This window comes from Ranitomeya variabilis, chromosome 3 (assembly GCF_051348905.1).
Source record: "Ranitomeya variabilis isolate aRanVar5 chromosome 3, aRanVar5.hap1, whole genome shotgun sequence".
Lineage (NCBI taxonomy): Eukaryota > Metazoa > Chordata > Amphibia > Anura > Dendrobatidae > Ranitomeya > Ranitomeya variabilis.
The window spans coordinates 640,174,362-640,299,095 of record NC_135234.1 but is presented as its reverse complement, the minus strand read 5'-3'; the positions used below and the strand labels follow the sequence as shown (position 1 = coordinate 640,299,095).

Below are 124,734 nucleotides of genomic sequence, written 5' to 3'. Positions count from 1 at the left end.
TATATATATGTATATTGTCTGTGTGTGACTGTACTCCACCGAGGTTATATATATGTATAATGTCCGTGTGTGACTATACTCCACCGAGCCTATATATATATATATGTATAGTCTGTGTGTGACTATACTCCACCGAGCCTATATATATATATGTATAATGTCTGTGTGTGACTATACTCCACCGAGCCTATATATATATATATATATATATATATATATATATATATATATATATATATATATAATGTCTGTGTGTGACTATACTCCACCAAGGTTATATATATGCATAATGTCTGTGTGTGACTGTACTCCACCGAGCCTATATATATGTATAATGTCTGTGGGTGACTATACTCCACCGAGGTTATATATATGTATAATGTCCGTGTGTGACTATACTCCATCGAGCCTATATATATATAATGTCTGTGTGTGACTATACTCCCCCGAGACTATATATATATGTATAATGTCTGTGTGTGACTATACTCCACCGAGCCTATATATATGTATAATGTCCGGGTGTGACTATACTCCACCGAGCCTATATATATATATGTATAGTCTGTGTGAGACTGTACTCCGCCGAGCCTATATATATGTATAATGTCTGTGTGTGACTATACTCCACCAAGGTTATATATATGCATAATGTCTGTGTGTGACTATACTCAACCGAGCCTATATATATGTATAATGTCTGTGGGTGACTATACTCCACCGAGGTTATATATATGTATAATGTCCGTGTGTGACTATACTCCACCGAGCCTATTTATATATATATATATAGTCTGTGTGTGACTATACTCCACCGAGCCTATATATATATATGTATAATGTCTGTGTGTGACTATACTCCACCGAGCCTATATATATATATATGTAAATGTCTGTGTGTGACTATACTCCACCAAGGTTATATATATTCATAATGTCTATGTGTGACTGTACTCCACCGAGCCTATATATATATATATGTATAATGTCTGTGTGGGACTGTACTCCACCGAGCCTATATATATATATGTATAATGTCTGTGTGTGACTATATTCCACCGGGCCTATATATATGTATAATGTCTGTGTGTGACTGTACTCCACCGAGCCTATATATATATATGTATAGTCTGTGTGTGACTATACTCCACCGAGCCTATATATATATATATGTAAATGTCTGTGTGTGACTATACTCCACCAAGGTTATATATATTCATAATGTCTATGTGTGACTGTACTCCACCGAGCCTATATATATATATGTATAATGTCTGTGTGTGACTGTACTCCACCGAGCCTATATATATATGTATAATGTCTGTGTGTGACTATATTCCACCGAGCCTATATATATATATGTATAATGTCTGTGTGTGACTATACTCCACCGAGGCTATATATATATATATGTATAATGTCTGTGTGTGACTATGCGCCACCGAGGCTATATATATATATGTATAATGTCTGTGTGTGACTATACGCCACCAAGCCTATATATATGTATAATGTCTGTGTGACTATACTCCACCAAGGTTATATATATGCATAATGTCTGTGTGTGACTATACTCAACCGAGCCTATATATATGTATAATGTCTGTGGGTGACTATACTCCACCGAGGTTATATATATGTATAATGTCCGTGTGTGACTATATTCCACCGAGCCTATATATATATATATGTATAATGTCTGTGTGTGACTATATTCTCACCAAGGTTATATATATGCATAATGTCTGTGTGTGACTGTACTCCACCGAGCCTATATATATATATGTATAATGTCTGTGTGTGACTATACTCCACCGAGCCTATATATATATATACAGTATATATAATGTCTGTGTGTGACTATAATCCACCGAGCCTATATATATGTATAATGTCTGTGTGTGACTATACTCCACCGAGCCTATATATATATGTATAATGTCTGTGTGAGACTGTACTCCGCCGAGCCTATATATATGTATAATGTCTGTGTGAGACTGTACTCCGCCGAGCCTATATATATGTATAATGTCTGTGTGTGACTATACTCCACCGAGCCTATATATATGTATAATGTCTGTGTGTGACTGTACTCCACCGAGCCTATATATACAGTATATATATATATATGTATAATGTCTGTGTGTGACTATACTCCACCGAGCCTACATATAATGTCTGTGTGTGACTGTACTCCACCGAGCCTATATATATATGTATAATGTCTGTGTGTGACTGTACTCCACCGAGCCTATATATATGTATATTGTCTGTGTGTGACTATACTCCACCGAGCCTATATACAGTATATGTATAATGTCTGTGTGTGACTATACTCCACCGAGCCTATATATATATATATATATATATATATATATGTATAATGTCTGTGTGAGACTGTACTCCGCCGAGCCTATATATATGTATAATGTCTGTGTGTGACTATACTCCACCGAGCCTATATATATATATATATGTATAATGTCTGTGTGTGACTATACGCCACCAAGCCTATATATATGTATAATGTCTGTGTGTGACTATACTCCACCGAGCCTATATATATATATATATATATATATATATATATACAGTATATATAATGTCTGTGTGTGACTATAATCCACCGAGCCTATATATATGTATAATGTCTGTGTGTGACTATACTCCACCGAGCCTATATATATATATATATATATATATATATATATATATATATGTATAATGTCTGTGTGAGACTGTACTCCGCCGAGCCTATATATATGTATAATGTCTGTGTGTGACTATACTCCACCAAGCCTATATACAGTATATGTATAATGTCTGTGTGTGACTGTACTCCACCGAGGCTATATATATGTATAATGTCTGTGTGTGACTGTACTCCACCGAGCCTATATATATATATATATATATATATATATAATGTCTGTGTGTGACTGTACTCCACCGAGCCTATATATATATGTATAATGTCTGTGTGTGACTATACTCCACCGAGCCTATATATATATATATATATATATATATGTATAATGTCTGTGTGTGACTGTACTCCGCCGAGCCTATATATATGTATAATGTCTGTGTGTGACTATACTCCACCAAGCCTATATACAGTATATGTATAATGTCTGTGTGTGACTGTACTCCACCGAGGCTATATATATGTATAATGTCTGTGTGTGACTATACTCCACCGAGCCTATATATATATATATATGTATAATGTCTGTGTGTGACTATACTCCACCGAGCCTATATATATATATGTATAATGTCTGTGTGTGACTATACTCCACCGAGTCTATATATATGTATAATGTCTGTGTGACTATATTCCACCGAGCCTATATATATATGTATAATGTCTGTGTGTGACTATACTCCACCGAGCCTATATATATGTATAATGTCTGTGTGTGACTATATTCCACCGAGCCTATATATCTGTATAATGTCTGTGTGACTATACTCCACCGAGTCTATATATATGTATAATGTCTGTGTGACTATACTCCACCGAGCCTATATATATGTATAATGTCTGTGTGTGACTATACTCCACCGAGCCTATATATATGTATATTGTCTGTGTGTGACTGTACTCCACCGAGGCTTTATATATGTATAATGTCTGTGTGTGACTGTACTCCACCATGGTTATATATATGTATAATGTCTGTGTGTGTGACTATATTCAATGAAGGCTATATGAGAAAAACATAAAATATAAAAAAAACTTCTTTCTCACCCCCAATGGGGATGATCTTTGTTGTCCTTTCACATTCTCGGGTCCTCTACCAGATGCCTGGGAGTATGCCTGGGAGTTTGAGGGTTCTGCGCAAGATCTAAGTTGTTCCCAGCATTGCTCTTTTCTAGACAGAGAGTTCAGATGTTGCTCCTGGGATCTGTTGTAGCCATTTTCCCAACTTTAGGGGTCACTGCTCCAAGTGGTCCTATCACCACTGGAATCATTGTTGCCTTCACCTTCCACATCTTATATACACTGCTCAAAAAAATAAAGGGAACACTAATCAACAGAATATAACTCCAAGTAAATCAAACTTCTGTGAAATCAAACTGTCCACCTAGGATACAACACTGTTTGACAATCAATTTCACATGCTGTTGTGCAAATGGAATAGACAACAGATGGAAATTATTGGCAATTTTCAAGACACACTCAATAAAGGAGTGGTTCTGCAGGTGGGGACCAAAGACCACATCTCAGTACCAATGCTTTCTGGCTGATGTTTTGGTCACTTTTGAATGTTGGTTGTGCTTTCACACTCCTGGTAGCATGAAACGGACTCTACAACCCACACAAATGGCTCAGGTAGTGCAGCTCATCCAGGATGGCACATCAATGCGAGCTGTGGCAAGAAGGTTTGTGGTATCTGTCAGCGTAGTGTCCAAAGGCTGGAGGCGCTACCAGAAGACAGGCCAGTACACCAGTAGATGTCTAGGGGGCTGTAGGAGGGCAACAACCCAGCAGCAGGATCGCTACCTCAGTCTTTGTGCAAGGAGGAACAGGAGGAGCACTGCCAGAGCCCTGCAAAATGACCTCCAGCAGGCCACAAATGTGCATGTGTCTGCACAAACGGTTAGAAACCGACTCCATGAGGATGGTCTGAGTGCCCGAAGTCCACAGATGGGGGTTGTGCTCATAGCCCAACACCGTGCAGGATGATTGACATTTGCCACAGAACGCCAGGATTGGCAAATTCGCCACTGGCACCCTGTGCTCTTCACATATGAAAGCAGGTTCACACTGAGCACATGTGACAGACGTGACAGAGTCTGGAGACGCCGTGGAGAGCGATCTGCTGCCTGCAACATCCTTCAGCATGACCGGTTTGGCAGTGGGTCAGTAATGGTGTGGGGTGGAATTTCTTTGGAGGGCCGCACAGCCCTTCATGTGCTCGCCAGAGGTAGCCTGACTGCCATTAGGTACCGAGATGAGATCCTCAGACCCCTTGTGAGACCATATGCTGGTGCGGTTGTCCCTGGGTTCTTCCTAATGCAGGACAATGCCAGACCTCATGTGGCTGGAGTGTGTCAGCAGTTCCTGCAAGATGAAGGCATTGAAGCTATGGACTGGCCCGCCCGTTCCCCAGACCTGTATCCGATTGAACACATCTGGGACATCATGTCTCGCACCATTCACGTTGCACCACAGACTGTCCAGGAGTTGGCGAGTGCTTTAGTCCAGGTCTGGGAGGAGATCCCTCAGGAGACCATCTGCCGCCTCATCAGGAGCATGCCCAGGCGTTGTAGGGAGATCATACAGGCACATGGAGGGAACACACACAACTGAACATCATTTCCTTGTCTTGAGGAATTTCCACTGAAGTTGGATCAGCCTGTAATATGATTTTCCACTTTGATTTTGAGTATCGTTCCAAAACCAGACCTCCATGGGATATTCATTGTGATTTACATTGATCATTTTTATGTTTTATTGTTCTCAACACATTACACTATGTAATGAATAAAGATTTGCAACTGAAATATTTCATTCAGTGATATCTAGGATGTGGTATTTTAGTGTTCCCTTTATTTTGTTGAGCAGTGTACATACATATTGTACAGTCATGGTCAAATGTGTTGGTACCCTTGAAATTGTTCCAGAAAATGAAGTATTTTGCCCAAAAAATTATTGCAATTGCACGTTTTATTATACATGTATATTATTTAATTTTTGTCTATTGGAACAGCGCAAAAAAACAGAGAAAAATAAGGCAAATTTCACACAAAACCCCCAAAATGACCCGGACAAACTTATTGAAACATTTCCAAAATTATGGGTAAACAACTTTGTTTCAAGCATGTGATGCTTGTTGAAACTCACTTGTGGAAATGTCACGCAATGTGTAGGAAAGGCTAGCTGCAACAAGAAGGGATAAGGGAAAGTGAATCATACACTAGGGAAGGGGGTGGAGAACCCTAGAAAGATCTAACATTACCCTGGCTGTCCTATTGTCTCTATATAGGTTCCGCAGGATACCTAATCCCTGCCTGACCCTGGCAATAAGCCCTGCATCAGGAAGGACAGGATAGAGCTAGTCAATCCCCACTACCACTAAAGACAGATGGGATACACAAACAAGGGGGAACACTTAGCTTGAGTAGACTCAGAGGGAAACACAGGCGTCCTCCAGAAACACCAAGGAGGAAGATGGCCGACTGCAATAGCTCCAAGCAGCAACAGGAACTGGAAATAGAAATATCAACCGCAACTTCCAGCAGCAAGCTGGGAGTTATATACAACCTGTTCAGGTGTGTCAGCTAGAGCCGGGGTGTGGGTGGGGTTGTCAGAAGGCCCAGGAAGAAGTCTGCAAAGCAAACTGCAGAGACCTTCTGCAGTCAGATGCAGAGCGATGGTCTGCAGCCTCTGACACACCCGTGACAGGCAATTAACAGGTGTGGGCAATATGAAAATCACACCTGGAGCCAGATAAAAAGGGGAAACATTTACTCAGTGTTTGAATTGTGTTTCTGTGTATGCCGCACTAAGCAAAAAGAACAAAAAGAGGAAAAGACAACTGTCTGAGGACTTGAAAACCAAAATTATTAAAAAATATAAACAATCTCAAGGTAACAAGTCCATCTCCAGATATCTTAATGTTCTTTTCTCCATGTTGCGCAACAAAATGAAGTTTACAACCCATGACAATGTAGCTAATCTCCCTGGACTTGGACAGCAGAGAAAAATTGAAGAAAGTTTACAACGCAGGATAGTCTGGATGGTGTCTAAGCAGCCCCAATCAACTTTCAAATAAATTCAAGCTGTTCTGCCTGGCTAGGGGTGAATCAGTGTCAGCCCAAACTATCTGTCTACATTTCAATGGCAGGAGACCTAGAAGGAACACATTGCTAAAACAGAAACATAAAAAGATAGACTGCAGTTTGCCAAAATGTATGTGAGTAAGACAAAATAAGACAAAATCCTTCTGGGAAAGCGTCTTGTGAACAGATGAGACCAAGATAGAGCTTTTTGGTAAATCACATCATTCTACTGTTTGCCAAAATGGCTACAAAGAAGAGAACACAGTACCTACAGTTAAATATGGTCGAAGTTCAAAGATGTTTTGGGGTTATTTTGCTGCCTCTGGCACTGGGTGCCTTTACTGTGTCTAAGTCATCATGAAATCTGAAGATTACCAAATGATTTGGGGTTGCAATGTAGTGCCCAGTGACAGAAAGGCAGGTTTGCGTCCTAGGTCATGGGTCTTCCAGCTGACAATGACCCCAAACATTCTTCAAGAAGCACCCAGAAATGGATAACAAAGTGCTGGATAGTTCTGAAGTGGCCAGCAATGAGTCTGGATCAAAATCCAATTGAACACCTGCGGAGAGATCTTAAAATTTCTGTTGAGAGAAATCACCCTTCTATTATGAGAGACGTGGAGCAGATTGCAAAAGAAGAGTGGTCCAAAACTTCAGTTGAGAGGTGTAAGAAGCTTATTCATGGTTATAGTGATCGATTGATTGCAGTTATTTATTCCAAAGGGTGTGCAACCAAATATTATGTTGAGTGTGCCAACAATTTTGTCCAGACCATTTTTGCGGTGTTGTGTGAAATTAAGTCCAATTTGCCTGTTTTTTTTTCTCTGCTTTTTTTTGTGTTGTTCCAATACACAAAAAGGAAATAAATGTGTATAACAAAACATGTGTAACTGCAATAAATTTTTGGGAGAACTACTTTTCTGGAACAATTTCAAGGGTGCGTGCTAACACTTTCAGCCATGACTGTATAGTGTATACACATACATACACATAAACACACACACGCAAAGATACATGTATAGTTGTGTGAAAAAGTGTTTGCCCCCTTTGGGATTTCCTATTCTTTTGCATGTTTGTTGCACTTTAATGTTTCTGATCACCAAACAAATGTGACAAAGATAACACAAGTAAACACAAAATGCATTTTTTAAATGAATGTCTTTATTATTAAGGGAAAAAAAAATCCAAACCTACAGGGCAGTGTGAGAAAAAGGGATTGCCCTCCCGCCTTTAAGACATGAATTAACTGTGGTTTATCACATTTTATGGAAGCTGAGTTCAAATTCCCTAACCACATGCAGGCCCGATTACCGCCACACCTATTCTCAATTATGAAAATACTTAAATAGAACCTGCCTGACAAAGTGAAGTAGACCAAAAGATCCTGAGAAGCTAGACATCATGCTGCGACACAAGATATTCTGGAACAAATGAGAAACAGAATAACTGAGATCTATCAGTCTGAAAAAGGCTAAAAAGCCATTTCTCAAGCTTTGGGACTCCAGCAAACCACAGCGAGAGCCATTATCCACAATTGGTGAAAACATGGAACAGTGGTGAACCTTCCTAGTAGTAGGTGGTCGACCAAAATTACCCCAAGAGCACAGCGATGACTCACCCAATAGGTCTCAAAAGACCCTACAACAACATCTAAAGAACTGCAGGCCTCACTTGCCTCCGTTAAGGTCAGTGTTCATGACCCCACCATAAGAAAGAGACTGGGCAAAAATGGCCTGCATGGCAGAGTTCCAAGACAAAAACCACTGCTGAGCAATAAGAACATAAATAAAGGCTTGTCTCAGTTTTGTCGAAAAACATATTGATGATCCCCAAGACTTTTGGGAGAATACTCTGTGGACTGGCGAGACAAAAGTTGAACTTTTTGGAAGGTGTATCTCCCATTACATCTGGCGTAGAAGTAACACAGCATTTCAGAAAAGGAACATCATACCAAAGTAAAATATGGTGGTGGTGATGTGATGGTCTGTGTCTGTTTTGCTGCTTCAGGACCTGGAAGACTTGCTGTGGTAACTGGAATCATGAATTCTGCTGTCTACCAAAAAATTCTGAAGGAGAATGTCCAACCATTTGTTCCTGACATCAAGCTGAAGCGCACTTGGGTTATGCAGCAGGAAAATGATCCAAAACACACCAGAAAGTCCACCTCTGAGTGGCTTATGGAAAGCAAAATTAAGACTTTGGTGTTGCCTAGTTAAAGTTCTGTCCTTAATCCCATTGAAATGCTGTGGCATGACCTTAAAAAGGTGGTACATGTGGAGCGCCCCCCCCAGACGCAGGGCCGCGGGGTACTCGGTACCGGGCTTCTCTGTCTCAGTTCTGGGGTTGTCACGGTGGCTAGACCCGGTCCGTGACCCTGCTAAGGGGCGTCCAGTGAAAGGTGTAGGTTTTGGTGCGTGGTGCAGTTCGCGGTGAATAACGAGGACACAGTGTTGCAGTCTCTTTACCTCTTTACTGAAGGCTTCAAGATCCTCAATCCAGAGTACGGTTAACAGGGCTGTCTGAGACCGGCCGGTCCGATGGCACCTCCAGAATTCCCTTTGCAGGTGGAAATCTGTGCCTACCTTCTAGCGCCTGTGTGTTGTAGTACTTCCCTGCTGAGCACCACGGGATAGTCCTCACAACTGTTGTGTCTGTTTCTGATGTTCTTTGCCACAACTTATGTCTGTTCTGATGTTCTTCTCTGTCCCCCAGATGATATGGATAGGATGCACCCGTATGACGGGTAGGCCTGGAGTTCTTCCGGGACCCTAGTGACGCCCCTCTCCCACAGTTGCCCCCTATGTCTGCTTAGGTGATTTAGGTGAGACAGCCAACCTATAATTAACTGTCCTGCCGTTGGTTTGAAGTAATGCTTGGAGCCCAATACTTCCTCGGCGTTCCGGCCACCGGCTACGCGCCTCAATAGGATGTTGCCTCGATCTTACAGCACGACTCCTACTGGTGTTATCTCCTTTTTGCTTTGATCTCGTTTCTCACTCTCCACAATAAACCTCGCTTCTTGTCCTTTCTTGAGATACCGCCGCGATGTAGTGCAGGCGCGGTTCCTTAACATTCTTTTCTTTTCGCTAGGCCTCTGTCAGGATCCCACCCCTGACAGGGACCCCCCTGAATCTTCCCCTTCAACACCCTCTGCCACAGGATGTTGCCTGGTTCCAACCCAGTCAGCTTCTGTCTAACTTTCTATCCAACCCCCAGTTTTACCAAATTGTGAGGAGTGGCCTAATACATAGCACCCTTAGCTCCCCCTGGAGGCCAAACTATGAAGTGTATTGGTGTCTGTGATACCTGGTCAGGTGAACTCCGTAAGTGCCATCAGACGTACCATCACCCCCCTTAGTGGCAGAGCGATGTCACTGCAATGACCAGGTCTCTGGGGCGCTGCACTCCCCCCCGGTTAAATCCAGTACTCCCGGACTGGGAAGAAAACAACAATACATGTCAGCAAAAAGACATACAAATTTTGAAATGCATGAAAAAAGTAAATTTGAACAAAGCTTCCCTTTATGGGAGGTGAGGACACTTGAACGTTACAAACAGAAACATGGTTAAATATTTTAAATAACAGTCTATAAATAACTTTGCTTACCCAGCCGGGTATTCTACTTAAGTGCAAATTCTCAACAATAATTTAACTTTTCCTTTAAGGATGTATAAGCTGGATCCACTAAAGGCTTACTAATAAACTCCTAAAATATAAATTAACTTTTCTTCATTTTTCTCTTCTAAGTGCAATATTTTCTTCTTACTCTCTGATTTGTCTTATGCAGGACCGCCTGTCTATCTGCCCAGGCCTACTGCCTTTTTTCTTAGTACAGGGTCACTGAGCCATCTCTCTATGGCTCCTAGGAGGACTCACCCGCTAACCCCTACTGGTTCACTTCCTGTCCTCAATCTTCTAGCAACATTATCAAACATTTTCTATAACTAACTAACTGGCTACATATAACTTACTATGTAAAACATTATTACTGTTCACTCTCTTTTAAAGCAACATTGTACGTTAAGTGCAAAGGGTGAACATTCCCTTTAAGAGGGAACCAAGTCTCTTGGAGGTAGTGCAACTGCTCAAGTTGCAAGTCCGTGTAGGGCAGGAACTCCAGTACTGTTTCCAGGAACAGTTTCTTCGCAAAGAGTCCTTTTCTTGTAAAACCAGTAGGGGGCACCCTTAATAGGGTGCGAACTATTTACATCACAGTTTGTGAACCATTCACCGTCCATGATTCGGCAGTCTTTTCAAAATAGGGGGTATAAAGAAGTAAAACGGAAAACCAAAAGCAAAAATAAAAAGCAATAGGGGTCCCGGGTAAACAAAGGGATCCCTTTAAGAACAACCCTGGTCGGGTACTAGCAGCAGGAGACACAAAAGACGAACAGTTAACTATTTACAGTTTGTAGAACTTTAGGGCTTCATTCTGTCTGATTAGGAGACGGTCTCCTTGTCCCAGACAGGGGTCTGGGTGGCCACCGTTTTAGTTTTGGCACCAGCTTGAGCACCAGTTACCACCGCGGCCAGGCTTCCGGCCACCACAGTGGTGGTGGTAGCAACAGTGCAGGTTGTGGTCTTTACCACGGTGCAAGTTGGAGTAACCACCTTGGTCTTTGTAGTAACGGTGGATCGGTCGCAGGAGGGCATCTTCACCACAGGGGACTGTTTTGCTGGCACCTTGGTTGGGGGTGTCATGGGATCTTGTTTCTTGTGGACATTCAAAGCGAACCACCCCTTCTCCCCAAAGTGCCGGGTGTAGGTGACTTCGTCCCCTGGGTAGAGGTCCCGGTCCAAATGACCCTCCCTCAGGTGGGACTCGACATCCCTCCGGTTAACAAATACTTCGGCGTACAGGCCCGGCTCTTTGATAAAGCCCCAGCCTCCACGGAGCTTAAAGGCGATGACGATGCCCTGCCTGCGAGGGGCCTGATGAGTGGTGGGGTCCTTGCGGGCCCGGTCCTTTACTGCTAAGTCTTTTTGGTGATGAGCCTCCAGCCCGGCCTGGTACGCCTCCTCCCGCTTTGCCCACTGCCGTTCTAGCTGGGCCTGATATTCTTCCCAGCTGAGGGCTTGCACCATCTCTCCTTCTTGGGTCGCCACCCCGGGGAACCCCATAAAGTTGGACCCGGGATCCACCCAGCGGCACACCGTGAGCTCAGCATAGACCGCGCCCGGCAGGGTGACTGGCGAGATCGGGGCCTTTAGAAGGTGCTCCATGCCGGTGGCCTGGTCCCAGGGAAGGAGGTGCTGGAGTCGGTAGGTCCCAGGGGGAGGTGGCGCTGCAACTGGGCCTATCAGCAGGTCCTCTGCTAATGGGGCAGGGTCGGCGGGCTTACTGGCTGGTGCAACGTCCTCCCGCGCGGCTGGCTCCGCTGGTGGTGACATCGATGGAGACGTCGGCAGCAACCAGAGCAGCGGTGCAGGGACCGAGGTCAGGGGATCCTCCGCCGGCGTTTCCTGGGATGCGGTCTTGGCTTCCACCCGCAGCTGGAGAAGTTGTCCGATTAAGTCCTCCATCTCAAGTTGCAGGAGACCCACTTCGGCTGTGGAGAGGGGGCCGCTACGCTCCTCCGGGTAGTTGGGGGAGTTCTCCACTTCAACCCCACATTCTGGGTCTGAGCGATCAGCCATCACATCCTCCACGTGGGTCACTTCCTGGTCTTTTTCCCGCTCTCTCCTTCGTGGGCGGTTTCGTTTCCTCTGCCTCCGCCCACCATTGAGAATCAGGAGGCGGATCTCGGCTGCTGACGGACACGTCCTCACGGTGCAATAATATTTAGACTGGGCGGCCATTGTCCTTCGCGCTCTTCAGCTCGTTCACGCCCACTTCCACACCCTTCTTCTCCTGCGCTCCTCTTAGCCCTGTAATGGCGGCGGTTTTGGCTGGAACTTCTGGCGGCAAGTGGCAATCCACAGTCTTTTGCAATAAATCACAGTTCAAGCACAATAAATCACAGTTCCAAGGCACACACGACCTGATTCTTCAGGCTTAAGTAGATCCTGTTCGTGACGCCAAAATGGAGCGCCCCCCCAGACGCAGGGCCGCGGGGTACTCGGTACCGGGCTTCTCTGTCTCAGTTCTGGGGTTGTCACGGTGGCTAGACCCGGTCCGTGACCCTGCTAAGGGGCGTCCAGTAAAAGGTGTAGGTTTTGGTGCATGGTGCAGTTCGCGGTGAATAACGAGGACACAGGGTTGCAGTCTCTTTACCTCTTTACTGAAGGCTTCAAGATCCTCAATCCAGAGTACGGTTAACAGGGCTGTCTGAGACCGGCCGGTCTGATGGCACCTCCAGAATTCCCTTTGCAGGTGGAAATCTGTGCCTACCTTCTAGCGCCTGTGTGTTGTAGTACTTCCCTGCTGAGCACCACGGGATAGTCCTCACAACTGTTGTGTCTGTTTCTGATGTTCTTTCCCACAACTTATGTCTGTTCTGATGTTCTTCTCCGTCCCCCAGATGATATGGATAGGACGCACCCGTATGACGGGTAGGCCTGGAGTTCTTCCGGGACCCTAGTGACGCCCCTCTCCCACAGTTGCCCCCTATGTCTGCTTAGGTGATTTAGGTGAGGCAGCCAACCTATAATTAACTGTCCTGCCGTTGGTTTGAAGTAATGCTTGGAGCCCAATACTTCCTCGGCGTTCCGGCCACCGGCTACGCGCCTCAATAGGATGTTGCCTCGATCTTACAGCACGACTCCTACTGGTGTTATCTCCTTTTTGCTTTGATCTCGTTTCTCACGCTCCACAATAAACCTCGCTTCTTGTCCTTTCTTGAGATACCGCCGCGATGTAGTGCAGGCGCGGTTCCTTAACGTTCTTTTCTTTTCGCTAGGCCTCTGTCAGGATCCCACCCCTGACAGGGACCCCCCTGAATCTTCCCCTTCAACACCCTCTGCCACAGGATGTTGCCTGGTTCCAACCCAGTCAGCTTCTGTCTAACTTTCTATCCAACCCCCAGTTTTACCAAATTGTGAGGAGTGGCCTAATAAATAGCACCCTTAGCTCCCCCTGGAGGCCAGACTATGAAGTTTATTGGTGTCTGTGATACCTGGTCAGGTGAACTCCGTAAGTGCCATCAGACGTACCATCACCCCCCTTAGTGGCAGAGCTATGTCACTGCAACGACCAGGTCTCTGGGGCGCTGCACTCGCTCAGAAACCCTCTAATGTGGCTGAATTACAACAATTCTGCAAATATGAATGGGCCAAAATTCAGTTATTAGGTTTAGGGGACACTCACTTTTTTACACAAAGCCCTGTGGGTTTGGATTTCTTTTCCCCTTAATAAAGACCTTCATCTATAAACTGCATTTTGTGTTTACTTGTGTTATCTTTGTCTAATATTTAAATTTGTTTGGTGTTCTGAAGCATTCAAGCGTGACAAACATGCAAAAGTATAGAAAATCAAGAGGGGGCAAATACTTTTTCACACAACTGTATATACATACTAGCTATTGAACCCGTTCTACGCCCGGGTGGCGAGCATTTATATTGGTATATGGTCACCATCCTGTCATGTGCTGCTCCATCCTGCGTCCCCATCCTGTCATGTGCTGCTCCATCCTGCGTCCCCATCCTGTCATGTGCTCCTCCATCCTGCGGCCCCATCCTGTCATGTGCTGCTCCATCCTGCGCCCCCATCCTGTCATGTGCTCCTCCATCCTGCGCCCCCATCCTGTCATGTGCTGCTCAATCCTTCGTCCCCATCCTGTCATGTGCTCCCATCCTGCGCCCCCATCCTGTCATATGCTGCTCCATCCTACACCCCCATTCTGTCATGTGCTGCTCCCATCCTGTCATGTGCTGCTCCCATCCTGCGCCCCATCCTGTCATGTGCTCCCATCCTGCGCCCCATCCTGTCATGTGCTCCCATCCTGCACCCCCATCCTGTCATGTGCTGCTCCCATCGTGCGCAATCATTCTGTCATGTGCTGCTCCCATCCCGCGCCCCCATTCTGCCTGTTCCTGTTTCCATTCTGCCATATGTTGCTCCCATCTTTCTCTCTCCGGCTCTACTGCCCGAGTGCGGCTGTGCTGAGTGCGGGCGGCTGTGCTGAGTGCGGGCGGCTGTGCTGAGTGCGGGCGGCTGTGCTGACTGCGGGCGGCTGTGCTGACTGCGGGCGGCTGTGCTGACTGCGGGCGGCTGTGCTGACTGCGGGCGGCTGACTGCGGGCGGCTGTGAGTGGCTCTGCTGACTGCGGGCGGCTGTGCGTGGCTCTGCTGACTGCGGGCGGCTGTGCGTGGCTCTGCTGACTGCGGGCGGCTGTGCGTGGCTCTGCTGACTGCGGGTGGCTGTGCGTGGCTCTGCTGACTGCGGGCGGCTGTGCGTGGCTCTGCTGACTGCGGGCGGCTGTGCGTGGCTCTGCTGACTGCGGGCGGCTGTGCGTGGCTCTGCTGACTGCGGGCGGCTGTGCGTGGCTCTGCTGACTGCGGGCGGCTGTGCGTGGCTCTGCTGACTGCGGGCGGCTGTGCGTGGCTCTGCTGACTGCGGGCGGCTGTGCGTGGCTCTGCTGACTGCGGGCGGCTGTGCGTGGCTCTGCTGACTGCGGGCGGCTGTGCGTGGCTCTGCTGACTGCGGGCGGCTGTGCGTGGCTCTGCTGACTGCGGGCGGCTGTGCGTGGCTCTGCTGACTGCGGGCGGCTGTGCGTGGCTCTGCTGACTGCGGGCGGCTGTGCGTGGCTCTGCTGACTGCGGGCGGCTGTGCGTGGCTCTGCTGACTGCGGGCGGCTGTGCGTGGCTCTGCTGACTGCGGGCGGCTGTGCGTGGCTCTGCTGACTGCGGGCGGCTGTGCGTGGCTCTGCTGACTGCGGGCGGCTGTGCGTGGCTCTGCTGAGTGCGGGCGGCTGTGCGTGGCTCTGCTGAGTGCGGGCGGCTGTGCGTGGCTCTGCTGAGTGCGGGCGGCTGTGCGTGGCTCTGCTGAGTGCGGGCGGCTGTGCGTGGCTCTGCTGAGTGCGGGCGGCTGTGCGTGGCTCTGCTGAGTGCGGGCGGCTGTGCGTGGCTCTGCTGAGTGCGGGCGGCTGTGCGTGGCTCTGCTGAGTGCGGGCGGCTGTGCGTGGCTCTGCTGAGTGCGGGCGGCTGTGCGTGGCTCTGCTGAGTGCGGGCGGCTGTGCGTGGCTCTGCTGAGTGCGGGCGGCTGTGCGTGGCTCTGCTGAGTGCGGGCGGCTGTGCGTGGCTCTGCTGAGTGCGGGCGGCTGTGCGTGGCTCTGCTGAGTGCGGGCGGCTGTGCGTGGCTCTGCTGAGTGCGGGCGGCTGTGCGTGGCTCTGCTGAGTGCGGGCGGCTGTGCGTGGCTCTGCTGACTGCGGGCGGCTGTGCGTGGCTCTGCTGACTGCGGGCGGCTGTGCGTGGCTCTGCTGACTGCGGGCGGCTGTGCGTGGCTCTGCTGACTGCGGGCGGCTGTGCGTGGCTCTGCTGACTGCGGGCGGCTGTGCGTGGCTCTGCTGACTGCGGGCGGCTGTGCGTGGCTCTGCTGACTGCGGGCGGCTGTGCGTGGCTCTGCTGACTGCGGGCGGCTGTGCGTGGCTCTGCTGACTGCGGGCGGCTGTGCGTGGCTCTGCTGACTGCGGGCGGCTGTGCGTGGCTCTGCTGACTGCGGGCGGCTGTGCGTGGCTCTGCTGACTGCGGGCGGCTGTGCGTGGCTCTGCTGACTGCGGGGGGCTGTGCGTGGCTCTGCTGACTGCGGGGGGCTGTGCGTGGCTCTGCTGACTGCGGGGGGCTGTGCGTGGCTCTGCTGACTGCGGGGGGCTGTGCGTGGCTCTGTTGACTGCGGGGGGCTGTGCGTGGCTCTGCTGACTGCGGGGGGCTGTGCGTGGCTCTGTTGACTGCGGGCGGCTGTGCGTGGCTCTGCTGGGGGCCTGAGCAGGCGGGGACACCGGCGCGCTGTGGGGGTCAGGTGCCGGGGTCGCCGCTAGCTCAGGCCCCCGGCACTTGCTATATTTACCTGTCCTCCCGTTCCACTGCTGCGCGCCGGTCTGTCTTCCGGGTCCTGTCCTCTGGCTGTGACTGTTCAGTCAGAGGGCGGCGCGCATTAAGCGCGTCATCGTGCCCTCTGAACTGAACGTCTCAGGCAGAGGATGTGGAGGACGGAGGCTCGCGCGCAGCGGTGGAACGGAGGACAGGTAAATATACTCACCCTCCTGGCTCCGTGGCTCGTCCCCGCTTCTCCGTTGGAGATCGCGGTGTGCGTTCAGTGCTTACGCATACCGCGATCTCCTGGGAGCGTCACTCTGTGGGGTCCAGACTGCGCCGGCGCTTGCGCTTGCGCAGTCTATAAAGGCTTCGGACAGAGTGACGCTCCCAGCGTTATATTATAGATAGATATGAAAAAGACATGTAGACACATCCTTACAGTTATAATATAGTGTAAATGCTGTAAAATGTATTCAGGTCATTAATTTAGGATTCCAGACTTTCAGATGATCATGTAACACGGTTAAAAATGTTTTAATAATAATGGCCACCCAAAAAAAAAAAGATTTTTAATCTTTCTGAATAACCAAAAGCAGGATTAAAGCTAATGCATTTATCTTAAAAAAACCAAACAGTTGTGCCACAGAGCCACTTGTGTGAACGAACCTAGTGGAGGCCATACATTTGCAATAGATGTTGGGCGAACAAGCTCAATCAGTTGTTGACAGCTATTCCTCCTGAATTCCTCACTATACCCATTTACACTTCTAGAGTGGCTTTCATCAGAACACTCCCTATTATAGTGGTCATATCAAACATACTCAATACTTTCCTCCTCTCACAACATCTTCCATAGTGAGGGGATGGGGACTCTCCTGTATACAAATGAGGGGGTACTGGTCCTAAGAAAATCAGCAGGTTTGGCCAACAATTGGAGCTGTTGTCCACTACTGGACTGCTTAAGGCCTCCTTCACACGTCAGTGTGTCCGGTATGTGTGGTGACAGTGTTCACACACGTGTTTCCACAGATCGTGTTTCCTTGGCTAAACACACTGACATGCCTGTTTTTTAACAGCAGCACGGGCTGCAAAATGTCTCGCATATGTGCACACTGATGATACAAGGATGACATCCGTGTGTCATCAGTGGGACACGTACCAGTGTACTATTGGAAATGGACTTCATTTGAGAAACCCGTTCTTATGAAGTGTTTTTGAGCAATTTTTCATGAATTGGTGTTGAAAAATGCATGGTGGGAAAAGTGTCACTTCTTTGAAATGGTTCCTGAAAGAAACCTCTTCAAGCATAGCCCTGTCCAATCAAAAGGCTACAAAAATTGCGTCAGGAAAAAACTTTGCCAAAAGTTCTTTAGAGCTACTTCAGGAAAAGAAAAACTCCCCCAAAAAATAGCATTTCCTAAGTACTTCCCCCTTGAAAAACTTTTTGGATTTGTCCTCAAAAATCTCTATATGAACATAGCCTTAGAGTCAACAAATGTGGATGGAGCTGCCAGCACATGACAGAATCATCTGCATGTGAACATATAGATTGTAACTCCACATTTATTTTATTACTAGGGAAAAATGTAACGCAACCAGTAAGGGGGAATTCACACTCAACAGATTTGTTGCAGAAATTTTGGCAACTAAAAATAATCTATTCACCTTAATGGAGATGTCATGACCTGCAAGAGAAGAAAAATAACTTATTATATTATTATACTAACGTTAGGGCGGTCCGGTCCGATGGGTGTCGCAGGTCTTGGTCCAGCGCCTCCCATCTTCTTACGATGTCGTCCTCCTTCTGGCTTCATGTGGATGATGTGTAGCGCTCCCACTGCCGCAGGGCCGAGGGGTACCCGGTACCGGGCCTCTGAGTCTCTGCTCTGGGGTCGTCACAGTGACTAGACCCGGTCCGTGACCCTGCTGAGGGGCGTACAGTAATAGATGTAGGTAGATGATGGTGGTGGTGAGGCTGTAGTGGTGCGGTGCAGTAAATAACGAGGACACCAGGTTGCAGTCTCTTTACCTCTTTACTGAAGATCTCTGGGTCCTCAGTCCGGAATCCGGATAACCAGGCTACGCAAGTCGGGCCGGTCCAATGGCACCTCCAGAGTTCTCTTAACAGGTGGAAATCTGCGCCTTCCTGCTAGCGCTATGTGTTGTGGTCCTTCCCTGCTGTGCTTACGGAAAGTCCCCACAACTGTTGTGTCCGTTTCTTAAGTTCCCTCACAACTCGATTAGATGATGTTCTGCTAATCCTCCGTCCCTCCCTGATGTTACGGTTGGAACGGCACCCGTATGACGGGTAGGCTCGGAGCTCTTCCGGGACCCTAGAGTCGCCCCTCTCCACAAGTTGCCCCCCAAGACTGCATAGGTGATTTAGGTGAGACAGCCCGCCTTAGACTGACTGTCCTGCCGTAGTTTAGAGTATTGCTTGAAGCTGAATGTTGTAATACTCCCTCGGCGTTCCGGCCGCCGGTTGTGCGCCTCAGTAGGATGTTGCCTAGGTCTTACAGCACGACTCCACTCCTACTGGTATTCTCCTTGTTGCTTTGATCTTGTTTCTCACTCAGCACAATCTATCTCGCTTCCAGTCCCTTCTTGGGTACCGCCGCTATACTGAGCAGGCACGGTCCCGTTACGTTCGCTCAAGTTGCCAAGCCTCTGTCAGGATCCCACCCCTGACAGGGACCCTACCGAATCTTCTCCTGCAACACCCTCTGCCACAAGGTGTTGCCTGGTTCCAACCCAGTCAGCTTTCTGTCTAACTTCCTGCCTGACCCCCAGTTTACCCTCAATGGTGGGGAGTGGCCTAGTGAATAGAACCCTTAGCTCCCCCTGGTGGCCCGGCTGTGAAATGTATTGGTGTCTGTGATACCTGGTCAGATGAACTCCTTCAGTGCCATCGGACGTACCATAGCTCCCCTTAGTGGCGGAGCCACAGTACTGCAACGACCAGGACTCTGGGGCGCTGCACTCCCCCCCGGTTAAATCCAGTACTCCTGGACTGGGAAGAAAACAACAATACAGGTTAGCAAAAAGACATACAATTTTGTTGAGTGCAATAACAATAAGTATACTTGAACAGAGCTTCCCTTTATGGGAGGTGAGGACACTTGAACGTTACAAACATGGTTAGATATCATAGCAACATGCTATAAGTAACTTTTCTTACCCAACCGGGTATTCTACTTAGTACAAATGCTCGAACAATAATTTAACATTGCCTTTAAGGACGTACACTCTGAATCCACTAAAGACCTTCTTATAATCACATTATAAGGCAATTTTAACTTTTCATTCTCCTTCTTTAAATCTGCAGGACCGCCTGTCCTAACGGCACCAGACCTTCTGCCTCTCCTTTCTGTTACAGGACCGCCCTGTTCAGCCCGGGCCTACTGCCTTTTCAACTACTATACACAGTATAGAACATAACATTACTTTCAGTTTTGGATCAATGAGCCATCTCTATATGGCTCCTAAGAGGACTCACTAACTAACCCCGTACGGGTTCACTGTCTGTCCCCAGGTTTCTATCATCATTATTAAACATTTCTCACAATTAACTTGTTAAATACACATAACTTCTTCATATAAGCATCTTCATCATTTTCTTTTGTCAAGACATTATTACTTTCTGTCTTAAAGCAATATCACCCTTTAAGTGCAACAGGTGAACGTCCTCTTTAAAAGGCGACCAAGTCTCCATGAGGTAGCATATCTTCTCAAGCTACCAGTCCGTACTCAGCAAAGGCTCCGGTGCGGTAACTTCACAAAGAGTCTCTTGTTAAGTAAAACCAGTAGGGAGCACCTTTAAGAAGGTGCAAACTATTTACAAAAAGTTTATATCATGCACTGTTCATGATTGCGGCAGTTCTGGAAACTTGTGCAAAACTTAGAAAAAGTAAACAAAACTATAGGGATCCCGGGTCAACAAAGGGATCCCCTTAAGAGTTAACCCTGGACGGGTCTAGCAGCAAAAATCAAGAAACGAACAACCAGTTAAGGAACTATTTACATATAATGCAGTTTCTTACTCATTTTTCTGTAGCCCCCACCGAGGCTTCACCTGGCAGGTGGCCCTCTGCAGGCCAGGCAGGTCGGACTCCAAGCTCACTCCCACGGCCAGGTGCACCCTGTGGGTTCGGGTCTCCTGCACGACCAGGTCGTGCGCTGCGATGGGTGTCTGCGTGGGTCGATGGATAATGCTGGCAGCAGCGGCGGCGGCAGCAGCGGCTTCAGCGGCGAGCTCCTCCCCCTCGGTGCAGGATACTGCCAGAACGGCAGTGCAGCGCTGCATATCCCGGGCCCACCAGCCGCTCCCCTTTAGGTGCCGGCGGTATGTGACCACATCCCCCGGCTTAAGGAGGGACTTGGCGCCATCTCCACCCAGGCAGGGCTCCACTTCATCCCGGGTGATGCGGACTCTCAGGGCTGTCCCGATCAACAAAATAAACAACCACAACGCCCCACTTCGGCAGGGAGCCCTCCAGCAGTTCTCCTCGTGCCTCCCGCTCCACTTCTCGCTGGAACTCCGCGATCAGGTGGTTTCGATATTCCCCCCAGGGGAAGGGCCCGAGGTCAGGCCCCCCCGGTGCATTGGTGCCAGACGGCGGGGACATCGGGGCGCCACTGGTCGCAGCAGTGGCCAGGTCGTGTGCAGGGGTGAGGTCGTCCCCCCGGGGATCGCGGCACTGAGTACCTTCACTTGCGGTAGCTCCTCCGGCGCCGCTCCCCTCTCCTGTGGAAGGCGTTCGAACCGGGGACCATTCAGGCACGGGATGCCCCATCGGCAGCTCCCAGGGATGCAAGTCCTCCAGCGGGGGCATATCGGAATAATCCGCTGGTGACGGGGGTCGATGCGGGGCCATTCTTTTCTGCAAGCCTTCCTTGGTCTCCAGTTCTACCTCACCTGAGTCATAGTTTTGTTTCTTCGGTTTCCGTCCAGCATAGAAAATCAGAAGGCGGGTCTCGACTGCTGACGGACACGTCCTCAGAACACAGCAATATTTAGACTGGGCGGTCATTGTTGTTCGCGCTCTCCAGCTTGCCTACGCCCACTCCACGCCCCTCTTCTTCTCCTGCGCTCTCCTCAGCGCTGTAATGGCGGCGGATTTTGGCGGCAAGTGACACAGCACAGTCTTTGCAATAAAGTACAATCCCAAGCACAATAAATCACAGTTCCAAGGCACACATGACCTGATTCTTCAGGCTTAAGTAGATCCTGTTCGTGACGCCAAGTTGTAGCGCCCCCACTGCCGCAGGGCCGAGGGGTACCCGGTACCGGGCCTCTGAGTCTCTGCTCTGGGGTCGTCACGGTGGCTAGACCCGGTCCGTGACCCTGCTGAGGGGCGTACAGTAATAGATGTAGGTAGATGATGGTGGTGGTGAGGCTGTAGTGGTGCGGTGCAGTAAATAACGAGGACACCAGGTTGCAGTCTCTTTACCTCTTTACTGAAGATCTCTGGGTCCTCAGTCCGGAATCCGGATAACCAGGCTACGCAAGTCCGGCCGGTCCAATGGCACCTCCAGAGTTCTCTTAACAGGTGGAAATCTGCGCCTTCCTGCTAGCGCTATGTGTTGTGGTCCTTCCCTGCTGTGCTTACGGAAAGTCCCCACAACTGTTGTGTCCGTTTCTTAAGTTCCCTCACAACTCGATTAGATGATGTTCTGCTAATCCTCCGTCCCTCCCTGATGTTACGGTTGGAACGGCACCCGTATGACGGGTAGGCTCGGAGCTCTTCCGGGACCCTAGAGTCGCCCCTCTCCACAAGTTGCCCCCCAAGACTGCATAGGTGATTTAGGTGAGACAGCCCGCCTTAGACTGACTGTCCTGCCGTAGTTTAGAGTATTGCTTGAAGCTGAATGTTGTAATACTCCCTCGGCGTTCCGGCCGCCGGTTGTGCGCCTCAGTAGGATGTTGCCTCGGTCTTACAGCACGACTCCTACTGGTATTCTCCTTGTTGCTTTGATCTCGTTTCTCACTCAGCACAATCTATCTCGCTTCCAGTCCCTTCTTGGGTACCGCCGCTATACTGAGCAGGCACGGTCCCGTTACGTTCGCTCAAGTTGCCAAGCCTCTGTCAGGATCCCACCCCTGACAGGGACCCTACCGAATCTTCTCCTGCAACACCCTCTGCCACAAGGTGTTGCCTGGTTCCAACCCAGTCAGCTTTCTGTCTAACTTCCTGCCTGACCCCCAGTTTACCCTCAATGGTGGGGAGTGGCCTAGTGAATAGAACCCTTAGCTCCCCCTGGTGGCCCGGCTGTGAAATGTATTGGTGTCTGTGATACCTGGTCAGATGAACTCCTTCAGTGCCATCGGACGTACCATAGCTCCCCTTAGTGGCGGAGCCACAGTACTGCAACGACCAGGACTCTGGGGCGCTGCAGATGCGTCCCTGCGTCATCCACACAGGCTCCCTGGCATCGCGTGTACTTATCTGCCCTGTTGAGGGCAGAGCAAAGTACTGCAGTGCACAGGTGCCTGGAAAGGTCAGAGAGGCCCAGCGCCTGCGCACTGCAGGAATTTGCTCTGCCATCAGAGAAGTACTCCTGCGAAGGAGCACCATCCTGGGAAGACTGTGAAGCAAGCAGGAGGGCGGCATTGCAAGAAGATGGGAGGCGCCGGACCAGGGCCTGCGACACCCCTCGGACCGGACTGCCCCACAGGTGAGTATAATAAAAGTTATTTTCTTCTCTTGCAGGTTGGATCGGGGGCTTATCTACAGCATTATAGAATGCTGTATATAAGCCCTGAAAGGCGGTGTCCGTAACTCATATCAGCCAAACCTGGTGATAGGTTCCCTTTAAGCATGCATAGAGCTATTCCCGTTTTTCTATATGGAACTGATGGTCCGAGCTGTACTCGGCTGTCTTCAGCAGCGCCATGCAGAATGAACAGAGGAGAAATGTCCCCATTCTGGCAATCTATATGGGTCTTAGTGGTCAGACCCTCATGATATAGTAGTTCTGACTAATCCTTTGGATTAATTCTTACCTCTATTCACACAATTTACAGCTTATTAAAATTATTGTAGCTGATTTTCCATGCTATGAACAAATATAATGTGCCCAATGGACAAAAATAAGTCTACCACTAAGAAATGAATCAATATGACTTTGAGAACCACAGCTAAATAAATTATTAACCACAAGCTTGTAATAGGGCAAAATGAGTCAATGATGTTCAGAGCTGTCCGCTCCCAGAAATCTCGATGTAGCTACAAAAAATGTTAGTCTGGAACACTGTTCATAAAGTGCTAACATGTCTGTCATAAAAAGTCATTCACCAATCACTAGCCACCCTCCCCCTTCCATCTCTAGCACTTTGTTTTATGAAAAGGAAGTCCTGTATTGTGGCAGCGAGCGCTCTGGTGCTGGGCATACTTTTATTTCAGATATGTACGTTACATGGGTACCAATAAGAGAACTAGGCTATGCTCAGGCATATTATTGGGCATAGCGCCTAGTGATGTAAGGATTCACACTTTGCCCTAAAATTTGGTGTAGCAATGTGCTAAAGTACATTCATTAAAGGGGTTCTCCACAACTAAGACAGCCCCTTCTCAATCTGAGTGTTTTCTCTCGTCAAAATAAAACCACTTATACTCATTTCTCATGTTGGCCCAATTCCAGCAGTGTTGGCACTCGCTCTCCCGGGTTCAAGTGAGGTGTTTACGTCACGTGAACCCCGTACCCAATCAGCCCCAGCTTCTCTTTCCCGCCTTTGGACGATTAAGTAATTGACAGGAAGTGAGTGACAGCGGCTTTTCTGACTTCCTGATATATAAGTACTGCGGCTGCCACTCACTTCCTGTCAATTACTTAATCACCAGTAGGTGGAGAGAAGCCGCCGCTGATTGGGTGCATAAACACCTCATGTGAGCCTTGGGAGAGCGAGTGCTGACAACGCTGAAACTGCACGGGAGGTGAGTGTAAGTACTTTTATTTTGATGGGGAAAAACGCTCAGGTTCAGAGGGGTTTATCCTAGTAGTGGACAAACTCTTTAACTCCTTTCTGACATTGGGTGTAATAATACGACTCTGTGTCTTGGGCCTTATTGACCAGGGACGGATTATCACATCTATGTGATTGTGCGCGTACACAGGCTGTGTATGTGAGCAATCGCAGCCGGATGTCAGCTGATTCTGATAGCTGACACCCTGCACTAAGTGACAGTAGCGGTCTCGGCACTTTTATCCACTAAATGCTGCGATCGAACTCAATCGCAGCATTCCGGGAGCCGGCAGAGGCTTCTCTTGGATCGGAGAGCCCGCGTCGTGACAAGGGGTCCAGATCATTGCCATGGTGACCCGATGTCATCATGATGACATCCGGGTCACCAGAGCTAGGAAAGTTGCTTGATCATTCGCAGTGCATGATTAGCAACTTTCTCTCTCAGTGCAGAGCTTACAGTTTGTAAAGCAAGGGAATGCTGCAGAGGGGTTTAGTTTCCAAAATGGAGTCACTTGTGGAGGGGGGTTCCATGCACATCAGGGGCTCTCCAAATGGGACATGACGTCCAGGAACTTTTACATTCAATATAAAATGACGCTCCTTCCCTTCCAAGCCCTGTTGTGCGCCCAAACAGTAGTTTTCTCCCTCACATTGGGGATGCAATTTTTCCTGTTACCCTTATGAGGAGAAACATGTTTGTCCTTCAGGATGGCCTGTGGGCAGATCTTTCCTTGGTTTCTCTGGCCTAGAGCAGGAAGATAAGCCTACAGTCCTGTCCTGGAGCACAGGAATATAATTAACTGAAGACTTCTAACACTGATTACATGGATTTCTTGACCCCAGGTATCATTATAATCAGTATAACAGTGTCAACCTGACAAAGCCTGTAGTTTACTTAGCAAAATTCTGCTGACAGGTTCATTTTAAGGTTAATTACTAGAAAATAAATGTTGTTTTTTTCTGCTAAAAATCTACAATAATAATATAAAAACTGGAAATAATGTATTATATCCTACCCTAATCCAAACCTATTTTTCTCTGTATATTGGCTCCATTCCTTTAACCTCTTCCCGACCTGTGACGCCACGTAGGCGTCATGAAAGTCGGTGCCAATCCGACCTGTGATGCCTATGTGGCGTCATGGCAGGATCGCGTTCCTGCAGATCAGGTGAAGGGGTTAACTGAAATTTCACCCGAACTGCAGGGACAGGGGGAGTGGTACTTGAGCCCGGGGGGGGGGGGGGTGTGGCTTGGCCCCCCCCCCCCCGCCGTGGCTACGATTGCTCTGAGTGGCTGTTGAAAGTGACATTTCACTTTCACTTTCAATCAGAGCAATCGCAATATTTCGCCAATGAAAATTGGTGAAATATTACAATCCAGCCATGGCTGATGCTGCAATATCATCGGCCATGGCTGGAGACCATAATCTGCCCCCGCCACCGATCCACCGCCCCGTCCTCCGTCCTGTCTTCTGCTGTCCTCTGCTCCCCTCCGTCCTCCTGTCCGCTCCCCCCGCGCTCCGATCCCACCCCCTGTGCTCCGATCCCTCCCCCCATACTTACTGACCTCCGGTGTCCCTCCCAGTGTCCGTCCATCTTCTGCATGGGCGCCGCCATCTTCCAAAATGGCGGTCGCATGCGCAGTGCGCCCACCGAATATGCCGGCCGGCAGATTTGTTCATTCATTTTGATCACTGTGATAGATCATATCACAGTGATCAATATAAAAAAATAGTAAATAACCCCCCTTTATCACCCCCATAGGTAGGGAACATAATAAAATGAAGAAAATATATTTATTTTTATTTTTCCACTAGGGTTAGGGTTAGAACTAGGGTTAGGGTAAGAACTAGGGTTAGGGTTAGAACTAGGGTTAGGGTTAGAACTAGGGTTAGAGTTAGGGTTAGAACTAGAGTTAGGGTTGCAATTAGGGTTAGGATTAAGGTTTGAATTAGGGTTATGATTAGAATTAGCCTATGTGCACATGGAGCGGATTTGGCTGCTGATCCGCAGCGGATTGGCCGCTGCGGAATCGTAGCAGTTTCCCATCACGTTTACAGTACCATGTAAACCTATGGAAAACCAAATCCGCTGTGCCCATATTTTCCGCAGATGTCAATCCTTTGTGCAGATTCCGCAGCGTTTTACACCTTTTCCTGTATAGGAATCCGCTGGTGAAATCCGCACAAAAAACACTGGAAATCCGTGGTAAATCCGCAGGTAAAACGCACTGCGTTTTACTTGCAGATTTTTCAAAAACGGTGCGGAAAAATCCGCACACAAATCCGCAACGTGGACACATAGCCTTAGGGTTGGAATTAGAGTTAGGGTTGGAATTAGGGTTAGGGTTGGAATTAGGGTTAAGGTTAGGGTTAGGGGTGTGTTGGGGTTAGGGTTAGGCTTGTGATTAGGGTTATGGTTGGGATTAGGGTTAGGGGTGTGTTGGGGTTAGGGTTGTGGTTAGGGTTGGGATTAGGGTTAGGGGCGTGTTGGGGTTAGGGTTGTGGTTAGGGGTGTGTTGGGGTTAGGGTTGTGATTAGGGTCATAGAGTTGGGATTAGGGTTAAGGATGTGTTGGGAGGAATGTTGGAGTTAGAATTCAGGGGTTTCCACTGTTTAGGCACATCAGGGGTCTCCAAACGCAACATGTCGCCACTAGTGATTCCAGCCAATCTTGCGTTCAAAAAGTCAACTGGTGCGCCCTCCCTTCCGAACCCCGATGTGTGCCCAGCGGTTTACCCCCACATATGGGGTACCAGCATACTCAGGACCAACTGGATAGCAATTTTTCTGGTCCAATTTCTCTTGTCACCCTTGTGAAAATAAAAAATTGCGGGCTAAAAAATCATTTTTGAGGAAAGAAAAATATTTTTTTATTTTCACGGCTCTGCGTTATAAACTTCTGTGAAGCACTTGGGGGTTCAAAGTGTTCACCACACATCCAGATAAGTTCCTTGGGGGGTCTAGTTTCCAAAATGGGGTCATTTGTAGGGGGTTTCTACTGTTTAGGCACATCAGGGGCTCTGCAAACACTACGTGACGCCCGCAGACCATTCCATCAAAGTCTGCATTTCAAAACGTCACTACTTCCCTTCCGAGCCCCAACGCGTGCCCAAATAGTGGTTTACTCCCACATATGGGGTATCAGCGTACTCAGGACAAACTGGACAACAACTTTTGGGGTCGAATTTCTCCTGTTACCCTTGTTGGCTAAAAAAATAATTTTTGAGGAAAGAAAAATGATTTTTTATTTTCACGGCTCTACGTTATAAACTTCTGTGAAGCACTTGGGGGTTGAAAGTGTTCACCACACATCTAGATAAGTTCCTTGGGGGTCTAGTTTCCAAAGTGGGGTCACTTGTGGGGGGTTTCTACTGTTTAGGCACATCAGGGGCTCTTCAAACGCAACGTGATGCCCGCAGACCATTCCATCAAAGTCTGCATTTCAAAACGTCACTACTTCCCTTCCGAGCCCCGACGTGTGCCCAAATAGTGGTTTACCCCCACATATGGGGTACCAGCGTACTCAGGACATACTGGACAACAACTTTTGGGGTCGAATTTCTCCTGTTTCCTTTGTGAAAATAAAAAAATGTGGGCTAAAAAATCATTTTTGAGGAAAGAAAAATGATTTTTTATTTTCATGGCTCTGCGTTTTAAACTTCTTTGAAGCACTTGGGGGTTGAAAGTGCTCATCACACATCTAGATTAGTTCCTTGGGGGGTCTAGTTTCCAAAATGGGGTCACTTGTGGGGGAGCTCCAATGTTTAGGCACACACGGGCTCTCCACACGCGACATGGTGTCCGCTAACGATTGGAGCTAATTTTCCATTCAAAAAGTCAAATGGCGCTCCTTCCCTTCCGAGCCCTGCCGTGCGCTCAAACAGTGGTTTACCCCCACATGTGAGGTATTGGTGCACTCAGGAGAAATCGCCCAACAAATTTTAGGATCCATTTTATCCTGTTACCCATGTGAAAATGAAAAAATTGAGGCTAAAAGAACTTTTTTGTGAAAAAAAATTACTTTTTCATTTTTACAGATCAATTTGTGAAGCACCTGGGGGTTTAAAGTGCTCACTATGCATCTAGATAAGTTCCTTGGGGGGTCTAGTTTCCAAAATGGGGTCACTTGTGGGGGAGCTGCAATCTTTAGGCACACAGGGACTCTCCAAACGCGACATGGTGTCCGCTAAAGATTTGAGCCAACTTTTTCATTCAAAAAGTCAAATGGCGCTCCTTCCCTTCTGAGCCCTGTTGTGCACCCAAACAGTAGATCCCCCCACATATGGGGTATCGGCGTACTCAGGACAAATTGGACCACAACTTTTGGGGTCCAGTTTCTCCTTTTACCCTTGGTAAAATAAAAAAAATTGCTGCTAAAAGATCATTTTTGTGACTAAAAAGTTAAATGTTAATTTTTTCCTTCCATGTTGCTTCCGCTGCTGTGAAACACCTGAAGGGTTAATAAACTTCTTGAATGTGGTTTTGGGCACCTTGAGGGGTGCAGTTTTTAGAATGGCGTCACTTTTGGGTATTTTCAGCCATATAGACCCCTCAAACTGACTTCAAATGTGAGGTGGTCCCTAAAACAAATGGTTTTGTAAATTTTGCTGCAAAAATGAGAAATCGCTGGTCAAATTTTAACCCTTATAACTTCCTAGCAAAAAAAAATTTTGTTTCCAAAATTGTGCTGATGTAAAGTAGACATGTGGGAAATGTTATTTAATAACTATTTTGTGTCACATAACTCTCTGGTTTAACAGAATAAAAATTCAAAATTTGAAAATTGTGAAATTTTCAAATTTTTCGCCAAATTTCTGTTTATTTTTTTCACAAATAAACGCAAAAATTATTGACCTAAATTTACCACTAACATGATGCTCAATATGTCACGAAAAAACAATTTCAGAATCGCTACGGTCCGTTGAAGCGTTCCTGAGTTATTACCTTATAAAGGGACACTGGTCAGAATTGCAAAAAATGGCCAGGTCATTAAGGTCAAAATAGGCTGGGTCATGAAGGGGTTAAATGCATATTACTATTTATCCGCTGTATAAATTGACTTTTTAGGTTTGAAAATGTCCAAATATTAATGCTTGGCTTAATTCCCTCGGTGCGATTGTAAGAAAACAATTACCATTTGCTGATTAGGTCTAACTGCGTTTGCCACATGAATACTTGTTCAGGATGTCTTTACTGGGACAAGCAATAAATCCAAACATAAGAGACGTATACCTAATGTCGGCAATGCTATACAGGCAGACATTAGCAAACAGCATGGTTGTTTAGGGTTGGCTCTTGGATTTCAAGTCATACAAGATCCAGATGTTCCACCCAGATTTTATTAGTGATCATAGGACTTTGTGAGATATTGTCTTCAAACGCTTTTTTTTTTATCAAACAAGTCACATTTCTTTTGATATCTGTCATAATTTGGCTTCAGTCTGCCACTTTTGGGTTTTATTTACCATAAAAGACAGTAACTACGCCCATATCACTGAAATCAGCTTAAAGGGATGTCTGACACTTTTACACTGATGGACTATAGGTCAACAATATCTTATCGGTGGGAGCGAGACACCTGGCACCCTGCCCATCAGCTGTTCCAGGTGTCGGCCAAATGTGCTCAGCTGTGCTCACCACAACGCCATCAACGGTATAGTGGCCGAGGCCGGGTACTACACTTCCGCCCCCTATTGATTCAAATAGAAGGCGAATGCTCAGTAGTCCAATGTGGCCACTATACAGTTGACAAAGCTGTGCAGCTCCACAACCGAGAACGCCCACCCACCGCATACACAGGGAACAGCTGATAAGCGTGGTTCCGGGTGTTGCAGCCTCACCTAAGCATAGGCCATCAATGTAAAGGTCTTGGACAACCCCTTTAAACTCATTATTATTGCACTAGGAAAAGTTTACTCACATTATGTTTGTTTCTTGCCCACAACAGAGGGGCATGAGAGCAAAGTATAATGTCTGCTTGACGAAAAACTGGCTGAACTTTGGAAAATATCAGTCTTTGTAAATGCTACTCGTTACTTGACTATTGCATAATATCAAGAATGTTAAACTATGTGAATATGCTGCTAATTAGGAATTTGTGTCTATAGCAATGGCTAACTTTTTAGATTAAAAAACTTTCTTGTAATCCTGTATTACATTCCAAGCCAAGGGTGACATGTACTGTACATTTGTTGGCTGCACATTCATATTGGAATCTTCCTAGAGTGAGATATGATCACTATGTTGTCCAGTTGAGTAGGTATAGGGGGTGCAAAGGTAGCAGTGGTAACGGGCCCCTGGTGCTGGAGGGAGCCCAATGGCCCCTCTGCCACATAGGAAAATACAAGTGTCATACATGGTACTCGGTTCAGTTTGACAGACATAGGCTAGCAGGGAATCTGAAATTCGGAGCCTGTCCTCTCATAGCTTTGCTATGGCCATAAAGTATAAAATATAAATCCCAAATGTACATGTGCACCCGACCCAGGATTATATTCACAGCATTTCTAGCTGGCAAGGTAAAGACCTACTGCCCAACTCTGTCCATTCCACATACATCTACATAATGTCAAGACCATTGGCAATGCTAAGGATTTTAAAGATTAAAGCCCCATGACACTTGAAATAAAAATAAAATATTATTTATTATATATTATAGCGCAAGATACAGCAACTAGGCTGCACATGGTCGCTGGAAATACTCTACAATGAAATTCATTATGGTGTGATGGCATACCTCTATGTAATACTGGCACCAAATAATATCACCACGCAAGCAACAAACAGCATGATAGTATTAGTTAAAGGAGTATCTCCCCCAAAAAAGTTATCCCCATCCACAGGATAGTAGATAACTTACTGATTGCTAGGTCTGCGCAGAAGATCCCTGAATGCAGAGCCCAAAGGAGGGAGGATGAGGTACGTTTTTCTGAGGGAGTGCAGGACGCAGGTGCGGGATTCCGGGCCAGCGCTGACGTACATGGGAGGGGGGTAGTATAATGAAGAGAGGAGGCAGGGACCTCATGCCCCGACGCCTGGAAGAAATCATTAGCATAATAAAATAAAATAAGATTTCTCAGCAACAAGACCATTGATATGAGGCATACAGGTAGGACTAGTGTAACATTTCTATTACCTGTATGCCCATATTAATAGGTCATATACATGTCAGGGGGTGACAGATTCTCTTTAAGTCGAGTTCTGTGAAAAAAACTTACATTGCTTGTCATGTGACTTGTTGTTGTGGACTCAATGCATTGTCCTTGAAATGTCTGATTTTTTTCTGACTTTAGAGGGGCCAGTCTAATTATCTGCTCAAGATCAGAAAACCTGAAAAACATAAAAAGAGACAAAAACAAGACACTGTCCCTCATTCACCAATTTATTAGAACATAAGGGTCTCATGCAGGTCTGACGTAGTTCAGTGCTTCCCGGGACATTCCCCATTTCCGTTGTTGAAAGCCTATGGAGACTCGTTCTATGGAGACTCGTTCTATGGAGACTCGCTCTATGGAGACTCGCTCTATGGAGGCTCGCTCTATGGAGGCTCGCTCTATGGAGGCTCGCTCTATGGAGACTCGTTCTATGGAGACTCGTTCTATGGAGACTCGCTCTATGGAGACTCGTACTATGGAGACTCGTTCTATGGAGACTCGTTCTATGGAGACTCGCTCTATGGAGACTCGCTCTATGGAGACTCGTACTATGGAGACTCGTTCTATGGAGACTTGTTCTATGGAGACTCGCTCTATGGAGGCTCGCTCTATGGAGGCTCGCTCTATGGAGGCTCGCTCTATGGAGACTCGCTCTATGGAGACTCGTTCTATGGAGACTCGTTCTATGGAGACTCGCTCTATGGAGACTCGCTCTATGGAGACTCGTTCTATGGAGACTCGCTCTATGGTGACTCGTTCTATGGAGACTCGATCTATGGAGGCTCGTTCTATGGAGACTCGCTCTATGGTGACTCGATCTATGGAGGCTCGTTCTGAGTCTCCATAGGCTTTTAGCAGCAGCTACTCCCGGCTCACGCTGATCTCCGCGAGGAATGGCAGCGGAGCTGTCAGTAATGACAGCGCTCATCAGAGTCGCCCAGTCACACCGCCCTCTGTGAGATTTGGCGACTCTGATGAGCGTTGTCATTACTGGCATCACCGCTGTTCACAGCCGCCGGGTCTTGCAGAGATCAGCGTGAGCCGGGAGCGGATGCTGCTAAAAGCCTATAGAGACTCAGAACGTTTTTTTTTTAAATAAATTTGTGAAACAGGGAAAGTGTCAGAGAGTGTTTTTTTTTTAAATAAAGTGTTTTTATGTGTGTTGTTTTTTATTACTGGGTTAGTAGTGGGGGTGTCTGATAGACACCTCTCCATTACTAACACCAGGGCCTAATGCCAGTTGTGTTTTTGGGCAAATTACAGCCGACATCAACCCAAAGCCCCATTACCCCGATTGCCATCGCATCAGGGCAATTGAGAAAAGCAAAGGCGAAGTGCCAGGATTGACGCATCTAACGTGATGCACCACTTCTGATGCAGCTGCGGGCTGGTATTTTTAAGCCTGGAAGGGCCTAGTAACCATGGACCTTTCCATGCTGATAATATCAGCCCTCAGCTGTCTGCTTTTCATTTGCTGGTTATTAAAAATATGGGGGGACCCCACATTGTTTTTTTATTTTTTTATTATTAGGTTAAACAAAGCTAAACACCCTATAATGCCACATGAAAGGCACTAAAGAAAGTTTATATGTGGGGGCTTGTGAAATCATTTATCTGCAGGATATTTATCTGTCTGTCTGTATATTCTATCTACCTATCTAGCACACATCAATCTATTCTGAGGGTTCAGGCTGGGAATTTACTGTACTTGGCTGATGAAATGTTGTGGTTCCTTTACAATGTGTGCGTAAGAATCGGAGAGGATACAGATGGTCTGTGTGCTGTCTGTTGTCTGTTTTTTTCTCACACCCAGTGACTTGCATTGGCGAGTCTCGTCCGATATATGAGGTCATATGGAACATGCTGCGATTTTGTTCATCAGCCCGATTACAGCCGAGACACAGTAGACCAGTCAGACAGGTGGGTCCCTGGTGGCTTCTCCCCACCTTATGCCCTGGATTGACTGGTCTCTACCTACGCGCATATATATTTTAATCGCATGGCACCTGGAATACTTCAGGTAGTGTTTTTTTTTATATTGGCACACTAGGATAAAATGGTTGCCAACTGCTGTCCATTATAACACTGGCAGCTTCTTCCCTCTTTGATAAAGGAAAGGCTTATATAGGGTTAATCGGAGCAAGTATATTGAGGGCTTCTAGAGAGGGCGAGAGCTTTCCTTAGTGGCAAAATGCTTATTTGTACATGAGGAGTTCTATACATATAGGAATGACAGGTCAGCCATTTATAACTAGAGACACATTAAATATGAATGTCGGGGGCCGGACACATGGAGAGTTACTTACTTGCAGTTCACTATGCGAATTTCAGAAAAGACCATTTTATATTTTCAGATTTCCCAATGGCTGATGTAAGGGAAGATATCTTATGTGAGGTTTCAGCACCGGCAATTACCAGTCTGTGCACCATCTCCCTGCATTGCCTAGAGAGCGCGTCATATTGCTCAATGGCTCCGTTCACATTAGCTATAATGGGTTTCCATCAGTATATAACATGTTCTCCAACATACTGGAACCCCGACAGACCCCATAAAGTCCATGAGATCCATCAGGAATTGTATCCTTATGAAAACTGATATGGTATAAAGCCCTGGTGCAGATTGAGGTCAGGTCCACTGGCTATCTAAGTAGCGATGTGGCAGGGGGACTTTTTTGGATACTTTTGTAGCACTCATAGCTCTGCCATTATCCACCTTTCTCTGATACTACACGACACTGGGCTTTACAATGAGGAAAGATGATGGATAACATTGTAAGTCGAGTAGTGGTTGTGGTCAATAGATGTTTGCCAGGACGTGACCACAGCTGGCACGTGACTCCTGTATGGCACAATACTGGAGACCATCTTCATTTACCTTTATTTCTATGGGAATACAATGGAGGATGGTTTTGTACCAATAAACCATCACCCGGATCTTTGCTATAAGGCCATCCCTCTGCAGGTTATACTGCTTCTCCAAGCAAGCAGCTTTACATGGACTGGTTTTGGCGCAATTACCCCTTCCACCCACCAATCGCCAGAACAGGGGTCTCGTGTCAGCCGTTCTCCTCTTACCACAAGATAGCAGAATTGAATGGAGCAGCAGGTAATAAATGTGCCCTGCTACTCCATTTCCCTGACAAGGCCAGGCTCGGCACCCAGTTATTTTATGAACTTTAATGCCATAGACTCAGAACTTAATTCTTTGAAATAGTGCCAACGTGGTACTGTAAGGCGACAGGACGATCCTATTAACAATTCCCATCAGAAGTCGTCAATCACTGAACGACTTGTGTGCACTCGACTCTCGTTAATGGCGCCTTGCTGGGCCTGGGCCAGGCTGAAAGCAATTATTTCTCTTTAACCATATGAAACCTTAAAAATGTGATGAAGTCTTGTGGGACGATTGTGCGATGCCTCCTGTTCATTGACGTGCCAGAAATCGCCATTTGTTGCTATCTGAGAGAAATAGTGAGACTTGGGTCTATCACCCTGGAAGATGGCTCCGTGCATACACCGAGAGGTCCGCACTGCCCCATGTGGCATGTGCCAGTGGCCGGGAGAACAATGACGAATGGCATGACAACGTGAGGAGCACAAAGGCGAACCTCTGCCAGGACGGACTGTCACAGAATGGCGCCTAGGGATCCATTGTGCACTGCCAGTGAAACTGGACGTCACATGCCAAGATATCAAACGGTGTCTACACAAAGCATCCGATGGCATCTGTAAGACACTGTGAAAGGCTAGACAGCAATGGGGGCTGGAATGGGGGTCTATCGTCTTCAGCCATGAGTCCTGCTTGTGTCTTGCACACAATGATACCTGGAGATTGCTCTGGAGGCCAGGGGGCAACACCATGAAGGAGCCATCATGAGGGCGCAGCACACAGATCCTACTCCGGGAGGATGGAGTGGGGTGGTAAAATGTACAGTATGTGGACCCCTCTCGTTTTCATTCCAGGTACACAGTAAGATCAACAATACAATGGCTTGCCCGTGGAACCAATGGTGCGGCCATTTCTCCAAAGTGTCACAGGAGCCATTTTTCAGCACGACAAGCCAGGTCATAGGTTGCTCGTGTTACTGTGAGCAGCCTGCGTGGCCTGAATGGCTGTCATGGCCTGCAGTGTATCCATCATCGAGCACATCTGAGATGTTATTGATCGACAATTGCAGGGGGAGCTGCCAGCAGTGGATCTTGATGATTTGCCCCAGTATATTCAGAGAGGCAGAACGTTCCTCAGATGAACATTAATGACCCCAGTGATGGCAGCCAAGGCTGTAAGTGCGGCGGACTCAGCCTGGGGACCTCACACCAGATACTGAATAAACTGAGATGTTAAAAATGTCTCCATAGTTTCATCATTTGCATATCATTAACTCGTGTATGGAGCCAGCGATTGCCATGGACAGTGTGAGTGTATACAGCGCAGAGCCCTGGCCTTTCGTGCACACCGGCCGTGGCGTTTCCCATACATTTAGGACATGTATAGCGGGTGATAATGGCAGCTAGACCTGTGAGGACGAGGCCACAGAGTGTCACTGAGATGACCCTAGCGGCGCTCCGTACACACCGCCGTGTGCGGGACAGTCTCTATGACACCAGCCTGGGTGTAGCCGGCTGCTCTAGGACCCGGCGGCCTCCGGCAGCACTTCCTGCCTCACTCTCACACTCAGCTTCCAGCCCCCGGAGCCGCGGCTTCGTCCTGCTACCTCCCCCAGGCCAGGCCGGGGACACCATGTGAGACCAGGCCGCGACCGGCGCCACCTCCACCCCTCACTGGCCGCCTCAGGTGAGTACACGGAGCCGCGCAGTGACGCGGGAGAAGCCGAGGCTTGTGAGGGGAGAGTAGGCCCCGGTGACTTCCACAGGCAGGACCCGTCTCGTGTAGCGGCCACTTCCCAAGTTCTTTATGTAGTGATGGAGTTGTGGCTGCGGCCGGGCGCAGTGTATGCGGGACCGGGGGAGGGCTCTGCTACCTGACGGCTCGGCCCCAGCAGCACGGTAATGGCCTCCGTGCTAATAATCACTGTCATTATTAATATGGCGATCGTGACATCATCCCCGGCCTGTGATGGCACACCAGGAGGCGCTCCGTTATCACCGCACTCCGGGGACCGCAGCGCTAATCCCGGCCTCTCTCCATCCTCTGGTCGCACAGTGTCCCTGCGAGGGAGTCACACATGGAGCAGCTGAATCCCAGCGAGGTCCCCATTGTTACCGGCCCGGGCTCCTCTGGTGCCCCCCTCTCTCTCCGGCCCGGGCTCCTCTGGTGCCCCCCTCTCTCTCCGGCCCGGGCTCCTCTGGTGCCCCCCTCTCTCTCCGGCCCGGGCTCCTCTGGTGCCCCCCTCTCTCTCCGGCCCGGGCTCCTCTGGCGCCCCCCTCTCTCTCCGGCCCGGGCTCCTCTGGCGTCCCCCTCTCTCTCCGGCCCGGGCTCCTCTGGCGTCCCCCTCTCTCTCCGGCCCGGGCTCCTCTGGCGTCCCCCTCTCTCTCCGGCCCGGGCTCCTCTGGCGTCCCCCTCTCTCTCCGGCCCGGGCTCCTCTGGCGTCCCCCTCTCTCTACGGCCCGGGCTCCTCTGGCATCCCCCCTCTCTCTGCGGCCCGGGCTCCTCTGGCGTCCCCCCTCTCTCTCCGGCCCGGGCTCCTCTGGCGTCCCCCTCTCTCTCCGGCCCGGGCTCCTCTGGCGTCCCCCTCTCTCTGCGGCCCGGGCTCCTCTGGCGTCCCCCCTCTCTCTGCGGCCCGGGCTCCTCTGGCGTCCCCCCTCTCTCTGCGGCCCGGGCTCCTCTGGCGTCCCCCCTCTCTCTGCGGCCCGGGCTCCTCTGGCGTCCCCCCCTCTCTCTCCGGCCCGGGCTCCTCTGGCGTCCCCCCCTCTCTCTCCGGCCCGGGCTCCTCTGGCGTCCCCCCCTCTCTCTCCGGCCCGGGCTCCTCTGGCGTCCCCCCCTCTCTCTCCGGCCCGGGCTCCTCTGGCGTCCCCCCCTCTCTCTCCGGCCCGGGCTCCTCTGGCGTCCCCCCCTCTCTCTCCGGCCCGGGCTCCTCTGGCGTCCCCCCCTCTCTCTCCGGCCCGGGCTCCTCTGGCGTCCCCCCTCTCTCTCTGCGGCCCGGGCTCCTCTGGCGTCCCCCCTCTCTCTCTGCGGCCCGGGCTCCTCTGGCGTCCCCCTCTCTCTCCGGCCCGGGCTCCTCTGGCTTCCCCCCCTCTCTCTCCGGCCCGGGCTCCTCTGGCGTCCCCCCTCTCTCTCCAGCCCGGGCTCCTCTAGCGTCCCCCCTCTCTCTCCGGCCCGGGCTCCTCTGGCGTCCCCCCTCTCTCTCCGGCCCGGGCTCCTCTGGCTTCCCCCCTCTCTCTTCGGCCCGGGCTCCTCTGGCGTCCCCCCTCTCTCTCTGCGGCCCGGGCTCCTCTGGCGTCCCCCCTCTCTCTGCGGCCCGGGCTCCTCTGGCGTCCCCCCTCTCTCTCCGGCCCGGGCTCCTCTGGCGTCCCCCCTCTCTCTCCGGCCCGGGCTCCTCTGGCGTCCCCCCTCTCTCTCCGGCCGGCTCTTAATCATTAGTGAGGATTATGCTCCTTGAATATGGATTATGATATTATAACTGTATGGTCAGGGTTGCAGTACCTTCTGCCCCACAGGTTATACCATGGACATGAGTGACTAAACAGCTTGAGGTGAGCGAACCCTAAATGTAAAGTTCGGGGTTTGTAGTGGACACCTAGTCTCCTGTGCTGAACTCTTAACGTGGACTGCTCCTGGTAGTTTGTTTTACAGTTCGGGAGAGAGAGATTTTCTATCTCCAAAGATCGGGTCCCCAATGATTTCTATATGGTTCGGATACAGGTTTGGTACCTGAACCGAACTTTGAACTAAAGTTCAGTCGAGCCCCAACTTCCACGGGTCCGCTCACCCCTACTGGTAGCTATGGGCAGGCAGGGCTTATGGACCAGGGCACCTCAGCTGCAGCGCAGGTTTCACTGTATGGAAGGATAGGTTTACATTGCATTTATGAAAAAGGGAAAGGTTTCACATATTTCTCTGAACTCCAAAATGCCGATCATAGCAGGAGCGAGCTGTAATTTTCCTAACGTTGTCTTTTACTTTTTAGGCCACGTTCACACTGTCAGTATTTGTAAGGTGAAACCAGGATTGGGTGATAAATCCAGAAGTGGTGACGTGTTTCTATTATACTTGTCCTCTGTTTGCTCCACTCCTGGTTTTGATTTAAACATACTGATGTGAAATATTGAATGTGTGAACATGGCCTTATACAGCTTTTTGGCCATATGCATGAGAGAAATGCTGGCAGAACCCACAGATCTTAGTAGGACCTCATGTACAAGGGGTGTCCGCACCGTCCTGGAGGAGATGTCTGATGGAAGAAGGATTCGGCATGTTACATGTAGATTTATATGGCTGTGAAATCTTCCCACATACACACTAATTATGCCCATACATTGGCATGCAGTTGTCACTGTGCGGCTGATAGATGCCACTCTGTCGGATGCCCTGTTTAGTGTATACGTCAGAAGAGCTTACAGGCATACGAGTGAAATCATGGCTGTAATTACGGCGTGACCCGGGACAATTGAATAATGTTACTCATCTGGAATTGTCACATGTGATGCATTTAATGTCATTGTTTTAATTTATTGCTTATGCAATAATTATTTATTTTTGTCATTTTAGACATGGAGACAAACAATCACTTTGGAAGCCCTGGCCAGCCTCCTTTATCCAGCGCCTCAGGACTGAAACAGCTGCCTCAGTTGGTGGAACCAGTTTACACAGATAATTCTCTTGTAATATTTCCTCAACAAGCAAAAGGTGACAGTCCCTTCCATTTGTAAATCTCCCAATTTATTCTAAATATGTACGGTCGTATTATCCATCCATATATTTTAGTAATTGTGTACCTTGTGGAAAGACTAACAAAACTGTTGCCACATTCATGAGCATGTGGTGATTCTGTTGTTAATTGTGTTCTTTGTTTTTTTTTCTTTTTTTATGTATTGCTCCTAAAGTTTATCCAGGATTTTTGGTAATTTTGTGTCCATTTAGGTCTGAATTGTGACATGCCGGTGAATGGCCTGATCTCCCCTTCCATACCGACTAATCCTCATGGGACGTATGCATCTGATGCCAGTACTACCAGTCACCCTGCATCCAGTAACTTCGACTACCTCTGGAAATTTCCCAAGTCTACTATTGTGATTGACAGTCATGGGTCAAGTTCACATCAGGTTAATGGTTCCGCATCTCCATTGAGAAATGGACCATTTTCTAAAGGAATCTCGCAGGACGCCTGGGAAAACTCTGCCTCCAGTCATCCAACATCTCTCACAATCAATGGTCAAGACTCGTGCAACTTTAGTAATTCTCATATAAATGTGTCATCTGCAGTTAATGAGACAGATTACTTATCCGAGATCTCGAGTGCAAGTCCGGCTCCTCCATCTCCAATATCTAGCATACAAAGCGTCTCTGTTACCTCTCAATACCAGGAAGATCAGCAGGAAATGGAGTCAAATGCTGGAGACGAATTAGAGAATGATGAACGATTGACAGAAGTCCTCGAGTCCTCGGATGTGCTAGCAGGTGCGTATTGCACTTACGGTATATTGGAGCTATAATGTGTAACTCAATTACCTCCTTGTATAAGAATATTGGCAAGACCACAGATAACAGAAGTCAGGCAGATAGTCTCTGGTCACACTTAAAGGTGTCCAGGACTGTGAACCATAAGTCTATGTTCCCATGATCCGAAAGTAGCACTGCTTTGGACACAGCCTAATTCTGCTGCATCCAGTGCACTGCGATCTAATCACGCAGGTAAATCCGCAGGTGTTCACTGAGCCATGCAGATTTACCGCATCCAATACAGACCTATAGTGGAAATTTCTGTTGTGGAGACGCTAGTTTGACGTGCTGTGGCTCGTAAACCCACGCTGCGGGTGAGTATACACCTCGTCAAATAGAAGCACAGTGGGCATGGGATTTCTATACATCTCATCCACTGGCTTGTACTGTACAATGCAGTGTTTAAGTGCAGCACAAGTGCTATTCCTGATCGTGGGCACGTACCCTAAGGTGATGTTTGGTTGTGGTCAGTACACTGTTTATGTGATCTGAACATCGGAAGTATTACCACAGACCTCTAAGATTTTTTTTTTATTATTTTTTTTTGTAGTGGATGTTCTTTTACATTTATTTGTGGCAGTAATTAGGTGACTGACGATTACTCAACTGCTGAGGGTCCCAATGGCCACAAGTATAAAGGGCAACTTTATAGCCCCAATCACAGCTGCACGCTCACGCTGTCTTTTGACATCATGGGCACCACTGCTGTCTGACCGGAGGTGATGATTTTATCACCGATCAGAAGCAATGTTTGCCATGCTGTCATGCACATGACAGCGTGGCAAACGCTGGATGTTTGGGCCCCCCATTTAAGTGAATGGGGTTCAGGTACTGTTCTGGTTCCCAAACCCAAACTTTTTGTAACTGTTCGACCGAACCCGCCAGACCTGAACATTGAGGGTTCGTCCATCTCTAGTCACCACACCACCCCAAAAATGCAATTAAAGAAGCGATGAAAACATGTTATACCCCAATATGGTAACAATAAAGACTCCATTAGGTCTCAGACACTGATCACTCGTGAGCGTTTCTTTGCTGCGGTTGAGATCTGTCATGTTCTTCTCTGTCACAATAGACCAGGTATTTGTGGTGTCCTTATTAATGTGGCTCACACCAACTTATTATCCATTACAGATGATTACCACCATACAGGCCTCCGAATATCTGAGCACAACGGACCAGACCTCGCAACTGAACCACTTAGTCCAGCCGCATCGAGCCCCATTCCAGAGGTCACCAGTGTAAATGACCCATCTCTGCTTTCTACCAAACTTGAAGATTGCCCAGTTCTCAACCCTGATACCGCAAAGGATACCTCTGAAAATGAAGCCACTGATGGTAAGGGACATGGCGTTCTTTGCAATGGGAATATACTGGTGTATATTATGTATATATCTGTAGATTTTACTTTTTATCATTCTCTGTGTCCATCAAGCTCAGAAGGACAGTTAGCCCCTTCACACTGCTGCCAGTTAACGTTTGTTTCCTCCCTTTCTTCCCAGAGCCATAACGTTTGTGTTTATTCATTTACTGTGTTTACCGATCGGGCTTATTGTTTTTATATATCTTGATAGTTCAGACTTTTCTGAATCCGGTGATACCGCATGTGTATATTTTTTTTTAAATGTTTATTTGAAATGGGGAAAGTTATTATTATTATTTTTTTATATAGCACCATTGATTCCATGGTGCTGTACATGAGAAGGGGTTACATCAAAATACAAATATCCCTTACAGTAAGAAAACTAACAATTACAGACAGAGGGACGAGGACCCTGCCCTTGCGGGCTTACATTCTACAGGATGGTGGGGAAGGAGGAGACAATAGGTTGCGGGGTTGCGGCAGCTCTGGTGTTGGTGAGGCGGTAGTTCCGGTAGTTGTGAGGAGACAGCGGGGTCAGTGCAGGCTGTAGGCTTTCCTGAAGAGGTGGGTTTTCAGGTTTCGTCTGACGGATCCGAATGTGGTTGATAGTTGGACTTGTTGGGGCAAAGAATTCCAGAGGATGGGGGATATTCAGGAGAAGTCTTGGAGGCGATTGGATGAGGAGCGAATAAGTGTGGAGGAGAGAAGGAGGACCGGAGATTACGTGAGGGAAGATATCGAGAGATTAGTTCAGAGATATATGGAGGAGACAGGTTATGGATGGCTTTGTAGGTCAGTATTAGTAATTTGAACTGGATACGCTGAGGGAATGGGAGCCAGTGAATAGATTTGTCGAGGGGGGGGGGGGGAAGCGGGGAGTAGCAAGGAGAGAGATGAATTAGTCAGGCAGCAGAGTTAAGGATGGACTGGAGAGGTGCAAGGGTGTTAGCAGGGAGGCCACAGAAAAGGATGTTGCAGTAGTCAAGGCAGGAGATGATGAGGGCATGCACAAGCATTTTAGTAGATTGATGGTTGAGGAAAGGACGGATTCTGGAGATATTTTTGAGCTGGAGGCGACAGGAGGTGGAAAGAGCCTGGATGTGCGGTTTGAAGGACAGGGCAGAGTCAAGGGTTACTGCGAGGCATATAGCAGAAATCACGGTTTCCTGTGAAGCCGGGCCACAGGCAGGGTTTCAAAGGTGCTCCGTAATGACCGGTACTGGCATCATCAGCTGACCCCCGGCTGTCATAGCAACCCATCGGCGACCCACGATCACGCCGATGGGCAGAGAAAATGACTCTCAACCATTCCACCTGCGATTGTTAGCAGCAGGTTCTGGCTGTAATACACAGCCTTCACCTGACAGGTATGGGGTGGGCGTGCTGCATGAGTCCTCTCCATACAGCTGATTCCGACTTGCTCCCGTAGATGTACGGCAGATGTCGTGAAGGGGATAAACTGACCTGCGCTGACTACATGGACATAGTCCTGGTACATTGGACAGCAGGTCCCCGTTACAACACTTTCTGTATCTTATTGAAGACTTACAGCCATTTTCACTTTGATCATAAGTCTTAGTTGGGTTTGGCCTCCTCCTAGGATACTGTCCTATTCAAGACCCCTCCAGTGGGCTTTAGCCCTACAGAAATTAGCAAGATTATGGTGGTCACCCATGTCATGCAGCACGCCTACAGAATAAATAAATGCTGATGAATGCAGTGGGCTATCTGTATGGACGAAAGAGCTCTTTAATGCGAAGCTCAACTTTTACATTCTTTTGCCAGAATAGACGTATGCAAAGTTCTTTAAACCAGGCAACCCCCTCATTGTTTTATTCAACAGCTTCACAGTGCCGACATCAAGAGTCTTAATTGTGTGTGGTTTCTCAAAAGTTAAATCTTTTCAACTGCGCAAGATTAGATATTGCTCGTTATTGTTTACGTCCAAAAGATGTACAGAATGACTAAAGATTAAAATCCTCATTTTATTTTCAACTTGTAATGTATTTTCTCCCCAGTTTACTCTCCACATGTCATATACATGCCTTGGCTTTTTCATTGTTATGGAAATATTTAGGAGCTTTGGTTCCCATGAATGTGAAAAGTGTGTTTAGGTGCTTTGAAAGACCACCAGCAGTGTAGTGGGAAATTATTCATGGGGTTGGTGTTCTTTCCCTGAGGCAGCATTTTAAATGTGTTTTAAAAGATTAAATGAGTTCTTCAACAATATTTTTTTTTTACATGGATTAATTAAATATTAATAGAGGTATATTACTCTTCCAATGGCCAGGGCTGCTCCAATGACTTGCTCTCTTAGTCACCTGACCGCTGCAGCGGTACTGTGACTTCCAAACAGGCCAGACACTGTTTCCAGACCCAGTAGTAACATCTGGAGCGGCTTGTGCCCTAATGGTTTGGGCTCTGGAAAGTCAGTATGCCTCAGTTTATTTTTTTTAATCAATCCCATGCCAAAAAGAAATAATCATTTTGCTGTCAAAATCATTTAATGTGTGAAATATTACATTTGACTTCTTTTACTGACACATTTACTTATTTTTCGGTAAAATTATTAGAATCAGTCAGCAGTTCATTGCGTGATCCGGAGGAAGATGAAGTTGGAATGCTACAAGAAGCTACAAGTCCTGTCGTTGAATCTCCAGATTTGGGAGGTCTATCACAGCCAGACACTGCCTTCTGTCCAGTGGTTGAAGAAGTCACAAACTCATCCCGTTCAGTGTCTGTATCTCCTGAGCTGGGGGACTCCGCAGAACAAGGTAGCTCCATTTCATTTTTTAATAAGTGTTAGCATATTGCTAGTGTTTGACATCACTTTATGGTCAGTACTAGTCCAATATCGAAGACCCTTCAGAATCCTGAAAATGCAGAGAACACATTGCTGGTGTAGTGTTGCATCCCCCTTTTAAGTTTCCCCTGAAAAGTGCCTTCCCTTGAATAGGGCCTGCACATTGACCGGTGAAGCTGCCGTACAGGGGTAAAATGGTGACTTACCTGTCTGCACTGTTTCACCTTAATTTTGTAGGTGTAAAGGGGGTCCTAGATGTTAGACACCTTTCAGTCCGCTACTCGGAAAACCCCTTCTCAAGTCCAGTATTCACCTACGTAGAGTAAATACACCTTACGCTCTCCTCAGGTGCCAGGTCTCCCGAGGTTTGTGTGATGTTATGTCATCCCTGTGCCGATCAGCAGCTAATAAACACTTCACTCACCCGTCCTTTAGACAAAACTGACATCTGTAAGAAGTGATAATTACTGCTGCTTTCTGACGTCCTCCTTTAGGAGCTGCTGATTGGCTGCAGGACTCACGTGACATAGCATGCCATCATTGCTGGAACAGTGTAATAAAGGAGGACTAATCTGAATAGGTTAAAAAGATATCAATTAATTTCAAAAGAAAAATAATCTTAAAATGTATATCAATACATAGTTATAGGTACAGTTGTGATGTAATTCCAAGGTGCACAGTTGTGATCAAGGAATAGATCAGGACATGATAGGTAAGATATGTGCAGCACGAAATCCTACAGCTTCAAAGAAGGAGGCATATGAGTAATCTGATGTCAATAATAAATGTGATACAAGGTTTAGGCAGTAAGACAATAGCTCAATGCCTGTTACAAAGTAACAACAGGCTCATGCTGGACGTATTATGTATTGGGCTGGTAAAGGATAGAGGAAGTTATTTACCCATTGTATTAAGTAGTCCTGTCTGCCACGTTTCGCGTCAATGTTGCTTCCTCAGGGGGCGTGCTGGAACAGTGCATACAATGAAGGTGAGTATAATATAATAAGGCGATAATGTAATTGCTATGGGGTTGTCCGAATAGTGGGCAACCCTATTAAATCATCTGTTGCCCCTCTTAGTCTGGTTTCTCTGACTTTTCTCGCCTCTTCTCATTTGTAAAATGGCGGACAGTTTTTTTTAGACTACAGTGTGCACAGTATACTTTGGTAGTCCTCCCTACTCTCAGCTGACCAACTGTGGTCCATATACACTGCAAGATTATCTTGAACGAGGGGTCCTAAGAACGCAAATTTCATGATCATCCTGCAGTCTAAATAATCAGACATTCATGTGACAAACAAGCAAAACTCGTGATCGTCGGGTGCAATGATCTTTCGTGCTTCACAAAGGTTCATTGTTCTTGGCAATGCATCACACCTTGTAAACAGGACTCGCGCTGCGGAGAACATTGGCTGCCTATGCGCACTGAGCGACCCATTACAGATCATTCAGTGCAGGTCTGAAGCATATAAAGAGGCCATTTAAATGACCACCAATCAGCAAATGATCAGGGGCTGTGTGCACAGGTAATTTTTCCATCATCCATTTGTGTGCTGACTGCAAGTGTGAACAGATCCATATTTAGCAAGCTTTGCTAATGGTAATTTTTCCATCACTCCTGTGTTGTTGTTTTTTTTTTTCTCTGCTTTTGGTCTCTGATTCAAAGTGTTCAAAGCTATCTTTTTTTTTTTTCCCCACTGTTTTATGGCCTTGTTCCATTGGTTGTTTACCCTGCATAGTAATGCCTGCTCTGGCCTTATGCTAATTGGTTAATTGCTGATTGTGGCCATTTGGTTTCTGATGCTAGCAGTCATTTCATTTCATATATGTTTAGTCTGGCTGGGATAGCCCGCATGCGGGGTCGCGTGTGCAACAGATATTAAGTGCAACAGTATAAAGTGCTTGGCAGTTAGACAATGGCAGTTGGACAGGGCAGGAGACAGGTAAGGTGCATAAGTTTTTCATACAATCATGCTTCTCGGTCAGTCATACTACATTATGCATTGATCATATCAATCTGCTTCTTATTTGTTTTTACTTCTGCTTTCTCACAACTCGCCCGCCCTTTAACACATTCTGTGCACTCTCTCCATATCCACCCCTCCCTTCTCCCATGTATAACTCTGAGGCTCTGCTGGCATTTCTTACCCACTCCAAACCAGCCACTACCGCCATGCAGCACTCAAAACGTTCATACAAATCATCCCACCACCTGCTCTTTCTGTTTTTTCTCCTTCTACTAGTTGCAGGTGAAATCTCCCTGAACCCTGGGCCACCTTCCACCAGCATACATTACTCTGCTCCAGCTGCATATAGAAACCCTGCTAATCTTATTAACAAATATAAATATATATATACACACAGGGTGTATATAGGTATGCGCTGGTTCAGGTAACGGAACTGATAATAGGAGCTTAAATACTGCTTTTAAAAAACTGAAAGACCTTTAAAAACAACTTAATATAACACATAATCCTGAATAAAGATCTACCATTCAAGTCGGTGCTAATAAAGGTCCGGTGTATTCACTTCAAATGAGCAGAGAGCGAAATAAACGCTTTTAAAGAAAAATTTCTTCCTACCTCCGTTACTAGCTGGCAGTCTTGTATCTTGATTCCGGTTCAGAAGTTTCTCAGCAAGCGGAATATGAAATATAGGTGGGTGGCTGCCCCGGCCGGCGGCAAGCCACCATCAAAAGTCTTCCAGGTGGGAACGGGATCCTGCAGAGACGCCGCTGTGTGCCGTCGCAGCGGTGAGTATTAGCGGTGTACCTATATACACCCTGTGTGTATATATATATATTTATATTTGTTTTCACTTTCACAAACCTAGGTGGAGGTTTGTTGGTATTGCAGCAGGTACTGGGAACAACGGTGACAATTTGCGCCACCATTTTTAAATTTTGATATAATCTTATTAACATTCAGTGCATGCCTTCTCCTATAGCTTTCCAATGTGCACTCTGGAATGCTCGGTCTGTGTGTAACAAACTAACTTACATTCACGATCTTTTCCTCTCTAATTCCCTTAACCTTCTGGCTATTAAAAAAACCTGGATCCAGCATTCAGACACCACCGCTGCTGCCGCTCTCTCGTTTGGTGGGCTGAAATTTTCACATACCACCAGACCTGAAAACAGACAGGGTGGGGGTGTTGGTTTGCTCCTTTCAGCACAATGTGCTTTCCAGGTCATCCCCCCCCGGTTCCCTCACTTACATTTCCTTCCTTTGAAGTCCATGCCGTCAGACTCTTTAAGCCCTTCTCCTTGCGGGTGGCGGTTGTTTACCGCCCTCCAGGCTCCTCCCGCCTGTTTCCACCTGGCTTACTCACTTTCTATCCTGTGACATCCCCCACCCTCATCATGGGAGACTTTAACATCCCCATCAATGATCCCCTCTCCCAATCTGCCTCTCATCTTCTTTCTCTAACGTCTTCATTTGGCCTCTCACAGTTTACTAATTCTCCTACGCATGTCACACTTCAATAATACACTGAAGAATGCCCTAGATCAATGTTCCCCAACTCCGGTCCTCAAGAGCCACCAACAGGCCATGTTTTGAGGATTTCCTTAGTATTGCACAGGTCATTGAATGCTTGCCTGTCCAGGTGATGCAATTATCACCTGTGCAATACTAAGGAAATCCTGAAAACATGACCTGTTGGTGGCTCTTGAGGACCGGACTTGGGGAACACTGCCCTAGATGAAGCAGCACCTTCTACACGCAGAAAGACCCGACACAGACAACGGCAGCCCTGGCACACTATGCAAACATGCCTTCTTCAGCGTTGTTCAAGGTGTGCAGAGCGGCAGTGGAGAAAGTCTCTCTTAGCAGAAGACTTCATCCACTATAAGTTCATGCTCAAAACCTATAACTCTGCCCTTTATCTGGCCAAACAATCCTACTTCACCACCCTCATCACCTCACTATCCAACAACCCAAAATGACTTTTTGAAACCTTAAACTCCCTCCTGAAACCTAAAGTACGGGCCCCCATCACCAATCTCAGTGGTGAGGATTTGGCCACTTACTTCCTAGAAAAAATCAACCACATCCATCAGGATATCTCAGCCCAATCTCCTCAGTGCCTGGATCCCCTTCCCTGCCGCACCTCAAGCTCACTAGACATCTTTGAGCCTGTCTCAGAAGAAGTTTCCAATCTCCTCGCTTCTGCTCGGCCTACAACCTGCAACAGTGACCCCATTCCTTCACCTCTCCTGCAGTCTCTCTCACCAGTGGTCACCACTCACCTGACTAAAATATTTAACCTCTCTCTTTCTTCAGGTATCTTTCTCTCCTCATTTAAACATGCCATCATAACCCCTTTACTTAAAAAGCCATCCCTGGACCAGAACTGCACTGCTAACTACAGACCTGTCTCTAACCTTTCCTTCATCTCTAAACTCCTGGAACGCTTGGTCCACTCCCGTCTAATCCGCTATCTCTCGGATAACTCTCTTCTCGACCCCTTACAATCTGGTTTCCGCTCTTTACACTCCACTGAAACTGCCCTCACTAAAGTCTCTAATGATCTAATAACAGCTAAATCCAAAGGTCATTGCTCTCTGCTGATTCTCCTGGATCTCTCTGCCGCATTTGACACTGTGGATCACCAGCTCCTTCTCACTATGCTCCGCTCCATAGGCCTCAAGGACACAGCCCTCTCCTGGTTCTCCTCCTACCTCTCTGACCGCTCCTTCACTGTATCCTTTGCCGGCTCCTCTTCCTCTCCTCGTCCCCTTACTATCGGGGATCCGCAGGGCTCAGTCCTAGGCCCCCTCCTCTTCTCTCTATACATGGCCCCTATTGGACAAACAATCAGCAGATTTGGGTTCCAGTATCCTCTCTATGCTGATGGCACCCAATTATACACTTCTTCCCGTCATCACCCCTACCCTAATTCAAAATACCAAGGATTGTCTGTCTGCTGTCTCTAACATCATGTCCTCCCTCTACCTGAAACTAAATCTCTCCAAAACGGAACTTCTTGTGTTTCTCCCTTCTACTAACCTCACTCTACCCAACATCGAAATTACCCTGGAGGGTTGAACCATAACTCCCAAGCAGCATGCCCGCTGTCTTGGGGTCACATTCGACACTGATCTTTCCTTTACTCCCTATATCCGTTCACTCACTCGCTCTTGTCACCTGCATCTTAAAAACATCTCCAGAATCCAACCTTTTCTCACCTTTGAAACTGCTAAGACTCTTACTGTCGCTCTTATTCATTCTCGTCTGGACTACTGCAACTCTCTTCTGATCGGTCTCCCTCTTACCAAACTTTCTCCTCTCCAATCCATCTTGAATGCGGCAGCCAGGGTCATATTTCTGTCCAACCGCTTCACCGATGCCTCCATCTTGTGCCAGTCATTACACTGGCTACCCATTCGCTACAGGGTCCAGTATAAACTCATCTCTCACCCACAAAGCTCTCCACAGTTCTGCACCGCCTTATATCTCCTCTCTCATCTCTGTCTATCGCCCTACACGTGCCCTCCGTTCTACAAATGACCTAAGGCTAACATCCCCCGTAATCCGAACCTCGCACCTCCGTCTCCAAGACTTCTCCCGTGCTGCACCAGCTCTCTGGAATGCACTTCCCCAGACGATCAGACTGATACCTAGCCCCGACCTATTCAAGCGCGCTCTAAAAACCCATCTCTTCAAACAAGCCTACCACATCAACTACTCAGTAAACTAACTTTGCCCTGTTCCCTCCTTCCAAATATTATTCTGAATCTGCACCCTACTATTTATCTGTCTCCACACCCTCCATGCACATGATAACTGCACTTGATACTTAACTATTGCACTTAAACACACGGGCTGATGACCGGATCATGCAGCTTTATATAAAAATCCCTATTTATTATAATTGCCAGACCTGAAATAACAAGCACTTTTTACCTATTGTGTCCCCCCATTTCCTTGTAGATTGTAAGCTTGCGAGCAGGGACCTCACTCCTAATGTCACTGTTTAAATTGTCTTAACTTGTATTGAATTTGTCTGTATATGTCCCCGCTTAATTGTAAATGAATATGTTGGCGCTATATAAATAAAAAATATTATTATTATTATTATTATTACTATTAATGCTGCCTGCAAGTTCTTGTGCACAGACCTCAAGCAGGGAAAGTGCCTCAGACTTCCAACATAGATCTGCAGCTGGCAGCCATGGCTCAGAAATGAAGAGGGAGCTGTGCTAGATGGGCTAAAAAGTAGGGCACCTGGTATTTTAGTTCCTGGTATTTTAGTTGTGTGATAATTTTATTGTGAATTGAAGGGTTGTTCCCGTTGTGCCCAATAATAAACTGCTATGTAGTCAGCTGTTAAGCTCCCTCTGCGACATATACAGCGCACTATACAGACTTCTGCCTCCAGTTCTGTGACAGAAAGCAGGAGAGTCATAAAGATTTATATACAATTCAATTGTGAAGAATTTTAACTAAAAATAACAACTTTCCCTACAAAAATGTCCATCAATCTGATCATCTCCTCCTGCTCCATAACATCCTGTCTGCAGATCCAATACCATTTTCAGCGTGACCGGGTCCCAGCATAGCTATCAGTAATGTACTGTATGTTAAGTGTATACATTAAAATTACCCCTCTCCGTCTTCTGCCGTTTCCAGCGCTGCTCCGAGCCTCTCCTGCATTGTGCGGCTGCATTTGTGACCTTCCATCGCACACAGCGTCTTCTGCGTGGACCGGATGTCACTTTCTCATGGTGAATTTATGAGACTAATGAGCCTCTCACAGACTTGTATCAAGAAAGAAAGTAATGATTGATTGTGTGAGCCGGCAAGATAGCGCTGTGGTCACATTATGCAGGAGAGGACGAGAGCAGCGCTGGAAACTGCAGAAGATGGCGACCTCGAAAGAATATCAGTGCACACACACCGCCTAATTTACTGATGGCTAACGGATGCAGAAGTAAAATAAAGTACTCTGGACTGGTACTTTAAGTCTTTTACTTTAGTGTATGTGCTTGCTGAGTATAGATATGTTTACAGATAATGGGTCCGAAGTGGCTAAAAGTCCAGATGGGAGTAAAGCAGAAGAGCCCGGTGCTGCATTAGAGAGCAGTGCTCTGCGTGAGATGGACACAGGGAACACAACCCCAGAACCAAGTGCTGTCCCTGACCCTGAGGAGGAAGACCTGGAGCCTGGGGAAGTAAAGGGTGAGAGCGAATTCTGTGCCGTGGTGTGTACATCACTCCTATGGACCATTTAGCATTGGATGAATTTATAATACAATTGTATACATTCAGGGAAAATAGGGAGTCCTTGTGGTAGAGTAGCATTTGCTATTGACACTGTGGGAAGGAGCGCAAACCGAGGGCAGAGTTTAATGCTGCGGACTCTGTTTAATGGATGTCAGTGGCTCTGGTTAGGAGTTCGACAGCCGTGTAAGGGGACAGAAATGTGATGTGAATATAAGCTATACAGAGTTACATACGTGCCATGTGTCTGTATTCGCCAGCAGTGTAGAGCTCAACAATCTCTGTATTCTGGATACAGCCACACATGCAAGTTATGGGGCGGACAAGTGTGGGGATTAGGTGCAGGGGTGATCATATGTGCAATGTATTAAATGCTAATAAATGTGCTTCAGTAGCCATAGAAACATCTGACGATAAGGCCTAAAAGCACTGAAGCGGCAAACTGTGAAAACCAGAATGTGTCAGTCTCAAAAGTTTTGGTGACGACTGTATGTACTGTACAATATCAGGAATGCACAGCGAATGTCATTCATGGATCATGTCTGCCACAAATACTACAACTTTCCAGTAGATCCAGAAACCTTCCCATGTTTATGGCTGGTTAATGACTTCTGCTGCTTCTTTGAACATGTTTTTTGATTCTCAATGCTTTAAACTGTCAGGTGCTGCAGTAAGAAGGCGGGTCGCTACTCCGGAAGAGGTGCGGTTCCCTCTCCTCCATGGGTAAGTCACTAACTATAATCTGGTTCACATGTAACTTCAGCCCATCCTAGTGGACAACCACATGGAAATATTAAGTAGTTTGCTTGACCTGATCATTTAACGTGCGGCTGTGACCATAGTGTATCCTTGGCTTTTGCAGTTGGAGGCGTGAAGTTCGAATAAAGAAAGGCAGTCACCGGTGGCAAGGAGAGACCTGGTACTATGCTCCCTGTGGGAAAAGAATGAAACAGTTCCCTGAAGTTATAAAGGTAATGCTTCTTTCATTAATCAAATGGATTAGGGTTATTGTGCCAAGATAGATGTATACCTGTAGTTCCAGAGCTGTCCCGATGTAACTTTGTCAGTCACTGTCATTCACCATGATGATGATGGTGGTCACATTGTGTTTTTCTCTTGCTGTTGTCATTTGGGATGTATTGTGTAATTTTTCACCCCCTCTGTTGTGTTGTCTAGTATCTCACTAAATACTCCGGTCCTCATGTCAGAAGGCAACACTTCAGTTTTAGTCCAAGAATGCCAGTTGGAGACTTTTATGAAGAGCGTCACACTCCAGAGGTGAGTCTGTTGCCTCTCTTATTACTACTACTACTTATTCAGTGCAGTTTGGCTTTTTTTTTTTTCTAATTCTAATAAAGTAACTTTACCTGCTCCCTGGTAATAGGTTTATGATGTGTTATGCCACAGACCATGTGGTAGACCACTGTAACATCTCTGCTTGCATCAATCAAAGTTTTCAGAAGTTGATTTGTTTAGTATCCTCTACTTTCCTTACCCAGGGCACAAAGTGGATATTGTTGAACTCGGAAGAAATACCTTCCCGCATTTTGGCCATCACAGGGAAGAGGGGGCGTCCTCGAAATATGGAGAAGGCTAAAGCAAAGGAGAGTAAGGTGAAGCGTGGAAGAGGTCGTCCTCCAAAGGTGAAGATGATTGATCTGCTGAACAAACCTGATGCTAAACTCTTAAGGAAGCTGGAAAATCAAGGTAAGGACACCCTATATATATATATGAAAAAAAATTGAGCATTGTTTGGGTTTTACGCTGCTTCATTTATTTCAGTTTGCTGCTTTCTACCGTTTAGATATTCTTAGTGATGTGGAAAAGGTGAAGCTCAGTAAATTAAGGAAGAAAATGAGAAGGAAGGTGAGTTTCTGTCAAAAATATTAGATTTTGAGAATACACTATAGTGATGAGTAAACGTGCTTGGATATAGTGTTATCCGAGTATCAATATACCAGAGTCCCTGCGGCTGTTAGACACATGCTGGGGTTGCCTATTTTTTAGACAATCCTTGCAAATGTTGCAGATATCTAACAGCTGCAAATCATGGAGCCACGGGGACTGTAACATATTACTCAAGCACCCGCAATTAGAGCTGAGCGAATTTTTCAAAATTCAGTTCCGATTATGATTGGTGCTGAATATTGTATTTGCAATATTCGCTAAACACAGCTGAACGTCATTGGAGTCAATGGGAGTAGAAATGAACAAATATGTTTGGTACCGATCATCAAGCATAAATTCAGCACGAATAGGGAACCAATATGTCACAAATCTGGCAAATACAGATTCGGTAACCGATTCCGAACGTATTCTCTCAACTGTACCTACAATACTCAGATGACACCCGAGCATGCTCGCTCATCACTGGTGTACATGCCACACAATTTATCTTTAATAAAAAATTAATAAACTTTAAGTTCTTACACAGTTTCTGGGGAAACACTTGCCATCAAATTAACATCTTACATAACTTTTTGCATTGTAACTATATACCCTCCACCATGGCTCTGCTGAACATTCCTGCTCCTACATTAGGTTTAATGGTGAATAACAGTCGGAAGCGAGAGCTTTGTGCACCTCGCCTCTCTTTTGTTTGTGGCTCTTATTTTATTTTGTTTTGTTTTATATGGCTGATGTGGTAGGCAGGGAATTATATGAATAACCCAGTTTTCTCCTTCGCCATATTGGGGGACACAGGACCATGGGTGTTATGCTGCTGTCACTAGGAGGTTGACACTAAGTTGAGACAAAAAAGGTTAGCTCCTCCCCTGCAGTATACACCCTCATGCTGGCTTCCAGAGACCCAGTTCAAGCTTAGTGTCCGTAGGAGGCACACTGGATTTAAACCTTTCTATCCCGGACGAAGGGGGCGACTGATTCTTTCATGTTCCGATCTCCCCCGAACCAACAACAGGCGAGCACGGGAGTTTCACCTCTCCGTATCCTCTCCTGCGACGTGGGAAGCCACTGCCTGAGCTGACCTTTTTGGGCGACGGGACCCTTTTACAGGCACCGATCTCCCCCCGAGTACCAGACGAGCACTGGTGTGTTACCTCCAGTATCCTCTTCTGCAGCCAGGCCTTTTTATTGCCGGACATCTGCCCTGCCCACCAGGTTTCACCCTCGGCTGTACAGAGGCACTATTCCCTGTGGCATCCGTGCAGCCCCCACTGCATCACCACTAAAAAGAGCGGATGATGGAAGGAGGCGGACGGTTCCTCTCCACCCCCCTTTCTGGGGATGGTGGATGGAGGCTCCCCCAACCCTGCACCGTCCCATGTAGCCCGGGCACCTTTATGGGATAAGTTCTGATGGCGCGCGCCCCTGCCACTGGGTATGGCCTAGGGGTCGGTTTTTTCTAGGGTGATCACCTTTTCTGGGGGGCTCCTTAGCGGCAGGATCCTTTACAGAGCGCCGCGGTTCTTTTCCCCGCGGTCCGCGGGTGCGCGCCGGCCGAGGCCAGAAATTTAGTCCCCGGCTTCGGCCCTTTCTAGGCCGCGCTCCGGTAGGCTCCACCCACTCCACGCATCACTCCTGCGGCCCCGCCCATGCTTCTGGCGCTTCTCGCTCCCTGCGAGACTACACTTCAGGGTCTCGGCAGCCATCTTCCCCCTGCAGCACGCAGCGCCGGACGGTCTTTTCTCTCACCCCCACGGAGGATCTTCCTTCTCCACTCAATTGTGGGGCACAGGACCGGGTAGGGAGACAGCTCTATCTGCTTCCCTGCATCGCTACCCCTCAGCTTCCTCATAGCAGCTCTGTGCATTACATTGGGGTACAACATGTCCCAGTCAAGGGGTAAAAAGGTCACTAAGGTTCATATCACCTTTTTCTCTGCTTGTACCACCTGCCAGGCTCCTCTTCCCAGGCCTCAGAGCTCCCCGTTCTGCCCAACCTGTGATGCCCAGTGTGCCCAGGAGCCCTCCGCCGCTACCGACCCCAGTGCTCCTAGCCCTCCTGAGTGGGCCACGTCCCTGTCCCAATCCGTGGCTTCGCTAGCTAAGGCGATTGAATCCCTTCATGACCCCTCTGGGGAGCGGGGCGTTCGTTTTCCTGGGTTAAGAGACCCCTCTATTACAGGGGAATCGTCGGCCAGCAGGGGCCGCTCTCACCCACAGGAGGTTCGGACATCCACAAAACGGATCCGCACTACCTCTCCCGATCATTCACCACGCAATTCAGCCTCTAATAGCTCCACTTCTCGCTCACCCTCCCCAGGGATTAGAAGCGATCATGACTCTGAGTATGAGTCTGAGGCGTCCATGGACCCGGATACCACCGGAGTTCCGTTCAACTGTTGACTCCCTCATTGAGGCTGTCAATCATGCGCTAAAGGTTGATAATGACCCTAATTCAGCTCCGGATCACGCAGTTTCCTTCACTAGAAACAAGCGATCCCATATAGTGTTCGCTTCCCATCCGGATTTTCTAGAGATAGTTAAGAGGCACAGGGAGCGACCGGATAAACGCTTTACGGGCAAAAAGGCTCTGTAATCTAAATATCCTCTTTCCTCAGAGCTGGTTAAGGATTGGACCGAACCACCGCTGGTGGATCCTCCGGTGTCGCGTTTGGCTACCAAAACGCTGTTATCAGTACCTGACGGGGCATCAATTAAAAGTCCCACAGAGCGCCAGTTGGATTCCCTGGCGCGATCAGTGTATGAAGCCTCAGGTTCCTCCCTATCCCCTTCCTTCGCTGCGGCATGGGTCGCCAAAGCTATGGTTTCCTGGGCAGATACTCTGGCACATTCCTTTCAGGACCACTCTCTTCCGGCTGAAGCGGCGGACCTCGCCAAACAAATTGCTATGGCAGCAGATTGTGCTGTACGCATCTTTAGACGCTGCAGACTGTGCGGCAACAGCGGCTTCAAACGCCGTCACCATCAGGAGAGTTATCTGGCTTAGAGAGTGGCGGGCGGATTCCTCCTCAAAAAAGTCTCTGATTTCTCTCCCCTTTCAGGGCGGATGCCTATTTGGAGAAAAATTGGACCAACTTATTTCCGATGCTACAGGGGGAAAAAGCAAGTTCCTCCCTCAACACAGACCAAAAGCTGCTTTTCAGCGCCAACAGTATTTTCGTTTTCGCCCCTTTCGAGGTGGCCCTTTCTGGTCCAACACTGCATCGTCTAGATCAGAACGATCTACATGCACAGACAGAGACTCTCGGCCTTCTTACAAACCGAATTAGTCTTGGAGAGGAAGACCTAGACAACCCAGAACCAGAGGTTCTAGACCTGCCAGATTTCCTTCACAATGACTCGGGGAGTATTCCAGTCGACACCACCAAGGTAGGTGGACGCCTGCTTCTTTTTCGTCATGTCTGGCTTTCCATCATCCCCGACTAATGGGTCAGAGACCTGGTGTCGTCTGGTTACAAAATAGAATTTTCCGTCTCCCCTCCAGCTCGGTTTTTTCCCTCTCGTCTCCCAAGTTCAAGAGCTCAGTCACGCGCTCTCTATTGCGCCATCGATTCTCTCCGCCAAAACGGGGTAATCGTTCCGGTTCCGGAACACGAGAGATTCAAAGGTTTCTACTCAAACCTCTTCGTCGTACCAAAGAAGGACGGGTCCGTGCGCCCCATCTTGGACTTGAAACTCCTAAACAAGCACGTAAAAGTACGACACTTCCGGATGGAGTCCCTTCGGTCGGTCATTTCCTCTTTGGAGCGAGACGAGTTCCTAGCATCAGTAGACATCAGAGATGCTTATCTTCACATTCCAATCTTTCCTCCACACCAAAGGTTCCTCCGTTTCGCCATCTAAGAGGACTATTTTCAATTCACGGCCTTGCCCTTCGGTCTTGCCACAGCACCCAGGGTATTCACGAAGGTCATGGCGGCTGTCATGGCCATCCTGCACTCCCGAGGTGTGGTCTTGTTGCCATACCTAGACGACCTTCTGGTCAAAGGTCCATCTTTTCATGCCTGCGAAGCAAGTGTCCGCATTACGTTGGATTCCCTTTCGCGCCTAGGCTGGTTAATCAACCTGGACAAATCCTCCCCTGTTCCAGCTCGAAGGATCTCTTTCCTAGGCATGATCCTAGACACGTCCAAGGGGCTGATCTTTCTTCCTTGGTCCAAGGCCCAAGCGCTTCAACAGGGTGCCAGGACGCTTTCTCGCCCTTGCCCGCAGTCCATTCGGTTTGCCATGAAGATCCTGGGGAAGATGGTGGCCTCAATGGAAGCGATTCCCTTCGCCCAACTGCATCTCCGTCCCTTACAACAGGCTCTTCTGGACAACTGGGACAGGAGTCCCTTTACCCTCGACCGACCATGCCCTCTGTCCCCGCGGACCAGGCTGGCGCTCACGTGGTGGACTTTGGAGCCTACTCTCCACCAGGGGAGGTCTTTTCTTCCGATCCATTGGCTGGTGGTGACCACCGACGCCAGTCTCCTCGGTTGGGGAGCGGTGTTTCTCCACCACACTGCCCAGGGGCGTTGGTCGATGCGGGAGTCGAAACTTCCCATAAACATTCTGGAGATCCGTGCTATCAGGTTTGCCCTGGGACGTTTTCACCCTCTGCTTGCGGCTCACCCAGTCCAAATACAGTCAGACAATGTCACAGCTGTGGCGTACATAAACCATCAAGGGGCACTCGCAGCAGGGCAGCTATGCAGGAGGTCACACACATCCTCCGTTGGGCCGAGGACAACCACTCCACTATTTCCGCGGTACACATTCCGGGTGTCAAGAACTGGGCGGCGGACTTTCTCAGCCGTAAGGGTCTCTCCTCGGGAGAGTGGGAGCTCCATCCAGAGGTTTTTCATCAAATCTGCCTTCGCTGGGGGACTCCGGACGTGGATCTGATGGCATCCAGGCTCAACGCCAAAGTCCCCAACTTCATAGCGCGTTCTCGGGATCCCCGGGCTGTTGGGGTGGATGCTCTGATATTCCCATGGCACCGGTTCCGATTCCCGTACGTGTTCCCTCCACTTCCTCTGTTACCGAAGGTGATCCAAAAAATCAAGATAGAGGGGATTCCGGTGATCCTTATTGCCCCGGATTGGCCGCGTCGCGCATGGTATGCGGAACTAGTGCATCTCGTATCCGACGTTCCCTGCCAGACCGCCCAGATCTACTGCGCCAAGGACCGATGTACCATCAGAGCTCAGGGGCCCTACGTTTAACGGCGTGGCTGTTGAAACCTGGATCCTAACTCAAGCAGGTTTCTCCCAGCAGGTCATTTCCACCATGATCAGAGCTCGCAAGACGTCTTCCGCATCTACCACCGCACCTGGAAAGCCTTCTTCACTTTGTGCAGACTCCGCGGTCGTCCCCCTCTCGTTTTCTCCATTCCCTTCATTCTGGAATTTCTCCAGTCCGGCTTGGATTCCGGCCTGGCCCTCAGTTCCCTCAAGGGCCAGATTTCAGCGCTGTCGGTGTTGTTCCAGCGTAAGATTGCTACTAGCTCGCAAGTCAGGACCTTCATTCAAGGGGTCTCCCACGTGGTTCCCCCCTACAGAATGCCACTAGAGACCTGGGATCTCAACTTGGTCCTGAGCGTCCTTCAGGAACCTCCGTTTGAACCTCTGCAAGACGTCCCACTATCTATTCTCTCTTGGAAGGTGGCCTTCCTTGTGGCGATAACGTCTATCAGGCGCGTCTCGGAGTTGGCCGCACTTTCCTGCCGGGCGCCCTTCCTTTCCTTCCACCAGGACAAAGTAGTCTTACGCCCATCTCCCGCTTTTCTCCCTAAGGTGGTGTCATCTTTTCACCTCAATGAAGATATTATTCTTCCCTCCTTTTGTCCACAGCCAAAACATAGGGTCGAAATGGCCCTTCACACTTGGACGTGGTACGGGCTCTCAGGAGGTACGTCTCTAGGACTGCCTCTTTCCGTCAATCGGATTCCCTCTTTACCCTCCATGAGGGTCACAGGAAGGGTTCAGCCGCGTCTAAGGCTACGATAGCCAGATGGATCCGATCGGCTATCCAAGAAGCTTATCGGGTCAGGGGCAGGCCCATCCCGGCGGGGGTTAGAGCTCACTCTACTCGGTCAGTTGGTGCTTCCTGGGCCATTCGGCACCAGGCGTTGGCGGAGCAGGTTTGCAAGGCCGCAACATGGTCTAGCCTGCATACTTTCACAAAGCACTACAACGTCCACACTCATTCTTCCGCGAATGCGGCCCTTGGCAGACGTATTCTGCAGGCGGCCGTTGTGCATTTATAAGTCAGATGGTACACAGAGTTATTTGGTTGTATTGTTCCCCACCCAGGGACTGCTTTGGGACGTCCCATGGTCCTGTGTCCCCCAATGTGGCAAAGGAGAAATAGGGATTTTTGTGTACTCACCGTAAAATCCTTTTCTCCGAGCCACTCATTGGGGGACACAGCACCCACTCTGTTAGCCTTACGGCTCGTTACCTTTTTTGGTTCTTTTTCTGACATGTTATACTCTGTTATGTATTATATTGATATTAATCTCCTACTGCTTTTGCACTGAACTGGGTCTCTGGAAGCCAGCATGAGGGTGTATACTGCAGGGGAGGAGCTAACCTTTTTTGTCTCAACTTAGTGTCAGCCCCCTAGTGACAGCAGCATAACACCCATGGTCCTGTGTCCCCCAATGAGTGGCTCGGAGAAAAGGATTTTACGGTGAGTACACAAAAATCCCTATTTATTGTGTGTGTGTATATATATATATATAATTTTTGTACTTTATTTTTAAGGCCAGAAGTCAAGAAGCTAAAGAAGAGGCAGCAAAGAAACTAAAAGTAAGTATCTATCAGTCAGTCCCTTTCACTAATAAATTATACAGCACGGACCAAAAGTTTGGACACCCCTTCTCATGTAAAGATTTTTGTGTATTTTCAAGACTATGAAAATTGCACATTCACTCTGAAGGCATCAAAACTATGAATTAACACATGTGGAATTATATACTTAACAAAAAAGTGTGAAACAACTAAAATTATGTCTTAAGGTACCGTCACACTAGGCGATATCGCCAGCAATCCGTGACGTTGCAGCGACCTGGATGGCGATATCGCTGTATTTGACACGCAGCAGCGATCTGGATCCCGCTGTGAAATTGCTGGTCGCTGCTAGAAGGTCTGCACATTATTTGGTCGCTAGGTCGCCGTGTATCGCCGTGTTTGACAGCAAAAGCGACGATACCAGCGATATTTTACACTGGTAACCAGGGTAAACATCGGGTTACTAAGCGCAGGGCCGCGCTTAGTAACCCGATGTTTACCCTGGTTACCAGCGTAAAAGTTAAAAAAACAAACAGTACATACTCACCTGCGCGTCCCCCAGCCTCTGCTTCCTGACACTAAAGCGCCGGCCCTAAACTGAAAGTGAAAGCAACAGCGGTGACGTCACCGCTCTGCTGTTAGGGCCGGAGCTCAGTCAGCGTCAGGATGCAGAGGCTGGGGGACGCGCAGGTGAGCATGTACTGTTTGTTTTTTTAACTTTTACGCTGGTAACCAGGGTAAACATCGGGTTACTAAGCGCGGCCCTGCGCTTAGCAACCCGATGTTTACCATGGTTACCCGGGGACCTCGGCGTCGCTGGAGAGCGGTCTGTGTGACAGCTCTCCAGCGACCACACAGCGACGCTGCAGCGATCGGCATTGCTGTCGCTATCGCTGCAGCGTCGCTTAGTGTGACGGTACCTTTATATTCTAGATTCTTCAAAGTAGCCACCTTTTGCTTTTATGACTGCTTTGGGCACTCTTGGCATTCTCTTGATGAGCTTCAAGAGGTAGTCACCGGGAATGGTCTTCCAACAATCTTGATGGAGTTCCCAGAGATGCTTAGCACTTGTTGGCCCTTTTGCCTTCACTCTGCGGTCCAACTCACCCCAAACCATCTCGATTGGGTTCAGGTCTGGTGACTGTGGAGGCCAGGTCATCTGGTGTAGCACCCCATCACTCTCCTTCTTGGTCAAATAGCCCTTACACAGCCTGGAGTTGTGTTTGGGGTTATTGTCCTGTTGAAAAATAAATGATGGTCCAACTAAACGCTAACCGGATGAAATAGCATGCCACTGCAAGATGCTGTGGTAGCCACGCTGGTTCAGTATGCCTTCAATTTTGAATAAATCCCCAACAGTGTCACCAGCAAAGCACCATCACACCTCCTCCTCCATGCTTCACGGTGGGAACCAGGCATGTATAGTCCATCCGTTCACCTTTTCTCCTTCGCCTCATTGGGGGACACAGACCGTGGGTGTTATGCTGCTTGCCACTAGGAGGACACTAAGTGATACAAAGAAAGTTAGCTCCTACCCTGCAGTATACACCCTCCTGCTGGCCCTCAGCTAACCAGTTCTTGCTTAGTGTCTGTAGGAGGCACTTGGGTCTGTTTTCAGACCCCAACTTTCTTATTTTAATTTTAATTTTTATTTTTCTGTAAATTTTTATTTTTTATTCAACGGAGTGAAGGGGGCGACGGATCCCTTTTATAGGGCCCGCTCTCCCCCGAACCAGCAACAGGCGAGCACGGCGAGTATACCTCCCCGTCCCTCTCCTGCGACGCTGGAGCACGCCAATTTTTACTGGGGCGACGGGTTTCCATCTTTGGTCCCGATCTCCCTTCCCCCTGCAAGACGGCGAGTACTTGGAGCCTGCTCTAATGTTCCTCTCCGGGGGCCCCACATACAAGGCCCACATCACATGGCGTTGCACAAAAGGGATTACAGAAGAGGATGACAGGATGGATGGAGCGCGCAGGGACAGGGGGACCTGCATTACCGGACTGTGAGTACATCAGGAGTTCCCCTACTGCGCTCCGGATTGCTTTGCGGCCGCGCCGCCGCACACCGCCGGGCAGGCCAAAAATTTAGTCCCCGGCTTTTCAGCCGGAGTAGGCCGCAGTGGCCTCTATGGGGCAGGCGCCGGCGGTACTTGCGGCAGAGTCCCTGGGGAGAGGCGCCGGCGGTCGGGGAACTGCGGCGGTTAGCGTCACTCCGTTGCGGCCGCCGCGCATCGTCAGGCAGGCCGGAAATTTAGTCACCGGCTTTTTCATCTGGAGTAGGCCGCAGTGGGCAGATCCCTCCCACGGCCGTAACCCCGCCCCCTATATCGGCGCTTCTCGTCTGGGACGAGAGGCACCCTGCAGTTCTCAGGGGCCATTCTTCCTCACGCTGCCTGCGTGGAAGATGCGGTCCTGGGGGTGCCACTGGCCGGTACACCAGCGGCAATCATTCGGCGCGCGGCCGCCGACGCGCTCCACCGGCAGACTCCATAAATTTAGTCCCCGGCTTTTTCAGCCGGACTAGGCCGCAGTTGAAATCCCCTTCAGGGGCGAAGGTGCCTTCACGGTCCCGATGGGCTGAACTTCGTGGATGTACAGAAGCCCCTCTCCGGATGGCACAAGGAGGCTGACGGTTCCTCTCCACCTCCCTAACAAAAGGGATGATGGATTGAGGTTTATCCCTCTATCTCTGCACCTGAGGTAACGCCCATCCACGCTGCAATACCGGACATCCGCGGCGGCTCCATGCCGGGACGCGCACCGTTGGTGAGTAGATCCTGGCAGCGATGGGCTTCTGCAGCGGGATATTCACAGGCAGTCTCAGGCTTCCCTGTGGCCCACCTCCTTGAGGTAACGCTCCAGCCGGCTAAAAAATTTAGCTCCCGGCTTCGGCCGATGTGTAGGCCGCACCCCAGAAGCGCACTGTGGCGCCATAAGGCGGCTCTGCCTTTTTTCCTGGTGTTTTTCGCCTGGCGCGAAAGCTCTCAATTTTCTCGATCAACGGGCGTGACCACCCCTCACTTCTACGCTGGCGCCGGCTGCAGAAATTTACGCCCCGGCTTGGGCCTATTCATGGAAGTCTCGAGGCTCCGCCCACGTCGTGCCTGTGGCTCCGCCCCCTGAATTTTCGCTTCTCACTCGCTGCGAGATTTTACCTACACCCGCATGACCAGTATTCCTGGTCTTAAAGGCACGTGACCAGTATTCTCTGGTCTTAAAGGCACGTGACCAGTATTCTCTGGTCTTAAAGGCACGTGACCAGTATTCCCTGGTCTTAAGGGCACGTGACCAGTATTCCCTGGTCTTAAGGGTACGTGACCAGTATTCCCTGGTCTTAAGGGCACGTGACCAGTATTCCCTGGTCTTAAGGGCACGTGACCAGTATTCCCTGGTCTTAAAGGCACGTGACCAGTATTCCCTGGTCTTAAAGGCACGTGACCAGTATTCCCTGGTCTTAAAGGCGCGTGACCAGTATTCCCTGGTCTTAAAGGAGCGTGACCAGAATTCCCTGGTCTTAAAGGCGCGTGACCAGAATTCCCGGGTCTTAAAGGCACGGGACCAGTATTTCCTGGTCTTAAAGGCACGGGACCAGTATTCCCTGGTCTTAAAGGCACATGACCAATCCGAAACTGGTCATAAATGAGGAGCCCTCTTCCGCTGAAGTTTATCCCAGTGTAACTAGTTCCCTCAGTCTAAACTCCCTCGTAGAGCTTTTGCCATCCCGATATGTCCTCAATTAAAAATGCCACGATCTGTCAAATAGCAAATCTGGTTTGTTCCGTTTTGCGGCTACGGGTCCAGCCCTCTACCCTCCCTAGCCGCCGCATGGATTGCTAGAGCAACGGTCTCCTGCCTGGAGACCTTAACTACTTTGATTCACACCAGTACCCCTTTCCTGAAGAGAGTTCAGCTGGTCAATCAAATTTTTGAGCGGGAGACTAACGAAGGATCGTACATTCCTACAGCCCCGACCAACAGTGAAAGGATTGTCCAGGACAGTCTAGATCTAAGGGATCTTGGTTCCTAAAAGGGGAACGAGAAGTAGGACCGATCCCGGACCTCAAACTTCTAACTATTTTTTCACAAGGTTCTTCTTCTTCGAATGGAGTTCCTCCGCTCAGCCATTACTTCAACAAAAAAGGTGCAGTTTCTGGCATCCATCGACATTCGGTATGCCTAACCTCTTCAAAAATTCCTTTGCTTTTCCATTCGTGAACAGCATTTAAGTCACGACCTTGTCCTTCGGCCTTGCTACCGCACCCAGAGTGTTCGCAAGGGTCATGGCGGCTGTCATCTTGCACCTAGAGGCGTGGCCGTCCTGCCCTGTTTGGCCGACTGTTTACCCACCCTTGCAGGACTACGCTAAGTCGTCTATATCACTTGTGATACCCTCTCACCTGGGCTGGTGGCTAGACTTAGACAACTTCTCATTTCCAGCCCAGCAGATATCCTTTTTGAGGATGATCCGGTACTCTTCCAGAAGGATGGTAAATTTCCCTCCAGACAAGGTCATGGTTTTTCAACAGGGAGCTCGCGCTCTTGCTCACTCATCCCCTCATTTCATTCGATTTGCTGGGAGGGTTCCAAAAAAAAAAAAAAAAAACGGAGACAACAATGGAAGCAGTTTCCTTCGCTCCGTTAGTTTTCAGCAAGTCAAGCAGCCTTTCTAGTCTCTGAGCTCCTTCTTCATCCAGGGTTTTTTCTCCCGGTTCCATGGTTACTAGTAACTTCCAATGCCAGTCCTCTTCTCCCGATCATTGCTCTGGAGATCTCAAAGGTAGTCCTATAGTAGGTCCACTACCTTATGGCGGGTCAACCCATCCGATTTCAATTGGACAACGCCACGGCTGTATCATACGTCAATCATCTAGCGAGTACCCACGTTCAAGCACCATGGCCAAGGTACCTCACATGGGCCGAGATCTATCACTCGGTGATCTTGGCAGTACATATCCCAGGAGTAGAATTCTGGGCTGCGAACATATTTAGCCGTCAGGGTTTCACCTCAAGTGAGTGGGAACTTCACCCGGAAGTCTTCCATCAGACCCGCCTTCACTGGAGCTCTACAGTTGTAGTTCGGATGGCGTCCTGACTGATCGCCTGTGTACTCGAGTTTGTTGTTCGGCCTCGAGATCCAAGAGCCATCGCACTGCATGCTCTGGTTATTCCGTGGTACCAGTTTCCACTTCCGATCCGAAAGCTTTTCAGAAGCAGAAAGGGCCCCAGTGATCCTCGGAAATCCACACTGACCACGTCAGTTCGCTTGCGGAGCTGATAGCTTTCTGTCTTTCTGCAACAAAACTGCAAGTAGGGACCACCTCGCAGGATGTTTTCACATGTAGTTTTTCCCTATTGCATACCGTTAGATCATTGGGATCTATTCTATTAGGGAAGGTCGCCCCCTTTTTTCTCGGCGATATCCTCATCCTGACGAGTCTTTGGTGCTAACGGGTCTTTTTCAGACTTTTTTCCCTTATTTCCTTCAAGGCAAGGTTGTCCTCAGGCCTTCCCCGTCCCTAGTTACCAAGGTGGTATTGTATTACTACTGTCATGAGGGCATAGTTCTTCCCTCATCTCTTTTGGCACCAGTCCACAAAATGGAATGAGTTCCCCATATTCCGAACGAAGCGAGTGCTTTGAGTAGGTACGTCTTGAGGACGGCGTCCTTCCGAAGGTTGGACACTGTATCTTGGGTTTCCTAACGGCAAGAGGAAGGCTTCCTGACATTTACAGGAAGGGTTTGGCCGTCTTCATCGGCCATTTAGCCTGGTGTATTCCTTTCACCATCCAGGAGTCCTTCCGTGTTAGATGACAGCCTATCTCCCTGTCTATCGTGGGTTCTAGGCACCAGGCGTCGACAAGACACGCCTGCAAGCTTGCGGATTCGTCCAGTCCGCATGCATTCTTGAAGCATTATAATTCCCAGACTTCCACAGATGTGACTCTGGGCAGGCGGACTCTGCAGGCCGCGGTAGCGCACTTGTAAGTAGCAGTTACACAGGGCCTGATCTGACGTTGTCCCCACCCAGGGACTGCTTTGGTACGTCCCACGGTCTGTGTCCCCCAATGAGGCGAAGGAGAAAGAGGGATTTTTGTGTACTCACCGTAAAATCCTTTTCTCCGAGCCAATCATTGGGGGACACAGCTCCCACCCTGGTATTGGCTTATGCTTGTTTTTATAATCCAATATGCTATACTCTCATATATAATATGACATGCTGTAAGCTAATATGTTGTTACTGATCTCCTACTGCTTTTTGCACCGAACTGGTTAGCTGAGGGCCAGCAGGAGGGTGTATACTGCAGGGGAGGAGCTAACTTTCTTTGTATCACTTAGTGTCCTCCTAGTGGCAAGCAGCATAACACCCACGGTCTGTGTCCCCCAATGATTGGCTCGGAGAAAAGGATTTTACGGTGAGTACACAAAAATCCCTCTTTCTGCGTCGCACAAAGACACGGACTCAAATTTGGACTCATCAGACCAAAGCACAGATTTCCACTGGTCTAATCATTCCTTGGGTTCTTTAGCCCAAACAAGTCTCTTCTGCTTGTTGCCTGTCCTTAGCAGTGGTTTCCTAGCAGCTATTTTACCATGAAGGCCTGCTGCACAAAGTCTCCTCTTAACAGTTGTTGTAGAGATGTCTGCTGCTAGAACTCTGTGTGGCATTCACCTGGTGTCTAATCTGAGCTGCTGTTAACCTGCGATTTCTGAGGCTGGTGACTCGGATAAACTTATTCTCGGAAGCAGAGGTGACTCTTGGTCTTCCTTTCCTGGGGCGGTCCTCATGTGAGCCAGTTTCTTTGTAGCGCTTGATAGTTTTTGCCAGTGCACTTGGGGACACTTTCAAAGTTTTCCCAATTTTTTGGACTGACTGACCTTCATTTCTTAAGTAATGATGGCCACTCGTTTTTTTTTACTTAGCTGCTTTATTCTTGCTATAATACAAATTCTAACAGTCTATTCAGTAGGACTACCAGCTGTGTATCCACCAGACTTCTGCTCAACACAAGTGATGGTCACAACCCCATTTATAAGGCAAGAAATCCCACTTATTAAACCTGACAGGGTACACATGTGAAGTGAAAACCATTCCCGGTGACTACCTCTTGAAGCTCATCAAGAGAATGCCAAGAGTGTGCAAAGCAGTCCTCAAAGCAAAAGGTGGCTACTTTGAAGAACCTAGAATATAAGACATAATTTCAGTTGTTTCACGCTTTTTGGTAGTATATAATTACAGATTTGTTAATTCATAGTTTTGATGCCTTCATTGTGAATGTACAATTTTCATAGTCATGAAAATACAGAAAAATCTTTAAATGAGGTGTGTCCAAACTTTTGGTCTGTACTGTACAGCCTCTTTGGCTTGTGGTACATATACTGGTGTGACCATGGTACATAATTTCATGTGTTCCACTATTGTTTACTTGATTTTTTTCCCTCATTTTTGCCACATTTCTGATAGCTAAGAGAAAAGAGAGAGAAGGAAAAAGAAGAAAAGGAGCGAAAGCTAAAGGAGGCAGAGCAGCTCGAAATAAAGAAGAAAGAGAAAGCAAAGAGAAAACTGAGGGAGAAGGACAAAGTAGTAATTCCCCCTGTCCCAAAGCCAGACAGGAAGCAGCTTGCACAACAGCGGCGCCTGGAAGAACGCAAGCGCCAACAGTTTATGTTGGAGGAGCTGAAGAAACCGACTGAAGACATGTGTTTGCCTGATCATCAGGTGCGAGACCTTCATGTTTTTTTTTAATTCATTTATTAGTTCCAGAATAAAACAAACATTGCACACATTTGCACTATTAATTAGACCTTCATGTTTTACAGTATTGCTGTATAGAAAAATAGATGTTACTAGCAGGGCAGTGGGGGCAGTGAGCCAAACCTCCGACTCCCCAGCACTAGTCACTACTGAGCATGTACATAAAGTGCAGCCCAGATGCTTGGATCAGGAACAGAACAGACATTTTATAGGATGTTTCATAACCTTCCCAAATTATGAAAACATTTACAGCACATCCTGCATTGTACTATTAAACCCAGTGTATTATATATTATAGGAGTCTGTCCATGTTATATCGGCTCCACAAAAATGAACACCGACTCCACAGTCCTGGTTACTAGAAGTATTGTCCTTGATTGTGTGCTGAATTGGAATTTGAATCAATCCCATAGACTTTGTAGAGGGATTCATTGCTAATAATCGGATTAGTAAAGCTAATACGTCGGCCATAACACATATTGTGTCTTGAATACATGCGGCACTCAGGCTTTTGAGATTGGTTACTTAAAAGGTTTGTCCAGTAGTCCTGGCTCCCATGGGACAATGGAGATGAGAAAAAAAGAGATACTCAGTTCTTGGATGGACGCCGCTCCTCTATAGTCAGCTCTGTTGTTGATGGCAGGACATCGATGGGGGATGCAGCGTTCAATGTGAAGGAGTGGCGCAGATCCAGCGACTGAGTCCCCCACGCCCAGCCTGGCCCTTTATTAAGCAGTTTACCATTCCTCAACAGAAGTTGGTGGATTTCAGGAATCTTCATCACAATTATTGTCCATTGATTTCTTTGCAGCCATTACCCGACTTTCCACCTGTTCCAGGAGTAGTGTTGCCCGTCAGTGCCTTCCATCATTGTTTAATGACTGTGGAATTCCTACAGACTTATGGAAAAGTGTTTGGATTAAATGATGCTAAGGATGTGCCCAGCCTCTTCACCCTGCAGGAAGGACTTTTCAATGTGGGTGACAGTTTAGGAGAGGTACAAGACTTGCTGGTGAAACTATTGAGGGTTGCATTGTTTGACCCTGGGCTTCCATCATACTTCCAGGTAACCACATGGCTTTTGAAATGTTTGTTTCATTGTAAGCTTTTTATATGATTTACACTAGAACTACCGCTTGGATTTGATGTTTATATCTTTTTATCTGCAGTCTTTGAAACTCCTAGGAGAAAAAGTTTCTGAAGTCATTATAACCAGGGAAAACGTGTCTGAAATACTCCGTATCTTCCTGGAGGCATATAGTGGTGACATTGAGCTCTGTGACAGCCTCCGCACTCATCCATTTCAGGCACATCCACCCCACTCCAAAGCTGCTGTGCTTGCCTTTCTTATTAACGAACTCAACGCCAGTACCCTGATCATCAGGTACGGTTTTATTGCGTTTTTCAAGACTTTCAAAACTTATCACTAGAATATAAAGCTTTTCTTCTTACCTGCCTTTTAGATGTTAAGTTTAGTTCGTATAAACTCATTAACATTACATTTTCATTGTTTCCTCAGTGAAATTGATAAAACTCTAGAGAACATGTCCAATTATAGAAAGAACAAGTGGATAATAGAGGGCAAAATTCGCAGGTAACAACAACGCTGAAAGGTCTTCTCCCCATTTTTCCTTTTTTAGTAATTTTTCTTCTATATTTTGCTGATATTTTATTCTCTTTTCAAGTTTGTTAGTTTATTACTTTGTATTGGAGACTTGTAAAACCTGGGCATGGGTGTAAATTTTCATAAAAAAATGCCTTATTATGTTTGTTTTCATTTTAACTCTTGCTATCAACAAAACCTTAGCGCAACGCCTGCGGGTTTCTAGCTGGAATTTTTTTTCCCTACAATAACACCTACTTTTTAGTACTGTGTACAACCGAAACACATAAGGAAAACCATTTATGATAGTACAAACTGGCATTGTATCACAATATCCTACAGGTTGAAATTTGCATTAGGAAAGAAGGTGGAACGACCGGACCCTCAAGTCAGCAGTGCTGAGGAGTGTCGGACCAGACGCAGCACGCGCATTGAGGAAAACGAGGACGCCATGGGTGATGAATCAGCCTTACTGAAAGCAGCTGAGGATGAGGAGGTAATGTACACACACTGAATATTATTCTCTAAAAGAGAAATCTGCTTTGTCTTTCTCCTGCCGAACGACTAATAGACCTCAATTGAATACCCATATCTTCAGATCCTAGTTAGATTGGAAGATTTTCTTGTAGGATGATGGATTAACAATAACTTTTGGAGAGGAAGATATATTTTAACAAGCAATTAAATATAATAAAATTGAGTAGAAAGAATAAATATATAACACATGTACAGTGATAATTGGTGTGGTTTTTTTTAAATGTTTTTATTGCAGGAAGAAGTTTCCTCTAATGTGAATACTTTAGATCTAGAAAGACAGATAGAAAAGCTCACAAAGGTAACTTTTATTCAAAATGTCAATGAAAACATAGAAGTCTTGCATGGCAAATAGCCAAAACAGCAATTTATGTATTGTAGTGTAGTCTCCAAATTCATGCGGTCTTACCTGGGGTCCTTCATTTCTGGGCACACGGAGAAGTGTTCGCTGGGTGGCCCTCCTGTTAAAGGACTCGGCCACTAGTTGTTTATTGATGGCCTATCCCTAGAATAGGCCGTCAATATCTGATCGGTGGAGGTGCGACAGCCAGCACCCAGGGCAATCCGCTGTTATCGGTGGCAGCCACAAGTTCTCAGATGCCGCCAGAACACAGCAGCGCCATCATTTCTATAGTGGCCATGGCTGGCTACTGCAGATCCACTCTTACTTTAATTAATAGGGTGCGGATTTGTAGTACTCGGCCACAGCAACTAAAGTTTTCACAGAGCTGCTGTGTTCTGGCAGCATCCTGGATTCTGGCCGCCGCTGGTAACTGCAATAGTTATAATCAAAAACCTATAGGGAGTGCGAACACGTTAACTGCACTATTTGCAAGAAACACATGGCTTTCTCTGGAATAAGATATCAGATCTCAGATATTAAGGTATCATGTTATTCAGCTTTCTATGACTTGCATGCCCATGTAGACTGCTTAGGAGGGCTGATCCTACTGACAGACTCCCTTTAACCAGATGGAAGGCATTGTCTGTCACTTTATCCGCCCATCTGCAATTTGGGATGTTAGTGGGTTATTATGGCAGCCCGCGGCCAATGATCTGCCCTCTTAATACTCCTATTAAGCCCTGCCAGAGTCAGATCTAATAAAATCAACACTGACGGCAAAAAATACTGAATATAAAGTGATCGAAAATGTATTTATACTTCTAAAAACTATGGCTTGCCCTGCAAAAAAAATACCTCTCAAGCGCCTTTGACAAACAAAATAAAATGCGTGTATGGCTCAGAATATGAGTATGGTGAGGGAAATGTATTTTGGTATTGCTGTCACCACACCAACCGGTAAAATAAAGTTCGCTGCTAAATGTGTTGGAACAGCGTTAAATGTATATTATATGTTTTTAATTGTGTTTTTCATTGTCTCTTGTAATATTGGTTTACAGCGTCAGATGTTTCTGAGAAAGAAAATCATTAGCTGTTCTCAGCGACTGCGATGTATGTCTCTGGGACAGGACCGGTACCGCCGATTCTACTGGCTGCTTCCACACATAGGTGGCATCTTCGTAGAGGGATCCACGGACGGCTGCGGTGAGGAAACACACAGAATACTAAACCTTATGTTATCCTTCAATGACCCTTAATGAGAAAGTCTGAATGGGCCTTAACCAATAATTAATGACCAAACCAAAGTTATCCAATCTGACGTGTCCTTTATCGTGACACAGTATATTTTCTGATAATGGTAAATTTAGGTTGATATGTTTTATTGATAAAAATGTCAGACATTTGACAAAAAAATACTGAAAATCAGCAGCTTTCAATCTATGATTATCCCTTTAATCCAGATAACCATACCACACAAAATACCGTATTTTTCGGACTACAAGACGCACTCCCCCCCCCCCCCCCCAAAAAAAAGGGGGGAAAATAGGGGGTGCGTCTAATAGTCGTAATGCAGGCTTACCCGCAGTGGTGTGGTGGCGGCGGCGAGGAGGCGCAGTAAGCAGCGGGGTCCCTTTCACCGGTGAGAGGATGCAGAGCCGGGTGAATCATGTTGTTATCGGTGGTGGCGGCCATCATCCTGAGGCCGCGCGCGCAGATGGAGTGCTCTGCTTCCCGGGGCTTCAGGAAAATGGCCGCGGGAGGCTGCGCGTGCGCAGATGGAGATCGCGGTGGCCATTTTCCTGAAGCCGAGTTCGCAGATTTAGATCTTGGCTTCAGGAAAATGGCCTCCGCGATCTCCATCTGCGCACGCGCGGCCTCCCGTGGCCATTTTCCTGAAGCCCGGGGAAGCAGAGCACTCCATCTGCGCACTCGCGGCCTCAGGAAGATGGCTGCCACCACCGATAAACAACATGATTCACCCGGCTCTGCTGCTTACCGGGCTGCTGCATCACCTCACCGGTGAAAGGGACCCCGCTCACGCCATACCGCTCACTGAGCCTCCTCATCCCCGCACCTCTGCCGGTAACCACTGCTGCAACCCTCCCATGGACACCAGGCCGTGGCGTCGCCCACCTATGCAGGAAGGGACCCTGCTCAGGTGCACGCTGTACCGCATCACCCCACCTCTGCTGACACCATGCCACCGACCCTGCTCTGCCACCGCCAGCCCTCAGGTAAGATACTGTAAATTCGGACAATAAGACGGACCCCCATCTTATAAAAAAATCTTTTTTTCTGCAATTTTCACCCCAAATTTGGGGTGCGTCTTATGGTCCGGTGCGTCTTATAGTCCGAAAAGGTAAATGCCACTTATCCCATGTCTGCTTTACATCAGCGCCATCTGTAAAATGTTTTTAATGTTTTACATGTTAGAAGCTTTAAAAGTGTAGCAGTCATTTTTTATTTTTCAAGGAAATTTACAAAATTTACACTTTTAGGGACCTACCGCATTCAGTTTTGAAGTGTCTTTAGGTGTCCCATATATTGGAAACCCCCCAAAAGTGATACCATTTTAAAAACTGCGCCCCTCAACATATTCACAACTGCTGCCAGGTAGATTATTAACCCTTCAGGTGCTTTTTAGGAATTAGTGCAGTGTTATGACAGGAACGGACTATGGTTATTTTTGCATTCCTAAATGTCGCTAGCTTCTGATTAGGTCACTATAGCCGGCAGACCCTAAGGCTGTTACTTGATCTTGGATTGCCTTGGCAACCATCAGGACCACACAGTCATGATCTTAAAGTGCCGATGAGGTTAAATAGGATCTCCTCACACTCAGTTAACCATCCAAATGCTGTAGTCACTATTGACAGTGGCATCTAAAGGGGTTAAACAGGCATGGTCGTTGCCAACAGTGACCGTGCCTGATGCATCAAGGTGTCAGCTATAGTGTACTGCTGACAGCTGCTGGGTTGTCACCCATCGGGGGACGCTATTTACTTATATCTCGGGTCAGTTTTAAGTCGTTTTGGTCATCACTAAGGGGTTAAAGTGGTTTTCTGAGATTTGACAAAGCTTGTACAAGAGAAGGGAATGTTTTAAAATAAAGAATTGATTATTAGTTACCCATTGAATCTTCTGCCGGTCCTGCAGCCATTATGTCGTACAACTTCTTATGACCGCTGCAGCCTATCACTGGCTTCAGCAGCGTCATGTGCGTGTATGTTACATGTCCACCGAGACCATGAATGCCTAGAGTGATGGAAATCATTACTGACGCTGGAGTTTCAGGTAGGTAATGGTTATTTTATAGCATTCCCTCCTCTTTTCCAGGTTTTGTTAAAGGAAAGGTTTTTACGTTGATTGCCATTATTACACCTCCGTACTGGACGATTGCGCCGACATACAATTTCTCCTACGCCTCATTGGGGGACACAGGACCATGGGTGTTATGCTGCTGCCACTAGGAGGACACTAAAGGTACCGTCACACTAGGCGATATCGCCAGCGATCCGTGACGTTGCAGCGACCTGGATAGCGATATCGCTGTATTTGACACGCAGCAGCGATCTGGATCCCGCTGTGAAATTGCTGGTCGCTGCTAGAAGGTCTGCACTTTATTTGGTCGCTAGGTCGCCGTGTATCGCCGTGTTTGACAGCAAAAGCAAGGATACCAGCGATATTTTACACTGGTAACCAGGGTAAACATCGGGTTACTAAGCGCAGGGCCGCGCTTAGTAACCCGATGTTTACCCTGGTTACCAGCGTAAAAGTTAAAAAAACAAACAGCACATACTCACCAGCGCGTCCCCCAGCCTCTGCTTCCTGACACTGACTGAGCGCCGGCCCTAAACTGAAAGTGAAAGCACAGCGCTGTGCTGTTAGGGCCGGAGCTCAGTCAGTGTCAGGAAGCAGAGGCTGGGGGACGCGCTGGTGAGTATGTGCTGTTTGTTTTTTTAACTTTTACGCTGGTAACCAGGGTAAACATCGGGTTACTAAGCGCGGCCCTGCGCTTAGCAACCCGATGTTTACCCTGGTTACCCGGGGACCTCGGCATCGTTGGTCGCTGGAGAGCGGTCTGTGTGACAGCTCTCCAGCGACCAAACAGCGACGCTGCAGCGATCGGCATCGCTGTCGCTATCGCTGCAGCGTCGCTTAATGTGACGGTACCTTAAGGGTACCGTCACACATTGAAATTTCCATCGCTACGACGTTACGATTCGTGACGTTCTAGCGATATCGTTACGATATCGCAGTGTCTGACACGCAGCAGCGATCAGGGATCCTGCTGAGAATCGTACGTCGTAGCAGATCGTATGGAACTTTCTTTCGTCGCTTGATCACCCGCTGACATCGCTGGATCGTTGTGTGTGACAGCGATCCAGCGATGTCTTCGCTTGTAACCAGGGTAAACATCGGGTAACTAAGCGCAGGGCCGCGCTTAGTAACCCGATGTTTACCCTGGTTACAAGCGTAAACGTAAAAAAACAAACCGTACATACTCACCCGTCGGTGTCCTTCAGGTCCCTTGCAGTCTGCTTCCTGCTCTGACTAGTGCCGGCCGGAAAGTGAGAGCAGATCACAGCGGTGCTGCGATCTGCTCTCACTGTACGGCTGCACTCAGAGCAGGAAGCAGACGGCAAGGGACCTGAAGGACACCGACGGGTGAGTATGTACGGTTTGTTTTTTTACGTTTACGCTGGTAACCAGGGTAAACATCGGGTTACTAAGCGCGGCCCTGCGCTTAGTTACCCGATGTTTACCCTGGTTACCCGGGGACTTCGGCATCGCTCCAGCGCCGTGATTGCAACGTGTGACCGCAGTCTACGACGCTGGAGCGATATTCATACGATCGCTGCGACGTCACGGATCGTGCCGTCGCAGCGATGAAAATTTCAATGTGTGACGGTACCCTTAGACACTAAGTAGACAGAAAGATTAACTCCTCCTCTGCAGTATACACCCCTTCACTGGATACAATTTCAACCAGTTCTTGCTTAGTGTCTGTAGGAGGCACTTGGGTCTGTTTTTTTTTTCAGACCCCAACTTTATTTTAATTTTTGATTTTTAATTTTACGTAAATTTTTATTTTTTATCTAACGGAGTGAAGGGGGCGACGGGTCCTTTTTTTATAGGGTCTGCTCTCCCCCGAACCAACAACAGGCGAGCACGGCGAGTATACCTCCCCGTCCCTCTCCTGCGACGTATGGCGCACGAAAAGCTTGCGCCGGGGCAACGGTTCCTATACGGTCCCGATTTCTCAAACACCCCCCCCCCACACCTGCAATAGAGCAATGTGCTCTGGAGAAAATGCAGCCGGAGGGGAAGATGTGCCGCAGCACCAACAAACCCCCTTCGATCAGACGAGGATGCATCAGGGGCCTCTCCATCCCCATCCAGGGTGCATGGATTGAGTACACACCCTCACAGAACCGCCCTGCAGATGTGAGAACCGGGGAGCACTGCGGCTGTAAGTACAGACCCCCCTGCTCCCCTGTGTGCAGCAGCGATGCGGTCCGGGTCCCTGGAGAGAGACGCCGCCGACCCCGTCGGCGGTGCTTGGCGAAGGTTCAGAAACGCTCCGTCGCGGCCGCACATCGCAGGCAGGCCCCAAAAATTTAGTCCCCGGCTTCTTCAGCCGGAGTAGGCCGCAGTGGGCAAAATCCCTCCCACGGCCGTAGCTCCGCCCCCTACATCGGCGCTTCTCGTCTGGGACGAGAAGCGCCCTCCAAATCTCGGGGGCCATATTTCCACACTCTCTGCACGGAGCCCACGCTTCTACAGCGCTCCAGAACCGCCATATCTCTCCCTGGGGACACAGACAGGACCGTGGGTAAGCTGCTTCAAGAAAGCTTAACCCCTTCCCTGGCGTATACTGCCCGCTCTGTCTCCAAAGGCACTATGTCTCAATCCAAGGAGACTAAAAAGGGTAACAAGAAGCACACAGTGTTTTTCACTGTTTGTGCCACTTGCAATGCGGCCCTGCCCCGACCCCACACTACTCCTTTGTGTGCAGATTGTGTCTCGCCCTCTGTGCAGCCACCTCTTGCCGCCGCCAGTACTGCCGCCAGTACTGTCGCCGATGCCGCAGCCGTCGACCCTGTAGAGCCTAGCCCCCCTGAGTGGGCAGCCTCTCTGTCACGATCTGTGGCTTCCCTAGCCAGGGCAATTGACTCCCTCCGGGGCCCCTCTCCAGGTCGGACCGCGGAGGATTCAGACGACGGTATGGATCCGTCTACCAGCAGGGGGCGTACCCGGTCACTTTCTACCCGGGGCTCTAGAAAACGTGTTCACGTTTCATCCCCTGACCATGAGCTAGCGGGCCCTTCAGTGCCTGCAAGCTCTGCTTCCCGGTCCCCTTCCCCAAACTCGGATAACTCTGAATATGAGTCCGACATTTCCTACGTTCAGGACTCCCCCTCCTCCCAAGAGTCTCTCGACTCTCTCATCGAGGCGGTCAACCAGACCCTGAAGGTGACTGAGGACTCCGTATCGGAACCCAAACACGTGGTGTCTTTCAAAATGACTAAACGTGTTCCAAAGGTTTTTGTCACTCACCCTCACTTCAAGGAGATTGTACAAAAACATAGGGATCGCCCAGATAAACGTTTCATGGGACAAAAGTCCATCGAGGCCAAATACCCTTTTTCTCGGGAATTAATCAAGGACTGGCTGCAGTCTCCCTCAGTGGACCCTGCTGTGTCACACCTCGCGTCCAAGACCATCCTGTCTCTTTCGGACGGTTCCTCCGTTAAGAACCCCTCCGATCGCCAGATTGATTATCTGGCTCGTTCCGCCTTCGAGGCCACAGGAGCGTCTCTCTTCCCATCCTTCGCCGCCTCTTGGGTGGCTAAGGCTATGGTCTCTTGGACCGAGACTCTTTCCTCTACCATCCAAGCCAGTGACTTACCTCCAGAAGCCAGCATCCTGGTTAACCAGATAGCGCAGGCCGGAGACTTCATAGTCAACGCCTCTATGGACGCAGCCAATTGCGCTGCACAGGCAGCCGCCAATGCAATCTCCATCAGGAGAGCCCTGTGGCTCAGGGATTGGGGAGCAGATTCGGCTTCCAAGCGTTCTCTAACAGCCCTGCCTTACCAGGCTGGTCGGTTATTTGGAGAAAAATTGGACCAAATGATCTCGGATGCTACCAGAGGGAAAAGTAAATTTCTCCCCCAGCAAAAACCTACCCGGCCCTTTCGGTACCAGCAGCAACCTCCATTTCTGCCTTTTCGGCCCAATGCCAACTGGTCTTCTACATCCTCTACCCCCGCATCAGGATGAGGTTCGCGCGGTGGCCGAGGCACCCAGGTCTCTTACAGACCTAATCGTAACTGGAGACCCAGGCCTAAACCACCCGGGTCTAAGGGATCCACATCCCATGGATCCTCCGCCCAATGACTCCTTGCACCAACAAAGTAGGCGGACGCCTGCTCTTGTTCCGTCAAGCCTGGCTCTCAGTCGTTTCCGACGAGTGGGTCAGAGAACTGGTGTCCACCGGATACAAAATAGAATTTTCCTCCCCCCCCCTACGCGCTTCTTCCAGTCTTGCCCTCAAAGGTCAAAGGCCACAGCGTTTCTCCAGGCAATACGGGCACTACAAAGGGACGGAGTCATCATTCCGGTCCCCCTAGAACAAAGATTCAGGGGTTTCTATTCGAATCTATTCGTGGTCCCAAAGAAGGACGGATCACTACGTCCGATCCTAGACCTGAAGCTACTAAACAGATTCGTAAAAATCCGACACTTCAGGATGGAATCCCTCCGTTCTGTGGTCGCGTCTATGGAAAAAGGAGAATTCCTGGCATCCATAGACATCAAGGATGCCTACCTGCACATACCAATCTTCCCTCCGCATCAGCAGTTCCTCCGCTTCGCTTTTCGCGGGGAACACTTCCAATTTGTGGCCTTGCCCTTCGGTCTCGCCACCGCTCCCAGAGTCTTCACGAAGGTCATGGCGGCTGCCATGGCCATTCTTCATTCCAGGGGAGTGGTGGTAATTCCGTACCTGGACGACCTACTGATAATGGGTCCTTCCTACCCAGCGTGCGAAGAGTCCGTCGTTCTCACGGTGGATACTCTTTCTCGCCTGGGATGGAAGATAAACTTCGAAAAATCTTCTCCAATTCCGGCTCAACAAATCTCTTTCCTGGGGATGATACTGGACACTTCCCGCGGTCTGGTCATACTCCCTCAAGACAAGGCTTTGGCCCTGCAGCAGGGAGCTCAGTCTTTCCCATCCAGTCTCCCACTCCATTCGTGCCAGCATGCGAGTTCTCGGGCAGATGGTAGCTGCCATGGAAGCGGTCCCATTTGCGCAGTTTCACCTCCGTCCCCTGCAGCATGCGCTGCTGTCGGCTTGGGGCGGCAACCCGTCCTCCCTCGACCGCCGATTCATCCTGTCCCCACGGGTCAGGAAGACCCTCAGGTGGTGGACGCTGAAGTCCTCCCTAACCCAGGGAAGGTCCTTTCTCCCAGTACGGTGGCTGGTGGTGACCACCGATGCCAGTCTCATAGGCTGGGGAGCGGTCTTCAACCATCACACAGCCCAGGGGCGGTGGTCCACTCAAGAGTCTCGCCTTGCCATCAATATCCTCGAGATTCGAGCTATCAGGCTAGCATTGTTCCAGTTTCACCGCCTTCTGGCAGGTCACCCAGTCAGAATCCAGTCCGACAACGCCACGGCCGTGGCATACATCAACCGTCATAGCGGAACCCGCAGCAGGACGGCCATGCTCGAGGTGTCTCACATCCTTCATTGGGCGGAGTCAAACCATTCGCCCATCTCGGCGATCCACATTCCAGGTGTGGAGAATTGCGCGGCGGACTTCCTCAGTCGCCAGGGCCTCGCCTCCGGAGAGTGGTCCCTTCACCCGGAGGTCTTCCAGCAGATTTGCCATCGCTGGGGGACCCCGGATGTGGATCTCATGGCTTCCAGGATGAACAACAAGGTTCCTCAGTTCTTTGCTCGGTCCCTCGACCCACGGGCCCTCGGAGTAGACGCCCTGGTCTTGCCTTGGCGCCAATTCCGCCTCCCGTACATTTTTCCTCCTCTTCCCCTGCTACCGAGGGTCATCAAAAAGATCAGGGCAGAGGGGGTACCAGTGATTCTCGTCGCGCCAGACTGGCCGCGTCGGGCATGGTACGCCGAACTGGTTCAGCTGGTAGCCGATGTCCCCTGGCGTCTTCCAGATCGCGTGGATCTTCTTTCACAGGGCCCGATTTACCACCAGATCTCAGGGGCCCTGTCTTTGACGGCTTGGCCGTTGAGTCCTGGATTCTAGGCCAAGCGGGTTTCGCTCCCAAGGTGTCCTCCACCATGATCAGAGCTAGGAAACCTGTTTCCATGCGCAGTTACCACCGTACCTGGCGAATTTTTTTTCTCATGGTGCGATGCACAGGGACGATCTCCTCTGGTATTTTCTATCCCTTCCATACTGGAGTTTCTTCAGTCTGGACTAGAGTCGGGACTTGCCCTTAGCTCCCTAAAGGGTCAGGTTTCGGCATTGTCAGTCCTTTTCCAGCGGAAGATTGCCAATAGATTGCCGGTGAAAACTTTCTTCCAGGGAGTTTCCCGTGTGGCGCCTCCCTACAAATCGCCCTTGGATCCGTGGGATCTTAATTTAGTTCTCGGAGCTCTTCAGGAGACTCCCTTCGAACCGCTACAGGACGTTTCCTTGACCTTCCTTTCTTGGAAGGTAGTCTTCCTAGTAGCCATTACGTCCATCAGAAGGGTTTCGGAGTTGGCTGCACTCTCCTGCCGCCCTCCCTTTCTCATTTTTCATCCGGACAAGGCGGTATTGAGGACCTCTCCCACTTTTTTGCCCAAGGTCGTCTCTTCTTTCCACCTCAATGAGGAGATTGTTCTGCCTTCGTTCTGCCCGGCACCAGTCCATCGCATCGAAAAGGCTCTACACACTCTTGATGTGGTGAGGGCTCTTCGTCGGTACGTCTCGAGGACGGCTCCCTTCCGCACGTCGGACGTCCTGTTCGTACTTCCAGAGGGGCCCAGGAAGGGTTCTCCCGCTTCAAAAGCCACTCTGGCTAAATGGATTCGGTCAGCCATTCAAGAATCCTATCGTGTCAAGGGTGTTCCTATCCCAGCTGGGATCAAGGCCCATTCTACTCGGTCGGTGGGCGCCTCGTGGGCCATTCGGCACCAGGCGTCAGAACAGCAGGTCTGCAAGGCTGCGACGTGGTCCAGTTTGCACACTTTTACCAAGCATTACCACATTCATTCTATCTCTTCTGCAGACGCCGCCCTTGGCAGGCACATTCTGCAAGCAGCAGTTCCGTAAGCCAGTGGTACATGGGGTATTAGCATATTGCTCCCCACCCAGGGACTGCTTTTGTACGTCCCATGGTCCTGTGTCCCCCAATGAGGCGTAGGAGAAAAGGAGATTTTTGTGTACTCACCGTAAAATCTTTTTCTCCGAGCCACTCATTGGGGGACACAGCACCCACCCTGTTAGCCTGTTTTTTTGGCTTGTTGTTACTTCTGGGTTTTGACATAGTTTGTCTTTGTTCATGCTCCTACTGCTTTACTACCGAACTGGTTGAAATTGTATCCAGTGAAGGGGTGTATACTGCAGAGGAGGAGTTAATCTTTCTGTCTACTTAGTGTCCTCCTAGTGGCAGCAGCATAACACCCATGGTCCTGTGTCCCCCAATGAGTGGCTCGGAGAAAATTTTTTTACGGTGAGTACACAAAAATCTCCTTTTTTAAGTGAAACTTGTTTTAATCCATGGCCACGTGTCTGATGTATGTCCAGGTATATTGTTAGTAGCATTGCTTAAACATTAAATTGTTGATATTCAGTAATATAAAATGCCACAAGTTCCTGATTTTGCGTTATTTTCTTGTAGGTAACACTTCAGACGCTCCACAAACTCCTCTTCTGAATCCTTACGGATTGAAGAATGAAGAGGAAGGAGGGACAGAAGACTCATATTACTGTTCACTTAATCGTTCACGAGGACGACCGAGGAAGTCCCTGCGTTGTAAATACTGTCAGTGTCCTGGATCTCAGCTGACTCCACTCAATGGCTTTTTGCAGCCAAATCCGCATCTTTATGAAAGCCACCAGGGCATAAGCCAGACAACAATGCTGTCGTGGCTCACACATTGTCAAACATCTATCATGCACAGTGCTGTATTAACACCTGAGAATAGTCCTCCTCACACTGAGGGGACATCTACGTATGACATTGGGCCCTGTCCAGGGGCTACCGACACAGATGAGAAGGATAACAGGTTGTTCAACTCCCTCCTTAGGACTTCTTACACTGAAATTTCCTCGAACTCCAATTCACAATCAAAGATCCTCATTTCTTCATCATCTCTCACTGCAAAAACACAGCCATTACAGGTAATTGCCAATACAGGTATTATCATTTAAGTGTTGCCCCTTTTTTTTTTTTTTTATGCAAAAAGTACATAATATATTTTACAATGCAGCCAAACATAAGTAAAGATGAGGGAGCACTATCTTTCTCAGGCGTAAGCTTCCACTAAGATTGTATCAATTTATTTTTGGGAGGAAATACGAGTGCCATTCAGCCGAGATCTTAACAGGGTTGTCCCTTTTTCGTGTTGATTATCTGCTGTCACTCTGTGTGACCGCAGACTTCTGAATCCTTAGTCTGCTCACTGCACACTGTCAGCCTTTTCCCGTGTAGCTACCGAGATCAGGCGGGCATGTGACTGCGAGTATGTGGTGTGCATACTGCTGGCCACATTCTGACTAGATGTGCTCAGACTCGCTCAGTTGGCTTTTATTGATCGAAGCCGAGCATGTCTAGTCGGCACGTGACCTGACATTCGCAGATTGGATACTTGCAGTCACATGACTGCTCACTCTCTGCATCAAACACCGGAGTATTCTGATAGTGTGCAGTCTGCAGGCTCATAGTGACTGCAAACTTTCACCACAAGACCAGACTACTTTCATTGTGACAAGAAAAAGCAATATTGGGACCTGAAGCTGCTCATCATTACGTCAGAGTTGTCCAACTTGGCAAATTATTTTCTATAGATAAGATAGGTGAAAATTTGCTGATCCTTAAAAGTGTCTGTGAATGGAGTGATGGCCGTACATGTATGCCTTCGCTTTATTTTTTTGCCTGAACTGAACTGCTGCAGATCGCCAAGTACAGTCCCACTTGTGAGTCAATCCTACATATAGGGGATAACTTGCTAAGTCAGGACAATCCTTTTGAGGGTGTTAAATTTTTTGGAGTGGACTTTCCCTCTCTTAGCCTCTCTGCTCCTCACTGTCCCCCTTCTGAGAGATGAAAAGTCCCATGCACAAATTGTGTGAATATAGTGTACAGATCTGGCTGAGCAGCAGGTGAAAGCAGCATCTAAAACAGCATGAACTGGGCATTGAAGCAGCAGTGCAGCATGCTAGTGTGGAACGACTGAAACCGTGTAAGGTAATGAAGTATATTGCTAAAATTCTGAACTTATTAGTGTATTTTGCGCATTATAAGACTCATCACAAATTTTGTGGAGGAAAATGGGAAAAATAATGCATTAATAAGTGTTCTTTCTTATTGTAGCTTACCTGAGGGGTGGTAGGGCAGGGTCACTGCTTCAGGAAGCTAACAGATGCAGGAGTGGGGCTATGTTTCGGGCCCCAGGCTGGTAGGAGGGGGTGTTCGGCGGAGTCTTGCACTTTCCATGGTAGTGGTAGACTTCGGGGGAAAAAGGCCACTGGAGGCGATGCAGCTCCCCTCTCTTGCCACCACCAACTTATTGCAGCAGCGACTCTGGGACCCCGCTCCACCACAGCCGGTGAGCTACATTTGGATTATAAGACACCCCCCTATTTTCCCCCCAAATTTCTGGGAAATAAAAGTGCGTCTTATTACCCGAAAAATACATCAGTTACTTTTCAGTGTTGATGTTTTTAGGACACACGTGCCCTATTGCATATTAACTAGTTAAATATCCATAGTCAGTCATACATTAGTCAGAAAGCAGAGTACATGTGCTTACTGCAGCCTGTTCGGAAGTCTCTTATTGATGCTGTTGTGACATTGGAACATTTTGATACCAACTTCTTGCATTACACAGGTCAGTGAATTGGCAGACAAACGTCACCAGTCTGCGGGTTCTCAGCTGCCATCTGTATCTACGGTGTGCCAAGTATGTAACAAGCCTGTAAGCAATGCTGCCATACACAGCTCGGCAATGGAGACACGGAGAGGGCGACCATCCAGTAAACTCCTAACACAGATAGAGCAGAAGTACTACACTCAACTAATAGAAAGACCCATACCAGAAAGTAAGTCGCTGAGTAGGAGCTTTCATCTAATGCCAGTGCTGCGCTAGCGGAATAAAATCTCAGTGTCTTATGCAGTAGTGTGTTGGATCTGTTCAGACATGAAGGTGGTCACTGGTTCATATTTCGCCCACTTGTTGCACCTAACATACTGAAGGTGGAAGTAAAGTTTTATTTCAAGTGTTCCTGCCCCACCTAGAGAGCTGCATTGCTTTGGAAATTACCTCCATGGGTAACTAGAAACTTGTGTTTCCACTGTTTGCCCTCAAGTAACCTAAGATTGCTTCTATATAAAGCAGGACTGGTTCGGTTAGTAGATGCTTAGAATCCATTCTCTAATACACAAGAAAGTTTTTCCCCATTGAGCCTTCCGGGGTCGTCCAGGAATGTGGTATTGGTCATCAATATGAGAGAGGTGGGGATCTTACACCTGCCCCCTGATTAATTGGCTATTTCTTTCTCCCTTCATTGGGGGACACAGGTATCCATGGGTGTATGCTGCTGTCGCCAGGAGGCTGACACTATGCAAATAAGGAAACGTTAACTCCTCCTCGGCAGTATACACCCTCCGCTAGACACAATGCAACTCAGTTTTTGCTTAGTGTCTGTAGGAGGCGGACCTGGAGCTAACCACCAGATCTGCATTATTTTCTTTTACAGGGTTTTTGTGTTTTATTAATCATTTTCCTTTTTCTTTCAGATTCACTTCTTTGGGTAACAGGGTGCAGCTTCTCACCCTGTTTTTCCCACATTTAAGCGACCGAGAGAGCAGTGTGGTACTCCCCGCATTGCCCCTTCTCGGACCTGCTGGCAGCACTTCGTCGCCTGTCACCCTTATGGGTGTTTCAGGGTGACTTCTTGGTGGCCAGTCCACGCCTTTTCCCCTCCTCACCCCTCTCCTCGGAGAGGGCTGAGAGGAAGACGGTGGTCATCTATAGTGACCTCCCCCCTTCTCGTAAGGGGTTGACGCGTCTTCTGCACCGTCCGGAGATGGTGCGGAAGGAGGATCTTACTCCCAGGACCCTCTTCTTCTCCGAGGGATTCTGACGCGATCCTCAGACACCAAGGAGCCGGATTCAAGCAAGGTAGCAAGTGGGACAGGAGCCCCCCTTTTCACCCCCCCTCCCTTCCCCCCCATGACAGCGCTCACCGCTCTCTAGATTTTCAAATTTCCCGTCTAATCGCGCTATTCCCGGCATATTGCAGCTTTTCTCCTTCCCTCGTTAGGCCACGCCCCCCTTGCTGGTCTAGGCCTGTCAGCGCTGCACTTTCATTTTCTCCAGCACCGGACACGCCCCCTCTGCTGTGCACTGCCTCGGCTCTCCACTCCGACACGCCTCCTCAGGCGCGTCTGCCTATCAGGACGCCGGTTTCTTTTTCCCGGGTACGCCCACTCTTCTGCGCGCCCGAACACAGCTTTGCCCGCCCACCGCTCGCTCCAGCGTCGCATGGCCAGAGAGAACTGCGTCCATCTTGGCGGGCTCCTGCAGCGTCTTCAGGATTCGGAGGGGGACACAGTACCTGTCCTGCTTCTGTAATCGCTGGATGTCTGGTAGGCTCGGCATTCCCTGCCTCCTTCCTCGGCTGTACTCCCTTCAGCAGCATCACCTTCTTAGCGTTCTGCTGCAGTCCTCACTTAAGCAGTATCGCCTGCATAGCGTTCTGCTACAGCCCTCTTCAGCAGTATCGCCTTTATAGCGTCCTGCTGCGTTCCTCATTCAGGCTCTACCTATGCCCAACCCCACACAGGCCTCCGGCTACAAACCCACGGTGACCCATTACGCTTGTGCCCGCTGTTAGAGAAAGTGGGCTTCAGGCCATCCGTCGCCTTTCTGTCTGTCCTGCAGTCCTTCCACCATGTCTGTCTCTCAGGAAGCTCCTAATGCTCGGGATGAGTGCACTCCTCCTCCCCCGGAGTGGGCTGTTGCTATGTCTGTCAGCCTCAGACCTGACAAAAGTGTCCCAGTCCCTGGTACAGGTCCTGGAATGCTTGCCGCTTCTATCTTCTGCCACCAGTGCCACGAACGCCTCCCACAGCGATTCGCTCGCACCTGACCACGACCTGCACAGGGTCAGATTGGAGAAAGGATCCAGAAAGAGGACTCTGTCTAGCTCCTCATCCAGCTCTCCGGAACCCACAGCACCATCTAGAATACCCCTCTCCACCCATTTCCCCTCCTCTGAGGCGGACGTCGGGTCGGATGTACTTTCGCACTCAGAGTCTGATTCAGATACAGATCAGACCTCTGGCACACAGGACATGGTAGATAGCCTTATTTCGGCTATTATTCAAACCCCCTGAACTTAAGGAGGAGGATTCCACCTCCCAGGAGGACTCAGTTTCATTCAAACGGGTGAAACGGCCCTCTAGAGTTTTTCCCAATTACAAAGAGTTTGAGAATACTACATCTAGACACTGGGAACAGCCCGGAAAACGTTTTCCAGGAAGAAAGCGTCTGGATATCTTGTACCCCTTTAATCCAGAGCTAGTCAGCAAATGGTCTGATTCCCCTAAAGTAGACCCGCCGGTTTCTCGTCTGTCCTCGCAGACAGTTCTGTCTATCCCAGATGCAGCGTCTCTTAAGGACATAACAGACAGGCAAATTGAGGCTTTAACCAAATCAGCCTTTGAGGCGTTCGGCGCCTCCTTTGCCCAAATTTCGCCGCCTCTTGGGTGGCGAAAGCCGTGTCTGCCTTGGCCAAGATACTTCGCAGGGGCATCGTGGCTTCGGCTCCTTCGGAGGAACTAGCCGATTTAGCGGACCAGATTGCACACGTTGTGAAATATCTGTTAAATGCCTCCTTGGATGCGGCTGCTTGTTCCGCAAGAGGAAACGGCAACATCATTGCCATTCGCCGTGTCCTTTGGTTGAAGGCGTGAAACGCTGACCCCGCTTCTAAAAAGTCTCTCACTGGCCTTCCATTCCAGGGCTCCAGGCTCTTCTGCACTAAGCTAGACCAGATCATCTCCGACGCTACAGGTGGAAAAAAGCACCTCTCTCCCTCAATCCAGGCCTAAGCACCCCTTTAATCATAGGGGACCCCAGTCCTTTCGACCCTTCCGGCCCTTCTCCTTCTCTGGCGGTTCCTCCCAGCAGGAGCGTTCTTCCGCTCGGGGGAATGGCGAAAACCTTCCTTCAGACCTACCCCTCACTGGAGGGCTAAGAGCCGCTCCTCTAAACCTTCCGGATCTCGCGGCCACAGATTCTCTTCAAAATGATGGGTCACCCCCACCTGGAAATCTTTCCAGGGTGGGAGGCAGGCTTCTTCTGTTCACAGAGGCTTGGTTATCGGTAGTTGACGATGCCTGGGTCAGGGAGATTGTCACATCAGGCTGCAAAATAGAATTTTCTTCGCCCCCAGGAAGATGTTTCTTCCACTCCCATCCACCCAAGCAGCCGTCCCATGCCCCAGGGCTCATCCAGGCCGTCGATGCCCTCCTCACCTCAGGAGTGATCATTCTTGTTCCTGACCGCGAGCGGTTTTTGGATTTTTACTCAAATCTGTTCATGGTTCCGAAAAAAGACGGCTCTCTCCGCCCGATTTTGGATCGCAAACAGTTGAACCGCCACCTTCGGGTGATCGCTTCCATGGAACCGGGGGAATATCTGTGCTCTGTGGACATTCAGGATGCGTACCAGCACATTCCTATTTGTCAGCAGCATCAGAGGTTCCTTCGTTTCGCGATCCAGGAGCAACATTACCAGTTTACAGCTCTCTCGTTCGGCCTAGCATCCGCCCCCAGGGTCTTTACAAAAGTAATGGCAGCGGTCATGGCCATCCTTCGTTCAAAGGGGATCTTCATAATCCCCTATCTCGACGACCTTCTGGTCAAGGGTCCTTCTCACCGGGACTGCGACCAGAGTCTCCAGATCACTCTGGACACGCTGATCCGCCTCGGCTGGATAATCAACAGGAACAAGTCGACCTTGATTCCAACTCAACGCCTCGAGTTCCTGGGCATGGAATTCAACACCATCCAAGCTCGGGTCTTCCTCTCGAAAGTGAAGTTCTCTCTCCACCAGGGCATCAAAGCCTTAAAGCGCCCGGTTCCTCTGACTCTGCGACTCTGCATGAAAGTTCTAGGGAAGAAGGTCGCTTCAATGGATGCAGTACCTTACACTCAATTTCACTCTCTCCCTCTCCAGCTGGCTCTCCTGTCTGCCTGGGACAAGAACCTACTTTCCCTGGATCGCCATCCTCTCAATGTGAGACAGTCTCTCACTTGGTGGATGCTTTCCACCTCCACCCTGCGCGGGAGGTAATTTCTCCCCCTCCGCTGGCATATCGTCACCACCGACGCCAGTCTTCAGGGGTGGGGTGCGGTCTTTCTCCATCACACAGCGCACGGTCGCTGGAAGGTTCACGAGACCCTTCTCCCCATCAATCTCTTGGAGATCAGGGCGATCTTCCTTGCCCTCCTCCGCTGGCAGCCCCTCTTCATGGGAAATCCGGTCCGCGTTCAGTCGGACAACGCCACGGCTGTGGCTTACATAAACCATCAGGGAGGGACTCGCAACAAGCAGGTCATGATGGAGGTGTCACATTTTATGCTGGGCAAAGAACCACGTTCCCGCCTTCTCAGCTGTCCACATTCCAGGGGTGGACAATTGGGAAGCCGACTTCCTCAGCCGTCAGGGCCTCGCGTCAGGGGAGTGGTCTCTCCATCCCACCGTCTTCAACCAAATATGTCAGAGATGGGGAGTTCCGGACGTCGACCTAATGGCCTCCTGAACTAACCACAAGGTTCCCTAGTATGTAGCCAGGTCTCGGGACCCGATGGCCATCTGTTGCGACGCCCTGGTGATCCCGTGGGCCCAGTTCCACATGTCCTCTCTTTTTCCTCTTCTTCCCTTGATCCCAAGGGTCGTAAAAAAGATAAAGGCAGAGAGGGTCCCCGTTCTCTTAATAGCTCCAGATTGGCCTCACAGGTCCTAGTACGCGGAGCTAGTAATCATGCTGTCGGACGTCCCCTGGAGACTCCCAGACCACCCGGATCGTTTATCGCCGGGGCCCCTCTTCCACCCGAATTCTCGGTCTCTGAATTTAATGGTATGGCCGTTGAGGCCGCAATCCTAAGGGACGCAGGTTTTTCTCACAGCGTCATACAGACCATGATAAAAGCTAGGAAACCGGCTTCTTCTCGCATCTATCATAGTTGTTGGAAAGCCTTTTTCCGATGATGCGACGACAACAGCTTGTTCCCTATGGTTTTTTCCTTTCCTTCAGTCTTTGGCTTCCTTCAAGCGGGTCTCGATTCGGGAGTTTCTTTGAGTACTTTAAAGGGCCAGGTTTCCACCCTGTCCATCCTTTTCCAAAGTGACCTAGCTTCCCTTCCCCAAGTCAGGACCTTCCTCCAAGGTGTTGCCCACATAGCACCTCCTTACCATTCCCCGGTTGAGCCATGGGATCTCAACCTCGTTCTCGGCGCCCTCCAACACGCGCCTTTTGAACCAATCTAGGACATTTCCTTTTCTCTCCTATCTTGGAAGGTGGCCTCTATTAGGAGGGTATCCGAGTTGGTGGCATTATCCTGCCGTTCTCCTTTCCTGACTCTGCACCAGGGCAAGGTAGTCCTGCGGCCTGTTCCTGCCTTTCTACCAAAAGTAGTTTTGGCTTTTCACATCAACGAGGACATCGTCCTTCCTTATGCCCTTCCCTGGTCCATCCCTTGGAGAAATCTCTCCACAAGCTGGATTTGGTTAGGGCTATCCGAGTCTATCTTACCAGAACTGCTTCTTTTCACCAGTCCGATCCTGTTTGTCGTCTATGAATGTCGTCAAAAAGGGATCCCCTCTTCTAAATCCACTATTGCTTGTTGGATTCGTTCAGCGGTTCTGGAGGCATACCGTGTTCAGGATAAACAGCCTCCTCCTGGGGTGAGGGCTCACTCTACCCGGGCTGTGGGAGCTTCTTGGGCCGTTCTCACCAGGCTTCGGCTTTGCAGGTTTGCAAAGCTGCAACCTGGTCGTCCCTTCACACCTTCGTAAGGTTCTACAAGGTGCATACTCAGGCTTCTGCGGATACAGGTCTGGGTAGGAAGATACTGCAGGCGGCGGTTTCCCACTGGCCGACCTAAGTCTTCTTTTCTCTGACTATTTTTTCCCACCCTTGGGACTGCTTTTGGACGCCCCATGAGTAACTGTGTCCCCCAATGAAGCGAGAAAGAAAGAGGGAATTTTGTTTCTTACCGTAAAATCTTTCTTGGAGCCTTCATTGGGGGACACAGGACCCTCCCTTTATTTTATACCGTGTTGGCCAACCTGCCGTTGTTTTGGGTTGGTACATAGGTTGAGTTCCTTATACTTACTCCTACGACTGCTTTAGCACCAAACTGAGTTGCATTGTGCCTATCATAGGGTGTATACTGCCGAGGAGGAGTTAACGTTTCCTTATTTGCATAGTGTCAGCCTCCTAGCGACAGCAGCATACACCAATGGTTACCTGTGTCCCCCAATGAAGGCTCCAAGAAAGAGATTTTACGGTAAGAACCAAAAATCCCTCTTTTCTGCATCAGCCAGGTGTACATGGTAGTGGCCGTTCTCAGGTACTGCAGCTCCACTCCTATTCTGTTCAGTAAGACCACCCTTTAGGGTGTAAAGCCTACCCCTTATACAGAGCGTATGAAATGCAGTGTTTGCCTCATGCTGCTATTGGGTTCTGGGCATCGGCTTATACCCCCCGTCCTACCCAGAACATGTATAAAGTAATGTGTCGGAAGGAAATGCTAATAAACACATGGTCAAAATTGTTAGTACCCCTCATTTAATGACAGAAATAACTTGAATCTGACAAAAGTAATAATAAATAAAAGATCTATGAAAATGAACAAATGAAAGTCAGACATTTCTTTTCAACCATACTTCCACAGAATTTAAAAAAGAAAAATAAAACTTATGAAATAGGACTGGAGAGAAATGATGGTACCCCTGAAAATAATCTGACAAAAGGGACATGTTAAATCACGGTGTGTCCGCTAACTAGCATTACAGGTGTCTACAACCTTGGACTCAGTGAGTGGGCCTGTATATAGGGCTACTGGTGCTCACTGTGCTGTTTGGTGACATGGTGTGTATCACACTCAACATGGACCAGAGGAAGCGAAGGAAAGAGTTGTCTCAGGAGATTAGAAAGAAAATTATAGACAAACATGTAAAAGTTATAAAACCATCTCCAAGCAGCCTGATGTTCCTGTGACTAAAATTGCACGTATTATTCATAAATTTAAGATGCCTGGGACTGTAGCCAACCTCCCTGGACGTGGCTGCAGGAGGAAAATTGATGACAAATCAAAGAGACGGATGGTAACTAAGGAGCCCAGAAAAACTTCTGAACAGATTAAAGGTGAACTTCAAGCTCAAGTAACATCAGTGTCAGATTGCACCATCCGTCGTTGTATGAGTCAAAGTGGACGGGAGACGACCAAGGAGGACACCATTGTTGGGAAAAAAAAATCATAAAAAAGCCAGACTGGAATTTGCCAAATTACAGGTTGACAAGCCACAAAGCTTCTGGAAGAATGTCGTTTGGACAGATGAGACAAAAATTAAACTTTTTGGCAAAACACATCAGATCTGTGTTCACAGATGGAAAAATGAAGCATGTGAAACATGGAGGAGCCTCTGTTATGTTTGGGGCTGCTTTGCTGCATCTGGCACAGGGTGTCTAGAATCTGTGCAGGGTACAATGAAATCTCAAGACTATCAAGGGATTATAGAGAGAAATGTGCTGCCCAGTGTCAGAAAGCTTGGTCTCAGTCGCAGGTCATAGGTCTTCTACAGGATAATGACCCAAAACACAGCTAAAAACACCCAAGAATGGCTAAGAGGAAAACATTGGACTATTCTGAAGTGGCCTTCTATGAGTCCTGACCTAAATCCTATTGAGCATCTTTGGAAAGAGCTGAAACATGCCGTCTGGAAAAGGTAACCTTCAAACACGAGACAACTGGAGCAGTTTGCTCTTGAGAAGTGCGCCAAAATACCTGTCGAGAGGTGCAGAAGTCTCATTGACAGTTACAGGAATCATTTGATTGCATCAAAAGGTTGTGCAACAAAATATTAAGTTAAGGGCACCATCATTTCTGTCCAGGCCTATTTCATGAGTTTTATAATTTTTGGTTATAATGTGGAAGCATGGTTGAAAAGCAATGTCTGACTTTCATTTGTTCATTTTCATAGATCTTTTATTTATTATTACTCTTGTCAGATTCAAGTTATTTCTATGGCCATTGTGGGTTTTTCTGTCATTAAACGAGGGGTAATAAATACACACTACTACTTAAATACGGAGTAGAAAGACGAAACAGCAGAAATAATTAAAATGTTTGTAAGTTTATTGAAAAATAATTAAAAACATGAAAAATACCAAAAAATAAGCTATAAGAACCACACATGACAGAGCACACAAACAGGGACTTCTGAAAAAATCAATATACATGTACCAAGCCAGGTATGCTTAGAGAATTAATGCCTTATGAAAAGCATATTTCTCCTTCGCCTCATTGGGGGACACAGGACCATGGGTTATGCTGCTGTCTCTAGGAGGCTGACACTAAGCTGAGACAAAAAAAGGTTAGCTCCTCCCCTGCAGTATACACCCTCATACTGGCTTCCAGACACCCAGTTCAAGCTTAGTGTCCGTAGGAGGCACACTGATTTTTATTCTCATGGATTTTTTCTTTTTAATCTATTCCAGACGAAGGGGGCGACGGATTCTTTCATGGTCCGATCTCCCCCGAACCAACAACAGGCGAGCACGGGAGTTTCACCTCACCGTATCCTCTCCTGCGACATATTTATGAGCAGATAAATATAATTAACTGTGCTGCCAAATATATATAACACTTAATTATATGTGCAAAGAATGCTACATAAAGTGCCAATGAATAAATACCCATATACAAAAATAAATAATCTACAAGATGACCTAAAGTGTCCTAAGGACACTTTAGGTCATCTACAAGTCCACATTTATTATTTATTTATTTTTGTATATATATTTAATGGGTATTTATTCATTGGCACTTTATGTAGCATTCTTTGCACATATAATTAAGTGTTATATATATTTGGCAGCACAGTTAATTATATTTATCTGCTCATAAATATGCTTTTCATATAAGGCATTAATTCTCTAAGCATACCTGGCTTGGTACATGTATATTGATTTTTTCAGAAGTCCCTGTTTGTGTGCTCTGTCATGTGTGGTTCTTATAGCTTATTTTTTGGTATTTTACATGTTTTTAATTATTTTTCAATAAACTTACAAACATTTTAATTATTTCTGCTGTTTCGTCTTTCTACTCCGTATTTAAGTAGTAGTGTGTATTTATTACAGTTTTTGACGTTTTGCAAAAAAAAATTTTTCTAAGACTGTGTTTAATATATTAAACGAGGGGTACCAACAATTTTGACCACGTGTGTAGCAGTCACACATAAGAGGCTCTGAATCTGCTGTCTAGGAAGTTCTGAGGTCTTCATACACACAAACTTGGAAGCCATTTCTGCCGAATTCAATATATTATGTGTGTGACCAACGTTACTCCCTTCAGTTGTCTCATCACTTGTTGCGTGAGGTTTGTGTCCTGTTTTTAGTAGTATGTGAGAGAGAATTGTTGAATGCTGAAATATAATGTCCATACCAGAGTAAACTAGGTGTGATTACCTGATCTGCTTTCTAATTTGCAGATATGACAAACGCCTGGTGGTGGATAAAGGACCCAGCTGTGCTGGAATCACTGCTGAAAGCTTTACATCCTCGAGGGATGCGTGAAAAGTCTTTGCACAAACATCTCACAAAACATCTTGTGCATCTCAAGGAGATGTGCGCCCGGTCTGCCACTGGTAAGAGACTTTATTTTCTGCTTACCATATTTGCATGGTTTTATAAATGAATAATTTGATAAAGTAGTTATCACTAATTCTCCTTGTCTTTGTACCTACTGTAGATGCACTCTTCCAGTTCACACCCACTGAAGGTCACCCTGTGAGTCAGGAAAGACTGGACAATTGGTCAGTGGAGCAATGGACATTTCAAGTGGATCTCTCTGTTCTACAATGGGTGGAAGACTTGGAACTGAGGGTCATGATGTCAGACTTGCAGCTACGGGTCAGTCTAACTTACCATTTGTGTTACTTGCACATCGACAATGTCAGAATAGCCTAAGAGAATGCACTGTAACTTTCATGGCTTTAACATTTTTCCAGGGCTGGACCCCTCCTAGTTTAGACTCCATTCGGAGTGACCTAAAATACTTTGAGCACAAAGTAGAAGCATCAGATGATATCCTTGCAAAAGTGAAAAGAGAAGAAGGGCGAGCACATCGAGAGCCAGGTAATCCGCTAGACATAGCTGTGCTCCGGCTGCTGGACCTGGAGCAGAATGTAGAAAGAAGATATCTGAAGGAACCACTGTGGATATTGAGCGAGGTGCAGCATGAGAAGATTGTCATCACTGACCCAGAGACCTCGTCTACCACTGAAACGTAAGAGCAGTAATCCCATCCTCCGATTCTACGATGCCTTTACTATCTTTATAACTTGTTCATGATATACACATCTTTACATCGTTTGTTTGTGGCAGTCAGTACAGCATTACATCCCGTCTGCGTCTGTGGCGCCAAACAGTGGAGCGATGCCGAAGTTCAGCTCAGCTATCTCTGTGTGTGCAGCAGCTGGAGAAGTCCTTCGCTTGGGAGCGTTCAGTTAATAAAGTGGTAAGAGACTGAGTGAGCTCTTGTAGCTTTTATTTCATGCACCTCAGTTATTGTGCTTTATTTTTACGTCTTACTCTATATGTTTTAAAGAACCCTGCCGTTATTTTTTCCAGACTTGCATTTATTGTCGAAAAGGTGACAATGATGAAAGCTTGCTGCTCTGTGATAGTTGTGATCGTGGTTGCCACACTTACTGCCATCGGCCTCGGATGACTGAGATCCCAGACGGAGACTGGTTTTGCCCCAACTGTATTTCTTTGGTAAGTGATTTATAGTAGAGTTTGTTTTAAAAGGAAGCCGGGCAGGACTTTGAGTCACGGATGAATGACATTGCTTGGCAGGGCGGTGATTGGCATGGTCAAACACGTTTCCTTTCAGAAGTGGATATTCCTCTGCTGATAAAATCAACTTTGATTGTTTATATAATGAAACTTCAAGTGATGATTTTCAGCAAGTGCATCCACCATCGCAGCATCCTGTCCACCATGCTGCTGTATTAAGCATGTTCTGCCTGAAACCTCCTCTGCATATCTGACCCATGTGGACACGCACTTACCGAAGGCAAACAGTGTTTGCAAAATTACTCTTAATGTTACTACATCTATATAGACATATGTTTATAAATTCTGTCAGTTGTGTGTAATTTATTTTCACTTTTTTTTTTTTTCTAGCAAAGCGAAAGCGAGTATCTACGACCCAGCGGCTCCTCAAAAAGAGCCAAAAAAAGCGTGCAACGCTATCAAGACGACAGTCCCTTGAAGCAGTCGCGTCGAAAAGAGCCAACAGCAGTCTCACAACAATCCCCAGTAGATGTGTCACTAGCAAAACGGAGACGAATCGGAACTCGAAGCCAGTGCCCTGACTTAACGTTCTGCGAGTGAGTCCGAGAGCACATTTTCTTTGCCTCTTCACAGTATTGCGATCACCATAAAATACTATTTCTGTATCGCTTCATTGAGGGACACAGCAGAGAATGGCCGTAAGCTGCTGCCACGCGGAAGCTGACACTAGGCACAAATAGCTCCTGTTCAGCTGGGTCAGAAAGCACTTTTTTTTTTTTCTCTTCAGAGGTGCAATAACTATGATATACTATACTATACTATATACCTCTATACCGTTGATGGGAATGCGACGTCATGTTGCACTTCTCTCCATTAAAATATTAAAATCCATAGAATATTTCTGAAAGAAAAAGATACAGACATCTATAACTTCTAAAGATGCAAATAAATCCAATTTCTTGTGGACACTATGAAATCTTGTTCCAAGCTTTCCAGGAGAGCGGAGGCGGTTATTCACAAAAGAGGCCATATTCTTTGTTAAAACCCATAGTTTGGGCATGGATCTTCCAACAAGCTCATATATAAGTGATGGTCAAATATTCACCTCCTTCGTGTGTAATTTGGTGTAGCTTATATTCTCCTGATGGAGCAGCAGACACAGACTTGTTCACACCAGTGATATATATATTCTGTACTCTGGACTGCAATAATGAGTTTTTGCAATTTATGCAAAATATAATGTGGCTTGTCCAACTGTTTGGTTAATTTTGGTGAACTATAGTGAATTGCTGGCGACATCCTTTTGAAGTATCTAATTTTGTGCGATTGATGCCTCTGTCTGCTGAAGATCTGACAGTTAAACCCTTGGCAATCTGAATGCCAGCCAGTTCCTTTCTTTTATATCAGAATGCTCATTTTGATTGTAAAAATATTCTTCTAATCTAAGAGTAGGGCTAGCGCCTGTGTAACCATGACTTCTCTGTTATTTAGAATCATCTTGATGGAGATGGAGTCCCATGATGATGCCTGGCCGTTCCTAGAACCCGTGAACCCGCGCCTTGTACCTGGCTACAGGAAAATCATCAAGAACCCTATGGATTTTTCCACCATGCGGAACAAGTTGCTGAATGGACGGTAAGTCTTTAATAACAGAGTGCGTACTATATTAACATTGTAGAAAATAGATTTTAGGAGTTTATTAGAGCAAACGTTTACTATGGCTAGTAGTAAGGATAGCCATTTGGTCACTCTTACTAGGATCACTGCATGCTGGTCAGATTTTTGCTTTGTCTTTAATGGTTTTTACGGTCACATGTTATTGATTGGTGGGTGTATGACACATGGCACCCACAGGGCTCAGCTCCATTGTGCCAGGTACTGCAGATCTGCTCTTATTCTCTTGAGCTGACTAATACCTGCTAGCACGCAGTACGCATTAGATGGATGTGTGCAGTGCAGCTCTGGTCAATGATTACATCCAGCGGAGATACTACCAGGTATTTGCTGGGGGTGCTGATGCTGGACCCCCTGTGATCTGATCTTGGTGACCTATTACATAGATTGGTCACAGGAAATGGATGACCAGACCACCCCTTAAGATGCATGCTTTCTGTTGATATGCCTTCCAGGGTAGGACGGGAATACATCTGTATATTTTATAAAGCTCTTGTGTAGTGAAATTCCCACTCAGTGTGTATAATACAGACTGCTCCCCTCCTATATCACCGTCTTCTCTCTTCACGTCTGTAGATATACCAGCTACCAAGAATTTGCAGAAGATGCCGAGCTCGTGTTCAGTAATTGCCAACTGTTCAATGAGGATGACTCTGTCGTTGGGAAGGCTGGACTGGTTCTGAAAAAGTTCTATGAAAGCCGATGGGAGGAATTCAACCAAGAGCGAGAAAACATTTCCCTTTGAGGCTGGAGCCGCAATTTCTCTTAGTTTTACCATTTGTTCGTGCATCTCTGCAACACTGAAAAAACGGGTTTATCTCTCTTATTGTCCGTTCATCTTTCAAGGTGCGCACCCCACTTTGAAGAGAAATTTTGACAACTTCAGGTTTAATTTCTCATTACCTGGGGCCCTTGCACCCCTTCTCAAATCCATTTTCCCAGTGTGTCTGAATTCCTTTCACTCCCTCTGAGGTTGGACTTTTCACCGTTGTCACCAGGGCGGCCCACCCTCAACCACAGGTAGCTGTGCTACCATGCCCGGCTCATCTTGGCCATATCTTCATTCACATCTCAGTGTTAAGTATGCTTATGTAGACCTGCTACTAAGCGTCCATGAGCCAATATGTTTCACGCCTACTGAACCTGGATATCCCCGCTGAAATACGCACGTTTACATGTATTCCACTGCGACATCTGCATTAGTGTAACATACAAAATGCACATATGTATACTGTACTTGTATACATAGTCCATCCATTCACCCACCATTGGCACCAAGCTGCCTAATGATGAGCTACATCTTAGCTGTACTAGGGTTGGTCAGAAGTTGTCACATGGCCATATTCAACGCTTTCAGTAGCTGCTCACTCCTGTTCCTGTCGCCGGGTTTTTAACCCCTACACCAGGACCTATTCAATAGCAATAGCGACTTTGTGCATTTTTTTTTTTGGGACCATAGATGAGGTATCTGCTTTCTAGCGTGTGGTGTCATACGGGCCAGTGTTCGGTGCCAGAACAATAAATTTGTGTCCCAGGCCTGAACTTGGATCTTATCACCTCCAACCATGTCTTGTTCAATGTGCTGCTTCTTTTAGTTAATCACTGTTTGTGTTATAAAGTTTTTTTTTATTTTTTTAGTCTCCATCCTTTTCCGGCACTACCTCCTCCCATGCCAGCGGCTCCTCTTCTGTCATTTGCCCCCTTATGTTGAGATTGAGGTACTTGTTATTGTCGAGTAGAAGTACCCTTGGCCTTCATTGGCCTTAAGCACTACAGGGTTCCCAGAGGACATTTGCTACAATCGTTTTTTTGTTTGTTTTTTTTGTATTTTTTTTAATTTGACTTTTATAGTACGTTGTGTAGAATCAATGTTACCTCTTCCTTTTTTATTGACATTGTCTATTTATTTATCATGGTGTCGGCTCTATAGCCATTTGCTTTTGGTATTTAAAATCTTGTCTGTTTGAACATTTTCCAACCTCCGAAAGACTATTTTACCAGTAAGTGCTGTAGCAGTCTGTGCACCTCCACCCCGACAGTGACCTTTTATTAGGTTAGAGATCATTCATTTGGTTCCCCAGAAGCATCATGAGGTTTATTTCAAAAACTGGTCTGCATCCGTGCGTTACTGAGAAGTTTCGTCATTCAGGTAGTACAGGACCATTGTGTGGATTGAAGATGTAGTCTACTTTTCTTCTATTCATTCCCTGATTGGTCTGGCCCGAGATTTATACATTGATCCATACACTAATCCATTGAATATGTAATACTTGGCAAATCTAGAAATGGGAACAAGTTCTTGGTATAAACCAGAGGGGATCTGTACACTCTGATTCAGCCAGTCCATTATATGTTGTTTTGCCTTGAATTTTTTTTTTTTCTCAAGACATTCTCCTTCCATTCTAAAAAAGCGCAGTGCCAGCACATTCCACCCCATTCCTTTGATCTAAGTTCTGCCTGTACGCATAAGTTTTAGGATACCTTCTCATTTCAGGTTAGTCGTCTTCAGGTTAGTCTGGTATAGCTGATCTTGCACTTTACGAGGGTGGTCTTTCCTAGTAGAACATCCCAAAAATCTCAAATCTTTACCCCTTCAGATCTGAAAGTCCAAGGCTCACATGGGTTAGACCCATACATTCCTTCCTCAAGTTTCACAAGTAATAGGAATATGGGCTGGTGTATTTGGATTATAAAGCAATATTTGACTGCAACCATCACGTTGCATTGTAAAGCAATAAACTGTATTATCCTTTGCACTATACCCAGTGAAATGACAGTCTCAAATCGGTGAGAAAATCATCGTCTGGAGTCTTACACTGGATTATCTGTTCTGTTGGGTAACAAAGTGGGGAACTCATTTAGTTTTATGACATGTTTAGCAGGCAGAACTACGCAAGGTAGATCTTTAGATGTAAGCTGGCGCTGCACTCAAATATTTTTCTATTTCGGATGTTTAAGAGTTGTTTTTTTTTTTTATTTTGGTATTAAGTAGTAGACAACAAACTTTAAAATAAATTTATAAAATGCAGACATATTTATTTTTCTCTAAGTGACCGCCATATCTTTGAGTAATGTTAAAGCCTTTGTTGAGATATTTGTAATACTTGATTTTACCATCTGATTTCTCTGGGTGCTGTTGCTTCCGACAGTAATGACCAGGTTTACCTTATTCTAAAGTTGTATGTGTTGATGTTCCTCGCAATTTTCCACTTTCTTTAAAGTCTAACTTTAGATCCTGCATACTACTGATCTATTGTAGTGGTTGGATAAGTTAAGCGATAAATTCTGTCTGTCTTCAGTCACCACTAGAGGGAGCTTGGGAGTCCACTCTATACTGTTAATGTATAAACAGTATGCAGCAAGCCCCCCTAGTGGTGACTGCAGACAGCCATTTTATTTTTAAGCATAGAAAATACAAAGGGAGTTTCTCATCATAAATAATTAAAACTGCAAAACAAGCTACTATACTTGTTAAAAATACTCTTGATTTGTAAAGATGAAGGGATGTTTAATTTTGTGTTGCCCACTGCTTAGGTTGCTGGCCACTGATGCATTCTATCAGATGTGGCCAGTCTCTTATGCAAGGAGCACAGCATTAATAAGCTCTTTTCTACAGAACGTGTAAGCACTGCTCTGTAGCTTGCCAGATGGCTGGATTTGGCCAGCCTCCGTGCTCCTCCGATGCTGCAGAGACAAAGCTGACTTTGGTAGCATCAGAAAGTGCAACGTTCGGGCCAGTGTCTCAACGACAACACTGGTCCAAACTATGCCAAAAAACTATTCGGACAAGAGAAATATATATCAATTTGAACTTATCTTTATTAATAAACAATAATTATAATACATTGCATAAAAGTAGTAGAATTAAGCAGTAAAGGGTTATTATAGGATTAATAATGCATGCCCAGAAGATTAGATTACAATGCTAACTCCTCCCAACCACCCAGGGTATGTTTTATGTGCGTGGATCCATACTGCAGAAAGGTACTAATGAAAACTAGTGGGGTAAAACTCGCCTTAGGCTTTGTGCACACGTTGCGGATTTGCCTGTGGATCCGCAGCGGATTGGACGCTGCGGATTCGCAGCAGATTTCCATCCGGTTTACAGTACCGTGTAAACCTATGGTAAACAAAATCCGCAGTGCCCATGCTGCGGAAAATACCGCGCGGAAACGCTGTGGTTTGTTTTCCGCAGCATGTCAATTCTTTGTGCGGATTCCGCAGCGTTTTACACCTGCTCCTCTATAGGAATCCGCAGATGTAGAAACTCTGGAAATCCGCAGGTAAAACGCAGTGCGTTTTACCTGCGGATTTTTCAAAAACTGAGCGGAAAAATCCACACAGATATCCGCAACGTGGCATTGTTTTTGATATAGCACAATAATGCTGAATCTGACATGGCAGCCAATAGTCATCTCTCCTATAGGTGTTTATAGATTTTAATTCTAGTCCAAACTGTTGAAGGGAATCTGTCAGAAGGTTGTTTGCTATCTCCTCTTAAAGCAGCGTAATGTAGGCAAAGAGAAGCCGAATACAACAATATATCACTTAGATTACTGGGTGCAGCCGTTATGACACAATCAGAGATTTTAGATTTAGAATGCAGCAGAGGTGAGAAAGCTAACCCCGCCCACACCACAGCTAACCCCGCCCACCCCAGGCTCTCCGTGTACAAAGTCCTTAGACAGTGAGGTGCGTAGCTGCAGCACTAGTCTGGCAATGTTATCCTCTTGGTGATAAATCCTTCACATCACTGAATTCTGTGTTTCTGCATCTATCTCCTGTCTTCAAATTACATAGTAAAAACTTGCTGACAGATTCCCTTTAAATCGGTCAGGAGTGTGCCCTTCAAAAATGACAAGCAGGAGACCTGGGCAGCAGTGGGCCCTAAGGATTGCTAACAACCCTTTAATCAGCACAGATTTTCTTTGAGATGATAAGGTAAAAATACTCACTTTAAAGGGAACCGGTCACCCCCCAGGGTGTTTTTAAGTAAAAGAGCCACCTTCAGCAGCACTAAAGGCCCCGTCTCACATAGCGATTTACCAACGATCACGACCAGCGATACGAGCTGGCCTTGATCGTTGGTAAGTCGTTGTGTGGTCGCTGGGGAGCTGTCACACAGACAGCTCTCTCCAGCGACCAACGATCAGGGGAACGACTTCGGCATAGTTGAAACTGTCTTCAACGATGCCGAAGTCCCCCTGCAGCACCCGGGTAACCAGGGTAAACATCGGGTTACTAAGCGCAGGGCCGCACTTAGTAACCCGATGTTTACCCTGGTTACAAAAAAAACAAACAGTACATACTCGCCTTTCGGTGCCCGTCCGGTCCCTAGCCGTCTGCTTCCTGCTCTGACTGAGCCGCCGTACAGTGAGAGCAGAGCGCAGCGGTGACGTCACTGCTGCACGCTGCGCTCTCGCTGTACGGCCGGATCTCAGTCAGAGCAGGAAGCAGACGGCTAGGGACCGGACGGGCATCAGATGGTGAGTATGTAGTGTTTGGGTTTTTTTTACATTTACGCTGGTAACCAGGATAAACATCGGGTTACTAAGCGCGGCCCTGCGCTTAGTAACCCGATGTTTACCCTGGTTACCAGTGAAGACATCGCTGGATCGGTGTCACACACACCGATTCAGCGATGTCAGCGGGACCTCAACGACCAAAAAAAGGTCCAGGCCATTCCGACACGACCAGCGATCTCACAGCAGGGGCCTGATCGCTGGTACGTGTCACACATAGCGAGATCGCTACTGAGGTCGCTGTTGCGTCACAAAACTAGTGACTCAGCAGCGATCTCGCTAGCGATCTCGCTATGTGAGACGGGGCCTTAAGGCTGCATTCTGTGAAGGTGGCTCTTATCTTTAGCATCCCTAGGAATGCTGAAATAATCAGTTTTATAAATTTGGCGCCATAACTCTATTGAGTCAGGGAGGTATGATTCACCCTGACTCAAGCGCCTTGCAGCCATGCATCATCCCACCGGGCGCCGCCTCCTCTGTCGTGACGTCACCGGCGCCTTCGTGTAGCCGAGGCCCCAGATCCCGCCCCGCAGTGTGTTATGATGTATTCACACTGCGGGGCTGGGAATCTGGCGCCTGTGCAGTGGAGCCGGTCACCGTGCTCCATTGAAGATAGTGCCGAAGTCTTGCAAGATGCAACACAGTGCGGGGCAGGATCTGGGGCCTCGGCTACATGAAGGCGCCGGTGACGTCACGACAGAGAGGAGGCTGCACCCGGTGGGATGATGGACGGCTGCAAGGCGCTTGTGTCAGGGAGAAATCATACCTCCCTGACTCAAGAGGTATGGCGCCAAATTTATAAAACTGATTATTTCAGCATTCCTAGGGATACTAAACATAAGAGCCACCTTCACAGAACGCAGCCTGAGTGCTGCTGAAGGTAACACTTTTACTTAAAAACGTCCTGGGGGGTGATAGTTTCCCTTTAATGACAGCCTTTTGTTACAACTTTCATTTTAATATGAATTAGTGTCAATAGTTACAAGGCAGTTTTAAAAATGTAAATATTGTCCTCCCTTATAGGATGTATCCAGAGTTTATCTTCTCTATATTAACTGCCCTCTTCTTTGCTGAGAAACATTGGCATAGGTGGGTATTTGTTTATTCTTGCTGTGCATGGATCCTTCTTATCAACTTGACTGATACGACATGTGAGCTGTGTCTGCTTTCACATCGCTATATAAGCTCTCTAATAATCCATTTTGTGACACGGAGGCCTTGACATTTCAGTGCAGTGCGTTACAGTTCCTTACAATTGAGGCTTTATTTCAAACACAAGTCACTTCCATGGAAGGTATGTGTATGAAAGCTGGCAGCAGATACATTACCGAAAAATGCTCAACAACACAAAACAGAATAGGAAAAACACAGGTTTAGTCTTTGCTACACTGAATGAGAGTGAGTGTGGATTTTGTACCAGTGCACTAAGCATCTCTGTATGACTGCGTTCCCCATCACGGTCAGTCCTGCAGCTACGAAGGTGCTTTGGACCCACACCAGAATACCCCCACCAGCTCTCACATCCTTCTATATTATTTTTTATATATATATGTAACCAAACTGTGTTATAGTGACTTTTGATAAATGTACAGTTTTTTCTGTGAATTTTAAATTTATTTCTTTCTATATTTTTAGGACCAATCTCGTTTCTAAGAAATTAAACAAACAAACAAAAAAAATTTAGAACTTCACGTTGTTGCACATGTGCTGTAGTGTGCCCTTTAGCAGCTGAAATAAAATAAAATTGAGTCATAGAAATGTATTGATCTTTCTGTCTGTTTTTCTCAAACAAACACGAGCATGAAACAAGCTTGAGACCATACAGTTTGTATGTATTGTGAATGCTTGTCCAAATGTTCCATGCCTGATACGATTATCACTAGACTGTTAAAGGAACAGTGCAGCTAGGAATGAATAGACATATAGTGGCATGTAAAAGTTTGGGCACCCCTGGTCAAAATCACTGTTATTGTGAACAGTTAAGCAAGATGAAGATGAAATGATCTCTAAAAGGCTTAAAGTTAAAGATGAAACATTTCCGCTCAAACAAATAAAGGGAACACTAAATCCCACATCCTAGATATCACTGAATGAAATATTCCAGTTGTAGATCTTTATTCATTACGTAGTGGAATGTGTTAAGAACAATAAAACCTAAAAATGATCAACGTAAATCACAAATAATATCCCACGGAGGTCTGGAGTTGGGATGATGTTCAAAATCAAAGTGGAAAACGAAGTTACAGGCTGATCCAACTTCAGTGGAAATGCCTCAAAACAAGGAAATGATGCTCAGTAGTGTGTGGCCTTAACGTGCATGTATGACCTCCATACAATGCCTGGGCATGTTCCTGATGAGGTGGCGGATGGTCTCCTGAGGGATCTCCAAGACCTGGACTAAAGCATCCGCCAACTCCTGGACAGTCTGTGGTGCAACGTGATGTTGGTGGATGGTGCAAGATATGATGTCCCAGATGTGTTCAATCGGATACAGGTCTGGGGAACGGGCGGGCCAGTCCAAAGCTTCAATGCCTTCATTTTGCAGGAGCTGCTACCACACTCCAGCCACATAAGGTCTGGCATTGTCCTGCATTAAGAAGAATCCAGGGCCAACCGCACCAGCATATGGTCTCACAAGGGGTCTGAGGATCTCATCTCGGTACCTAATGGCAGTCAGGCTATCTCTGGCGAGCACATGGAGGGCTGTACGGCCCTCCAAGGAAATGCCACCCCGCAACTTTAATGACCCACTGCCAAACCGGTCATGCTGAAGGATGTTGCAGGCAGCAGATCGCTCTCCACGGCGGCTCCAGACTCTTGTCATGTCTGTCATATGCTCAGTGTGAACCTGCTTTCAATTGTGAAGAGCACAGGGCGCAAGTGGCAAATTTGCCAATCCTGGTGTTCTGTGGCAAATGTCAAGCATCCTGCACTGTTGGGCTGTGAGCACAACCCCCATCTGATGAGGTCGGGCACTTAGACCATCCTCATGGAGTCTGTTTCTAACCACTTGTGCAGACACATGCACATTTGTGGCCTGCTGGAGGTAATTTTGCAGGGCTCTGGCAGTGCTCCTGTTCCTGCTTGCACAAAGGCTGAGGTAGCGTTCCTGCTTCTGGGTTGTTGCCCTCCTATGGCCCCCTCCACATCTCCTGGTGTACTGGCCTGTCTCCTGGTAGCGCCTCCAGCCTCTGGACACTATGCTGACACACAGCAAACCTTGCCACAGCTCGCATTAATATGCCATCCTGGATGAGCTGCACTACCTGAGCTACTTGTGTGGGTTGTAGAGTCCGTTTCATGCTACCACAAGTGTGAAAGCACAACCAACATTCAAAAGTGACCAAAACATCAGCCAGAAAGCATTGGTACTGAGATGTGGTCTGTGGTCCCCACCTGCAGAACCATTCCTTTATTGAGTGTCTTGATAATTGCCAATAATTTCCATCTGTTCCATTTGCACAACAGCATATGAAATTGATTGTCAAACAGTGTTGCTTCCTAAGTGGACAGTTTGATTTCACAGAAGTTTGATTTACTTGGAGTTATATTCTGTTTGTGTTCCCTTTATTTTTTTTGTCTACTGTATCCTCACCCATCCCTTGTAGATTGTGAGCCCTCGTGGGCAGGGTCCTCTCTCCTCCTGTACCAGTTGTGACTTGTATTGGTCAAGATTATAGTACCTGTTTTCATTATGTATACCCCTCCTCACATGTAAAGCGCCATGGAATAAATGGCGCTATAATAATAATGTATGGTATTTGTGTGTATATATGTATGTATATATACTGTATATATAGTGTATGTGTGTATATATATATATTATATAGTACACGCGCACACACACTACCGTTAAAGTTTAGGGTCACCCAGACAATTTTGTGTTTTCCATGAAAACTTATACTTTTAATAATCAAATGAGTTGCCAAATGAATTGAAAATCTAGTCCAGACATTGACAAGGTTAAAAAAAAAAGATTTTTATTTGAAATAAACTTTGCTTTCGTCAAATAATGCTCCCTATGCAGCAATTCCAGCATTGCAGACCTTTGGCATTCTAGCAGTTAATTTGCTGAGGTAATCTGAAGAAATTTCACCCCATGCTTCCAGAAGCCCCTTACATAAGTTGGTTTGGCTTGATGGGCACTTTTTGCGTACCATACGGACAAGCTGTTCCCATAACAACTCAATGGGGTTGAGATCTGGTGACTGCGCTGGCCACTCCATTACACATAGAATACCAGCTGTCTGCTTCTTCCCTAAATAGTTCTTGCATAATTTGGAGGTGTGCTTTGGGTCATTGTCCTGTTGTAGGATGAAATTGGCTCCAATCAAGCGCTGTCCACAGGGTATGACATGGTGTCGCAAAATGGAGCGATAGCCTTCCTTATTCAAAATCTCTTCTAACTTGTACAAATCTCCCACTTCACCAGCACCAGACCATCACATTACCTCCACCATGCTTGACAGATGGCGTCAGGCACTCTTCCAGCATCTTTTCAGTTATTCTGCATCTCACAAATGTTCTGTGTGATCCAAGCACCTCAAACTTGGGTTAGTCTGTCCATAACCCTTTTTTCCAAACTTCCTCTGTCCAATGTCTGTGTTCTTTTGCCCATATTAATCTTTTCCTTTTATTAGCTAGTCTCAGATATGGCTTTTTCTTTGCCACTCTGCCCTGAAGGCCAGCATCCCGGAGTTGCCTCTTTACTGTAGACGTTGACACTGACGTTTTGCGTGTACTATTTAGTGAAGCTGCCAGTTGAGAACCTGTGAGGCATCGATTTCTCAAACTACAGACTCTAATGCACTTGTCTTGTTGTGCAGCAGGGCCTCCCATTTCTCTTTCTACTCTGGTTAGAGCAGTGTTTCTCAACTCCAGTCCTCAAGACCCCACAACAGGTCATGTTTTCAGGATTTCCTTAGTATTGCACAGGTGATAATTTCATCACCTGCTCAAGCATTAATTCCATCGCCTATGCAATACTAAGGAAATCCTGAAAACATGACCTGTTGTGGGGTCTTGAGGACTGGAGTTGAGAAACACTGGGTTAGAGCCTGTTTGTGCTCTTCTCTGAAGGGAGTAGTACACACCGTTATAGGAAATCTTCAGTTTCTTGGCAATTTCTCACATGGAATAGCCTTAATTTCTAAGAACAAGAATAGACTGTCGAGTTTCACATGAAAGCAAACACAAAGTACCATAAGAACACTGGAGTGATGGTTGTTGGAAATTGGCCTCTATACACCTATGAAGATATTGCATTACAAACCAGACGTTTGCAGCTAGAATAGTCTTTAACCACATTAACAGTGTAGAGAGTATATTTCTGAATCGTTTGTTAACTTCATTTGAAAAAAAAAACGGAAAATGGGCCAATGCAAAAGTTTGGGCACCCTTGGAGATTTGTGCGCTCAGATAACTTTGATCAAGGTTTCAGACCTTAATTAGCCTGTTAGGGTTATCGCTTGATCACTATCATCATTAGGAAAGGCCAGGTGATGCAAATTTCCCAGCTTTATTAAAACCCAGTCTCCTCTAACCTTGTGCCAGAAAAAACAGCAGCCATGGGTTCTTCAAAGCAGCAGCCTAGCACTCTGAGAATGAAAATGGTGAAGGCCCACAAAGCAGGAGGCGGCCCAAGTTGCCCTTTCCTCAGTTCGAAATGTCAGTTAACAGGAACAGTGGAGATCAAGATAAGGTCTGGAAGACCAAGCAAAATTTCAGCGAGAGCTCTTCGTAGGATTGCTAGAAAGGCAAATCAGAACCCCCACTTGACTGCAAAAGACCTTCAGAAAGATTTAACAGACTCTGGAGTTGTGATACATTGTTCTAGTGTTCAGAGACACCTGCACAAATGTGGCCTTCATAGAGGAGTAATCAGAAGACAACCTCTCCTGCGTCGTCACCATAAAATTCAGCGTCAGACGTATGTAAAAAAAAAGCTTAACAAGCCTGACACATTTTGGAAACAAGTCCTGTGGACCAATGAAGTTAAAACAGAATGCTAGCCACAATGATCAAAGGTACAGTGCCTTGCGAAAGTATTCGGCTCCCTGGAACTTTTCAACCTTTTCCCACATATCAGGCTTCAAAAATAAAGATACCAAATGTAAATTTCTCCTTCGCCTCATTGGGGGACACAGGACCGTGGGTGTATGCTGCTACCACTAGGAGGCTGACAATAAGTAAATACAAAAAAGGTTAGCTCCTCCTCTGCAGTATACACCACCCACCGGCTCTAGAGACAACCAGTTCTTGCTTAGTGTCCGTAGGAGGCACACGGGGTCTGCTATTCAGACCATACTTTTTTAATTTTATTCCTTTAATTTTTCTTTTAAAATTTTTCTACGAGGAAGGGGCGACGGACCCTTTCAAGGGGCCGATCTCCCCCAATCAACAATAGGCGAGCACTGGGAGTGTCACCTTCCCGTACCCTCTCCTGCAACGCAAGTCAGGCCTGAGCTATACTAGGGGTGACGGTTCCCTTTAGGGCATCAGTCTCCCTGTACCAGCAACAGACAGGAACATGGAGTGTCACCTCCATGTACCCCCTTCTGAGCCAAGCCACAGCCAGACACAGCCCTGTTCCATCTTAGGGGAGCGAACCCTTAGGATACACAGAAGCTCCTATGGTGTCCGTGCTGCTCCCACTGCACCATCACTGATACAACAGCGCCGCTGCATGTAGCTGGACGGTTCCTCTCCATCTCCCCCATAGAAGAGGATGGTGGATAAGAGGGTCCCTGCGCCATCCATTTCTTACCTCCAGGCTCCGCGGTAAGTTGAGGACCCGGGGGGGGCTCCGGTAGCGTGTCGCTTTCTCGGCCGGGCGCCGCTAATTTAGTCCCTGGCTTCGACCTCTGCTAGGCCGCAAGCCGGTATCTGCCCACCTTCCTGGCGCTTCTCGTCCTCTACAAGAAGCAATTTCTTCTATTCTCAGCTGCCATCTTACATGGAGCTGGCACACAGGAGGACAGGTCTGCGCTCCAACCAAGGCGACTAGGCTGTCTCAAGGGCACAGGACCTGGGTAAATGCTCTGCACACTTTCTCCAGGCCTCTCCTTATCTTTCACACAAAGGGCTCTGCTCTTCCCTGCAGTATATTCACTTATACATTGGAGATAAAGGTACAGCATGTCCCTACCGAAGACTTCCAAAAAGGCCACCAAAATACATAGTGTTTTTCACCTCATGTACTTCCTGTCAGGCTGCGTTACCGAACGGACACACTACTGCGCTCTGCAAAACATGTGATACCAAATGCGCTCCGGAGCCTCCCGCCACCACCGACCCTGTGACTAGTCCCCCTGAGTGGATTGCATCCCTATCACAGTCCATGGCTTCCTTAACCAAGGCCATTGAGTCCCTTCAGGATCCGTCCAGGAGTGGGGACACGAATCTGCCTGTCTCAGAGGATTCCCATACATCTCGGGAACCGTCGGCCTGCAGGGACTGTCCTCGCTTAAAGCAAGCACAGGCATCTAGGAAACGGATACATAGCACGTCTCCCAGGCCCTCCGGCGCCTTGGCATCCGTGAGCTCCGTTTCTCGCTCTCCCTCTCCCGGGATTGATAGCGAACAATCCTCTGAGTACGAGTCTGAAGGGCCCCTTGACTTAGAATCTCTGGGTTACCAGACAACACTAGATGGTCTCATAGAGGCCATCAACTAGACCTTGCAGGTTAGCGAAGAACCCGCTTCTGCACAAGCGGATAATGCGGTGTCCTTTAAAAGGGCTAAACGTCCTCATAGGGTGTTTGCCAATCACCCTGAGTTCCAGGCGCCACAGAGAGCGGCTGGACAAACGCTTCACAGGACAGAAGTCCCTTGAGGCCAGATATCCTTTCCCATCTGACCTCCGCAAACAGTGGGCAGAATCCCCTCCAGTGGATCCTCCTGTTTGGCTTCAAAAACGCTTCTGTCCTTGCCTGATGGATCCTCCATCAGGGACCCCACGGATCACTTAACAGACGGCCTCACCCATTCGTTTTTTGAGGCATCAGGTTCTGCACTTGCTCCCTCCTTTGCAGCTACATGGGTAGCTAAAGCCATGGTATCATGGGCAGATTCTCTGTACAAGACTTTGCAAAAGAGTAATCTTCCTCCGGATATATCAGAGCTGGCAAACCAGATGTCTTTGGCCAGTGACTATGTGGTAAACGCATCCATAGACGCGGCTAATTGCGCTCGCAGCTTCAAATGCAGTAGCTATCAGAAGAGCGTTATGGCTCAGGGAGTGGTGAGCGGACTCTGCATCCAAGAAGTCTTTAACTTCTTTACCTTACCTGAGTGGCCGCTTACTGTATTTGGAGATAGGCTAGACCAGCTTATTTCAGATGCTACAGGCGGGAAGAGCAAGTTCTTCGGTTAAATGACTCGCGACGTGTTCCGGACGACACCAGAGGAGTAGGTGGCCGCCTACTCTATTTCCGACATCTCTTTCTCACCATCGTCCACGACGAATGGGTCAGAGATCTGGTGTCCTCCGGATACAAAATCAAGTTTGTTTCCCACCCCCAACCCGGTTTTTTGCCTCTCGGCCCCCCAAAGATGGAACCAGAGCTCGGTCCTTTTACCAAGCCATCGAGTTACTCCGCCAGGATGGCGTCATTACCCCGGTTCCTGGAAACAAGCGGTTCGAGGGGTTCTATTCGAATCTGTTTGTGGTCCCAAAAAAGGATGGTACAGTCAGGCCCATCCTGGATCTAAAGCTCTTTAACAAATTTGTCAGAGTCTGCATTTCAGGATGGAGTCTCTCTGTTCCGTCATCTCCTCGATGGAGCAGGGGGAGTTCCTGGCCTCCATCGATATTCGGGACGCATACCTTCACATTCCGATCTTTCCCCTCACCAAAGGTTACTGCGATTTGCCATTTGCGGAGAACATATTCAATTCACAGCCTTGCCCTTCGGCCTTGCTACCGCCCCCAGAGTGTTCACAAAGGTCATGGCGGTTGTCATGTCCATTCTACAATCCTGCGGTTTGATCGTCTTGCCCTACCTAGATGACCTCTTGATCAAGGGACCGTCCTTCCAGGCCTGCGAGGAGTGCGTCCGCAATTCTTTGAATACTCTTTCTTGGCTAGGTTGGTTGATAAACCTGAACAAATCTTCTCTGGTCCCAGCTCAGCGGATTTCCTTCCTGGGCATGATCCTGGACACTTCCCGAGGGTTGGTGCTTCTCCCTCAGGACAAGGTCCTTGCCCTTCAGCAGGGGGTCCGAGCTCTTTGTCAACCATCTCCTCGTTCCGCCGTTTCAGCATGAGGGTCTTTGGCAAAAACGGTGGCTGAAATGGAAGTAGTCCCATTTGCTCAGCTGCATCTACGTCCCCTACAACATGCAATTTTGGACGCATGGGACAGGAGTCCCTTCTCTCTCGATCGCCCATGCCGACTTTCCCTGCGGGTCAAATGGGCACTCAGGTGGTGGATGTTTCGGTCCTCCCTCCTTCAAGGGTAATCTTTTCTCCCGGTACATTGGCATGTGGTCACTACTGACACCAGCCTTCTGGGTTGGGGTGCAGTCTTCCATCATCACACGGCTCAGGGGCGTTGGTCTCTTCAGGAGTCACGTCTTCCGATCAATGTCCTGGAGATTCGTGCAATTTGGCTGTCCCTGCGGCGGTTCCATCATCTCCTAGCAGGCCGTTCCATCTGAATTCAATCAGACAATGCCACGGCCGTGGCTTACCTCAATCATCAAGGAGGCACCCGCAGCAAAGCGGCAAAGCGCGAGGTCAAACGCATCCTTCATTGGGCCGAAAGAAACCACTCGATCATCTCGGCTGTTCTTATCCGGGGCATGGAAAACTGGGCTTTGGACATCCTGAGCTGTCAAGGCCTTGCCTTGGGAGAGTGGTCGCTCCATCTGGATATTTTCCAGCAGATCTGCCTTCGCTGGGGGACACCGGATGTGGATCTGATGGCGTCACAGTTCAATGCCAAGGTGCCCGAGTTTGTAGCTCGGTCCCGGGACCCGGGAGCCATTGGGGTGGATGCGCTTGTGATTCCATGGAGGCGTTTTCGCTTTCCCTATTTACCCCATTGCCTTTGATCCCGAAGGTCATCAGGAAGATCAAAGCGGAAGGGGTTCCGGTAATCCTAGTTGCTCCAGACTGGCCACCCCGGGCATGGTGCGCAGATTTAGTTCAGCTGGTCGCAGATTTAGTTCAGCTGGTTGCAGATACCCCCTGGCAACTACCAGATCGACCGGACGTGCTTTCCCAGGGCCTGATTTACCACCAGAACTCGGGGGCCCTGTGTTTGACCACTTGGCCATTGAATCCTGGGTTCTAACCCAAGCTGGTTTCTCCCAAGAGGTGGTGTCTACCATGATTAATGCTCGGAAGCCAGTGTCGGCACGCATCTATCTTTGCATCTGGAGAACCGTTTTTGAATGGTGTTGAGGCCAAGGTCGGCCTCCTCCTGGTTTTTTCCATTCCCACCATTCTAAAATTTCTTCAGTCTGGCCTAGGTTCAGGCCTGGCGCTGGGCTCCCTCAAGGGACAGGTTTCTGCCTTGTCCGTCTTGTTTCAACGTAAGATCGCTTCCAAACCGCAGGTGAGAACTTTCTTTCAGGGAGTCTCCCATGTGGTACCTCCCTACAGAGCGCCCTTAGATGCCAGGGACCTTAACTTGGTTCTAGGTGTCCTTCAGGAAACTCCCTTCGACCCGTTACAGGACGTCTCTCTCACCTATCATGGAAGGTCGCCTTTCTAGTTGCGGTGACCTCAATCAGAAGAGTTTCAGAATTGTCTGCTCTGTCCTGCCGAGCTCCCTTTCTGACCTTTCATCAAGATAAGGTGGTTCTCAGGCTGTCCCTGCCCTTCCTACCAAAGGTCGTGTCTTCCTTTTATCTTAATGAGGACATTGTTCTACCCTCGTTCTGCCCAGCTCCAGTGCACCGTGTGGAGAAAGCGCTTCACACTTTGGACCTCGTGAGAGCTCTCAGAAGGTATGTTTCCAGAACGGCCTCTTTTCGGCAGACAGATGCGCTGTTCATGCTCCCGGAGGGTCACTGGAAGGGATTGGCCTCATCTAAGTCATCGATCGCCATGTGGATTTGTTCGGTTATTCAGAAAGCTTACCATGTCAGAGGCAAACCTGCCCCAGCGGGAATCAAGGCACACTCCACTCGGTCGGTAAGTGCTTCGTGGGCCATTCGACATCAAGCGTCAGCTGAATAGATTTGCAAGGCAGCAACCTGGTCTAGCCTGCACATTTTCTCAAAGCATTACAATGTCCACACCCAGGCTTCAGCAGATGCAAGTCTGGGAAGACGAATTCTGCAGGCAGCGGTGGCGCATCTTTAGACAGCGGGTACCTGGGGTTTAATCTGTTGTGTTATTTCCCCACACAAGGACTGCATTTGGGCGTCCCACGGTCCTGTGTCCCCCAATGTAGCAAAGGAGAAACAAATTTTTTTGTACTCACCGTAAAATCCTTCTCTCCGAGCCACTCATTGGGGGACACAACACCCACCCTGTTGGCCTGTTGGCTATGGTTGTTCTCAGGCTTGACATGTTGTACCTATTGTTAGTATTCATAATCTCCTACTGCTTTGTCACTGAACTGGTTGTCTCTAGAGCCGGTGTATACTGCAGAGTATGCGCTAACCTTTTTTGTATTTTTAGTGTCAGCCTCCTAATGGCAGCAGCATAAACCCATGGTCCTGTGTCCCCCAATGAGTGGCTTGGAGAAAAGGATTTTACAGTGATTACACAAAAATCCCTGTTTTTGGTGAAGAATCAACAATAAGTGGAACACAATTGTGAAGCTGAACGAAATTTATTGGTTATTTTAAATTTTTGTGGAAAATCAAAAACTGAAAAGTGGGACGTGCAATATTATTCGGCCCCTTTACTTTCAGTGCAGCAAACTCATTCCAGAAGTTCATTGTGGTTCTCTGAATGATCCAATGTTGTCCTAAATGCCTAATTATGATAAATATACTCCACCTGTGTGTAATCAAGTCTCCGTATAAATGCACCTGCTCTGTGATAGTCTCAGGGTCCTGTTTGAAGCACAGAGAGCATCATGAAGACCAAGGAACACAACAGGCAGATCCGTGATCCTGTTGTGGAGAAGTTTAAAGCCGGATTTGGATACAAAATGATTTCCAAAAATTAAACATCCCAAGGAGCACTGTGCAAGCGATCATATTGAAATGGATGGAGTATCATACCACTGCAAATCTACCAAGACCCGGCCGTCCCTCTAAACTTTCATCTCTAACAAGGAGAAGACTGATCAGAGATGCAGCCAAGAGGCCCATGATCACTCTGGATGAACTGCAGAGATCTACAGCTAAGGTGGGATAGTCTGTCAATAGGACAACAATCAGTCGTACACTGCACAAATCTGGCCTTTATGGAGGAATCGCAAGAAGAAAGCCATTTCTCAAAGATATCCATAAAAAGTGTTGTTTAAAGTTTGCAACAAGCCACCTGGGAGACACACCAAACATGTGGTCAGATGAAACCAAGATCGAACTTTTTGGCAACAATGCCAAACGATATATATGGTGTAAAGGCAACACAGCTCATCACCCTGAACACAACATCCCCACTGTCAAACATGGTGGTGGCAGCATCATGGTTTGGGCCTGCTTTTCTTCAGCAGGGACAGGGAAGATGGTTAAATTTGATGGGAAGATGGATGGAGCCAAATACAGGACCATTCTTGAAGAAAACCTGTTGGAGTCTGCAAAAGACCTGAGACTGGGACGGAGATTTGTCTTCCAACAAGACAATGATCCCAAACATAAAGCAAAATCTACAATGGAATGGTTCACAAATAAACATATCCATGTGTTAGAATGGCCAATTCAAAGTCCAGACCTCAATCCAATCGAGAATCTGTGGAAAGAGCTGAAAACTGCTGTTCACAAACGATCTCCATCAAACCTCACTGAGCTCGAGCAGTTTGCCAAGGAAGAATGGGCAAGAATTTCAGTCTCTCGATGTACAAAACTGATAGAGACATACCCCAAGCGACTTGCAGCTGTAAGCACAGCAAAAGGTGGCGCAACAAAGTATTAAGTTAAAGGCACTGAATAATATTGCACACCCCATTTTTCAGTTTTTGAATTTCCACAAAAATTTAATATAACCAGTAAACTTAATTTAACTTCACAATTGTTCCACTTGTTGTTGATTCTTCACCAAAAATTTACATTTGGTATCTTTATGTTGAAGCATGATATGTGGGAAAAGGTTGAAAAGTTCCAGGGAGCCGAATACTTTCGCAAGGCACTGTATGTGTGGAGAAAAAAGGGTACAGAGTTTCAGGGAAAGAACATCTCGCCAATCATTAAGCATGGGAGTATGCATCAATCATGCTTTGGGTTTGTGAGGCAGCCAATGACGTGCAACATTTCATGGGTAGTGTGAAGAATGGATTCACTGAAACTTAAATAAATTCTTGATTCAAATATAACACCATCTGTAAAAAAAAAGCTGAAGTTGAAAAGAGGATGGCTTCTACAAATGAATATCCTAAACACACATCAAAATCCACAATAGACTACCTCAAAAGGCGCAAGCTGAAAGTTTTACAGTGACCCTCACAGTCCACTGATCTGAACATCATTGAAAAATCTGTGGCTAGACCTCAAAATAGCAGTGCATGCAAGACGACCCAGGAATCTCAGAGAACTGGCAGAATGTATGAAAATCCCTCAAACCAGAATTGAAAGACTCTCTTGTCTGGCTGCAAAAAAGCATTTACAAGCTGTGACACTTTCAAAAGAGGGTGCTACTAGTTACTAGCCATGTAGGATGCTCAAACTTTAGCATTGGCCAATTTTCTTTTTTTGTAATTTTTAAAAAGTAAATGATGAAAATATATATTTTTTGCTAGAAATTCAGAGGAAATGTCATCTTGAACTTTCCACCTATTCAAGATCATTTCATCCTCAACTTTCTTAAAGCGAACCTGTCACCAAGTTTGGCCGACACGAGTTATGGCCACCACCTTTCAGGACTTGCGATGCCGCCCTCCTGCTTGCTTCATGGCTCCCTGGCATCGCGCTCCTTCGCAGGCGTACTTATCTGCTACTGCAGTGCACAAGCGCCGGGAAAGGTCAGAGAGGCCCAGTGCCTGCGCATTTCAGTGCTTTGCGCTGCCCTCAACAGGGCAGATAAGTATGCCTGCGCAGGAGCGCGATGTCGGGAGCCATGAAGCAAGCAGGAGGGCGGCATTGCAAGAAGATGAGAGTCGCCGGACTAGGACCTGCAACACCCATCGGACCGGACCGCCCTGCAGGTGAGTATAATAAAACTTATTTTTCTTATCTTTCAGTTCGGAATGGGGGCTTATCTACAGCATTATACAATGCTGTAGATAAGCCCTGAAAGGTGGTGGCCATAACTCGTATCAGCCAAACCTGGTGACAAGTTCCCTCCAACTGTTCACAACAGTAATTTTGACCAGGGTTGCCCAAACTTTTACATGCCACTGTAGTGGGGCTGTGAGTCTAACTGATTCCTTGTTGCAAAGCAAGGAGGGCAGGATTTGTTACACCTGGACTACACCTCTTCCTAGTACAATCTGCTTATTGTTTACCTTAGATATATCCTTATTAGGATCTGTTACCATTGTTTAAGATTTTCTTTCCTATTAGGATTAAGTTATGGTTAAATGGTACATGTGCAGACTTTATTTGAACTGAAGTTCTCCAGTTTACCCCCACTTTTCCTTCCTGATCCCCTTCCTTCCTTCCCTCCCCATTTTTCCCTCATATAATATATATACATTTTCACACAGTTGTACGTTGCAACATGTGAATAAGTTAATAAAAATGTTTGGAAACACAACTGGACTACACCATGAATCCACTCACCCCAGAGATCGATTACAAATATGTGATTCATTATCTTAAACATAACCTAAGAAGACAGTCTTAAAAAAAAATCTATGCAAAACATGATTTTACAATATTGTTGTGGCTATCTATGTAAGTGGGTTTGTTTGGCTGCCCAATGATTGTGTGTCGCAGTCTGTTGTGAGTTTTGCTAATCTACTGTAAAATTATCCCTATGCAAATTGTAGAAAAGGAAGGATAGAAACCTTTGGAATGGATGCAACTTCTAGCCCCATACATTTGCCTCTTTTTGTATCCTTTCACTTGTTCGTGCACGGCAATGATCTCTTAACATTTAGGATCATCTTGACAATCCAAGAATATTAATGAACTGGAGGCCATTGTCCATGGTGAATATGGTAAGATTGCTCAGGAACGTTGCCAGAATCTAGTGTTTGGCTATGCATCACATTTTCAGCAGGTCATAAAAGCTAAAGGTGCTCTACAAAATACTAAAGATGCTTGTCATGAAAGGGTTGAATAATTTTGCCCTGCAGTAGTCTTTGGCATTTTGTTTGTATTTGGAGAAACCACTTGTTCTGCTAGTTTTGTTGAGGTATTTAAATTGTTCATGTTTTATTGGTATACTGCAAAACGCATAGTTTGTACATTTTGCTAGTAAACAGCTGGGGTTGAATAATTTTGACTGTAATGTAAGTCCACGTTCACACATTCAGTATTTAATCAGTATTTTACCTCCGTATTTGTAAGCCAAAACCAGGAGCGAAACTATCAGAGGAAAAGTATAATAGAAACTCGTCACCACTTCTGGATTTATCACCCACTCCTGGTTTTGGCTTACACATACTGAGGTAAAATACTGACCAAATACTGCTAGTGTGACCGTGGCCCAAATCTCTATACAATTTTAACCCATTTTTAGTACTAAAGGGAGAGACTGACTAGTCCTATGTGGTCCTTGGCCAGGTTTTGCCCGTCCTGTTCCAGTTGATTGACGGGTGTCTGCCTGTGCACGACATGAAATAGACCTGTCAATCAACTAGAATGGGGAGGAACCAGCTGGGGACCACATCGGCCTAATCCGATCTCTACTTATTGTATTAAAAAGGGGTAAAATCATTAACAGACTTAGTTGCAATCAAAATTACTCAACCACTGCTGTAAATGAGGTTCAATAGCAAAGTTCACAAACTTTATGCTGTTTGCACTAAACCAATAAAAATGAGTACGTTTTGTTGAGGTATTTAAATAACGGAATAAGTGGTTTCTCCAAATTCACCACAAGATGCCACGTCCAATGACATCTGCAGTACAGCCACTGTTCGACCCTTTCATGATCAGCATCTTTAGTACTTCTTCATAGAGAACCTTTGGTTATGAAATGCCAAAATGAGTTTCCAAAAAGTACAATTCAGACAAACGTATAAAAACTTGGGCAGACACATCTACATATTGCGTACATGACTGGCTGTGCGTACAGCTCCGGGGACTTGTTTGCATATTGGACACGCGTAGAGCTGCCTTCCATTTACATCACTACTGTCCATAAATCAGAACAAAGTGGAACGTGCTGGGACTTCTTTTGATCAATCCAGACCTTCGGTCTGTGTGGAAAATTAGCCATGTGCTCTGGAACATGGGTTATAAGTAGGGTTGATCGAATAGCTATAGCGCTTCCCGAATAGCTGCCTCAGTAACTTGGAGCGTCTCCGATAATCAGCTGTGCGGCTCCGCAGCTGCATGTGTGGCGGCTGTGTGACAGTCACAATAAACCAGCTCTCCATGCTTGTGATTGTCCCACAGCCAGGACACATGCAGCTGCGGCTCTGAACAGCTGACTATCAGGAGCGCTCCCGGTATCCGAGTTCCTGAGGCAGCTATTCGGGAAGCATTATACCTCTTCGGATAAGGAGTTATATGAAAATATTCGCTCAACCCTAGTTATAACACATGCATATGCTTTCTGGGAGCAGGCCATGGCGCGCGCTGACAGCACAAATCTTGTAATACTTCTGATCCATTCTACCTGCGATTTAAGAAGTAACAATTTAATGACCTGTTCCCTTTAACACACATTAGCACTAAGGGGTGACGTAAAGAAATGTCTAACATATTTCTCTCATGTGCCAAATTTATTATGCATTGTGAACCGCATTACGTTCATTGCCACGGATTATAGCCAAAATATCAGAAACCTCTTCCTACACAGTCAAGACATCTCCAAGATCCTATCCCAATATGTAGTAGGTGTAATATTAGCAAATGCATCCAATTAGAAATGTAGCATAGTTCTTCTGATTCACTATGTTGCTTACCCCATGTGCAGGACATTGCAGTAGCTTAGTATCCATGGTTACGACCACTCATATCGTGACAGCTAGTTAGCTATTAGTGGTCGTAACCATGGATCTCTAAGTTACTGCAATGCCCTTCTTTGGGTAAGCGACATAGTGAATGAGGAAAACTATACTACATTTCTAATTGGAGGTATTTGCTAATTTTATTATTATTACACCTACTACATATTGGGAGAGGATCTTGGAGATGGGAATACCCCTTTAAGCCATTAACACAATGGAATGGGGCTAGAAATTGCACACTTCTTATTCTTCGAACCATTAAGACACGTATACATAGGTCACATACGCATCAGCTTGGGTGCAAAATGTGCTACATCTGACAGCAGCCGCATTGTCGGTGGCATTTACCACATGATGCAGACAGAATCCTGCACAGAAATGGATTTAAAAACCACATCATGTCAGTCTATTGATTTAAGCAAATGTTGCCAAAGCAGAAAATCTGGAAATTATCAGGCAGGTGTATGTACGCTTAAAGCTTCAGAAGATAAAAAAAGTCATCACTTCCCAAAGAAGATGTCCATCCATACACCATAGCTTGCTTCAGCCACATACAATGGGTGAAGATGAAAAAGTGGAGAAGTTGGCAATAAAACTCAGATGCCGTCTGTTTGGTAATTGTAAATAGCCGCCTGATTCGTTGCCATGGACAAAGGCCGCACTTCTCCTGTGCACCAGCTTTAATACATCTCCGTATCTTCCAAGGTCCAGGAGGCATTTTATTGAATTATTGGACGCGCATGCTCACAAGCCATTGTTGGGATAAATGGCATACAGCTGATTTGGGAATAAAGCAGCCATATTTTCCAAACCCCTTTAACCTCCTTAAGGGCTGTCCCACACGTCCAGATAATTCCGGTACCGGAATAAATCGGTACCGGAGTTATCCGTGTCCGTGTGCCTGGGAACTCACGTAGGCCATACGTGCGGCACACGTGTGCCGACCGTATGGCGAGTGGGTACCACACGGAGCGTGTGGTACCCACGCGTGTGGTACCCTGCATCGTGCTGAAGCCGCGATTCATATGTTCCCTGCAGCAGCGTTTGCTGCAGAGAAAATATGAATAATAGTGTTTAAAATAAAGATCTATGTGTCCCCCGCCCCCCCACCCCCTGTGCGCCCCCCCACCCCCTGTGCGCCCCCCCCCGCTGTTCAGAAAATACTCACCCGCTCCCTCGTTTCTGGCCCCATCTTCTCCTGTATGCGGTCACGTGGGGCCGATCATTTACAGTCATGAATATGTGGCTCCACCTCCCATAGGGGCGGAGCCGACTATTCATGATTGTAAATGGGCGGCCCCACGTGACCGCATACAGTAGAAGGCGCGGGGCAGAGAGGAAGGAGTGACAGCCAACGTGGGAGCAGGTGAGTATTTTCTGAACAGCGGTGGGGGGGGCGCACAGGGGGTGGGGGGGCGGCGGACACATAGATCTTTATTTTAAACACTATTATTCATATTTTCTCTGCAGCAAACGCTGCTGCAGGGAACATATGAATCGCGGCTTCAGCACCAGTGGGGGGGACAGCGCTTACTGTAGCGCTGTCTCCTGCACGCACACGGACCCCAGACGGAGAACGTCCATGTGAGGTCTGTGTTTTACACGGACCCATTGACTTTAATGGGTCCGTGTAATACGTGCGCTCCCACGAACACTGACATGTCTCCGTGTTTGGCACACGGAGACACGGTCCGCAAAAAATCAATGACATCTGAACAGATGCATTGATTTTTATGGGTCTACGTGTGTCAGTGTCTCCGGTACGTGAGGAAACTGTCACCTCACGTACCGGAGCCACTGACGTGTGAAACCGGCCTAAGATAAAGTGTCAGTTTAATAATATTAAGAACTACTAGCTGAATAGCCCGGCGTTGCTCGGGCATAGTAACTAACTGGTTAGTTATAACAAAATATAATGATTATATTGCAAATAAAAACATTTCACATCATATATTCAACACTACAGATTTGCAACACAAATTAGCTAAATGATTACCCAAGTATTGATAGTATTTTATTTTCAACTCATTCAAGAGCCTCTTGATAAACAGCACAACCGGCGACATTTTGTTCAAGCAATATATTTTTTTAACACAATATTAACCCCTTAACGACTGCCGGTACTTTTAACAGCGGCAGTTAAGGGGCCTTATTCCTCCTGCACCTCACACTCCTCCTTGATACACAGCATTTTTCTTCAGCACAGCTTTTCTCCTTTAGGCTGTGTGCACACGTAGCAGATTTTTCGCATTTTTTTCGCGTTTTTTCGCTATAAAAACACTATAAAACCGCGAAAAAAACACTCACATTAAGCATCCTATTTAATAGAATGCAATCCGCATTTTTTGTGCACATGCTGTGTTGTTTTCCTGAGCGGAATCGCATTCCAGAAAAAAACGCAGCATGTTCATTAAATTTGCAGAATCGTGGGGATTCCGCACACCTAGGAATGCATTGATCTGCTTACTTCCCGCATGGGGCTATGTCCACCATGCGGGAAGTAAGCGGATCATGTGCGGTTGGTACCCAGGGTGGAGGAGAGGAGACTGGGCACCATATAATTGTAAAAAAAAAAGAATTAAAATAAAAAATAGTGATATTCTCACCTTCGATGGTCCCCGGAGTCTTAACGCCTCTCAGCGGTGCACGTGCAGCGCCCCAGAGTCCTGGTCGTTGCAGTACTGTGGCTCCGCCGCTAAGGGGGGCTATGGTACGTCTGATGGCACTGAAGGAGTTCATCTGACCAGGTATCACAGACACCAATACATTTCACAGTCGGGCCTCCAGGGGGAGCTAAGGGTACTATTCATTAGGCCACTCCTCACATACTGGTAAAACTGGGGGTCAGGCAGGAAGTTAGAGAGAACGCTGACTGGGTTGGAACCAGGCAACACCTTGTGGCAGAGGGTGTTGCAGGGGAAGATTCGGTAGGGTCCCTGTCAGGGGTGGGATCCTGACAGAGGCCTGGCAAACAGAGAGAAAGCTACGGGACCGCGCCTGCACTTCATAGCGGCGGTGCCCTAAGAAAGGACAAGAAGCGAGATTTATTGTGCTGAGTGAGAAACGAGATCAAAGCAAGAAGGAGAATACCAGTGGGAGTCGTGCTGTAAGATCGAGGCAACATCCCACTGAGGCGTAACAACCAGCGGCCGGAACGCCGAGGAGGTACAGAGCTCTAAGCCATACTTCAAACCATCGGCAGGACAGTCAGTCACAGGTGGGCTGTCTCACTTAAATCACCTACGCAGACATAGGGGGCAACCTTTGGAGAGGGGCGACTCTAGGGTCCCGGAAGAGCTCCGAGCCTACCCGTCATACGGGTGCGTCCCAACCATAACACCTGGGAGGAAGATTAGCAGAAGATCATCTAATCGAGTTGTGAGGGAACACGAGAAACAGACACAACAGTTGTGGGGACTATCCCGTAAGCACAGCAGGGGAGGACCACAACACATAGCGCTAGCAGGAAGGCACAGATTTCCACCTGCAAGGAGAATTCTGGAGGTGCCATTGGACCGGCCGGACTTGCGCAGCCTGGTGAACCATATTCCGGACTGAGGACCCAGAGACCTTCAGTAAAGAGGTAAAGAGACTGCAACCTGGTGTCCTCGTTATTTACTGCACCGCACCACCACCACTATCCACATCTATAACTGTACGCCCCTCAGCAGGGTCACGGACCGGGTCTAACCACCGTGACAACCCCAGAGCAGAGACTCAGAGGCCCGGTACCGGGTACCCATCGGCCCTGCGGCAGTGGGGGCGCTACACACGCGGCCGCTTCCGTTCCCAGGGATGCTGTGTGAAGGACCTGCGATGATGTCGCGGTCACGTGACCTCGATGACATCGCTGTCACGTGACCGTGACGTCATCGCAGGTCCTACACACAAAGCATCTATAGGAACGTAAGCTGCTGAGATCGGCTGCCTTCGGAAGGTGAGAATAACCATTTTTTTTATTATTTTTAACATTATATCTTTTACTATTGATGCTGCATAGGCAGGATCAATAGTAAAAAGTTTGTCACATTTGTCAAACACTATGTTTGACAAGTGTGACCAACCTGTCAATCAGTTTTCCAAGCGATGCTACAGATCGCTTGGAAAACGCTAGCATTCTGCAAGCTAATTATGCTTGCAAAACGCTAGTTTTTAGCAGGAATATGCATGCTAATTCCGCATGCGATATACCCACGGCAGGAGTTGCAGAATTGCCGCGGAAATTTCCGCGGCAATTCTGCGACGTGTGCGCTTAGCCTTATAGTCGCCTCCTCCAGCAGCACCTCACACTCCTCTTCCATATACAATTGGAAACACTTGATCCTCAGAGAAATTGCACTAATAGCAATAAAGTGTATTGTATACACAGCCTACTTCTACTTCTGCAGCACCACACTTTTCTCCTTTAGACCTCATTCACACATTATTGGGTCAGTATTTTTACCTCAGTATTTGTACGCTAAAACTTGGAGTAAAACAATCAGAGGAAAAGTATATTAGAAACACGTCACCACTGCTGGATTTTTCTCCCCCTTATTTGGCATATAAATACTGAGGTAAAATACTGACCAAATACTGAACGTGTGAATGTGGCCTTATACACAGCCTCCACCTGCAGCGCCTCACTTTTCTCTATGCACAGCCTCATACTGCAGCAGCACCTCACTTCTCTCATTTTCCCATCACGCCTCTCATTTTACCCCACACATCTGTCATTTTCCCCCTCACAGCTGTCATTTTCCAATCACTCCACTATTTTCCCCTCACTCCTCATTTTCCACTCACACCTCTTCATTTTCCCTCTCACACCTCTATATTTTCCCCTCACACCTCTCATTTTCCCCTCACTCCAGTTTTCCCCTCCCTCCTCTCATTTTCACCTCCTCACTCCTCTCATTTTCACCTCAGTCCTCTCTTCTCCTCATACGTGCACAGCAACTTCCTGCTATGAGCACAGCGGTGTAATCCATGAGGCTCCTGCCTTTCCCTTGACGTCGTGCCTCACAGGAGCAACTCCATTCTAGACACAACGGATCTAGATGTGGCCTGTGCCTGCAGCGCACTTATACTCTGAAGGTGGTGGCCCTGATTGTAGCTCGCAGCGGCTGGGACATTGCAGCCGGTGAGTTTTGCAAGGAGGCTTTCGAGGTGAATGTGTCTCCACCCGTGTGCGCTAACAACGTGGGCCGTGTGGACGGGGCTTTGTGTGCAGAGCGGGCGGGCTATGTGGAGTGGGCAGCGCTTGAGACATACACACACACACTCAGCTTTATATATATATATATATATATATA

General features: G+C 47.6%; 1 protein-coding gene across 6 annotated transcripts; it reads left to right on the top strand.

Annotated features, from left to right (window-relative positions):
• Positions 1-36,375: 36,375 nt before the first annotated feature.
• On the top strand, positions 36,376-104,030 carry BAZ2A (bromodomain adjacent to zinc finger domain 2A). Of its 6 annotated transcripts, XR_013223999.1 has the most exons (31): positions 36,376-36,619; positions 39,494-39,631; positions 39,866-40,402; positions 41,579-41,782; positions 44,381-44,581; positions 51,624-51,791; positions 52,496-52,556; positions 52,696-52,804; positions 53,010-53,111; positions 53,333-53,540; positions 53,638-53,699; positions 60,508-60,552; positions 68,001-68,255; positions 69,103-69,357; positions 69,461-69,675; positions 69,811-69,885; positions 70,237-70,390; positions 70,667-70,729; positions 71,830-71,974; positions 81,641-82,143; positions 83,853-84,063; positions 93,750-93,905; positions 94,010-94,170; positions 94,269-94,546; positions 94,645-94,777; positions 94,891-95,037; positions 95,449-95,654; positions 96,550-96,693; positions 97,309-97,578; positions 103,278-103,343; positions 103,890-103,958. XR_013223999.1 is itself a non-coding variant. In XM_077297617.1 (30 exons), the coding sequence occupies exons 2-30, from the start codon at positions 39,496-39,498 to the stop codon at positions 103,936-103,938; spliced, it is 5,049 nt and encodes a 1,682-aa protein (XP_077153732.1). In that variant the 5' UTR covers positions 36,376-36,619; positions 39,494-39,495; the 3' UTR covers positions 103,939-104,030. The 6 variants fall into 6 exon arrangements, 4 of the variants coding, with proteins under 4 accessions (XP_077153732.1, XP_077153730.1, XP_077153731.1 ...); XR_013224000.1 differs by lacking the exon at positions 103,890-103,958 and having other exon boundaries at positions 103,278-103,411; XM_077297617.1 differs by lacking the exon at positions 97,309-97,578 and having other exon boundaries at positions 103,890-104,030.
• Positions 104,031-124,734: the final 20,704 nt, after the last annotated feature.

Excerpts from the sequence above, each read along its gene's own strand:
- BAZ2A (XM_077297615.1), top strand. The coding sequence starts at position 39,496 with ATGGAGACAAACAATCACTTTGGAAGCCCTGGCCAGCCTCCTTTATCC. Across the intron at positions 84,064-93,749 it reads AGAAAGACCCATACCAGAAA|ATATGACAAACGCCTGGTGG; the intron begins GTAAGTCGCTGA and ends TCTAATTTGCAG. Across the intron at positions 95,038-95,448 it reads GCCCCAACTGTATTTCTTTG|CAAAGCGAAAGCGAGTATCT; the intron begins GTAAGTGATTTA and ends TTTTTTTTCTAG.